Below are 144179 nucleotides of genomic sequence, written 5' to 3' on the forward strand. Positions count from 1 at the left end.
AGAGTTGGTTGTTGATTGGGCCTTAGCGTTGAGCTGTTTCCAAGCTGGAAGTGTTCCTGCTTCAGTGCATGTTTTCAGTGCATAGCATGTTTTAAGTGCTATGAAGCTGAGGTTATAAAAATAATAGAAAAGAGAGAATGGGAGGGCGTGGGCTTTCTGTTCTTTTTAACCTTAGTACAATGAGTCAGGGTAGAGAAAAAAATTCAGGAAGCTAAAAGAAAAATAAGTCTCATAAATCAGTATAGGATTCTGGTTCTGTCAGGATGAAATATGAATTATGAGACAATACATTTGTATGGAGGCATTAAAAACTCTGCAAAAGGCTTAATAGAAAGTGAAAATGAAACAGTCTAGAAAAGGAAGAGTCTGAGAGTTGGTTACTTATTATATGTAAAACTTTCTTAAAAACCTGACTGTTAACCATGAGTCACCTCTGATTCATGTTTTTGTTGTAATAGCTCAGTTGAACACTGAATGTATATGTTCACCCCCATTTACATAGCGAATGATTTTAAAAATTAAAGCCACTCATAGTGGAACTACGGCTATTTTTAAAAATCTAGTTAATAATTATATTCATATTTTAAGGAGACAAGATCAAGGACAGCTTTTAAATCCAATATGAAAAAGATGAGAGGAAATTGCAAACACTTTAATTCTATTTTCTTTTAAGTTCAGGTAAGGCTCTTAATAAAGTAGGCATTATGGTGAGAAAAAAGTAAAACCATGTTCTCCATATAAATTGAGCAGTGTCTTATATGGGAAAAGTTTTCTCCCTAGAGAACATGTGCATACATATTCCAAGAATAAGCAAAAGGAATAATATTTGCAGATTTACTCGGCATATAATGGCTATGAATTTCCATCAGATTTCCATTAAAATGATAACCTAACCACCAAACTTTTAAACTTTTACCATTACTTTCCTGTCTATAACTTTTAATTTGCTATTTCTTTTTAACTGATGCCTGCCTCTTTTTCTCTTAAGAATTGATAACACATCAAATGTTTGTTTTATTTTATTTTTATATTTTTTAAATTGATTTCAAGGAGGAAGGGGAAGGGAGAGAGAGATAGAAACATCAATGAGGAGAGAGAAACATTGATTGGCTGCCTCCTGCATGCCCCACACTGAGGATCAAGGACCTCCTGGTTCATAGGTCGACACTCAACTACTGAACCATCCTGGCCAGGCTGTTTATTTTATTTTAGTCGAATTATATAATGTACATGTTTTTGCTTTTATGGGTCACAAAGAGTACTTTTTTTATAAAACAGGACTTGAATATATTAAAGCCTTCCAGTGAACACTTAAATGAAACCCAGGCACAAATATGAATCTACAGTTCACTGGTCAGGAATCTCCTTAAAAGCAAGGATCTAGCACTAGAGGGAGAATTTTTTTTTAATGCCAACAGGAATGTATGCTTTAGAGTTTACTAGGAGCTATTTATTTTTTTAGTTAATAAAATAATATAGGTTTCAGGTATACAGTTCTGCAATGCATCACCTATTTATTGTAACTGGGTGTTTACCACCCCAAGTCAAGTCTTCTTCCACCACCTTTCTGCCCCCCTTTACCTCCTTCTACCTCTCCCACCCCTCCTTCCCTCTGGCAATCACCTCACTGTTTGTTGTCTGTGCCCATGAGTCTTTATTTTTTCTTTGCTTAATCCCTCCACCCTTCTAACCCAGTCCCCAATCACCTGTTCCCCTTTCTCCACATTTGAAGATATTTAATATTTACCCATTGGCAGATAGCTCATATATTTGCTGGAAATCAAGAGTTAAGTGTTACTAAAGCAATGTCTTTTAGCCAAAAGGTGAGCTATTCAATCTTGCTAGAAGTCAATCCTCTTGATCACTTGAAATTGAAAACCCATCTAATACAAAGTGACACTGTGTCTGCTTCAGAAGAGCAAAATCATTGTCATCACAAAGGATAGATGTTACAACAGGCCAAAGACCTCTCCTGTTGTAGAAATAACCAACTGGTAGTTTTCAAAGGTGATTCTGACCTTAACATCTTGAACACAAAAAATATTTTCAAAAAAGAAAGCATAAAACACCTCTGTGTGTTAATTTTGAACTCTATTTTAAAAACAAGACAAACTTCTCATATTGATTTAGATGTCTCTGTGTGATGGAAATAAACATTCTGTTGTGTTTTGTGCCAACATTTCCAAAGCTACTTACATCTCATAAGATCTCAAAATAATTAAGTATTTATTTCAAAACTACTCTCTATCATTTTTAATGGATTCATTTCCAAGCATAGTTTCAAATTAAAGTAAGAAGAACTGGTATTTGCAGGTGGGTTTTGTTTTTTTGTTTTTTGAGTTCTAAAAAGAAAATCCCAGGTGATAACATTCTTGACGAGTGTCTGGATAAAGCTGATTCCAGAAGATGGGCAGTGCTGTTGCATTGCATTGCTTTCATTACATTTTCAAGATTTTAGTTCATGGAGATTTGGGGTTTTCACAAGTTTTTTTCCAGTTAGAAAGTAATAAAATATAATTGGTGATCACCTCTTAGAAAAATTGAAATAGCAAACAAAATTAAACTTATAACTAGAACTGTTGTTATATGCTCTTTACCACACAATTTGGGAAGAACAACATGAACTCCCTTAGTCTGAGAGAAGGTCTCTTACATTTGTTGCTATACAAGGATCCTTAATAAAAATGTGTTTAATCAAAAACAGAGACTATATCTGCTTAGATAAACTTGTAAAAGAATTACACAATGTGTATTTTGATAACTATAGAGAAATCCTCATACTGAAATATCCATTCAAAGGAGGAAAATTCTAGATAACATTAAAGTGCATATTTAGCTCTATAATTAAATTGAAATATAAGTTCAAAATTTTTAAATTATGTTGTGTTTTTTATTGTTATTGATTTATTAGTCATGGTTACACAAAAATTATTGAGCAATTTAACTCAACATATACATGTTAAAATATATACTACTGAATTCTACGGCCCTAATGACTGGCTGCTCAGAAAAGATTTAGAGAGTGAAAGAAGTGTGTACGTAGTTATCTCTTAGAAAAGCCTCTTGAGATGAGTGTGCATAATGACTAACACAATTAAAATAGAAAAACCAAAAGCATTTTATGACTGGACTATAATCATATTGTACTTGCTAAGGGTTAAGATTATTTCTTAAGTGAGTGAGGAATTGTGTTTAACTGCTGGCTCAAAATCTAGAAATAGCAGTGACCTACTAAAGTCCAGAGGTACACAGTTCAGGGCTGAAATGGCAGTTTCACAGAATCACCTGGAGTCTAGGTTCTTTCCATCTTTCCATGTCAGCATCCTTATTTAGCATGCCTTCCTCAACTATCTAAATCACAAAACAGGATTCCCCACCCAACTTCTGCTTTTATATGTGCACTGTAAAGGAAATACGAAAAATGTAACTTTCTGCTGAACACATCAATCTAGGTGTCTTTTAATAAGGAAAATGGGAGACTGGACATTATGTAAGCATCAGCAGATACTATCAAATAAATTATTCCTAATGCCAAATATAAGCTAAATATCTTGATTTTTCTCTGTTGTTGTTTTTTTTTTTCTTTTTTCTCCTTTCTTTTCAGCACCATTCCACTTTTTCTCTTCAGGAGAATAAATAGACATTATTACCAAGCAATTCAAGGTGCATAACTTTGATTTAAACTGGATAATTGACATAATGATATATCTAAATAAGCTCCAATACATTTCAGCAAACTATGAGAGGACTTTAGACCTCTGTGGAAAAAGAATATTAAAAAGAATATTCAGAAAGTGAGAAATATATTGATTTTATATTAAAAGAAATGTGTAATGACAGATGAGAAATATTAAGTTTTAAAGTACCTTTGTGAAGGTCTTCAGATTAGCAATTATAAATTTTAAGCCCTCTTGGCTGCATTTTGGAATAACTGTTGTCGATCCACAATATGTATATGTGTTTGGCCCTGAATCTATCCTCACAAAGCCATCGAGTGTTAGAATTTCTGCTGTATGATATTAGTAAATATTAAATATTTAGCTATTAAATAATAAAGTTTTGTTGAGGTTAAAACTGTTTTATAAAAACAGCAAAATTGGCAAGAACATATTAAGTGTGCCCTGGAGGAAAAGGTTTTATATAAAAATGTTTGTTTGTTTGTTTGTTTGTTTCTTTTCAGATTTCTGACTGAAAAAATATAAAATGTTTTTATTGCTATGACATTCAAATACAGATAAAATGTGATTTTAAACACAGTATTTAGAAAATTAGAAATTCAGAATGAACTGACAATATATTTTTGAGAGGCATTTGTCTTTATTATGATATACAAAACATTTCCCTCATTTTTGTAGTCAATATAAATAAAATTATGGTGAAATTTTATAGTGTTTAAATTACTCTGCTCTTCCTAGAAACATTTTCTAGGCTGAAGATTTTATAGGCTATACATAGAAGATATGCTAAAATTACAAATACAATTTAAAAAGATATTACAAAGGCATAGATGCACAGCAAAAATCAGTAAAGATATTAAAATTTGAGTGAGGTTGCAAACAATCAGTGTTTTATATGTTAATTACTAGAGGAAACATGCTTAAAACCGTCTTCCATGGAGGTTTGGTGATAAGCTCAACCTAATTGTGTTCAGGTTACATCCATATAATTTCCAGATAAGAAGAAAATTCCCTCTAAAAATTTTTAAGAGCTTAAAAGTCAGATACTTCAACATTATCTATACATAGCTCTCTTTACTTAAATAGGGCTTCAGTTATGTTTTAGCATGACGACTTTACCTTGGGTAGACTTTACTTTTAATCTCTTAAAGATCAAGTACAATTTCAATAAGTGTTAAATCTGAACTGATTTGTTTCCCTTGTGCATATTACCATATTATACAATATTAAATAAATCCTGAAGATTAGGATTGTGTAGTAATGTAATATCTACATTGCTATAAAGTGCTTAATTGATATCTTTTAAAAATAAAAATAGTTTTATCTTTGGAAATAATAGAAATCTATAGTCAATTTCAAATGGAAATAGCAATTTAAAAAAGAATAAAGAAGTGCCAGTCATCTGTCATCCCTCTATGCAATGAATATCAATTGTTAACATTAGGCACATATCTTCTAAACTTTTCAGTTAAATATAACTTTGATTTTTTTTAAAAGGTGTATAATTTCTTGCATATCTAAAACTGTCTGTATGTTCACTTTATACAGCAGTATTGAGTACAAATTTGGCTGGGTATAGAAACCTGGTTTTGCAACCTTTATTCTCTCAAAATTCTGCAGACATTTCTTCATCATCTTCTGTTGATGATGTACTGATGAAAGCAACATTTAGCTGACTCTGTTTCCCATGTGAAAAGTAATCTGTTTTATTTTTCTCTGTATCAGTTCTTATAGGATTATTATTTTTTTTTAAATCCTGGAAAACAATAAACAAACCAACAAAAATGTTAGTCAATATTTATATGTATTTATTTTCTCATTAATTGGTCCAGTATTTGTAAACTCTTTCAATAAGTAAATTTATATTTTATTCAATGCAGTAACATTTTCTTCATTTATATAATTAATTATTGCATATCTTCTGGTTTATTTCTCCAAAATACCCAGATATCTCTATCATCTTTATCTCTTTCTATTTTATCTCTTGCTTCTCTTCTCTAAATCCTATGATATTCTTATTTTGTTACTTTCTACTGCTAATTCAATATTCTGTAGCAGTACTGCTTTTTCTTAATTAATTCTAGAATAAATTTGAATATTGATATTTTAAGACTTTGAATTCTTATCTTATTCAAAACTCTCTTGGAACCCTGAGTTTATATTAAACTCTTCCATTCATTTATCTCCCTTAATTTCATGTCCTTACAAATATTTTTGGATGTGACAAGCAATTCTCAAGTTTTCTTCTTGTTAAGAAAAAAAATCCCTCTATGTGCCATTTTATTGTTTTTTGCAACAACAGTTCTCTTTTTTTTAAGTAATAGTTTATCAAACTGTCTTCAAATTCATATTTTTCATATTTACTCATATCAAGTCATATGACCAGAATTAGACTCACAAAATTAATTTATAAATTACATGTAACTTCTCTTGATTTGTAATATTCATTCTGGCTTTTGGCAGATAAAAAGATAAAATTGTAATATTTGTTGAAATTCTGAGATGGATATAATATCACTTATAGGTTTTAAATATTTATGAATAGACCATGCACTATTAATATTTAAGAAATATTCTCAAATAAAATGGACTACGTAAATATCAATTATAATGAAAATGTAGGTAAGGCTAATAATCAGCAGACCAGTATAGTTATACAATCTATTAAGCATATAGAATTTATCATATTTTATCAAGTCTAAGAACATTTTTGCCTACATTTGAACATTTCTGAAGTGGAGCTGTATTCTGTAATTACTGGTGTAAGTTGTGATGTGGTTGTCACTTTGTATACGTGTTTTTATACATCTGGAGAAAAAGCTGGCAGAATATTGCCTTTGAGAAAAATACCAGAGATAACAGTGGAGCACTCTTATAAAAATGTTAGATAATTCATGCTCCAGGTGACACCGATGAGGATGTGTGAGAAAATATGGAAGTTGATGACTACGTTGAAAGTGATTCAGAAGACTGGGATTCTTAATATAATGAAATTTCACGAATATACCTTCAGCAGTTAATTTTGCTTTTTTTGCATGCATAAGAGTGACATATAATAAAAAAGTTTATATTTCCAAAAGAGCTCTTTCAATAGAACAACATAAAATTCTAAATAATGAGAAAGATATGTCAATTTAATTAGTGCAATGTTTTTAGTAGAACATAAGATACGGGTTTATTTTACCATTGATGCCTTCTTAGGCTGTCTGAAATATAGTACACTTACCCGCTGGCTGGTTCTCAGCTAGGCCTACTCCGTGGTGTCCTCTTGCCTCCCACAGCCACTCAACCCCTCCTCTGGGGCCTCTTCAGATCTTCCCTCAGGGCGGCAGTGAGCCTCCAGCACCTGCTGCATGGGATCGCCTGTTCTGATTGGTGGAGACCATCTGCTGAGGCTTTTGACGGGGAATATGGCAATGTCTAAAATCCATGGATACAGTGGGGCCTTGACTCACGAGTGTCCCGACTAACGAGTTTTTCGAGATACGAGCTGTCTTTCAGCCGATTTTTTGCTTTGAGTTGCGAGCTAAAATTCGGGTTACGAGCCAGCTTCAGATACCCCACCGCTAGTTGGCGCAGCGAACGTCACAGTGAATGCCACATCAGCCCAGCATCACGTGTCTCACGTGTCTCACTCGTTCACCTTTTGATTTTTTTTTTTTAAATATATTTTATTGATTTTTTACAGAGAGGAAGGGAGAGAGATAGAGAGTTAGAAACATCGATGAGAGAGAAACATCGATTAGCTGCCTCCTGCACATCTCCTACTGGGGATGTGCCCGCAACCCAGGTACATGCCCTTGACCGGAATCGAACCTGGGACCTTTCAGTCCGCAGGCTGACGCTCTATCCACTGAGCCAAACCGGTTTCGGCTCACCTTTTGATTTGACATATGAATAATTTGAGTTATGAGCTCCGTCTTGGAACAAATTAAACTCGTAAGTCAAGGCCCCACTGTATTTGAAAAGTAACAGATGGGGATACAAAGCCAGATTTTTCCAAAAAGTGTGATGTGAACGGGTTACAGGTGTGTAAGGAAGAGGTGTGCAATTGGATAGTGATTCCTCAGCCCTCAGGTGGCCTTGTGGCACCAGAAATCCTGAAGCTCCGTTTAGCACTGAAATTAGATACAAAAATAGTAAGCAACACATTGTTTTACCCCAACTTTTAAAATGAAATAAAAGTTCATTTAGGTATTTTATTGCAGACCTTGATCTGAATATAAGCTTAGTAAAATATCACTTCAAAAAGCTAACCAATTTTGCATATGAGATTTGAAGGACTCAGCAATTCTTCACCTTTAAGTCCTTATCCAGTGAAACAAATAATTTAATGCACATATTTGCACATAAAAGTAAATACAGCCATAATAAAAATGCCATGCAAAAACATCCAGGGAAAAAAATGTCTTCCATTGGGACACAGAAAGACCAAGATATGATGGACATGTCGTCCAAGAATAGGAAGTTGAGTGTAAAACATAAATTGGAAGGTAAGGTTTTCCAGTAAGAGAAATTATCACTTTTATCTAGAGCTTTTCGTTTAAGATTGAGAAAAAGGATGTATTAGAGGGACGGACCTAACCAAATAATCTTTACTGTGCAAGAAGTACTGATTGTAAAGAAGCATTTCTCTGTTTCCATAATCTTAGTGTCAGAAATCAGCCTTTATAAATTCATGAAAGGAATTTGGAGAAATTATATATAAAGTGCTGTTGGACCCTACTTTATACTCAAACTTGCGGAGAGCAGAGTTAGATTTGGGCACTGGCAAATCCATGAAGCAAGTCATGGCTATGAAACAATGCCAGGTACCCTGGCATTAAACAAAATGTGACTTAGTCTTTCTTATGAATACTGTGTTTCTCTAAGCACTTGGAGTGATTGCATGGGAAATGTGTCCTAGTTCATGTCTTCGAAGCAAATTTTTATTTTTTTAACTTTTTCCTCCCACCTTCAAAGATTCTGACTTTCAGTTTTATTTTTATTATATTGTTTTATCACTATTTTTAAATTAAATAAAAATATTTTTCTCAACTTAAACATAATAGTTTTATTTAAAAGATAAACTGATAAATGCCGATAATCCTAATCATTCAGAGTTATAAATAACGTTGGAATAAATCTTTTCATAGCTAAATCTTCGTATTTTTCTTTAATTATTCACTTAGAATAGTTTTAGAAGTGTAATTAGTAGCTCCAGGCATGTAGTTTAGCATATTTTAAGGCCCTTGCTAAATTGCCAGTTTGCTTCTTGAGTTTGTGTACAGTTTGCATTTTCATCAGTACTTTAGAGTATCTCTATTTTACTACAGTTCAGCATGTCTAAGAATGTACTTTTTAAAATACTTTTATTTATTAAGTTTAAAATTTTATTTTCCAATTATAGTATACATTCAATAATATTGTATATTAGATGCACAAGTAAAACATAGTGGTTAGACAACCATATACTTCACAGAGTGTTTCCCCCAATATTTCCAGTACCACCTGGAACCATGAATAGTTATTATAATATTATTGACTATATGTCTTATGCTGTACTTTACAACCCGTGACCATTTTGTAACTACTAAATTATACTTCCTAATCTCTTCACTCTTTTCACCCAGTACCCCAACCCCCTTTCCCCTCTCCCACTCTGTTTTGTATCTATGAATCTCTCTATTTTACTTGTTTATTTATTTTGTTTTTTAGACTCCACATATAAGTGAAATCATAAGGTATTTGATTGATTTATTTTATTTAGCTTAATATCTTCTAGGTCTATTCATTCTATCACAAATGGTACAGTTTCATTCTCTTTTTTATGGCCAAGTAATATTTCACCACTTTTTTTATTCACTTGTCTATTGATGGGCACCTGGGTTGATTCCATAATTTAGCTAATGTGAATAATGCTACAATGAAAAGAGGGGTGCATATATTCTTTCAAATTAGTGTTTTTGCTTTCTTCAGATATGTACCCCAAAGTGAAATCAATGGGTCATAGGGCAAGTCCATTTTTTAATTTTTTAAGGAATCTCCATACTGTTTTCCATAGTGGCTGCACCATTCTACATTCCCACCAACAGAGCATGAAGATTCCCTTTTCTCATCCTTGCAAACACTTGCTGTTTGTTGATTTATTGATGACAACCATTCTGACAGGTGTGAGGTGAATCTTCTTGTGGTTTAAATTTGCATTTCTCCTATGCTGCTCTAAAAAGGAAGGAACTCTTACCATTTGCAACGTCATGGATGGAACTGGAGAGCATTATGCTAAGTGAAATAAGCCAGTCAATGAAGGAAAAATACCACATGATCTCACTCATTCATGGATAATAGAGACCATTATAAACTTTTGAACAATAATAGATACAGAGGCAGAGCTGCCTCAAACAGATTGTCAAACTGCAGCAGGAAGGCCGGGGAGGGTTGGGGAGCAGGAGGTAGGGGGGTAAGAGATCAACTAAAGGACTTGTATGCATGCATATAAGCATAACCAGTAGACATAAGACATTGGGGGATAGGGGAGGCTAGGGAACTGTCTAGGGCGGGGGGATAAAATGGACACATATGTAATACCCTTTGTAATACTTTAAGCAATAAATTAAAAAATAAATAAATAAATAAATAAAATAAATTTGCATTTCTCTGATAATTAGTGACATTGAGCATCTTTTCATATATCTATTGGCCCTCTGTATGTCCTTGTTGGGGGAGTGTCTATTCAGGTTCTCTACTCATTTTTTAATTGAATTGTTTGTTTTTGGTGTTCAGTTGTATGAGTTCTTTATAAATTTTGGATATTAACTCTTTACCAGATGTACCATTGGTGGATTTGTTCTCCCATTCACTAGATTGTCTTTTATTTTTTTGTGGATGGTTTCCTTTGATGTGCAAAAACATTTGAGTTTGATGTAGTCCCATTTTTCTGTTTGTTTCCCTTGAGGAGATACATGAGAAAAAATATTGCTAAGAGAAATTTGAGAGACTTTACTGTCTATGTTTTCTTCTAGGAGTTTTATGGTTTTGAATCTTACATTTGCATCATTAATTCATTTTTAATTTATCCTTGTGTATGATATAAAAAGGTAGTTTAATTTTTTTGCATGTATCTGTCCAAATTTTCAACACCATTTATTGAATAAACTTTACCCTGTTGTATGCTCTAGAGCAGCAAATTTCAACCATTTTCATCTGATGACACCCGTAAACTAATTATTAAAATTCTGTAGCACACCAAAATATATATTTTTTGCTAATCTGACAAAAAATAGATATAATTTTGGTCATTCACACTGGATGGCTATTGTTGTGTTAGCTGTTGTCATTTTTTTTTTTTATTTGACAATCTAAGGAAAAAGAAGTCAGTGCTCCTGACTAGTCAAGTATTGCATGTTTTAAAAATTCTTCTGACACACTGGTTGAAAATCGCTGTTCTGAAGGAAGGTTGCTTTTAAATTCATGTAAATTGATATGGACAGACTATTAACAAAAAGTATAATGTAAAGAAGTCATTGTCTGCTTGGTGGTCAGGTTCTATCACAGAAGAGATACCAAATGCACAATCATCTTAGTATCTCCATCAACAGCAAATCCTCACTAGCAAATAGAGTCAAATTTTACAATCTGAACTTTGGTGACACAGCACAGTGCCTCAGCATGCAATGGCACATATAAATAAAGCATTTAAATATTCTATACAGTTGAAACTGACATCTGCAGGTCCAAACCCTGTATTCACATTTGGATTCTCAGTTGAACATGGAAATATAATTTTAGAAAATAAACATGGAAAAGTGTTTATGGTCATCATGTACCTCCAATGAATTTTTTCCTGCTTATTAGTTCATATACTCAAAATTTATTTTCATCTAGGGAAAGCTGCTGCAAAATCACACTCCATCCTGCTTTTCTTCTCCTTGGAACAAGCCATCTGTGGTCTGTGGAGGAGAGGCAGAGAAAGGTAAGACTGACTCATTCATGGAACATCTACTAGGGATCTGTTTAAGGCAAGGCATCTACATTATCTTTAAATTATTGTTGGCAGGGCTGGTGATGTACTTTTGTGTTTCACAAATAATAACAATGGAAACTTCATTGTGATGTTGTATTGTACCTAGAAGCCCAATGCAAGAAATTCGTGCAAGGGTAGCCCTAGCAGCCCTGGCTGCCTTGGCCCTCGCAGCCCCGGCTGCCTTGGCCCTCGCAGCCCTGGCTGCCTTGCGGCCTTGCGGCCCAATGACCCTGCCCCCTGTCCACTGGTCATTCTGGAATGTCGTTCCCTCGTCTGGTCTAATTAGCATATTAGCTCTTTATTATATAGGATATGTGATCATAAAGCTTGAATACTTTCTGCCACCAATTCTACATAAAGTCTTTTATTTTGTGATACTTTATTCATGGACTATTTCCAACAAATAGTAGTGCATCTCACTCTACAAGTAGTAGTGCATATTACTGTACAATATGACACATGAACAGCCTTGTATATAAACCTTTGGACAATATTTGAAGAGTAACTGAATAATTTCCTTAAAAACCCTCCTCTTATTTGTATTTACTGTTAAATATTAAATTTATATCTTTTTTTAAAATATATTTTATTGATTTTTTACAGAGAGGAAGGGAGAAGGATAGAGAGTTAGAAACATCGATGAGAGAGAAACATCGTTAAGCTGCCTCCTGCACACCCCCTACTGGGGATGTGCCCGCAACCAAGGTACATGCCCTTGATCCGAATTGAACCTGTGACCCTTCAGTCCGCAGGCTGATGCTCTATCCACTGAGCCAAACCAGTCAGGGCCTAAATTTATTTCTAAATAGTTCATACCTTCACATTGGTTCAAAAATAGTAACTACATAAAACATATTCATTAAGAAATTTCATGGTTACCCCTGACCCATTATCCTAAGTCCTTCAGCCCCTTCATCAATAAAAACTTTTAAAAAAAATTTCAGAATTATAGAAAAGTTGCAGAAATGGTACATAGAATTCCTATATCCTCTCACCCCCATTTCCCTTATGTTAACCATGAAACTATTTATCAAAACTGAGAAATTAACACTGGTGCAATAATTTTTAACTCCTCCCCTCCCCCCACACTACTGTCATGTCCCAGTTTCTGGATCTCATGTTGAATTTAGTTGGCATATCTACTTGGTCTCTCCTACACTATATGACAGTTCCTCAGTCTCACCTTACTATTCATGATCTGGGTATTTTGAAGAAACTGCTCAGATATTTTGTAAAACGTTTGGCAGTTTGGGTTTGTGTGATGTTTTCCCATGTTTAGACAGCGGTTATGGTTTGTGTGGGAAGAATAAGGCACCCTTCTCCTGGTATCATATTGGGGTGGGGGCTGATATCACCAACCACTGGCAACCACTGGGAACTATTTTCCTCCCTATAGTCTTGCTTTTTCCCTCCTGTCTTATAAATCTAATCTTACAAATTTCATCTTTTGGGTCTGCCTTCTTTTACACAGCCTTTAAAGAGAAAATCACAGGCCCCAAAATTGCATCACTTATCCTGAAGTCCATGAAACCAAGTCTAGATTTAATAACTGACCTAACTGCTGATTTAGCCTCTCCCAGAAATATAAGCTTAATCAGACAGTCTGGAATTCCCTGGTCAATACCAACGAGATAATGTTACATGGACCCTCTCCATACCCGTAGAAAGAAGAGGCAGTCTACATGATAAAGCTTGCTCCCCCAACCCAAGATATCCTGGTCTAAAAATAATCCTTTCTTTCTTTTGTCAGTAGTTTTTTTGTCCTGCCCTTCTTCCTATAAAACCTTTCATTTTGGACAACTACTCCGAGCATCCTTCTAGTTGCTAATAGGATACTGCTGGTTCATGAGTCATTTAGATACTCAAATTACTTGGTCAGATTTTGTTTTTTAACAGGGCAAAATACATTTAAGATTCATGTTGCTTCATGAATCAATAGTTGATTCCTTCTTCTTGCAGAATAGTATTCCATTGTATGCATGTACTACAGTTTGCTTATTTATTCATTGGTTGAAAGCCATCTATGTTGTTTCCAAATTCTGGCAATTATGAATAGAGCTACTGTAAGCATTCATGTACAGGTTTCCCTGTGAACATAACTTTTATTTCTCTTGGGTAGATAATGTGGAATATCATAGTTATGCATTCAACTTTATAAAAAATCTGCAGAACTATTTTCCAAAGTGGCTGTGCCATTTTGCAGTCCCACCAACAAGTTTCAGTTGCTCTGCATCTTTGTCGGCACTTGATATTACCAGTATTTTTGTTAGACATTCTAGTAGGTTTGTAGGAGTATCTCATGGCAATTTAATTTGCATTTCCCTGACGGTCAATGACATTATTTCATATGCTTCTATGTCAACAATTTATCTTCTCTGATTCGATTTGAGACTTGTTTTGTATCTGGCATATAGTCTATGTATGTAAATGTTTCATGTGCCCTTGAAGAAAACATATATTTTGTATTTAATGGGATGGAATGCTGTCCATTTCATGTGGCTAAAGTTGAATATTGTGTATGTCATTCAGTTTGGTTAAATATGTTCTACAAATATTTCATATTTTCACTAATTTTCTCCTGCTCATTTTATCATTTTAACAGTTGTTCGCTTTATCAGTTACAGAGAAAGGTATGTTAAAATTTCTAAATGTGATTGTGGTCTTGTCTAATACTTCGTTTAGTCCCATCAAATTTTGTTTTATATAGTTTGAGGTTATGATATTAAGATTCTTATGTCTTTCTGCTGAATTGATACCTCATACTTTAAAATATACTTTTAAAATATTAAATAGCCACACCATCTTTCTTATGGTGACTGTTTACATGCTACATCATTTTCATATCATTTAGCTTTTAAACATTTGATTTTTTTAAAAAATATTGAAACATGTATTGTATAAAAGTATATAGTTATGGGTTTTGTTTGTTTGTTTATTCTCACCCAAGGATATGTTTATTGATTTGAGAAAAAGGAGGGGGGGAGAGACATTGATTAGTTTCCTCCCATAAGTGACCTATGTATGTGCCCTGACTAGGAAGTGAACCTGCAGTCTTTTCGTATACAGGATGATGGATGCTCCAACCAACTGAGCTTCTGGCCAGGGCAGAAATAGTTTTTTTTTTCTTTTTACTTTGATAATTTTAAAAATTTTAATTGTTGTGTTGAATCTATTTAAATTTATTGAAATTACTAATACAATTGAGTTTAAGTGTCATTCTATTCGTTTTCTTTTTACTCTACCTTTCATTGTTCTTTCTTTTCTAAGTTTTATATATTAATCAACTATCTGCAGCATTATTCTACTTACATTCTTGTGTTAATTTTTAATTACTACCTTAGAGAGTTTACAATATGCATCCATATTGACTTTTTAGGGTATAACTTGAAATACTTTTGTCACTTTTTGAACAATGCAAAACTTTTACTGTAGTCACTTTGTTTATCCTTCTTCTTTTTGAATAGCATCTCTTCGGAATTTTAATTTGTGTAATTCTGCACTTCCAGAATGTTGATCTCTCATGGTCTCCTATATTATATGCAAGAGCAGAACACATTTCTCAGAATTTCTAAACTTGGAACAGATGTAGATTAGTTTCTGAAATATGATTCAAACTGAAAGGTGTAATCCCTAAAAGTGTTCATGGCGGTGTCTTCACACGGTGTGGATAAAACACACCAACCACGACACAGATAAAATCAGCTGGCACGCAGACAGCAAACAACGGAAGGACAGAGTCCTGATGGTGCTCCACATGCTCCTTGTTCCTAAGGCTCAGCTGTATCTCTTCTCCGTCCAAAGCCTGGCGGTTCAATACCTCATTTGAGCCCCACTCTCCTTGAAACAAATTCTCTCTTTTGCTTTTAGGTATGCTTAAATTGGTTTCCTATCACTTCCAATAAAAGTCTTAATTGGTTTCTGTTTGGGCTGTGGACTTAGGAATATGTTGTGTGTGACCACCTATCAGCATTACTTTGGAGGTGATGATTCACTGGCTGAACATAATCATGGTGCACAATTTTCTAGCTGATTTTTACCATCCCCACCTCCCCACCCCCCCCCCCCCAATTTAAAGGCATGTAACAGAAAATTATTCTGGAGACTTGAATAGCTATGAGCGGTGATGCTCTTCACAGGTAGGATGAAATAAAGCCACAGGCAAGATGGTTAAAAGGGCTGCCAATGCTGAGCTGTGTGGCTGACTCAGCGTAGACTATTCATAAAGAGTTGGGCCTTCAAATTAGAGAGACTTGGATTTGAAAATCAGTTCTATAACTTACCAGCTGTCTGACATTGGCCAAGTTACTTAAATTTTCTAAGCTTCAAATTCTGGATCCAGAAAATCCTGTATAATAAAAACGTAATATGCAAATTGTCCCCTTGACTGGGAGTTCTTCTGGGAGTTCAACTAGGGGATGGGGCCAGTGGGAGGTGGGGGGAGTCGGGGGAAGGGAGGGAGGCCCCTGCTGGCAGGCCAGCAGCCCAGTGGCTAGGGACCCTACCAGTGCATGTGCACTGGGCCTCTAGTAGGATGATAAATGACAACTCCTAGTGCTGGTATAAGAATTAAATGAATGAATGTATATGGAACAGGTAGCATAAGGTTTAGTGCAGCGGTTCTCAACCCGTGGGTCGCGACTCCTTTGGGGGTCAAACGACCCTTTCACAGGGGTCGCCTAAGACCATCGGAAAACACATATATAATTACATATTGTTTTTATGATTAATCACTATGCTTTAATTATGTTCAATTAGTAACAATGAAATTGGGGGGTCACCACAACATGAGGAACTGTATTAAAGGGTCATGGCATTAGGAAGGTTGAGAACCACTGGTTTAGTGCATAGTAAGCATGAAAGGATAGTGATTATTATTACTCATTAACTACAGGTGAAGAAACCATAAAACTTCCTGGCTTGTTTGTGGGGTTTTTTTTTGTTGTTGTTTGTTTTTTGCAAGACTGGAGCTAATCGTGCGAAGTGATACGAGTTTTCCTTGTTGAAAAGAAGGCAAAACCCAGTTGCTATGGCTTCTTCCCTTCGGCCAGTGGATAGCTTCACTATTGCAGTCTTTGGATTGATTTTTCTAGAGAGACTGCATCTTGAACAGAGCTGCCTAATGATGCTGCCCACTTAAAGCAGCAAGTCGGTCTTACGTTTTGGTGGGCTTATTGGCATTGTTTTTCCATCCAGAAGTTTCTTACCGTTGCCACATCCCAGTGTTTGTCCAGGAAGAAAGTTTGATGCCCATCTCTCCCATGCAACCTCTGCTCATATAACTTTAAGTTTTAGCTTAGACATTTTCTTCAGAGACTTAGGTCTTAGGCTGACCAGGAAATACGTGATTGAGACCTCACTTAGGGGCCAGCTCTGCTGCTGGTTGGACCTGGGCTGGCTTTGAACCAGCGGTAACGGACCTGTTGAGGGTATCTGTTCAAAGTAACAAAGTGGCTGTTACTAAAGAGACAGACATTAGAGAGTGTCTAAGTGATGTCTATTTGCTCTAATTGTTTGTCTACATTCTTCCTTAACTACCTATACAAAATATTATGTATCTATACATAAACCTGAAGGCACTAATTCTCATAGATTAATTTATGCCAGCGTAGAGTTTAGAAAATAAAGCACGTCATGTATTATTTGGGAAGGCTTCAACATCCCTTAGGAGGCACACAACACGTAAGTACCATGACACACATTCCAAGGCAAAGGCCCCATTAATGTTGGGGCAAAGAGTATGGAGAGTTACCTGAGCCTCACAGAGATTGTCTGCAAAATTGTATGTATTCATCTGTATGTATGTGTGCAACTCTTCATTTGTCTGAACTTTCCTATAGTTCCATCAAACAAGACATAAGTAAGACTTGTCCTTTCATTGTCACCAATACATTTTTCAATAACTGGAGGAAACATGCGAACTAAAACCACGCAGAAGGTTGTACAGAGCTCAAGGTCTGCTGTGCAACTGAGGAAGAAGGACTTGCACCAAGAAGTCGCTTGTCCCCACATTTGTGGCGAGGGGCTGCCGGGGGCTTTTCAAGTTATGGAGAGAGAGGAGGTGAAATTGCATTTTTCCTTCCCCACAGGGGCAAAGCTCCTGGAGAGTGAGTGCTTCAGCTTTTTTATTTCAGCAAAGACCCTCATAAACTCACGGTACTTCCTTTGCTCCTGTGCCTAGGCCTCTCTTAAGAGGCACTTTCTGGGAAATGCAAAGAAGAGTGCCCCTGACCAGAGGGGCCAAGACAGAGTGGCACCGCCAGTTCCGTGGGTGCCTCGGGGCTGCGCGGAGCTGGAGGGGACTTCTCTTCACAGCGTTGCGTCCAGTTAGCGCCCTGCTGCAAACGTGGAGGCCTGCCCCGCCTCTCAATCCACTGCGTCAGCCGCCCCGCATCTTCCTAGCACCGTGAGGTCTATTGGACGGGCGACTCCTCTCCGTCCCCGTGCAGCACACCGAGTGGCAGGCTTCCTGTCTGCTCAGAGGCTGCACGGAGGCCCCGCGTTATCCTCTCCCGCGCTGAACGCCCTCCCGCGGGAAGCTGGCGAGGCGAGCGCACCAACGTGCAGTTTCCCTGCCAGGGGGTCAAACAGGAGCTATTTCCATCCAGCTAGCGTTTGCTGCGCTCCGATAACGCCATCTGGACCCTTGTTTCCTCCTTGCCCCTGGAGCTGTCTTGTGGCTGAATTTCCCGAAAACTTGAAGGACGGCTCCTCCTAGCGCAGCCGGGAACCACGCCTCAGGGCCGGGTCTAGCGCCCAGGCAGGGCCAATTTGGCAGGTTTCCTGCTCTCTTGACAGTTTCATCCACAGGCGCGCATGTGCCAGCGCTAACATTTTATATATTTTAAAGCGCGAAAGGAATGAGTGGCATGCGGGAGCCACATCAATGGAAAGTGGCTCTCCACTAAACTGTCAAAACCCTGCCTGTATGAAGCTCCGTGTGCTCAAGCAACTCCTAACCCAAGGGGGGTGAGAGGAGGAGGGGATCCGATTCTGTCCAGATGCGGCAGATTTATTCTGGGTTCCGGACTCCAGGAAGCAGCGAAAGCCACAGGTCTCCCCATCGCTCAAGCCAAATCCTAGAAGGAGCAAGCGGTTTTCTCCTTTGCATGCTACTGGAGCAAAAACCGAAAAAGAAAGGACTGCCCACAGCTTGTGACATTCCTCTCAGCCTTCCTCTGTCTCATTCCGCAGCTCTCTCTACTCTTGCCTGCTCTCCGAAAATAGCAAGAAAATAGTTTCCTGGCACACCCTCATTCAGAACACACATTTTTTTTTGCTCCATCCTGGCCAACGCCCCCACCTAGTGGCTTAGACTGCCTGTTTTGCTTCCCTCTGCTGTGGGTTCTAAGATAAAGAGGCGCTTTGCAAAATAATCAAGTCTAACTAGACTCCTGATGTGGGTGGGTGGAGCGGGAGGATGGGCAAGAGGCTTAAAATGTGGTGCAAATGAGGTTTAATGTTATCAGAGCCCTGCTGGGTGCTAGGAAGGGGAAGAGAGGAAAGAGAAGGTTGCGTGTTTGTTCCTAGCTTGGCTGCTGCAACCCAGGAATGTCCTCAGGATGCCTTAAAGGAGTACCCTCGCTCTTAATGCATGGTGTGTTTTATTTTCTTCTTCATACGTAACAGGATATGAGAGCATGTGAATTATTTACTTGCTCATGCAGTTTTTGCCTGCCTGCCTGGCTCACCGACCAGGAATTAAAGAAACTTGGGTTAGGGTTGTGTCACCTTGGGTAACAAATCTCTTCTTTCAAAGGATCCCAATTGCTCTTTCAAAACTGAATAGATGGGCCAGGTAATCTCAGGCTCTTGACTAGACTGAATAATACTATTTAAAACATATTTACATTTCACCTGATACATTTGAACGTAGTTTTTTATTGGATGTATTCTATCTGCCAAACACTGAGCAGGTCCTGGGAGCTAATAGTTGGGCTAAAAAGACATTGTACATTCCTGATGATTGAAAAAAACAAAAACAAACTTTCTCTTGTACTTCTACCCTACATTTGTTTCTGTGAAGGCTGGAGGAGGCTCCGAGCACGGGGTATATGCTCTGAGGTCCTGGGACCTAGGTGCTGCTGCTATTGCTGGGTGCGGAATATGGTTGACATCCTGATATCCACAAACATAACGTTTGAAGGTTAAGGAGAGCCATTGATGGTGCCAGTGGTGATGGCCCCAGAGACGTTTTCGTCTTGTTTTTTTTTCTTGAATCCTGATGACCTCCCTTTTTAGGCAGGTTGTGGAAAACAACTGCTTTCTTCAAACTGTTTTCCAAAGGTACTGAACTGCTGAGCAGCGGAAGCAGGAGGGTGGAGCGGAAGGTTTCATTTCACATACAGTGAGCGTCTATTTGTGCTACTTTTACATTTTGCACAGCTTTTTATTTATTTATTTATTTTTCCTGTTGACTCACAGTTAGAGGGGAGGGATTGAATGAAAAGCACATATTCCTAAAACCAGATATGAAAATTTAGTTTGTATTGTAGTAAGAGTTAAGCAGAACTTGATGCCCAAAGCATAAAATACACTGCTGGCCATTTCCTTCTTAGGCGATATTATTGGCGCCTCCTTCCAACCTGGGTGTGGCCAGCAGGCCTGGATAAAATTCCAGAGCGCAGAGGTCAGGGCCTGGGGCTAGCCCCACCTAGCACCGGCCGCTGGGGTGGGAGGTGGGAGGTGGGAGGTTGTAGCCTAGGAGGGGACGCAGCGATCCTGCTTGTGCCCCCAGTAGAGAGCGTGGGTCTATTGGGAGGGGAGCGCCGCAAGCTCGGAAGCGGATGGAGGCAAGGACAGGACGCCCTCCTCCCAGTTCTTGGCCGAAATGCCGCACCTAGGTGTCAGGATCGGGAGGGGCCAAGGGATGGGAAATGGAGCCAGGGCGGTAGGACCCGGCGGGAGCTTCCTTGGCCACGGAGGGAACTGGGCGGGAGGGAAGGAGGGAGGAGAGCGCGAAAGGGAAGGTGTTCGGGAGCGGGCAAACGCTCTCGCCGTGCCGCTAGAGTAGCACCACCGGACCTGGACTCTATAAAAGGAGTTCGTTTGTTCCGCAGCTCGCAAGCTCCTCCCGGGCTGGCGCACACCGCTTCCCCCGGCTCCCCCAGAAATCTGCCCATTCCCCGTGTGCCGCGCCAGGTCCCCCAGACCCGTGCGCTCAGCGGCAGGACTCCCAGTGGAGCACGAGGTGCGAGCAGCCGCAGCCCAAGCCCTCGAGTCCCCCCTCGCACGGCCCCGTCCCCGCGGGGCAGCTTGCCGGAGTGGCCAGCGCGTGAAAAGAAGGGAGGGCCGAGCGCCCGCGAGGCGCGGCGCCGCGCGGCTCCCAGACTTCACCCCACCCAACTCTGGCGGCCGCAGCCGCCGCAGGAAACTGCCACAGCCTGGGGAGGCGGAGCGGGAATGCAAGACCGGGACTCCTAGAGGGCCTGTCCGCTCTGGTCTCCACAGCTAGGAAACTCCTGTGGGCCGATTCTGCAGCTCAAGGAGCGCCCGGGTTAGGTAACGCCCGAGCATTTGGGGTAAGAGACCCCACCTGGCTCATGCTCCCTCCTCAAACAATACCTCGCCCTCCTCCACTAGATGCCCCGGTGGAAGCCGGAGCGGAGCGCAGCGCGGTGGGCTAGTCCTTAGCAAGCCCGGAGTGGAGAAGCGCAAGCCAGAGACGCGGAGGCAGCGCCGGGCGCACTGCAAGTGCAGGGGACGCGCTCGCCTAGCTCGGCTGCCGCGCCCTTGACCTCTAGTTTCAAGCTGGAAGCCTGGGTGGAAGAATAGCTGAGGAGCCTACGAAAACTAACTAGCAACCAGGGGCAGGACTGCGGTCTCTTCCGCGGTCCTTCCTCCTCTCCCACATCCGTTCCATGCTTCAGAGCTGCGCTCCGGAGCCAGGGCGAGGAGAGGCATGGAGAAGAACGGCGCTCAGTGCGCCCCGCCGCTCGCGGGCTCCCAAACAGGGGTTTTTCAAGCCAACCTCTCCGCTGCTCCCTCCCACAACTGCAGCTCCGTGGACTCCGTGTACCAGGACTCCGTCGCCCTGCCCTGGAAAGTCCTGCTGGTCTTGCTGCTGGCGCTCATCACCTTGGCCACCACTTTCTCCAACGCGTTCGTGATCGCCACTGTGTACCGGACGCGGAAGCTACATACCCCGGCCAACTATCTGATCGCCTCACTGGCGGTGACGGACCTGCTCGTCTCCATCCTGGTGATGCCCATCAGCACCCTGAATACGGTCGCCGGCCGCTGGACCCTGGGCCAGGTGGTCTGCGACTTCTGGCTCTCGTCGGACATCACCTGTTGCACTGCTTCCATCCTGCACCTCTGTGTCATCGCTCTGGACCGCTACTGGGCCATCACGGACGCCGTGGAGTACTCGGCTAAAAGGACTCCCAAGAGGGCGGCGGTCATGATCGTGCTGGTGTGGGTTTTCTCCATCTCCATCTCGCTGCCACCCTTCTTCTGGCGCCAGGCCAAGGCCGAGGAGGAGTGCGTGGTGAACACCGACCACATCCTCTACACGGTGTACTCCACGGTGGGCGCTTTCTACTTCCCCACCTTGCTCCTCATCGCCCTCTACGGCCGCATCTACGTGGAAGCCCGCTCCCGGATTTTGAAACAGACTCCCAACAAGACCGGCAAACGTTTGACCCGAGCCCAGCTGATCACCGACTCCCCTGGGTCCACGTCTTCCGTCACCTCCATTAACTCGCGTGCCCCCGACCTGCCCAGCGAATCGGGGTCTCCCGTGTACGTGAACCAAGTCAAAGTGCGAGTCTCCGACGCCCTGCTGGAGAAGAAGAAACTCATGGCCGCTAGGGAGCGCAAAGCCACCAAGACCCTGGGCATCATTTTGGGAGCGTTCATTGTGTGCTGGCTGCCCTTCTTCATCATCTCCCTAGTGATGCCTATCTGCAGAAACGCATGCTGGTTCCACCAGGCCATCTTCGACTTCTTCACGTGGCTGGGCTATCTCAACTCCCTCATTAACCCCATAATCTATACCATGTCCAATGAGGACTTCAAACAAGCGTTCCATAAACTGGTCCGCTTTAAATGCACAAGTTGACTTGTCCATTGCACTGGGGGTCACCCAAGTGGCCTTTGGGGACCATGTTGTGTCTGGTTCCACAGGTAGGTCGACTCTTCTTTCACTGTTACCGGGTCAGAGCGAGGCGCTGTCTTCCGGCAAGGGCAATGGATCCTGAGAAGCCAGGACAGCCCCGGGAGAGAGAGCACGGAAAGGAGAACTGTGCACACTAACGATTGAGCTTCCCCGCTGAGGAGGAGGCTCACTTTCTTCCCTCAAACCCCAGGTTCAGCACTGGCTCTGCGGCAGCCAGTCACAAGGCGGGGTTTGCGACTTTTAAAATTCTATGATGGAGACGTGACCACTGCCCTGCTCTGGTGTAATGGACGATGCCCTCTAGGAGCAGTGATACATGTTAGTTGTTGTCTGGATCCTGTCTGAGACAGATGCATACAGCCTGGCAGTACTTGAACTAGACACTTACTACCTTGTGTTTTGGGGAGAACTTTGTGTTACAGCCTCATTTAAGAACAGTTACGTTGGCATCCTTCGGTTTGCGTTTATTTGACCTTGGTTGGAGAAACTGGTGGATTTGGTGCTTCCAACCCTATGTGTGGCTGGGGGGGGTACAGAGAAACCTTGAAGAGTTAACAGCAAAGTTCTGATGTTAAGATCTCTATTTTTATTACAATTGAAACTATATGGGATGGGTGGGTGGAAGGGAGATGGGGAGAGAGCGTTAAACAGAGAACCAACACCTATGATTGTTTGTTTTCTGCAGATTTTTGATTTTTAAATTCCTACTTAGTGATTTTTCAAACCACAGTTTTGACAACTCAAACAAAACATTACGTGTGCTAGTGCCAAAATCTGCAGATTGCTTTATTTTTTCCCCTCCTAATTTCATGTACCTGCCATTTTACACATTGAAATCCCATAAGTGGAGGATATGATGGGTGACTCAGCCCCAGCTGCTCTATTTCTTATTAATGGAATCGATTAAACTGATGATATTAGATATATACTGCTCCTTAACAAGAAATGCATCTTTATTCCTTATCCAATTCAGTGACATGTAAGGGAGACTGATGAATAGGAATGGTTCTTATTAAGGAATGAAGGGCAATAGGAGGATGTATATTTTGACTTGTAAAAAAATCTTAAATGCATGAGACTTTTTTCTGATAGTCATTTGCACTCTCCTTCCCATCTGTAATTCATTTGTGTGCTAACATATAAAGTAACCAAGACAACTTGCTTGGTTCTGCAAAAATCTTCAAAATGCAGTAAGAACCCCAAAAACTATATCAAAAGGAAAAAAAAAAAGCTTGTTTCTTTTACCTTTCTATTGAAGTTTGGGTAGGAACAAAGATCTCTAGAAAATGACATGCAAGAACTTTAGAAAAGCCTCGATAAACTAAAATTGAGCTGGTAATTCATGGAACCAAATCTCAAACTTTTTAGGTAATCAAGAAACTGATAAGCCTTGGCACCTCAGAAATCTGTCACTGACCTGATACCTCAATGAATATAATAGCAGTAATACTTTAAATTTATGTCTTTTAAAATTGCAACAATACTTACTCTTATCCCAATTCACTCTAACGACTTCCTGACACAGGGCAAGATTTATACACTAAAAGATGAAAAAAAAACACGCATTATCTAAATAAAAAAGGAGTAGCCCTGAAGGACCATCTACACAGAAAAAAGTGAAATGGAGGTGGACCATTTAATATGCCAAAGAAGATTTACATTCCTTTCTTCAGAGAGCTATCTGCAGTTGCTACCTTGTGTCTGCAGAAGCAAGTTTGTCTTTGTAAAATGAATTCACTCCCTGCTTGAAGCTCTGCAGTCCAGACTGTGAGACAGTATGTGTATAGGTCTGAAGTGCACCGTTTGCCTACTATGCAGACCTTCACTCTGGGGCAATGACTATTGAAAATATACTATTCCAAGTTTCGCAGGTCAACTAAATAAAAAAGGGAATTTTGATTAACATTTACACCAGTTACTGGAGTAAGATACACTTTTAGGAACTAGATGATCCTATATTTCTTTTGTATCCCCAGGTTTCTTTGTTTTGTTTCATTTTGTGACATTTCTCCTATGGAGAAATCTAGCTTACTACCTATAGGAATGTGCATAAAGCATGGTATTGTTTTTATGCTATGTTTGTTTTTGTTTATGCAGCTGTGCTTTCTTTGGGCCTAAGAAGCAATTCAGTCAACTTCTAGGACCTTAAAAGGGGAAAAATTAGTAGAAACCAATAGCCACTGACAAATGATTTCTTTATTTGGCACCTACAATGACTGTGTCCTCTTATTAACAGAACATGGTCAATTCAGTCAAAGGAACTGTTTGCCATTTTGTAGATTACCCAACTCCAATTTTTGCTTGACTATTTGGCTGAACTGACTGGATTTGGGGCATATTATGTGAAGTAGAAGCTTGCAAACCCTCGTATTTATAAAAGATCTAGAAACATCATCTGGCATTGCACATGATTATGCAAAAATGTATCATTCATCCCAGGGGTATGTAGTTAAGACTGTTAAGCTCCTTTTCAGTTACTGCTGCCTATAGTATAGTTGTTTCATAAACTAGATACATGGCTTTTTTGCAGAACATAAATGGGAGATGGAAATGTCTAACTTATATAGAAATGAAAATATATTTTCATTGGCTGTTGTAATAAATAACATTTTCCATGTTGTTTAATTGCACAAAATTTCACAGAAATATATGAATGCATACTCATCCAAAAATATGAATATTGTCTTGTGTTTCTAGGAATTTTAGAGTTTCCTTTTTAAAAATGGACACTGCACCCATGAATGAATTGCTGAGTTCAACAAATTTCCTACAGAATAATAATCTTCACTTTCTCTCTCTATTATCCTAGTTTTAATCTTCTTTAACCAGGAAACCCTAAAAGGACTATAATTCACTCAAGCAGTAACTTCTCAGATTATGTGTTTTTGATGGAATTGTTGTGATTGAAAGTTGCCTTTGGTATTCCACCTTTCAACAAATGTGTAATTGGAAATGAAATTTAGGAAAATAATAAAAGTCCTTTTTTGTGTCCTAACAAGCTTTGGGTAGTAATTCTATTACTATGAAAAGATTGGTTCATTGTATTTTGGGTTGCATCCAGGAGTTTGAGCCTTCAAGAGAGAATAATTGAGGACAAATGATACCGAGGAGGACTGGCATTATCGCTATGATTTGGGGGATATAGTTAATATCTGTAGGAAGAATTTAAAAGGAAATAGATTGTGATCTCACATTCTGCAAAGAGGGTAAGTCAGGTTCATTATCATAAGAGTTTTCCAGATCCGAATTCTAGAGGTTCTATTCAGTCTCTAGGCTAGGTAATAAGATTTCAAGGTACTGTATGGTGCTTGAAATACAGAAAAAGGAAAAGGAGGAGCTGGATTAGAAGCTGGCTTGGGGGAGACGTAAGAGGAAGAAAGTGACTCATCTGGGCACTGGAGAAGTCCCCAGAAAAATGGCTCTTGGAATCAGAAAGTGCTAGGCTTGATTGCAAATAGAGCATGTTATAACTGTGTTGTTCACCTCAAGTGTAGTCTACTTACAAGGGTTAGGGACTATACACATCCATCATAATACCTGAAACCTTTTTGGATCTCAGCAAATGATACCTCCTCTTTAGCCAGTATTTCCCCATCGCCTCCCTTGAGGATACAGAACCCCTGTAACATAGAAACACTGAGTGCTATTTACCAGAAGTTGGACTAGGGGAGATCAGACAAGACTGAATGGGAGAAACATAACTAAACTAAAAGTGACTGAGGTTTAGAACCTTTCACATTTACCCCTTAGGCTGGTTTATAGTAGCTCTAGTGGCTTAGAGGAAATTGCCAAATATTTCATTTCCTATAGCATCAGCCTCTTCTTTACCCAATCTCTCCTTCCTCGTCCTTGTCTAGAGGTTTGAAGCTGTCTTCCAAGAATCCAAAGCCCGTCACCGCATCTACAACTTTTCTCAGTGTCTCATTTTCAGCTTCTCTACTTTTTCATTCCCCATGCAAAGCCCTAATAATCCATGAAAATGTGTTGATCTAATTTTCTTATTTTACCAGTACAGGGCTAATTAAGTAGCCCAGGGATTTTGCATTATTTAAAAGGAAATTGTTGATCCAAACTAATGTGTAATTAGTGAGGGCAAAAGCTTTCAACTGAGGCATCTACTGGAGTTTACAGAAGCGAAGAGGCTGGTAAGGGGAGGTGGTGGGAAGTGAAGCTTCTTCACCTTTCATCAAGGCTCATCCTTGAACAGTCCACCAGGGGGCAGAGTGCCTCTGAGTTGTTTAGAGGCTGGGAATGCTCACCACTCCCAACCTCAAACTCTTTCTTCTGGGACAAGGTATTAATGCCTCTGCATCCAAGAGCCAAGGGAAAGAGGGCTTATCATTTATTTAAAATAGCAGATTTTTCAGAACTGCAAAGTCAGGTAGAAGATCCCTAGAACACACCTAAAGTTGTTCTTTATGTATACAACCTGAATTTTCTTATTCATCTCTAGTTCTGGAGTAATGCTAAAATATTAGTTGTTTTTTTTTTTTAAAAAAAAATGTTTCCATTGATTTCAGAGAGAGGAAGGGAGAGGGATAGAAAGATAGAAACATCAATGATGAGAATCATTGATCATCCACCTCCTGCACTCCCCCCTACTGGGGGCCTAGCCAGCAACCGAAGCATGTGCCCTTACTAGGAATTGAACTGTGACCTCCTAGTTCATGGGTTGACATTCAACCACTGAGCAACACTGGGTGGGCTAAAATCTTAGTATTTTAAAACATTGCAACCTTTGGTTATGGTGGCACTGGGTAAAGTCAGAGAATAGAAAACAATTTATATTAAAAATAAAGAGAATTATTACTTAAATGTATCTTTCACTACTATGTTTTTCTTATTACTGTGTTTTTCAACATATCATTGGTTTGAGGCTGATATGGCCATAGTTCAAAGGTAGAACACTTGCCACTTACCATTTCTTTAAAGAAAGAGCTGCTTTTTTTGCACAGAAGTAAGGTGTGTTTGTATGTCAGTTTTCCCCAGAAGGACAACTTTCAAGTCTGTGTAATTTTGGCATTTACTTTAAAAACAGGCATATATAAATGTGAGTATAATCTCATGTATCACAAAAATAAATTTCTGTGTCAGAAGTGGATGGTATCAAATGAGAAAACAACTATTATACAGGGTGGGGCAAAAGGAGGCTTACAGTTGTGAGTACTGGAAACATAGTTTGTTCTTGTATTATTTTTTATTAATGATTGTATTATTTTTCATATGGACAACTGTAAACCTAATTTTGCCCCATGCTGCATTATTGCACTCTTCCATAACATCTCAGCATTTTCATTGTGCACAATGGGGAGCTTCTTTGTGACATTTCACACATCTGTCAGTTAAATTGAACTTTTAATGTCAACATCCACATTTTAGGGCTATGCTAGGATTTTCAATGCTCCTTGAGATAGAACCAACCAGTCCCCGGAGCTGGAACAGCTGACAAAGAGAATGCCTTAACGCTAGTCCAAGCATAGTTTGTAAAAGAAAAATGCCCATTTCTTTTTGACTTAGTTGCACATATTTCAAAAGATAGGAAAAATCCCTTTCAAAACTACTAACTAAATGACAAGAATGGTCTTATAATATTTCTTGTACTTAAAGTGAACAGATGGTGATATAGAGATCCATTTATGGTAAATGCTTAAAAGAATCTACCCATAGCTTGCTTAAATGATGCATGAGGGCGTGAGTCACATCCTCCCTGACTCTGTGGGAACATTCCACACATGGACGGACTGTGGATGGGTGAGTCCATATTGGGATAATGAGATTTCAGGATATTTCTTGCTCTCAATTGTAGTGATGGGGCTGCAGAAGTGGGGCAGTTCACAAAGGCCTGGCTACTTGGTCCAGGAGCTGTGCTCAGGGGACTTTTGTAAACACATTGGTTGTCTCCTCTAAACCCACTTGGGAATCCAGTGTGTGATCATGTATGTAGATCTACAGCTCTCCCTGTCATGCTTATTTCCTTGAATAATCTCAGTGAGTTCATCATTGGGCTGATTTGATTTTGTGGGGGAGCTGTTTTGTGGCTCTTCATCTTTTCATCCCAGTCTTGCCTGACTGTATGGTTCTTGAGCCCATTCTCCTTTTTCTGCTCTTCAGAGCCTTTCCCAAGGAATATAGCATGTTGGGCTATTCACACAGTGGGAGTTTGGCATCAGCTACCGGTATGAAGGCCCCCCGCCCCACATTCACACACATTGATAGGTTTAAAATGCAAGAACAAGCCTTTGAAGTAAGAAAGAACTGAGTTTAAATCCATGTTTTCTAGTCATGAGCAAGTTCCTCTGTAAATCTAATAATACACACCTTTGTGTTTGCAGGTAAAAATTAAATGGGATAATGCAATTGTTTTCAACCTTGACTGCAAATTTTATTTATCAGGAGAGCTTTGAATACCTTTGCTCAGGCCATGTCTCAGACTAATTTAATTATATTTTCTGGAGCAGGGCCCAATATTCTTATTTTAGAATTCTCCTCAGGTAATTCTGATGTGTGGCCAGGGTGAGATCCCAGCTCTTAGAATAATGCTGGGGTGTGTGGGATCTGTGGATGTGAAGGGGGTCCCTAAATGAAACAGAATTCAAGTGGATTTGATTTTTAACTGTGGTACTTCTAACAATGTAATGGACATAAGAATCAGCAGGAGAGCTGGTTAAAATGCAGATTCTATTTCAATAGGGCCAGGGTGAGATTCTGCATTCCTGACAGGCTCCTGGGAGATGCCCATGATGCTATTCCATGGACCACACTTTGAGTAATAAGGATCTACAGGAAAACATCACTTGCTTATAAAGCATTGGAGATTTCCTAAGAACATATCTTTTAAAATGCCCAAACAACCAATAAAACCAACATCAAACTTGCAAATGAGAAAATGTGCTTATTAATGTACACTAGGTTGTGTTTTCTTGACTTGTTTACCTGATATTCATGTCTCAGCTTCAGCAGTTCTTAACTGTTTCCCCTTACCTGCTTTATCCCAGATGCTTGGAGTCTTCAGTCTACCCTAAAGCAAATAGCTTATTTCCAGATCTGAATCAGTAAAGTGTGACCCACAGATTCAGACCTCAGTTTTTACATAATTTTCAAATAAGGGCATTGTCTTTGAAAAAAAAAAAAAATATATATATATATATATATATATATATATATATATATAGAGAGAGAGAGAGAGAGAGAGAGAGAGAGAGAGAGGTAAAGATAGGTTTACAGTTCAGAGTAGGCAAAATAAAGTTTATTTTTGGATTTTTATTTACTAGAGGCCCAGTGCACTTGCACCGGTGGGGTCCTCGACCTGGCCTGCTGGGATTGGGCTGAAACCAGCTCTCCAACATCCCCTGAGGGGTCCCAAATTGCGAGAGGGTGGTTCTTGGGTGACTCACCTGGAATCGGACTCCCTCCTCTCAGGTTCCAGGTGTGTCACCGCAACTTGGCGGCTCCTGTATTGAGCATCTGCCCCCTGGTGGTCATGCGCATCATAGCTACCAGTCGGACGGTCGCTTAGGCTTTTATATATATAGATTTTTGTACTATTTTCCATATAAAAAACTGTAAACCTACTTTTGCCCACTCCTGTATATAATTATCTAAAAATACAAAACAAATGATAAAATAATAAATAAAGCAAATAAATAACAATTGTCAACACATGGCAGGTGGCATCATTTCCTTGGTAATCTAGCTCACTTAGCCCACTTGACTTCCTGCTGTTAGCATGCACACCCACACCCACACCCACAAACACATTTGCATATTGTATAGATATTATCTTTTGTGAACACAAGTAACTATTTAATCTTAGGTGACAGAGGTGTGCTTTCCACCTATTTTATTTTTATTGCATTTTAGAGGCACTATCCTAGAGTAGTGATCTGGCAGCCTTTTGATTTCATGAAAAGCCCCTCCCTAATTTTTATTCCTAGAGGTTTTTTGTTGTTGCTGTTTTCCTTTTTCAGCGAAAGTAATTTAAATTTTTTATGAGAAACGTTTGTCAATTTTTTGACACCCGTCCCTAAAACTAGAGACATTGTTGGGTTTCTTAAGCCTAGATAGGGAATAAGAATCAAAGGATCCTACTTCACAAAGGACCCTACCTTTCAGTTTTTCAATTGAGATTTTGAAATTAAATAGTGTCAGTGTCCAAGCAGGTTTTTATTCTAGAGTACAAGACATAGTTTAAAGTCTTTTCTCTCCTCCATGTACAATCACGATGCTTAGAGTTGGATTCTAGCAAAGACACATTGCTCTGAATTTAACTACTTTACTTTCAAAGGGGCAGAGGTTGAAGAGGAAGCAAGCACTTTTAAGCACTTACTCTGAGCCACATACTTTACAGAACTGCCCTCCAGCATTAGTCCTCATAACATTATCAGGAAGTAGGAATAATTGCTTTTTTAATAATTGTGTTATCATCATGATCATGAGCAAGGTATTACAACAATTCCATCCAGTTCTGTGGTTTGGAGAATTATGGCAACAGCCCCAGTTGAATAATTTCTAATCAGACTTTGAAAGGAAACTGCATTATTAGGTCTGTTTCACTTAGTCTTTGAGAATGGTGTTTCTAAATGCTGATCTGAAGCTTTTCAAGAACTTTAGGGATTTATCTGTGGGTGCAGTGTTTTCTCAGGAAACACAGGTTTCCTGCTTGGTCTCCTCCCAAATTCCTGTCTCTCCCTGCGTGACTACAATCTTGACCAACCTAGGTACATGCCATGCCCACTGACCCCTTCCAGGGGTGTCGGTATGTGTAAAAATGTACATTTAAGCGGCTGGCTACGGCAGTGTTAAATATAGAGGCTTCTGCTGTGATGAGTAATGCATGGCAGGAGGTAGTTCTCTCTTACGGAAAGTTACTGACGATGTACATATTAAAACTTGGGTATTTGAGGCTTTATGCCTATTTTTACATGGAGTCAAATTATGAGTGAAAAGTAAATTCAGCAAGAAATAAGATGTTTTCAAATATTAGGGGTTATTTCTATATGCCTTCCTCATCCTGAGCACTACCACACACAACACACCAATAAATCATAAAGACAGAAACTTATCAGTAATCACAAAACTGACTTTAAAACAATACATTTAGAGTAGGTATTTTAAGAAATGATTTGCTTTGTCCATGACTTGGGTTTTTTCTTTCTTTTTTTTTTTTTCAAGGACAGCAGCGTGGTGACTGTGGTGGGGAGGGAAGAGGGTACATCAGGGATAAATGGTGATGGGAAAAAATATCAAAATAAAATACAGGGGGAAAAGGATTTGCTTTTATTAAGGAGTAAACATTACAGTACTGAGTTTGTGAGGCTGTGGAATTGCCTCAGTTTTGGATGGAAAACACACACCCAACAATTAGAGAAAACTCTGCCCCAAATACTTTTTGCCCTCTCTCTTTGAATTGGCATCCACTTTTAGTTGAAACAAACAAACACACAAAAACACATGACACAGAAAGTGTCCAGTTTTAGAAGTGGAATCCAGACCAGGCTGACCTTAGTTCAAATTCAAGATTTGCCAGTTGTCAGCTGTATGAGCTTCACTCAAGGAGCATTAATTTCTTCATCTGTTAATGTGTCGAAAATAGTGTCTTCTTCACAGATTTGTTATGAGAAAAGCTCAATCCCAAAAGTGCTTGAAACATGGTGGGCGTCTACCGGATGCTGGCTTCCTTCTGTTCAGACAAAACGCGCCAGGTGTCTATCCAAAGACCATGGAATTTTTGAGTCAGCAGAACTGTTTAAAATCCTGTTTTTTTCTTATTAGTATGCAATTTTGGACACGCTTGTTAATGTTAATGTCAGTTTTCCCATCTCTAAAATGGAGCTAATAAGATCTACCTTGAAAATATTTTTAAGAGGATTACATTGTATAGTAACTGTAGTTTGCTTAGATAACAGTATGCTTGCACTTTATACTATACGTTTCTGTAAGGTTTCAGTTTTTTCAGAACCATGAGAATGCTTTCCATGATCACTAGGGGCTCCTTCATGTGAAAGGTGGCTGGTTAGGGTGCACTTGGAAGAGGGAAGCTTGCAGACACAGGGTACCCATGGCCTCATGTAGAGGCAGTCCCAGTCCCACAAGCGTATACCAAGCACTTACCTGTCCACGATAACCCAGACCACTGTCCAGAGGCATTGAAATAATTGTAAAGGTCCCTAAGTCTGCATTTAATCAAGTCTGTTTTCATTTCTGACCGCTTGCGTTAGCCAGTCGTGTTCATAAAACACAGATATTTGCTATAGCAACTAACACAGGCTCTTGCTGCTGGGCGGAAGGGTTGCCCCCATTCTTTTCATTCCACAAAGGAGATCCCCTGCCTTTATGAGATGTTGCCTGAGACCTATTTTAGACCAACAGTAGAACAAAAATGAGGCTTTAACACTGCGTTATTTGATATTTTTATTATTTTAATTAAAACTGGTCTTTTTTCTCAAAGGAAACAGTAAATACATTGTATAATTATAAAAACCAAAGAACATGAAGATGATAATCTGAAAGAGAGAGAGAGAGAGACAGAGAGAGAGAGAGAGAAACATCAATGATGAGAGAGAATCATTGATCAGCTGCTTCCTGCACGCCCCCTACTGGAGATCAAGCCTGCAACCCAGGCATGTGCTCTTGACCAAAATCGAACCCAGGACTCTTTGGTCCACAGTCCAACACTCTATCCACTGAGCCAAACCAGCTAGGGCTCTAAGAGATTTTAAGGTTATTCACCATTGCATTTCAGGGTCTGGCACAGTGCCTCACAATTTGTAGGAGATCCTTAAGTGATCAGTAAATGAATGTGTGAGTGAATGAATAGGTGAATGTTTTACTTTGCATGATAATGCTCTGTAAACTATTTTTCAACCACAGATAGACCATCCTCCCCCACATGCACCTAAGGGTCATGGAATTCGATTCCCAGACAAGGGCAAGGACCTGGGTTGCAGGTTACATCCCTGCCGTGGTCAGGCACATGTGGGAGGCAACAAATAATGTGTCTCTATCACAGGGATGTTTCTCTCACTCTCACTCTCTCCCCCTTCCTTCCCTCCCACTCTCTCTGGAGATCAATGGAAAAATATCCTTGGGTGAGGATTAACAAAAAAGCCATAGCTGGTTTTGTTCAGTGGTTAGAGTGTCAGCCTGCCGACTGAAGGGTCATGGGTTTGATTCCAGTCAAGGGCATGTACCTCTGTTGCAGGGTCCATCCCCGCCCGGTAAGGTGCGTGTGCAGGAGGCAACCAATCTTTATGTCTCTCTCACATCCATGTTTCTCTCTGCTTCTCTCTCTCCCTTCCACTTTCTCTGAAATTCTATGGAAAACATATCCTCCAGTGAGGATTAAACAAAAGGAGAGAGAGAAACTAACTATGGGTTCTTCATAAGGTACTGCAAGATACTGAATCATCAAAAAAGATGAAGTGACATTACATACTCAAGAGGAAAAGTGTGCTAATACATTCTAGGCAAATTTTCAATAGCAAAGGTAATAATTAAGGGTCATGGTACATAAGAGCTAAATACTCAGTTGGCACCAAAATGCAAAGTTTTGCACTTTTTAAGTGTTCTGCACAATTGCAGTTTTATTGCCAGTAAGTGTTTTAGATACAAATTTGCAAACATTGGTCTCATGGAATTACATTTTCCTTTTAGAAATGCCTACTGTACTTCTGCACAGGGTAGGGAGGAAAGATTTTTCTAAAGCAGGGGTGGGGAACCTTTTTTCTGCCAAGGGCCATTTTGGTATTTATAACATCATTCATGGGGCATACAAAATTATCAACTTAAAAATTAGCCTGCTATATTTGGTCAATCATTTAATTAACTCACCCCTAATGCCTTGGCAGGGCCAGCCCAAATGACTTCATGGGCTTTGAGTGGCCTACTGGCTGGACATTCTCCACCCCTGTTCTAAAGGAATGAAGTTATGATGAACAAAATGAAAGTGTATGGAGGAAAGCCTAAGGCATCCAGGAAAGATGCTTGGCAAAGCCATGGCCCTAGGGTGGGAGGGAAGTGCACCTCATGTAGGTAGGAGTTTCATAGGTGCAGAAGTAGAGACAGTAAAATCCTATTGGCAAAAGACCTCACTCTGGCCTGGCTGGTGTGACTCAGTGGTTGAGTGCCGATCTAAGAACTAGGAGGTCACAGTTTGATTCCTAATTAGGGCACATACCCAGGTTGTGGGTTCCATCCCCAATGGGAGGTGAGGGGGCCATGCAGGAGGTAGCTGATCAATGATTCTCTCTCATCACTGATGTTTCTATCTCTCTCCCTTTCTCTCTGAAATCAATAAAAATATATTTTAAAAAAGAGAAAAATACCTCATTCTGGCCCCAAAGGTGGTGCTTTCTGATCCTTGTTCTATGTAATGAAGCATTTATATCCTCTCAGATATGGCTGACAGACATAACTACCCAAAGTATCTTCCTTTACTCACTTGCAAAATAACTCAAGCACTTTTTCTATTAGAATACAAAAGGATTTTTTGTTAGGAACAACTGTGTCAACAAAGGCCAAGTTTCCATGTAAGGATAGAGTAATTTTTACAAATTACTTAGGCATTAATACAACAACATATTTTGATGGCCTAAATAATTAATTCAGATTTTTCTGTTTGCATTGATTGAATTCATTGGATAAGTGCACATTTCTCTTCTTTTTTCTGTTCATGTGGACCACAGCATTAAATCTTTGAACAAATGTTAAATGATGGGAAATTTTTGTTTACTGTGTAATTCAATAGCCCAGCCTTAGAGCTCCTTATTGTAAGATGCAAAGAAAGGAAAATTATGATTTTCTTGTGTTGACTGGTGCAAATGATGGAATCAATTAGTGTTGTCTCTCAGTTATACAGAAGTATGAAATTGCCATGCAAACATAAAACTGGAGATTTTTTTAGGGGGAAACAACAGACAAGGGAAAAAAAAGGAAAGTTGTGACAGAAGATTACTTTTCTTGTGACTGGCTTTATCGCTCCAATATCAAGTACTTTCTTGAGGCTGAATGGAGAGAAGGAGAAGCAGGCAGGGGAAGGGAAAGCAAGAACCAATAAGAAAAGCCGTGAGACTGAAGCAGCAATATTTCTAATCATTTATCATTGACACTCCCAAATGAGTGTCTGAGAATTAAATTATCTTGTCATTTCCCGAAGGATTGAGGTCATGAGTAATGGAAAAAGAAAGCCAACTCACACCCTCTTCTCTGTAAAATCAACTTGCTATCTAAGCAAGTGAAGTTCATATCATGGCTGGTTCTAATTAAATACAGGATTGCTTCATTACTTCTTAAGCTCCCTGTCATGTATATTGGTTCTCCCTGAAAACATCAGATGAGAATGCCGCCTGGAGTCTCTGCTTTTGAATACAGTTCTGTATAAACACGTGCCATTTCCACAACATGGGCACCCAGATAAATAATTTTATTTGATAAACAGTGGATTTATTTTGTACCAGATGACTTTTTTTTTCCTTTGGAATTGTGGATATATAAAATTCTTAAATCCTCCATTTCAAGACAAGTGCTAGCTAGCATTTATTCCCCCCTTAGTGAGGCACTAAGCTGATGGTTTTATATGGGTTATCTCACTGAACCTTCTCAACATTCAGGTAGTGTTGCTATGCTCATTGATAGACCCATCTCCAGCTGTTACTCCTCATTCACCTGGTGCCCAGACATATTAAATTTCCTAGTCGTTGGGATGCATATGCCATTTCCAGGCTCTCTCTGTATGCTATTCCCTCTATTACCATTGCACGGGGAATGCCTACTCATCAGCTGAGATGTAGCTCAAACTACCTCCTAAGCAGAGCTGGTTAATACTTCCCTTTGCTTTTATAGCAACTTATAAAAGCCTCTAATACCATTATATTGTAATTGTGTTTATATTTTTGTATCCGTAAGTGGATTTAAGTCTTTTATAGGATAATAAAAGCCTAATATGTTAAGTGTCCAGTCGTCCAGTCAGCCATTTAACCAATCAAAGCGTAATATGCTAATGATATGCTAAGGCCGCTCCACCACTTGCTATGACATGCACTGACCACCAGGGGTCAGACAGTCGACCGGTTATCCAGTTGCTGTGACATGCACTGACCACCAGGGGCAGACGCTCAGACTGGTAGGTTAACTTGCTGTTAGGGTCTGGCTGATCGGGACTGAGCAAGATGGGCCAGACACTCCCTGGAGCCCACCCGTGGTTCCTCCCTGGTTGACCAACCTCCCACGTCCCTCCCCGGCCCCAGTTGTGCACCAGTGGGGTCCCTTGGCCTGACCTGTGCCCTCTTGCAATCTGGGACTCCTTGGGGGATGTCGGAGAGCCGGTTTCAGCCCTATCCTGCAGGCCAGGCCGAGGGACCACACTGGTGCACGAATTCATGCACTAGGCCTCTAGTATATAGATAACAAACCAATTAAAAATATGTGCTCTTTTTAGGTAGACAATTAGCTTTCACAATGTCCCATTTCCACAAATATTTGATAAAACTGTCTCAATTTGAAGTAACTCATATCAAAATAAGAGGCTGTGGCCTTAGCCAGTTTGGCTCAGTGGGTAGAGCACTCGCCTGCGGACAGAAGGGTCCCAGGTTGATTCTGGTCAAGGGTAAGTGCCTGGGTTGTGGGCTCCATCTCCAGTGGGGGGTGTGCAGGCGGCAGCCAATCAATGATTCTCTCTCATCATGTTTCAATCTCTATCTCCCTCTCCCTTCCTCTCTGAAATCAGTAAAAATAATTTTTAAAAAAGCAGGCTATGTGATTTGCTTGAAAAACATAGAATTTGGAACTCAGAAACCTGGGTTTGAGTTATAAACTTTTCCACTGATTGGGCTGGTAACATTGGGCGAGTTACTTAACTATTTTTAGCATTCTTTTACTTACAGAAGCATTGTGTGGGTTAAATAGAAGGATTTATCGGTCACTTTTTTTTTTACCCTGACCCTGGATGCACAGAAGTGAATCAAACTGTCTGATCCCTACACTCATAGAGCTGACATTCCTGAGGGGAACTCAGACAATAACCAAGGAAAGATGAACTAGGAGGCAATGGCGGCATGTGCTGCAAAGAAAACTGGTACTTGGTGTGTGCTCTTTTAGTTAGCAGTGTCCAGGGAGGCCTCTCTCATAAGGGGACGAAACCTGAGGGGAGAGGTGTGAGCCAAGCTGGTGTGGGAGAAGAGTGCCTGGGGCAGAGAGGTAAGCTGCTATCACTCGTGGAATGACTGCTGTGTATGTCCTGCAACGTGGAAGACATGCTGGTAATGACATTGGTTCAATGGAATCAAAGTGTGTACAAAGGTAAGATGCTCCCAGACGTTTCCTACTTCCCTGCCCGCTTCCTGCAGACCCTCTGCTTGGCCTCACTTGAATTTCACTGAAATTCAAGACATCCTTCTTCCCCCAATAACACTAGGTTGCTGAATTGCTAACACAATTGTGTGTTCCCATGCGTACTTAAAAATTTTTTATTAACTTAGAGCTTTTAACGTTGCTTTCATAGTCACCTATAAATATCGGCTAAACTGATCACTGCTTTGTAAATATATTGAAAGAAGCAATGGAGGAAAGTAAATGTATAGGCAGCTAACCTTAAAATAAACTTGGATAGATAACATTTAGCTGCAAAGAGAAATGGCTCTTTAACTTAGCAGAATAATGCATTTTCGAATGTGGATAACCTCAGCCTATCTTTAATATTTTATTGGCCCAACTCACCACCTTTCTCTCTTCTCCATTCTAGCAGATGAATAAAGAAGCAGAGATTTCCATCATAGCAGCACTCCACACATTGACATTTATTGATTTCTGTTAGTATCTGAGGTGGCTGTCATTTTACTTTTATATGTGGCATTAATAAATTGTGGTTAAGTGCTGCCTGTGCATTTTTTATTGAGGCCCCCTCATGTGCTCTTGACTATTTTCAAGAAATCTTTTGAGTTTTGGCATTGGCATTTTCCTTGGTCTTTGTCTTCTTTTTTTGGGAAATGTACAAATAGCACCACGCAATTCTGTTTCCCAAGAAACACGAAAGCACAGAAAGGCATGTTCTATTCTGAGGTGTAGAGGTTACCGAAAGGATCCCTTTGTTGCTTTCTCTTTCTAAAGTCCAAGAGAACAATGCTTTGCATATGCTGAAACCACAGGACTGCAAACCAAAAAGGGAGAGATTCCTTCTGGCACCTGGGTAAAATTGATGTGAGCTAATGCAGCATCATTTTCAAGGCAAGCACTGACCAGTGGTCAAATTTCCTTAAAAACAACGAAAATAAGATATATAACAATGACAATGCAAATTTTTTGTAAGGTAGCACTAATTAAACTTGAATACCTGCCAAGGCTATGTCATTTTAATTTCTTTTTTGGTGTTCAATGTTATTTTAGAATGGTAGAGATAGTATATGGTTATTATAATTATTTTTATGCCTAGAATAAAAACAAGTTAATTTTTAAAACAAAAGATAGGTTAACACGATTCAAAATATTGTTTAAAAAAAGTTACTTCTGCCCTAGCTGGTTTGGCTCAGTGGATAGAGCATCGGTCTCTATCCACTGAGAGGTCTGAAGGGTCCTGGGTTCCATTCCGGGCAAGGGCACATGCCCTGGTTGCGGGCTTGATTCCCAGTAGGGGGCATGCAGGAGGCAGCTGGTCAATGATTCTCATCATTGATGTTTCTGGCTTTCCTTCTCCCTTCCTCTCTCTAAAAAAAAAAAAAGTTATTTCTTTCTACACCTGTCTCCTATTAGCTACAGTTCCCACTACCTATACCATTCAGGTAACCACAGTTATTAGGATCCTTTTGAAGTTCCATTTTGCATACATTAGCAAAACAAAATATACATATTATTTTCTCTGCCCCCTTCCCACAAAACAATATGTCCTATATTATACACAAAGGCTTACACATAGTTAAGCTTACACATAGTTAAATTTTTCGGAAATAAATGCGCAGAAAGTGGCAAAAATGTATAGAGCGGTCCCTATATCCTTCATCCAGTTTTTCTATTGGTAACATGTTCATAGATATGGTACCATATCAGAACCAGCAAAGTAACATTAGTACAATTGATAGAGCATATTCAGATTTCAAGCATTTTACACGTGCTTATGTAAAATTGGTGAAATCTGAGAACCACTAATCTGTTCTCCATCTCAAAAATGTTATATATATGAAATCATACAGTGCATATCTTTTGAGATTGGCTTTTTCACTCAGCATATTCCCCTTGAGATCTGTCTAAATTGTTGCATGGATCAATAGCTAGTTCCTTTTGATTGGTGTGCAGTATTGCACAATAAGTATGCACCACGCTTTGTTTAACCACTTACCTATTGAAGAGCATTTGAGTTGTTTTCAATTTTTGGCTACTGCAAATAAAACTGTTATGAACATTTGTGTACAGAGTTTTTTCTTAAGATAAGTTTTCATTTCTCTGGGATAATACCTGAGAGTAAAACTTCTAGGGGATATGGCATGTGCATGTTTAGGTTTATGAAACTATTTTCCAGAGTGAATGTACTCTTTTACCAGGTGCACTCACTTTGTCTGTTAGCTATTCTGATAAATGCATAGCAATATCTTATGAAGTTTTAATTTTAATTTCCCTAATGCCTAGTGATGCTAGCATGTGATTATTTGCCATTTGTATCTTACCTTCGGTGAGATATCTTTGCCAATTTAATAATTGGATATTTGCTTTTGTGTTATTTTACTGTTGGATATTAAGAGTTCCTGACATACTCTAAATATAAGGTATTTGTCTGATATGTAGTCTGAAAATATTTTCTCCCATCTGTTGCTAGTTTATGTATGGGCTTCCGATGGACCTTCACAGAGTAGAAGTTTTTCATTTGAATTAGATACAATTTTTCAGTTTTTTTTTCTTTTCTGGATTGTGTTTTTGGTGTCAAGTCTAAAACTCTTTTTATTCCTAGGTCCTGAACATTTTCTTTGATCATTTTTTTCTAAAAATGTTATAGTTTTATATTTAAATCTGTAACCCAATTTCTGTTAATTTTTGCTTAAAGTGTGAGTTGTAAGTTGACCTTCAAATTTTTGCCTATGATGTCCAGTTGATCAAGCACCATTTGTGTAAAAGATTATCCTTCCTTTATTGAATCACTTATGTGCCTTTATCAGAAATCAGTTGGCTGTATTTGTATAGGCTAATTTCTGGGTTCTCTAGTCTGTTCATCGATACCAGTATATATGTTGTTCTCTCTACCAATAGCATTGCTTGAATACTGTAACTTTATAGTACTATAGCTTTATAGTAAGCCTTGAATACTGAATACTTTATAGTAAGTATTGAATACTGTAACTTTATAGTAAACCATAATCTTGAGCATAGTAATTCTTCCATTTTATTCTTCTCTCTCAAAATTGTTTTGCTATTCAAAATAGCAAAATAGCTATCCTTTTGCTTTTTCACATAAATTTTAGAATAAGCTTGTCTATGTCTACAGAAAACCATGGTATGTTGGCAGGGATTGTGTTAAATCTATGGATCAATATGGGGAGAATTGCTTCTTTACTATGTGGAATCTGCAGTCCACAAATATGTCATGCCTTGTAAATTATTTAGTTTTCTTTTCGTTCTATCACCAGCATTTTATAATTTAGAGCATGTGGATGCTGTGCATGTTTTGTTAGATTTATGCCTAAGTATTTCACTCTCTTTGGAGTGATTCTTGCACCCACTTTCCCCCCTTTAATAACATAATGCGAGAAACTTAGTATACAGGGTGGGGCGAAAGTAGGTTTACATTGTTCATATGGAAAATACAATAGTTGCCGAAACCGGTTTGGCTCAGTGGATAGAGCGTCGGCCTGTGGACTGAAAGGTCCCAGGTTCAATTCCGGTCAAGGGCATGTACCTGGGTTGCGGGCATATCCCCAGTGGGAGATGTGCAGGAGCTGCAGCTGATCGATGTTTCTAACTCTCTATCTCTCTCCCTTCCTCTCTGTAAAAAATAAAATATATTAAAAAAAAAGAGAAAATACAATAGTTAATAAATAATAATATAAGAATAAACTCTGTTTCACGTGCTCACAACTATAAACCTAATTTTGCCCTACTCTGTAGTTTATGGAGAGATTCCTTATATCTTTTTATAGCTTCATAATATGACATATGGATAAGCATTACATTTTCATCAAGTAATGGTCTACAGATGGATACTTGGATTATTTCTAATTTATTGCTATTGTCATTTAAAATGAATTCTTTATACATGCAAGTACTTGTGGTTTCGTTATATGTATCTGCATGATACATACCCAGCAGTGACACTATTGCATCAAAGGACATGTGACTTGGATTTTTGATACATTTTCAAATACTGTCTCCATAGTTTGTACCCACCAGCACTAGATGACAGTGACTCTCCCCACCGCCTCCCCACCAAGTTTGATGTACACTTTCTGCCCACAGGCCTGCTAACCCCAGATCCTAACGTGCTGTCAGTAGGCGCTGCACTATTTATTTCAGGGTAGCCTCTTGTCTGCAGAAGTGCAGAGTGCTGGCATTCCCTGAGTTTTGTTGGCATTTTATCTTTGTGTCTTTCCATTCTCCTTTTTTTCACTTCCTGCTCTATATCAGCTGTAATATTTAATTTGGAATCTGAAGATTATATGAGATTATATTTATCTTTTTCCCTAGCAGAAAATAAAGTTTGAGTTTTTGTGGGCTTTTTTCCTCCCTGTAGTTTTTCTATAATTCTTCAGCATAAACAGAAAAAAAAAAATTGCTCATTTGATTTTTAATGTCCACTCAGTAAAGGGAAAATGTGGCATTTCTATAGTTTGCTGCCTCTCTCTCTCTCTCTCTCTCTCTTTCTTCCTCTTCATCTTCCCTCCCTCTTTTCCTACCTTTCTCCCCCTCCCTCTAAAATTAGCAAAACATATCCTTGGGTGAGTATTTTTAAAAAAGTCATTCCAAAGTACAAACTTATAATTAAAGAAAAATGTGCGGACTGTCTTGTTGTCTTTCAAAAACATCACTGGAATTGAATTGTCTTTACCTAGGAGTTCTGTACATACCATGAGACAGGTAGAAATCTTTCCTTCTTTAATTTGTGAAAATTACAAGTCATCTCCATAGATTACTGAGAATATTTTTTGCTGCTTCTATTTGATTACACTTTACTTATATTTTCACAGTGTTCAATGGCTCCTGAAAATATAAGTGTAACATACAAATCTTCTCTCTGACAGTTTATTTTATGAATCTATAGTCTTCATCTTTCTAGGAAGGAATGAAAGAAAATGAATGAGACAAGAAACAAGAATTCTTAAAGGAAGGGTGTTTGAGAACAAGGGCAGCAGCTTTCTGAAAGCTGGCACAGAATCTCTCTCTGTCTCATTTCTTTTTCAACCTCATGTACATACACATGCAATACTGTATTCTATCACAGCTGCAAGAAAGGACAATAGAGGTGTATTTTTCCATTTTTGTAATATTAAGTATATTTAAATATTTATATGAATTATATATCTGTTCCTGTTTTCTGGTACTCTAAATACATGTATTGTTTGTCTACTGGTAATCCAGTGCAGGGTGAAGCAAACATTTTTGTTTGCTTTAGGATACCAAAGGCTCTTGTACATAAGCCTAATTTATGTTTTAGCTAGAGGTTCAGTACATGAAATTCGTGCATGGATAGGGTCCCTAGCGGCTGCCAGCTGCCGGCTGGGGCCTTCCTTCATTGTACGCCACCCCCTGGTGGTTAGCGCACATCATAGCAAGCGATCAAACTTCTGGTCAGCCAAACTCCTGAGGAGACACTTTGCATATTAGGCATATATATATATGATTATAACAGGTCATTTGAAAGATGATGGAGCTTTCTGAAGGAACTCTGGGTAGTTTCCCACAAATAACTGAACAAAAAGTAAAGAAGTCTAGCTGTAATACTTTATTAAAGTTCAGAGAAAAACTTACATTCATATTATAGATATATTTTCACTTTGATGTTTTAAAAATCCAGAGCAACATTTCCCTTTGCAATTAAAACACATTTCTACTTAGAAATCATAAATAAATATCAAAACATGAAAATATAAGAACCTAAATTTTATGGATTTTCAGTGGATAGATTTCAGATATGAATCATGACAGCAATATTTGGTAATTTGTAAGATTAGATTTTCTAAGATTATAAAAATATTACTTTTTTCTGTAATCATCTAATTTATCATGCATAAAATCATGGTAATTAAAATTAAAATGTCATATATATAAAGCCTCATTAAATGACAATTCTTGAAAAGGAATTTTGAAAATAATTCCAATTAAAAATATAATTTAGTAATCCTGTATAATAAAGAGCTAATATGCTAATTAGACTGGACCAAGGAACAACCTTCCTGAAGGACCTTCTGGAACGACCTTCTGGAATGACCAGTGGGTGGGGGGCAGGGCCTCGGGGCCACGAGGCAGCCGGGGCTGCCAGGGCTGAGCCCCTTGCATGAATTTCATGCATTGGGCCTCTAGTTTAGAAATAAAAGTTAAGTTCAATTTATATGTTTATTTTTTAAATTAATATTTGATGTCTAGTGATATATTTTAAATTGTAAATATTTAAAGTAAACCTTGATTTTTCTGAAAAAGACTTTATTTTTGGGGGGTGGGAACAGCATTGAAAATTCAAAGAGAAAGTGTTATCCAATTCTTAGGTTAAATCATTTTTAAACTTTAGTTGCCAAATATGCATACTACCATTATGAATATCATAGTATAAATATTAAATTCTTGTATTTACTTGCAAGATCTTGGTTTCTATGTAACAGCAATTTAGTCCTTGAAGAAACATCATGAGTCCCTCCCTTCCCTTACTCATATGAGGAAACCATGATCTGAGAGAATAAGTGGTTTGCCCGGAATCTTCCAGCTATTAGTATTGTTATTTCTCTATGGGAGAACTCAATAAAATTTCAGAATACAATCAAACCTCAGTTCTCAAACTCTCCCATCTCGAACAATTGAACAATTCGGTTCTAGACCATGTTGTTCACAGAGGGGGGGTGGGAGGGGAGGAGAGGAGGGGAGAGAAATGTCATGGTTATCCACCAGAACTTCAGTTTTTGACCTGACAACCCTTTCATGCTCATAGCTCAACATGACAAAAGACTTCTCTCAGGCAATAAAGGAGAGAATGTTTCTGTTGCTGGCAAATCAACTATTAGCACAATTTTAAAACATAACGAGGCCATCAAGAGTGCTAATGTTGCTAAGGATGTGAATGTGCACACAAAACAACAATCACAGGCAACTGAAGAGGATTTGAATAAATGAAAAGCACTTACCTAGTGATAGCATTTCAGAGTCAGTGATATATGAAAAAATTGCTTAAGGCTAGGAGGGGTTGGTTTGATAAATTTAAGAAAAGAGGTGTTTATTTATAGATTAAAGGGTACATTAGACATGTACAGTATATAATAAAGATTAAAACAGGGATTCATTTGCGGGTCTGGAACGAATTAATTCATTTTACATTATTTCTAATGGGAAAAATGCTTCGGTTTTTGAACAAATTACTTCTCAAATAGCCTTCCAGAACAAATTAAGTTTGAGAACTGAAGCTTCACTGTAATATAACTAGCAGTTTTACCACTGATTAGGGGATGGAAGCTGCCAGATTCCTTAGAGCCAGAGCCCATGAATCAGCTTATTTTTTATTTTAATCCCTTGGTCTTCTCAAGGCAATTTTGCACATTGAGTGAAAAAAAAAGAAGGAATCATACTTATTTTTTCAAATCTCATTAACTTTGCCCAGAAGAATGTTTTGAATTGTATATAATCAAAGACTAGCAGTTTTTGTCTTTTTCTCCTCTAGTACATTTTCCAGACTTTGGAAGTTTCTCTTGTTCTGATGTATTTTACCTTAGGAACCTGCAACCTCTTGCTAACATTTGAATGCCACTTGACCATTGATAATGTCCTTTCACAGTAATCTGACTCCATATCTGAAACGACCCTGTCAAGGAGATACTACTGTTCCATAGGGAAACCTGGCTTACCTGGTTAGTGGTTCAGTAGAACTTGATTACAAATCCTGGGTGTGAGACTCCAGACCTTACAATCCTTCCAGCACACTAAGTTAAAGAAAATCCTTTGAATCATGCCAAAGAAACCACCTGTGTTTGCTCAGTGGTTGACGGGAAAAAGGAGGGGAAGGTTACAGGAGACAATATGCGTTATGTCCCTTTGGGAAACCAAGAACCCATTACTCCAGTTGACTAACATACAAAAAGGTAAGGTAATTTAGAACTACTGAATATCTTTGAAAAGAGAAAGAAGAAAACCAGTATTTATGGAATATTTAGCATGTACTGGTCTCTGTGAAAAATGCTTGTAAATATAAATGCAGTGAAGATGTCATTGCCTTTTCTGTCTGCACTTTCTTCTTTGGAAATTGTCCTTCCTTTCCTCTCAGGTAATCTGTCCTTATTCCCTTTCTCTTGGTGGCAAAAACATTATATTTATTACTAGAGGCCCAGTGCACGGATTTGTGCACTGGTGGGGTCCCTTGGCTTGGCCTGCGGGGATCAGGCCGAAACTGGCAGTCCAACATCTCCCAAGGGATGTAGTAGTGTGTGAAGTGGAAGGTGGCTGGGGAGGAGCCTGAGCCCAGGCCGGGCGCTGCACCATTCCCACTCATCCCTGCACTGCTGCACCTGCTGCCTCCGCAGCTTGGTAGGCTCGCTGCTGCTCCACTGTGCCTGTCTCAGTGCGCCTGTCCTGGGGTGATACTGGCATGCCCATGACTGAGAAGTGGCTGCAGGCTCACACGCGGTCAGTCTCAATGCTGGTCCAGATCCTGGTCCAGGTCTAGATGAGGGAGGGGCATTCAGGGGGAGTGTCTGCGGGAGAGGCTCCTGCTGCTGCAGCTGCACTCACCAGCTGTGAGCCCGGTGTCTGGCGTCCATTGGTCAGCTGAGCAGTGCTCCCACTGTGGGAGCACATTGACCACCAGGGGGCAGCTCCTGCATTGAGTTTCCACCCCCTGATGGTCAGTGCATGTCATAGCTACCAGTCGGCTGGTTGGACACTTAGCATATTATATATATATATATATATATATATATATATATATATATATATATATATATATATATAGTAGAAGTAGCAACCATGTTATGAGCTGACCCAAATTTTGATCACTCTTGATCCATTCAAGGGGTGGGCACCAAATTGAGAAAATGAATCTCTTCCTATTTTGAACTTGAAACTAAGAGAGAGTCCAGTAGTAAAACAGCAAAGCTTGAGAAATGTACAAAACCATGTTTTCTGCCAGGGGGACCAGGAAAAGTGTATAAGCTTCATATAAAAAGAGAATATATTTATCAAGAAAGTGTGGAAAGGGAAATATAGCTGACACATATTCAAGGTGTTTTGTTAATGTTCAAATCCCCTAGTTTCACTTGTTTTTCAGGCTCAGATAAATTCCTATCTTTGGACCATCAACATGTTCTAGGATATTTAAAATTAATTTCCAAATTTTATTTAAACTAGTTTGTGTTTCTGCCACTTACAAACAAAAGAATTAACTAATACAATGGTTGCTTTTAGAAAATAATTTTGGCAGCATTATGTGAGACATATTAGAGGAAGGAGAAGCTGAAAATAAGGATATCAGAAATCAAGAGAAAGTAGTTTAGGAAAGTGGTAATAAGGGCCTGAACTAAAGGGTTGCTGGGAATGATAAGAAGAGGATGCAAGAAAGGAAGTTAGCTAAAAAGTGGATTAGAATAACTTAATAAAAATATATGCAAATATATCTCTTTATATAGTACAGGCCTCTTAGTCAGTTTAGGCTGCTAAAACGGAATACCATAGACTTGGTAACTTAAACAAAATAATTTTATTTCTCACATTTCTGGGGCCTGGGGAATATGAGTTCAAGGCACCAGCAGATTCAGTGTCTGGTAAGAGCACTCTTCCTCGTTTTCCTGCAGCCATTTCCTTGTTATATCTTCACAAGCTGAGGGGTGGGGGGTGGGGTGGGGGCGGGGAGAGAAGAGAGAGAGAGAAAGAGAGAGAGAGAGAGAGAGAGAGAGAGAGAGAGAGAGAGAGAAATGTTATCTCTCTTGTGTCTTTACTTATAAAGGCACTAATCCCATTCATGAGGGCTTCACCCTCATGACTTAATTACCTCCCAAAGGCCCCACCTCCGAATTCATCACCTTGGGGATTTAGGCTTCAGCATATGACTTTTGGGTAGACACAAACATTTAGTGCATAGCAACAAGGATGTGGGTTCATCTGTACACCCCCCCCCCCCCCCCGGCCCCTGCAACATACACCAAACATTATCCTTTAAAATTTTTTGATAAATGGAAGCAGCAGAAGAAAATGACAAAAAACTCAAATGGGCTAAAAAATCAAAAAGAAGTGTAGGATGTTTTCATAGGAGGGAAGATTCCGGTAGGCAGAATGAAAGTGTCAATAGGGGAGAGGATGATAATTTGAGCACGTACTGGGACAGGACCCTGAAGGATATGGGAGATGAAAGGATAGACAAAGAATGTTAAGCTTCATAAGGAAGAGGATTTACTTATAGCATTTCAGTTTCTCCCTTCAACCTTGAATTCCTATAAACCTGCAGAGAAATGGATTCCAACTGTCCCAGGTCCCTGCTGACAACTGCCAGTTTTGCCACCCAGTTTTAAAACCCAGTTTTCAAGCCTGGAACCCTTGAGAGGTCTGGGAGAAAGCCAGAGATCATTGGGTAAGGCCCCCTTGCCTCCTCGTGTAACTGGGGGCTCCCCTTAATAAGCCAGTGGGCAAGTGAAGAATCCCCACTTACTTCTCTCTCCAGTAGACATGGGGCATTGGCTTCATCTTCCCCTGGTACATAGGACCTGGTTGTGAGGTCCAGAACCACTAAGGAAGTGAATTTGTGGCACAGGCTCTGATGGGTAAAGACTCCAGGGTTTCCAAACCCCTAAAAATCCTACTAATTACAGAGGATAGCCACCCCACTCTTAAGGATCCTAAAAGCTCTGAATCTATGCCTACTGCCGGGGCTGACCAGCAACCCCCGAATGACAGATGAACAAATTACTCAGACAGTGTCACTGTGGGGGACAGGGCTAAGGGGCTTGTCCAGCTGAAGAAGCCAGGCAGCCTCGATTGCCTGCCTCCTTAGGCTTTTACTGGAATTTTTATCTTTAGATACAATCAGTAAGGTGAGTAATCTTGGGAGAACACATGTATTTACATTGTCCTTTAGGCAAAGGCACCCAGCGATTAAGCATAAGAATTCCAGTAAACACCCCAGGGGTCTGCACATGCACAAGCTTGTGCGGAAAGGTCAAGGAATAATTAGGGGCGCTGCCTTCGGCACTCCCCTAAGTCTCCCCTAAGTCGCAATTCCGATAAACAGGGCAGGCGGCCTTCCACACACTTCCCTTTTCTCAGAATGTCCTCCTTACAACTTTCCAACCATGTTTCTTGTGCTCCCCAACAGCCTACAACTTCCAGCATGCTAGGAGAACAAATATGTCTTAGGAACCCTCTCCACTATATCCCACTCCAAGTTCTGAAAGGTTTTGTATCTGTCTTCCTAAAGCTGAGGCTGGAGGAAGACTCCTGCTGTCCCTTAGCTCTGTTCTCCACTCTCTCCTTCCCTCTTTGTAACCTCTGTTGGCTGATTGATTCCAGATCCCTTGCCTGCCAAGTCGGCAAACCTGTGTGAACCTCAAGCCACCCAATAGAAGCACCCTGCAGTGGCTACTTAGCTCCATGTTGCCTAAGAGCAACATGGAGCTCATGAGAGACCAGAAACTAATTCATGAAGTCAACAGAGTTGAAGTAAAGGAGGGTATGGATACAGAAAAATGTTAAGGTGCAGAAGAGGAAAGATGAGGAAGCTCACATGAATTCTACTCTTCTTGGTAGAGTAGAATTCATGGCAGTTTGCTTTAAATTAGGACAGAGTAGAGCCAAAAGGCTCAAGAGACTTAAAAAGGTTTGGAATGACAGCTGAATGAAATTATAAGGGAGTCAACATACTGATGCAATTCTGCAAAATAGTAGGTAAAAACCCAAAATTGATGAGTACAATGTCTTCGGGAAAAGATTCATTACAAGTGTGGGACAGTTTAGTAGTGGAGGCAGAGAAAAAAGTTACTGAATTGTACTCTGAGCTGGGAACTTTCATGGGGGAATGGCAGAAGGGCAAACGTGTAAGAATTCCAGGGGTGGTAGGGACATCTTTCAGTGTTTTGACTATCACACAAGGATTTGGTCTGAGTTCACAGTCCTGAAATATAAATTTTGGGTCGTTGAATGGCTTTAACAGGGAGGTTGAAATGTTGAAGAATAATAAAGATAAAAGTCACCGTGGAAGGTAAAAAATTGTGAAGCTAGAACTTTAAGAGGTTCTTTAGGAATACAGTTGTGAGTAAAACAAAAATAAAATTTCTATGTCATCTCTAGTAGCAGTACCACCACCACCAACAGCAACAAGAATATAACCTGTTTGCCACAGGTATAAATCACAGAAGAATTTAACAGTATCCTGGAGGTTGGAGAGTGAATTAGATAAAGAAATGAGTATATTATTTAAATTATATTAATTTCAAAAGAGAAGTCATTGAATGATGGTGGCAACAATATTCCAGATGTAAAAGTGAGTTGCATAGGAGTCCGTTTGTGAGAAACACTATGCTGTCCGCTTTCAAATAAGGTAAAGAAATAGAAAGGGGTTTAGAACAGAGTTCAAGAGTATCATGGGGCAGAAGAGAAGGCTAGTCAAGAAGCAATTAGGGAGGAATTAACCTAAGGGGGAATTAAGCTAGCAATAAAAGACAGGACATAGTAGCACAAAAAAACTTAGAAGGTGCTTTGCGGGGACATGAAAGCAAGAGAAGGGGAGAAAATTAAATAGGCTGTTCATGTGAAAGAAGCAGCAGTGTGGCTCAGTGGTTGTGCATTAACCTATGAACCAGCAGGTCACAGTTTGAGTCCAGGTCAGGGCACATGTCTTGGGTTTTGGGTTCCATCCTCAGTACCGGGCATGCAGGAGGCAGCAGATCAATAATTCCTTCTCATTATTGATGTTTCTATCTCTCTCTCTCCCTTTCCCTGAAATCAATAATAAAATTATATTAATAAAAAAAGAACTTTGTTTCCCCTGCTTTTACCTCAGGGGGATTTAGTGAAACGTCTATAAGAATTTTGTCAGATATAAGGGCAAGGGAAATAATTTCATTTTACTTTATGTAACATTTTAGTGGGTTGAAGAAACAATTATTTTTAATGGCTGTGTTAAATTATTTCTATAATGCATATCTATACAATGACTAGAGCTATGCCTGATAGATATTTAATTCAGATTGAAAATAAATATCTTTAAAGAATAAATAGCAGTTTGAAAACTTACTTAGGACTACTTTCTCTTTTAAAAATATTTTTACATTTTTAGAGATTTTTATATTCTAAAAGCTATGCTAAGTTGGTTATACTTAAAGAGAATAATAAACATCTGGATTTTGTTTATAGCATTTTTAAAGAGCTCAGTAAAGTTTTACACATGCTGTCTCACTGAGCTGTTGCCTGTTAGCAAGTATGTCCCACTGTGCTCTGCTTACATAATGAGCTGCCATTATCTTCCGTGATTTTGATCCATTTCTTCTTCTCTGTGTGTGCATGTGTGCATGTCAGCATCATTTCATGTATTACTTCCAAGAGAAAAAACATTCAGAAATATAGGTGAATAAAGTTAGCTTTCCAAAGGGAAAATGTTGTGCAAACTAAGAAATCCATTGTTCAGGATGCACACTACTCAATAAATTATAGTCTATTTTTTTTGAAAAAAACAACAAAAAAACAAAACCTAAAACAGGATTATACACTAGTTATATGAGAAATTATTTGAATGATTCAAAAATATATGTAAAGCTCTGGCTGGTTTGGCTAGTGGATAGAGCATCAGCCTATGGGCTGAAGGATCCTGGGTTCGATTCCCAGGATGGTGCTGGAGGCAGCCAATCAATGATTCTCTCTCATTGTAGAGAGCACCTGGAAAGGCACATGGGCATTTCTTTAATAAATTGGCAGCTAAATCCAGGGCAGTAGGCAAAGCCATGTCCTGGAAACACATCTTGCCAAAAAGGCAGAAGTGTTCTCAGCTTGACCTTCATTTCTGCCCAGGTGCCGGGGAGTGCGTTTTATTATGTAAATCCAGCCAAGCACCAGGAATGAATAGGACTCAGGCCCACACAAGAATGCACATAATCTCCTTTGTCTTGACCTTTGTGAAACTTCCTGGTATTTGGGGTATAAAATAAAAATGCTGTATTGGTACTATGTCCCTGTTTCTCCATCAGAAGAGGGCAGCGGTCCCACCTGCTTTTTTCTTGGTAGGTGCTTTTTTCTTCCATCTCTGTGTCTGTCTCTTTCTTTCATTTTCTCAATCCCCAGCTGCCCCTACTCAGGAACGGGACTGCTCTCTAGCTGCACTGGACGTGGAAAAGAGAGAACCTTCCATATCTCATCATTGATGTTTCTATCTCTCTATCCCTCTCCCTTCCATTCTGAAATCAATAAAAAAGTATTTAAAATAAATATAAAAATATATGTAGAGAAGGAGACATGTCCTTTATATGACCAAGGGATGTTAAGATTTTTGATCATTAAAAACAATTAAATTGTGGTAACATCAGCATCATGGTCATATAAAATATCCCTTGTTTTTGTCCCTCCTTTAACAACAACATGTTTGCTTCCATTTATGAACAAAGGCACCTAGAAGGAATCTCATCCACCTGTGCATCAGGTATGAGGCAGACAGACTCCAGCACAGGGTGTGAAACCAGCAGGAACCTGTGACCTGGCTCCTCCATGCCTGCTGTAGTCTGGGAGCAACTAAAAACATTGACTTGGGCAGACACACATAAGTGAGGGTCTTCGTAGAAGTCTACATTTCCAGAGGAGAAATTTCAGCATTCTATTGAGGAAAAAAAAAAAAGAAGTGTGAGTGTGTGTGTGTGTGTGTGTGTGTGTGTGTGTGTTTAAACACATTGGAGTGCATTAAAGGAACTGTGCTAGCATCACCACTCCCACCAAGGTGGCACAGATTAGAACTAGAAGAAGCTGGTGATCTCTCCCATGAGGAAAAGGGGGAGCAGTGATGAGTGCCTCCTTCCCCAGCTGTGTGGGATGCTGCTAAAGAAATCCATTTTTCTCCTAAAGCACCCAGAAAATGAAAGCAGGGCCTCCATGACTATGGGGAGGGAGAGATAGTGAAACAGGCCCATGAGACTATCAGAGGCTATTTTAGGGATGCATTTCCTATTGACTGCAGTCTGGACTCTGGTGGGAAGTCTGCCCATGAGCTTCTGTGAAAACCTCAGTTGAGGATATCTCCATCTGGCTCATAGTCACCACCAATGTCCAGACTGCCTAATCCACACCTCCTCCATCCTATGTCAGCTCCTTGTGCATATTTCTGAGGGCGTCAGTAGGAGTGATCTCAGGTAGACAGAGAATATATACAGAAACAGGCCTGGGTCTTTGAGCAAGGAAGAAACCAAAATCTTGAGCTGTATGTAGCTCACCTTTGGGAAAAAGAGAGAAGTTTTCTTCAGCCAGCTTGGTGCATTATAAAATTGAGAGATGACACATACAAGCTTAAGGGTTATGCCACCAGGGGGGAAAGAAGCATGGAACAGGTGTATCCTTACAAGGCTGGAAAAGCCACAGGTTATAGAGTAGGACCAATGAAAAGTAACTCTTATCTAAAGGTGGCTAATAAAAATTAGAGGAGGTGACTGCTACTTCAAATGTGAGCACAGCAATACAAAACTCCAAGGAACATGAATAATCAAGGAAATATGACATCACCAAAAGATCATAATAATCCTTAGTAACCAAACCCAATGATATGGTGATCTGCAATTTACCTGGTAAGGAACTCAAAATAATTGTTTTGAGGAAACTCAATAAGCTACAAAAAAATAGAGTACAATAATTCAATGAAATCAGGAGAGCAATACAAGAACAAAAATGAGATATTTATCTCTCTATAAAAAGATAGAAGTAATAAGGAGAACCAAATAGAAATTCTGGAACTGAAGAATTTAATGAATAAAATAAAGAATTCAATAGAGAGCATCAATAGCAGAATAGCCAGGTAGAAGAGAGAACTAGTGAGTTAGAAGATAGGAACTTTTAAGAAACAGAGGAGAACAACAACAAAAAAGAATAAGTGAAAAAGAGTGAAGAAAGTCTACATGATCTATGAGAAATCATCAAGAGATCCAAAATCAGAACCATTGAGATTCCAGAAGAAGAAGAAGAAAAAGAAGGGGTAGAGAGTTGTGGGAAGAGCTCAGGAGATTTATCTCAGTGCAGTGGTGGATGCAATGGCGTGAGCGCACTCCGCCTATACGCTTCCTCGACACACCGGGAAGTGGCAGCGCCCGCCTGAGTAAGCCCCCTAGAGCCCCTACATAGTACCCTAACTTTCCTACCATTGGTTGCCCTAAGGATGTTGTAAACTTCTGATTGGTCCAGAAAGTTATATATATCCCTGTACTTAAACAATAAAGTTCAGATCTGCGTCTTGAACCTGATCTCCGGAGTCGGGCATGCTTTGTTAGGACTCCGTCAGCCTCACCCCCGCGGGACCCCCTGCCTCAGAGAGTTTATTTAAAGAAATAATGACAACTGAATATAGCATCTAAATAAATGGCACACATTTGAAAACAACTTTTATTTCACTGAACTGGGTAGTTTTGATAAAAGGAGGCAGTCTGTACAATTCAGTCAAAGTTTGCAAACCTTATGAAATTAATTTAAGAAAAAATAATGTTGATAAACAACTTTTCAAGCACCATGCATTTAGTTTGTTCTCATTGTTATGGAGATAATGGTAAAAGTGAAAATATGGCAAACTTGAGAACCTTTGCTAAAAAGAAAAGCTCCAACTTTACCCTGATGATTGCCATATGGGTTAGTAAACCTAATATTATCAGATATTGCACATTTAAAACAAAAGCTGGACATTGACATTGGTTTGTGAAATCTATTTTTATAATTGACTAGAGGCCCAATGCACAAAATTCGTGCACTGAACGGGGTGTCCCTCAGCCCAGCCTGTACCCTCTCCATTCTGGGACCCCTCAGGGGATGTCCACAGGGATGGGGCCTAAACCAGCAGTTGGACATCCCTCTCACAATCTGGGACTGCTGGGTCCCAACCGCTCACCTGCCTGCCTGCCTGATTGCCCCTAACCGCTTTTGCCTGCTAGCCTGATCACCCCCTAACCACTCCCCTGCCAGCCCGATCAACTGCCCTCCCCTGTAGGCCTGGTCTCTCCCACTGCCCTCCCCTGCTGGCCTAGTAGCCCCTAACTGCCCTCCCCTGCAGGTCTGGTCCCCCCCAACTGTCCTCTCCTGCTGGCCTGGTTGCCCCTAGCTGCCCTCTCCTGCAGGCCATCTTGTGGCTGTAGGTGCTGCCATCTTTGAGGGCATGGCAGTCCATTAGCATATTCCCTCCTTATTGTCTGTGGGCGCAGCCATCTTGTAATGGCACGAGGGTCAATTTGCATATTCCCTCTTTTAGATAGGCTATGTAATTCAAAATCTGGAAATGAAATCATTCTCTGGGCAAAATACTGTACAGTCTGTGAAATGGAACATGTCAGATAGTTTACAAAATTTAGGTATTTGATAACCCTGGCTTCTAACCTAGTTCCATTGCTTTAGTGTGATCTCCATCCTTAAATAATGCCCACCTTTAGTGTATGATTCAAGAGTTAATAATAATATGCAAATATTTATAAAATGTTTATTATATGCTAGGCACTGGGCTAAATGTGAAGTACCTTATCACTTTTAATCTTCACAGCTACGCTAGTAGCATTAAGCTTGCTTCAATGAGAAAACTGAAGATTGCAATTAAGTAATGTGCCCAGGTTCATCAGTCTAGAAAAGGAAGCTAGGTAATGCACTCAGCACAGCAAGGATGAAACTCAGTAATACCAATCCTATGATTACTTGCAGCTGAGTAGCCCTGGATCTGGGAATATTAAGTATCTTTTCCCAGAATGGCTCAGGTGGTTAGTACTAGATAACAATAACATTTCTTATCCTCCAAAATAGGTCTTTCTCATCAAGCAATATTACCTGAAATTTTAAAGTGACTTGTCATAGTTCAGTCATCTTTAGCAAGTTTTATCAAAAGCAATAGGCATTTATTTTTGTCTCCCTCCATCTTTATCTGATTCATTTGTCAGCAGTGCATGAAGCAATTTTCTCAAAGTGGATGGGAGAAATTCTTCAGTCACATGCTTCTCAGGAGATCCTTTATTTTAAAAATTTCATGAGCATGAATTGCTTTTCTTCTGTATTTCTTAAATCTTCTGCTGATACATCAAAAAGAACCTTGTTAGGCGTAGTTCTTTCTTGTGCTTCAAAGATTGAAGAGGAAAATATTGGTTTACTCACATATTTTCCCCAACACTTTACAAATATTAGAAAACCTTGAGAATTTATCTCTAGAGATGCATAACTCCTTTACCAGAGAATGGGTACCCAAATTTCAAAGTCTCTCAGTAATAAAATGCCAAAACTCATTATTTTCTTGAAGTTAAATGCATCTACTTTAGTCTTCTTCCCTTGAGTGTTTCCCACTTATAAATATTAAGAGATAACTTCTAAAGCTTTGTATCTTCACAATTGTCTCTCTTCACATTGTGCATTTTAAGATATGTGATTGAACATTTCTTTATGATAAAGGCATAAGTAGTAGTGTTCACACAGACTCTCTGGTCTTTTAAATTGGTTGTTCCAGTGACCATATGTGAAAATCAGATACAATGGGGTACAAACAAACTCTATGCTATGTTGTCACACAATTCATGAGTGTGAGATTTCATTTCACCAGTGTTTAACCATTTAGGTCACATTCCCCTAAAATACACCCAAGTTTATTGATGTAGGTGCTAACGTGGTCGCCATGTTCCACATGTACTCTGAGCAGCAGAGCCTGCTGAGACTGTCAGTTCCTGTGCTCAAACCATATGTTTCTGTCATCATATCCAGAGAAGGGCACTTTTATTTGGCAGTTATATCATTTGATATATTCATATTAAATTCAAGGTCAGAAATATCTTTATTTATTATTTTTTAAATATTTTATTGTTGAAAGTATTACATATGTCCCTTTCTTCATCCATTGACCCCTTCTAGTCCACCCCCACGCCCTGCCCCAGGCCTTCACCACCTTACTGTCTGTGTTCATGGGTTATGCGTATATGCATACAAGGTCTTTGGTTGATATCTTCCCACCCACCCCCATCTTCCCTTTGAGATTTGTCTCTTTTTTGAAATAATAAGCTATGATTGACCATAATTTTGTTTGCATATGATTCGACTGTTAGGAAAATTTAAGTTTAAATACAAATGCTTGTGTTTGGTTTCTTCTCTTTGCTTCTTATTTTCCACTTAAATCATGTGTGTCCTTTATGAAAAGGATTGGTTGAGAGTAAAGTAATTCATGAAACATTTATGGAAGGGCTTCAGAGGCCAACCTTAATTGGTTCATTCATAGATGAATTATACATGTCTAGAAACTAATTCATTTAAATGATAAATTAATTAACCAATCATTTAACTCAATTTTAATAAAAAAATTACTAGTTTGAGCCATTGGTGCAGACATAAAGAGACAAGATTTTTCCTTAGAGCTCCTCTTTCAGAGAACTTACCAACAACTGGGAACAAAAGAAACATAAGCACAAAGTAATAGTACAATGTGAAGGTAACATCCATCCATCCATTCATTCATTCTTCCATCCATCCATCCATCCATCCATCCATCCATCCATCCATCCATCCATTTACCAGTCATATTCTGAGAGCTCTAAGAACCTACTAGAATTTGTTTTTTTTTTTTACTATCTTCTCATGTATCTTTGAATTCAGGCTTTTAAAGTGATATTTGTTCTAATTTTCTAGTGTGAAGACTATTCTCCTTGATAAAGAAATTGAAAAAAAAAAAGAAATTGAATAATTCCTTCAGTGTTCTAGAAGTAGAATTTCCCAGTGTTTGGGCATTTCCTAGTTTGATTCCATGTGGTCAGAGAACACAGTCTTTCTTTAAAATTGCTGAAGTTTTTTTTCTGGCCAGCATATGATCTATCTCAGTTTATGTTCCTTAGACATTTGAAAAGAATGTGAATTCTGCTATTGCTGGGAGGAGTGTCCTATAAATGTTAATTGGATCTTGTTTGGTAGTGCTGAGTTCTACATCTCACCAATTGCTTCTAGTTAACTTATAAATTGTTGAGAGAAAGGTGTTGCAGTCTTCAATTATAATTCTGAATTTGTCTACTTCTCTTCCCCGTTCTATTTGTTTTTTGCTTCACATATTTTAAGTTCTGCTGATTGGTGCATGTGGGAAGCCACCGCTTTCCCAATACTGTCATAAGAGTGCACCAAGGAACGCAGAAGGCCTATAGATCTTGGGCAGTAGCAGGACTGTGTTGAGATAGTGGTGGCTCAAATCAATTTCCTGACCTAATAGCCTCAAAGTAAATGTTTACTGAACCTTACTGATCTTTACTGATCTTTATTGACCTTAGAGACAGTTTGTCTGCTACCTGTTTGCTGTGCTTTACTGAGGGCAAGATGTGTATCTAAAATTGAATAAAAAGTGGATAAGGCCAGGTTTCAGTGTGCCTCTTCAAGAGACAGGTCTCCACCTGGCCCCCCATGCCTTCTAAATTCATATTTCTTGTCTAGTGTTTTCATTTGTGCGTCAGACCTTTCTTCAGATCCTGAACCCCCGCCGCAAAAGGTTGCAGCAGGTGCATATAGACTTAGGACTGCTATGTCTTCTTGGTGGATTCACCTTTAATTACTATGTAATGTCCCTTTTTGTCTCTGGTAAAATTCTTTGTTCTGAAGTCTAACTGAAATGAATATAATCATTTCTGCTTTCCTTTGATTAATATTTACACGAGCTATCTTTTTCCTTTAACTTTTAATCTACCTAAATTATTATATGTGAAGTCAGTTTCTTACATACAACACATAGTTTGTTTTTGTGTCTTAATTTACTCTGTCAATCTCTGTCTTTTAATTGGTGCATTAGCATGCATCCACCGAGCCCTTAATTTCAGTTATGATATGTTTTTAAAAAATTTTTCACTGTGGTCTATTTGCATCTTCTATTTCTTTGCAGAGACTTTCTATTTCTTGCTGAAGTTTTCTTTTATAAAAATTTGTTTCAAGCAATGTTTGTGATTTCTCAGTGAATTATTTTATTATTTGAAACTTGTTAGATAATTCTAATATCTCTGTCATCTTGATATTAACATTTTTATTATATATTTTTTTCATTCAGTTTAAGACATTCCTGGTTCTTGGTATGATGAGTGGCTTTTACTTACTTCATTTTAAAAAATACTTTCTTTTATTTTTAATCCTCACTTGAGGATATATTTGTTGATTTAAGGGAGGGAGAGATGAAGAATACAAGAGAGAAGAAAAACATCAATGTGAGAGAGAAACATTGATTAGTTGCTTCCCTTACATGCCCTGACCCTGACTTGGTATGGGACCCAAAACCTCTTGGTTTACGGGACAATGCTCCAACCAACGGAGAGACCCAGCCAGGGCTGATGCGTGACTTTTAAGTGACACCTGAACACTTTCATATTATGAGTCACTGACACATTTAAAATGTTTGCTTTCAGCCAGCTTTCTTTGATACCACTCCCTCAGGGGAAAGGGAAGGGGGGTACTAGCCTATTACTATCAGGTGGGAGGAGTTTAGGTTCTCTAGTGGCCTCTATTGACACCCAAGAGAAAGAGGTTGCTCTTCATTATTGCCAGGCAGGAGTGGGCGTTCGGGCTCATCAAGTGTTCTCCAGTGACACTGTGAGTGATCTTGTTACCCCTGGGGGTTGTTGCAAGTCCCCTTTTCTCCACTGGGCTTCCTCTGACCCTAACCTAGCAGAGAGGAGGTATGAGGTAATGTTGGAATCCAGGCTTCCCATGTGTTTTTTATTGATGGTGGTAAGGGAGGAAGGAGAAGATGAGAGATGTACCAGAAGGCAGGGCTATAAGTTCCAGCTTCATACCTGGCCTCGTCGACATCACCCAGTGGACTGGTATAGTATCTCCTCATAGTTTCATAGGGTGGTAATCTAAGCTCCCCATTTGGCCTCTGCTTGTATGCCTGCAGGTGTGGCCATCATTTTTTCTGTGTGTTTGACTGAAGTAGCGTAGTTATGGTCTAAAAGTTTCCTGTCTTGCTGGGCTGCTCCTTTCTTGGTCTTTTGATTAAATATTTTTGTTGATGCCTTTTTTTTTTTGGTCTTCACTTGTTGGCATGCCTGGGTTGCAGGTTTCTTAATTTGAAAGTTTGTTAAAGTGAAGCAAAAATCAAAACCAGATAACTCACTACCATATTACTCCTCAAAGATCCCTAGTCAGTCTACCTTATCTTCATCTTTTGGAATCTTCTTATGTTTGTTTTATATATAATGTCCAAGGTCTTTAGTAATACTTAGTAGGTGAAATCAGGAAAAATATAACTACTTTGCTGGGAGCCGGTCCATCCTTGCTGTTTCAAGGGACCTGGCATATATGGCATATTGTTCTTAATATGTTTGCTCACCTTCTTGGCACTATGTGTTTTAACCAAGGTCTCCTCTTTGAGAAAGGTTGTTTCCCCAGGTAGGGATTTTCCCCTGAAGTTAGGGAGGGAATAAAACCTCTTAACTAAGTGCCAGGCGGGTAATTAATCACTTTAACTATGAACAATCGTGCTTAAGCTACATAATCTTTACTCCCTGGAATGAAGATAAGAAACGCCCTAACCTTTGTAATAGAGATTGATAGGATTGAATCAACTGGTATAAATACAGATGCAACAAGACAGCAAGACACAGAACTTAGAACACAGAACTTAGAAGACAGAACCTACACACAGAACTTAGAACACAGAACTTAGAAGACAGAACCTACACACAGAACTTAGAACACAGAACTTAGAACACAGAACTTAGAAGACAGAACCTACACACAGAACTTAGAACACAGAACTTAGAACACAGAACTTCGCTGGAGAGAACATGGCAAAAGATCCTGGACTGAACCTGACTACAGAAATTGGCAAGAGAACCTGACTAGAACCTGGTGACTGAACCTGGCTGGAGAACCTGGACAGAACCTGGCTGGAGAACCTAGCGAGGGAACATGGCTACAGAACCTGGCTGGAGAACCTGGAGAACCTAGCAAGAGAACATGGACACAGAACCTGGCTGGAGATCCTAAGCAGAACCTCTCTGGAGATCCAGACCAGAACTTGGCTGGAGATCCTGGCTGGAGATCCTGGCTAGGCTGCTGATCAACTGAACACTGTCTCCGTGTCCTTCCTTCTTCACCGACTCCGTCTATGCCTTTCGGGACCCGTGAACCCGCTGGGGTTGGACCCCGGCACTACTTTATCTTGTTAAAGTGGAAATTCTGGTGGTAGTTTCTTATGCAATATCTACCTTCTTACTAGCACAAACTCATTTTTGTTTAGGGAGGCAATGTGGCACGTTAAATATACCTTCCTAGACTAACTTGCTTAATAGGGCTTCTGGAAAAACTATCTATATTAATAAAAGGCCTGTTGTCATGATGCTGTAACGCCGTCACGACCAAATGAGCAGCGACCCTCGTGGTGGGCAGGGCAGGGCCGAGCTACTAGCAGTGGAGAGCTATGAGCAGTGGAGGGCTACAAGCAGCAGAGGGCGGGGCATGAGCTACAAGCGGGGCGGCCAGCTGAGGCAAGTGGAAGCAAGCTACTCACTCATGATTTCGTGCACGCGGGGCCTCTAGTTGTTCTAATAAAAACAGACAGGTGGAGGGTCATATTCCTTCTTTCCCCTCCCCTTTCTCCTCTTCTTTCTGACTAAAATGAAGACATGATGCCTGGAGGTAGAACAGCCTTCTTGTGCCCCAAGACAACAAAAGCACCCCATTTAGATTGGGAGAGAAAGAAGCTGAAGGAGCTGAATTCTCCATCAGCTCCTTCAGCAGATACACCAGCTTTAAGGTTCCTACTCATGGAGTGTTTATAATGGAAGGAAATCCTACCATTTATACTCTACTGGATGACTTTTTCTCTTATGCTCACTATATTCAGTCCTATAGTTATCCATGCTGTTCTCTTCCACCCAACTTGGAATCAAGTAATCTTTTACTTCACATTTAAAATTCAGCTCAAAGCCACTTCTACGAGGGTGATTTCCATGTTTCTACCAAAAACACAAGCTCTGCTCAGCTGTACTCATGCCAAGGATCACCCTCTTTCATACAAACTGCATTTTTTAAATCCTTACTCCAGGATATGTATGTATGTATGTATGTATGTATGTATGTATGTATGTATGTATGTATTTATTTATTTATTTATTTATTTATTTAAGAGAGAGGAAGGGAGAAAGAGAGAGAGAAATATCAATGTGAAAGAAACATAGATTGGATGACTCCCATACCCACCCCAACCAGGATCAAATCTGCAACCTAGGTGTGTGCCCTGACCAGAAAGGAATCCACAACCTTTTGGTGAACAGGACGATGCTCCAACCATCTGAGCCACCCTGCCAGGGATGTATTGTTTTCTTAAGTTATAATCCTTTCTTCTTTGCTAGACAACTTCTTGAGGGCAAGCATTATGCTGTCCAATAAGTGGTTGTCAAATAGAGAGATGAACAGAGCTTCCTAGATAGCATTTGTTGTTGTTTGCAACTACTTTACAAGTAACTAGCTTCATATAATACTAGAGGCCCGGTGCATGAAATCATGCACAGATGGGGTCCAACCAGCCCGCCCTGATCAGGGCCAATCAGATTGGGCCAGGCCGGCTGGGGGAGGGGCTGCAGGTATTTGGAGGGCTGGACTCCTGGTTGAGAGGACAATTTGCATATTAGCCTTTTACTATACAGGATGGCTTTGTTGGAATATTTCACATCTCCTAGCACTCTGGAAATAGCTTAGACACTAGACAGAAATATTGCCAGAGTTATATTAAACACACTTAATTAAAGTGAAACAAAATTAATTCATCTATTCTTTAAAAGTTGGCAAGCCCATTTCCTTTAAGGTGCCAAATTTTGGGAATATGTGTGTGTGTGTGTGTGGGTGTGCATGTGCGTGCATGTGTGTGTGTGTGTGTGTGTGTGTGTGTGTGTGTGTATTTTGTATCTAAAACTAGTTTAAAGAGCCTGAAGAATTCATTTCAGAATCATTATGTGCTTGTGTTTGGCTGCCTGTGTGATGCTGGATGCCTTCAAGACCACTGCAAACCCTAACTGATTTTGCCTGAGAATGAATAAACTACGTTTCCTTTCTGCTGAAGTTAAAATCTTTTCTTTCCATTACTGGTGTCTACTTCTCATATCTCTTCTGTCTGGGTTCATTTGAGAAGGTACATGACTCCAAAGGCAATCTCAAACCTGGCAGCTCTCTAAGGGCAGAGCCAGTAACTCTCAATCCCAGTCTCTCAGAATATCCTGAGGACAGGGTGAGAGGGGTTGGAGTTTTCTGAAAGGGAGCATGGAGGACTGAAGGAATGACCAGTCAGCTAATGTTTGCTTAATTTTCTTGACTTTCAGATGTGGATACTTTGGGTGTTTTCATTTCCTTTAAGAGGCATGGCGTATATTTACATTGAAGAACCTTCTATGGTAAATACAGACTCATGAGCTTTTTTGAAGGAAAAATAAAAGTAATATTACAAATGCTTTATATATATTTATTTAAAAATATTTTCTACCTACAGTTATATAAAAACAAAGGAATTTCCTTTCCAATGACATTGGTAGACATGCTTATATAGTTAAATAGTTTTAAAATATAAACTATTTTAAAAATAGTTCAAATAGTAATATAAAACTACTATATTCAGAGTACTGTATCCTATCTAATAAAAGACAAAAAGGGTGCCCTGACTAGTTTGGCTCAGTGGATAGAGTGTCGGCCTGTGGACTGAAGGGTCCCAGGTTCGATTCTGGTCATAGTCATGTACCTTGGTTGTGGGCACAACCCCAGTAGGGGCTGTGCAGGAGGCAGCTGATCAATGTTTCTCTTTCATCGATGCTTCTAGCTCTCTATCCCTCTCCCTTCCTCCCTGTAAAAAATCAATAAAATATAAAAAGGGTAATTGACCATACCTTCACTATGCTTCCCATTGGCTAATCAGGGAGATATGCAAATTAACCACCAACAAAGATGGCGGCCAGCAGCTATGCAGCTGAAGCGAGCAGGAGGCTTGCTTGCTCCAGTGATGGAGGAAGCCAAGGTTCCCTGCCTGCCGCGGCCCGGCTCTGAGCTCCGAAAGCAACAAAGTTTTAATTATAGAAGCTAATCAAACCCCAGATACCTGCTTTCAGTGGGCCATGGCCACAGAGCTGGAGCAAGTAGGAGCCGGCTCTTAGCTCCAGTGACAGCAACAAAGTTTCAATTATAGAAGCTAAACAAACCCCCACCCTGAAGGGCAAACCAGCCAGCCCCCACCGGTGCACCAGGCCTCTATCCTATATAATAAAAGGGTAATATGCAAACTGACCCTAACAGCAGAACGACTGGGAATGACTGGTCACTATGACACACACTGACCACCAGGGGGCAGACGCTCAATGCAGGAGCTGCCCCCTGGTGGTCAATGCGCTCCCACATGGGGGAGCTCTGCTCAGCCACAAGCCAGGCTGATGGCTGCCAGTACAGCGGTGGTGGTGGGAGCCTCTCCTGCCTCCTCAGCAGTGCTAAGGATGTCTGACTGCAGCTTAGGTCTGCTCCCCGCTGGCAAGTAGACATTTCCGGAGGGCTGCTGGGCTGCCAGAGGGGTGTCTGATTGCCAGCTTAGGCCCAATCCCCCGGGGAGCAGGCCTAAACCAGCTGGTGGTCATCCCCCGAGGGGTCCCAGACTGCGAGAGGGCACAGGCCGGGCTGAGGGACCCCCTCCCCCAAAGTGCACAAATTTTTGTGCACCGGGCCTCTAGTTTGAAATAAAGAAATAACAAACAACATGCCTGAGAATGGGACTATCAAAATGGGACTTGACATAGAAATATCAAAGTAAAATAAAATATTGTATCCTAATAGGAAAGAAATGGTGTGATGGAAGATGCATTACACTAGTGTTAGAATATCGGTTCTAGGAAAAACATGATTTGAGTATCTACTTCACTCTGTGAACCTCAGTTTTCTTAATTTATAAAATAGTATAAATACTTAATAATTCATATTAACACATTGTATGCGGGAAACGTGTTTACACGTTTTACGTATTTATATGTTCTACCAGTGTAGTAGAGCGCGGGACACATATTAATACATTTTTTATAGACTAGCGGTAGAATGCGGGTAACGTATAAATACGTAAACTAAAGTTATCGTAATTTTACTGAACGTTGCCATTTGCACAAAAAATTAGCAAAAATGGCCCGTGCCACCTGTTAGCACTTGATAAAAACTACCCGCAAACAATGTGTTAATGTTTAATGAGTATTTACTCTGCCTTCATTACAAGGTTATTGGAAGGATAACCAATATCAGATAAGTTAAAATGCTTTAATGTTTTTCCAAGTGCTACAAATGTACGTTTTTAAAATATAGTTAATAAAAATATATGCAGGCAATAATTAGCACTAGAAAAAATAAAAATCAAGGAGTTTCAATTTGTCTGGTTGACAGGGATGGTAAACTAAAGTTTTGCAGGTTAAAAGGTTAGCTATCTGTGTTTATTTAAGAAAACATTGCAACATTGTTTTTTTCCTAAAATAATATATTAAATTCAATTATGACCCAAAATTCATAGTTAATGGCATATGGTTAAAACATTTTTAAATATAAGCACATTATTAAAATAAATCAAATAGTAACAGAAAACTAATAATGAAAAAGAGCTGTTCCCATCCTAGTCCCATTCCTCAGAAGCAAAGTTTTGTCTCAGCTGTTTTTTTTCTGGTATTTTTCCAAATAATATGCTTCTAAGATTACTTCTTGATTGATGGTTTTTAGATTCCATCATTTGACTTTCTATAATAAAAACGAACATTTAGCTTTTTAAAATCTCTCTACCATGTCTCCATTTCTCCCAACTTTGTCCCTCCAAAGACTGGAATTAGATCAATAATCATTGTTTTCATCATTATGTTTGTGCAAATACATCTCCTTCTGAGTCAAAGTAATGTTCCATGTACTAGAAATACCTTTTTTTAAAATGTTTTTATTGTATAACTAGAGGCCCAGTGCAAAAAATTCATGCACGGTGTGTGTGTGTGTGTGTGTGTGTGTGTGTGTGTGTGTGTGTGTCCCTCAGCCCAGCCTGCACCCTCTCCAATCTGGAACCCCTCAAGGGATGTCCGACTGCCCCCCTCTCACAATCCAGGACTGCTGGCTCCCAACCGCTTGCCTGCCTGCCTGCCTGATTGCCTCTAAATGCTTCTTCCTGCCAACCTGATCACCCCTTAACCACTCCCCTGTCAATCTGATCGATGCCTAACTGCTCCCTTGCTGGCCGATTGCCCCTACCTGCCCTCCCCTGCAGGCCTGGTCCCCCAAAACTTCCCTCCCTTGCAGGCCTGGTCACCCGCAACTGTCCTCTCCTGCAGGCCTGGTTGCCCCTAACTGCCCTTCCCTGCCAGCCTGGTCACCCTTAACTGCCCTCCCCTGCTGGCCCAGTCACCCCTAACTGCCCTCCCCTGCTGGCATCTTGTGCCCACATGGGGTGGCCATCTTGTGTGTTGGAGTGATGGTCATTTTGCATGTTACCTCTTTATTAGATAGGATAATTGCCTTACTTCTTTTTTTTTTTATTGCTTAAAGTATTACAAAGGGTATTACATATGTGTCCATTTTATCCCCCCGCCCTAGACAGTCCCCTAGCCTCCCCTATCCCCCAATGTCTTATGTCCACTGGTTATGCTTATATGCATGCATACAAGTCCTTTAGTTGATCTCTTACCTCCCTACCTCCTGCCCCGCAACCCTCCCCGGCCTTCCTGCTGCAGTTTGACAATCTGTTTGAGGCAGCTCTGCCTCTGTATCTATTATTGTTCAAAAGTTTATAATGGTCTCTATTATCCATGAATGAGTGAGATCATGTGGTATTTTTCCTTCATTGACTGGCTTATTTCACTTAGCATAATGCTCTCCAGTTCCATCCATGACGTTGCAAATGGTAAGAGTTCCTTCCTTTTTAGAGCAGCATAGTATTCCAACGTGTAGATGTACCACAGTTTTCTGATCCATTCATCTACTGATGGGCACTTAGGCTGTTTCCAGATCTTAGCTATGGTGAATTGTGCTGCTATGAACATAGGGGTGCATATATCCTTTCTGATTGGTGTTTCTGGTTTCTTGGGATATATTCCTAGAAGTGGGATCACAGGGTCAAATGGGAGTTCCATTTTCAGTTTTTTAAGGAAACTCCATACTATTTTCCATAGTGGCTGCACCAGTCTGCATTCCCACCAGCAGTGCACAAGTGTTCCTTTTTCTCCACATCCTCTCCAGCACTTGTCGTTTGTTGATTTGTTGATGATAGCCAGTCTGACAGGTGTGAGATGGTACCTCATTGTTGTTTTGATTTGCATCTCTCGGATGATTAGTGACTTTGAGCATGTTTTCATATGTCTCTTGGCTTTCTGAATGTCCTCTTTTGAAAGGTGTCTATTTAGGTCCTTTGCCCATTTTCTGATTGGATTGTTTATCTTCCTTTTGTTAAGTTGTATGAGTTCCCTATAAATTTTGGAGATTAGGCCCTTATCAGATATGACATTGGCAAATATGTTTTCCCACACAGTGGGTTTTCTCGTTGTTTTGTTGATGGTTTCTTTTGCTGTGCAGAAGCTTTTTATTTTGATGTAGTCCCATTTGTTCATTTTCTCTTTCGTTTCAAGTGCCCTAGGAGCTGTATCAGTGAAGAAATTGCTTCGGCATATGTCTGAGATTTTGTTGCCTTTGGATTCTTCTAGAATTTTTATGGTTTCCTGTCGTACATTTAAGTCCTTTATCCATTTTGAGTTTATTTTTGTGTATGGTGTAAGTTGGTGGTCTAGTTTCATTTTCTTGCATATATCTGTCCAATTTTCCCAACACCATTTATTGAAGAGACTATCTTGGCTCCATTGTATGTTCTTGCCTCCTTTGTCAAATATTAATTGAGCATATTGGTTCGGGCTGATTTCTGGGTTCTCTATTCTATTCCATTGATCTATATGCCTATTCTTGTGCCAGTACCAGGCAGTTTTGAGAACAGTGGCTTTGTAATACATCTTGATATCTGGTATTGAGATCCCACCTACTTTGGTCTTTTTCAGGATTGCTGCAGCTATTCGGGGTCTTTTTTTATTCCAGATGAATTTTTGGAGAGTTCATTCTAGATCTCTGAAGTATGCCGTTGGTATTTTAATGGGAAGTGCGTTGAATTTATAGATTGCTTTGGGTAGTATGGACATTTTAATGATGTTGATTCTACCAATCCATGAACATGGTATGTTCTTCCATCTGTTTATGTCTTCCTCTATATCTTTTTTCAACGTCCTGTAGTTTTCTGAGTAAAGGTCTTTTACCTCTTTAGTTAAGTTTATTCCTAGGTAGCTTAATTTTTTTGGTGCGATGGTAAATGGGATTGTTTTTATAATCTCTCTTTCTGAAAGTTCACTATTGGTGTATAGAAATGCCTCGGATTTCTTGGGGTTAATTTTGTATCCTGCTACATTGCCAAATTCATGTATTAAGTCCAGTAGCTTTTTGATGGAGTCTCTAGGGTTTTGTATGTATAATATCATGTCGTCTGCAAATAAGGACAGTTTTACTTCCTCTTTTCCAATTTGGATGCCTTTTATTTCTTCTTCTTGCCGAATTGCAATGGCTAACACTTCCAGTACTATGTTGAACAGGAGTGGTGAGAGTGGGCATCCCTGTCTTGTTCCTGTTCTTAGGGGAAATGGTGTTAGTTTTTGTCCATTGAGTATGATGTTGGCTGTGGGCCTGTCATATATGGCTTTTATTATGTTGAGATATGATACTTCTACTCCCACCTTGCTGAGAGCTTTTATCAAAAATGGGTGTTGAATTTTGTCAAATGCTTTTTCTGCATCAATTGATATGACCATGTGGTTTTTTTCTTTCAGTTTGTTTATGTGATGTATCACGTTTATTGATTTGCGGATATTGTACCATCCTTGCATCCCTGGGATAAATCCTACTTGGTCATGGTGTATGATCTTTCTGATGTACTGCTGGATCCGATTTGCTAAGATTTTGTTGAGGATTTTGGCATCTATGTTCATGAGGGATATTGGCCTGTAATTCTCTTTCATTGTGTTGTCTTTACCTGGTTTTGGTATTAGGGTGATGCTGGCTTCATAGAATGAGCTTGGAAGTGTTCCTTCCTCTTGAATTTTTTGTAGTAGTCTGAGGAGGATAGGTTTCAGTTCTTCCTTGAATGTTTGGTAAAACTCCCCTGTGAAGCCGTCTGGTCCTGGGCTTTTGTTTGCTGGGAGCTTTTTGATGGCTGCTTCAATTTCTTCCATAGTTATTGGCCTGTTGAGATTTTTAGATTCTTCCTGATTGAGTTTTGGAATGTTGTATTTTTCTAGGAATTTGTCCATTTCCTCCAGGTTGTCTAGTTTGTTGGAGTAGAGCTGTCCATAGTATTTTTTAACAATCATTTGTATTTCTGTGGGGTCTGTTGTTATTTCGCCTCTATCGTTTCTGATTTTGTTTATTTGGGTCCTCTCTCTTTGCTTCTTGGTGAGTCTGGCTAGAGGTTTGTCAATCTTGTTTATCCTTTCAAAGAACCAGCTCTTGGTTTCATTGATTTTCTGTATTGTTTTTTGGTCTCTATGTCATTTATTTCTGCTCTAATCTTTATTATCTCCTTCCTTCTGCTCACTCTGGGGTTTTCTTGTTGCTCTCTTTCTAATTCTTTGAGTTGTAGAGTTAGATGATTTACTACCATTTTTTCTTGTTTTTTGAGATAGGCCTGTAGAGCTATAAACTTCCCTCTCAGGACTGCTTTCATTGTGTCCCATAGGTTTTGGATTGTTGTGTTTTCATTGTCATTAGTTTCCAGGATGTTTTGAATTTCTTCTTTGATTTCATTGGTAACCCAATCAATATTTAATAGCATGCTATTCAGCTTCCAGGTGTTTGAGTATTTGGGGTTGTTTTTATTGTAGTTTATTTCTAATATTATGCCATCGTGGTCTGCGAAGACGCTTTTTATGATTTCAATTTTCTTGAATTTGGGGATACTTTGCTTGTGACCCAATATATGGTCTATTTTTGATTATGTCCTATGAGCATTTGAGTAGAATGTATATTCCCTGGCTTTCGGGTGAAGTGTTCTGAAGATGTCTATTAAGTCCATCTGATCTAGTGAGTCATTTAGGATTGCTGTATCTTTGCTGATTATTTGTCTAGAGGACTTATCCAGTGCTGTCAGTGGTGTATTAAAGTCCCCTACTATGATTGTATTGTTGTCGATCTCTCCTTTGATATCTTCCAGGAGTTTTTTTATGAATTTGGGTGCTCCTGCATTGGGTGCATATATGTTTACCAGGGTTATATCTTCTTGTTGTATTGATCCCTTTAGTATTATGAAGTGGCCTTCCTTATCTCTTGTTATGGCCTTCACTTTGAGGTCTATTTTGTCCGATATAAGTATTGCTACCCCAGCTTTCTTTTCCTTTCCATTTGCCTGAAAGATATTTTTCCATCCTTTCACTTTCAGTCTGTGTGAGTCCCTTCTAACGAGGTGGGTTTCTTGTAGACAGCAAATGTATGGATCATGTTTTTTTTATCCATTCAGCCACTCGATGTCTTTTGTTTGGAGCATTTAGTCCGTTTACATTTAAAGTTATTATTGAAAGGTACTTGTTTGTAGGCATTTCTGTTTTTGTGTGGCTGTGTTCTTTCTGAGCTTTTTATTTCTTGTTTTTATACCAGTCCCTTTAGCATTCCTTGCATTGCTGGCTTGGTGGTGATAAACTCCCTTAGCCTTTTTTTGTCTGTGAAGCTTCTTATTTCCCCTTCAAGTTTGAATGATAGCCTTGCTGGATAGAGTATTCTTGGATTCAGTCCTTTGCTTTGCATCACTTTGTAAATTTCCGTCCATTCTTTTCTGGCCTGATGTGTTTCTGTTGAGAAATCATTTGACAATCTAATGGGAGATCCCTTGTATGTAACTTTCCGTCTCTCTCTTGCAGCCTGTAAGATTCTCTCTTTGTCCTGAACATTTGCCATGGTAATTATGATGTGTCTTGGTGTGGGTCTTTTTGGGTTCACCTTGTTTGGGACTCTCTGGGCTTGTGTGACTTTTTTCTTCCCCACCTCAGGGAAGTTTTCTGATATTATTTCTTCTAATAGGTTTTCTAATCCTTGTTCATCCTTCTGTTGTTCTGGTACCCCTATTATTCGTATGTTGTTTCGTTTCATGTTGTCCCAAAGCTCCCTTAGGCTCTCCTCCTGTCTTTTCATTTTTTTCTCCAATTGCAGTACGTTTTGGGTGTGTTTTGCTTCCTTGTCTTCTAAATCACTAATTCGGTCCTCCGCTTCTCCTAGTCTACTGTTGATACTTTCAATGGAGTTTTTCATTGCAGCTATATCACTCTTCATTTCTTCTTGGGTCTTACTTAAGTTGTTGATTTTTTCATCTGTTTCTTCTAGCTTCTTCCATATGTTATCGATTTTTTCATCTGTTTCTTCTTGCTTCTTGGAGAGGTTGTCGATTTTTTCCTCCATCCGGTTTATGCACTCTAGGACCCTTATTCTGAATTTTTTTTTTGTCATGTTGCATGCCTCTGTATTACTTAGCTGCTTTTCTGGAGAGTCCTCCTTCTCTTTCCTTTGGGGGTTTCTTTGTCTACCCATGTTTGATCTCACTGACATATCTAGACGTTGAGTCGTTCAGTGGCTGCTCCCTTGGTGGCAGTGACTCCTTGGTCTGTGGTTGCTCTTCGGGCGGTTGCGGTAGCAGCTGCTCTTCAGTTGGCAGCAGCTCCTCTGGCGGGTGCTGTTCACAGCTGTGGTGGCTCTTCTGACTGGTGGGGCAAGGTTTCACGTACAGCTGCTGTTCCTCAGCAGAGGGTGTGGTGCTCAGGAGGTTGCTGTTGCTTGGATCTGCTGCGTTGATTTAAAGGCACAAAATACAACACAACAAGGCACCACGTACCAGGCACTATACACAAATATATTCACGATATTAATAACCCCAAATAAAGGTGACCACCTGAATTAAGAGAATTAGGGGATAAGGAAGAAGGAAGAGAAAAAGAGAAAAGAGAAAAAAGAAAAGAAAATTAGGGACCAAAAAAAGGAGTGCAAAAATGAAATTGGGAAAAAGGAGGGGGAAAAGTAAAAGCGAGAAAAGAAAGGAAAAGAAAAAAAAAGAGCGAAAAGAGAGAATGAAGTGGAAGAGGGGAAGAGACTTTTTATATGAGGAGAATACTCCTATAGAACAGCCATTAATCCCAACAAATTCCAGCAACAGCTCCCTGGAGATGAATGCAAACTAGAAACAACCAATAATATAACGATGAAAATAGAATGGAGAACACTAATCCCAAAATAAAATAAAGAGAAAATAAAATGGCACTTTAAAAAAAAATGGTAAAATGGTAGCAGTAATAATGCTGGTTAAAAATAAGAAGGTAGTAATTAAAAGGGTAAAATCAGGTGATGGAAAAAAGAAGAAGAAAAAAAAAAAGAAGAAGAAGAAAAAAAAAAGAAAAAAAAAGAAAAAAAATTGGTTTCTTAGTTAAAAGGTGAAAAAAGAAAAAAAAAATATTGCAGTAGTGAAGGTCCTTCGGTTCTTCTATTCTTCAGTGTGGCTCGCCTTAGACCTGCCAGGTATTCAGGAGAGTGTTGAGTTTCCCTGCGATACACTGTTCCTCTGTGTTGTAAACCACAGTCCTTATTTTAAAGCAAGCCGCATTTGTTTCCCAGACTGCCTTATTTTGTGTTTAGCAAAGAGTCAGTTTGTGGGTCAGCCTCTGGGTGGCAGTGTTCTGGGGTTGGCCTCTGAGGCTATAGGGCCTCTCTGTCCAGTGGAAGTTCACTGCCCAGAGCTGGCTGCGTAAGAGTTACCAGTGCTGTGTTGTTGCTGGGATTGAAAATCCCTCTATAGGCCAGACACTGTTAACTCCCAGGGACTGATCAGGTTATTTTAATCCTTGATCTCCTACAGGGTGGAATCTGGGTGTGGCTGTGCTCCTTGCCTGGGGGCTGGGGGGAGGAGTCTCACTCTCTGGAGAGAATGGCTGCCTCAGTCCTGGGCTCAGGAGTGTCTCAGCACTCAATTCGCTGCCACCTCTCCCGGCCCCCCTTCTCTCCTCAGTCTCTCCCCAGATTCCACTCCTCCGCACACTCTCCCTCTCTTCAGTACAGGTGAGTGTCTGTATCCGAAATGTCCCATGAACAGGGTTCAGTGAAAACAAACAAACAAACGCCGGCCGCGGAAACGGGGAAGGCTTGGTTTCTGTAAGCTTCTTCTCTTACCGGGACTGCATGGTCTGGTCAGCTCTTCAGGCTGCCCCCTTTAGGCTCAGTCCTCTGTGATCACAGACCCAGCTCTCAATTCCCCCGGCAGCGCCAGGAATCCCGCGGTTCTCCTTTCCCCTGTTAGGGGCTGTGCCTGTCCCAAGGGACGCGGCTGTCTGCCACGAGGTCTCCCTCCGACTCTCTGGGCTCAGAGGTCTGGCAAACTTTCCTGCCCAAATCCCTGTTTTTTTTTTTACCTTTCCAGGGGAGTTCTGCTCTTCCCGGCTGCAAACCGTCTCGCCAGCTGAGGAATTTCGCCAATTCGGGGTGGATGTTACTAGTTTCAGCTGCTCACTCCATTTGCTCAGGGACACGACCTCTGCCTTACTTCTTATATGCTCAATTTGCTGTCTTAATAATTGAATTGATTTTTAGTGAGGGAGGAAGGAGAGAGAGAGAGAGAGGGAGAGAGAGAAACATTGACGTGAGAAACACACATAGGGTTTGCCTGGACTGGGGGTCCAAGCACAACCAGGGCATGTGCCTTGACGAGGAATGGAATGGTGACCATTCCATGAATGGGAGGACACTCCAACTAACTGAGCCACACCACCCATGGCTCTTAATATTTTTAATTTATACCTTTCCCTTTGCAGCTTTCCATAGTCTAGACCAGCTGTGGGCAAATTACGGCCGTGGGCCGGATCCGGCCCATTTGAAATGAATAAAACTAAAAAAAAAAAAAAAAAAGACCGTACCCTTTTATGTAATGATGTTTACTTTGAATTTATATTAGTTCACACAAACACTCCATCCATGCTTTTGTTCTGGCCCTCCGGTCCAGTTTAAGAACCCATTGTGGCCCTCGAGTCAAAAAGTTTGCCCACCCCTGCTATAGACTGTTTCTAGTAGTTCCAAAGCTGTCACCTTGAGATCTCCCATATTTCCCAAGTCCCATCTTTCTTTTTTATTTATTTATTCATGAATTTTCTGGAGAATGCTTTTTAAGATCTCTCAGGGTGTCATGGGAGGTAAATGTTCAGAAATCTGGTCTACAGAAAAATGCCTTAATGCTCTTCTACCCTGACAAGTGATATAGGTTTGGCTGGGTGGAGTTTTACTTCAAAAAGCATTTTGCTGCAGAATATTAATGTCATTTAACATTTAGTGCTGCTTGTGGGAAATATGTCTTGTTCCTTTGTTCATGACTTCTTTCTCTTAAATCTCCAGAGACTTTAGGATCTTCTCTCTACTTCATATACTAAAATCTTATAATTGTGTGCTCTGATGTGGATCTGTTTTGTGTCTTTTTGCTTTTACTAGTAGGCCTTTTCTATTAGAAATGCATATTCTTTATTTCAGGAAAAAAATCTCTTGGTTTCTTTTTGTAACACTTTCTTCCTCTAAATTTTCTCTATTCTCTAGAGATCTCCCATTTGTTGAATGTTGAATTTTCTAGTTTCTAAGTCTCTTAATGTTTGCTCATAGTTTTAGCTCCTACTCCTCTCCCCCCGCACCTGTTTCTGTCTCTCTGCACATTCTATTTCCTTAACACTACCGTTCAAAGCTTCTGTTGCAATATGTTCAGCAAGTATATTTTATGTTATAAAGGAATTATTTCCTGTTTTCTGATTTTTTTCCTTTTTCTAAATGTAGTGGGAAAATTTCTAAGATGGCCTCTCATGTACATATCTTTTTTTTTTTTAATATATTCCATTTTTTACAGAGAGGAAGGGAAGGGATAGAGAGTCAGAAACATCGTTGAGAGAGAAACATCAATCAGTTGCCTTCTGCACACCCCCCACTGGGGATGTGCCCACAACCAAGGCACATGCCCTCGACCAGAATCGAACCTGGGACCCCTCAGTCCACAGGCCGACGCTCTATCCACCGAGCCAAACCAGTCAGGGTTCATGTACATGTCTTATATGATTACCACCTCTTGACTGTGGGAAGAAACCATGAACATGGTAGTATCTTATTCCCTTGACTGTTACATTATGTGAAAAAAGGATTTTACACATGTAATTAAGGTAGCTAATTAGTAGGCCAAGTTCATTAAAAGGGAGATTGCAGTAGGTGAGCTTGACATAATCAGTTGAGCTCTTCAAAGAGGACCCAAAGGTCCGGGAAGGAAGGAGGCAGAGAGCTGAACTCCTGCTGCCTGGAGGCAAGTCATACTCATGCAATGAACTGCTTATGGGGGCCACCTGGCAAGGCACCACTGCGTAGTCTCCAGGAAATGAGAGCAGTTCCTGGCCTATGGCTAGCAAAAGGTTAGGAATGTTAGTCCTTTTTTTTTTTTTTTTTTTTTTTAATATATTTTATTGATTTTTTACAGAGAGGAAGGGAGAGAGATAGAGAGTTAGAAACATCAATGAGAGAGAAACATTGATCAGCTGCCTCCTGCACATCTCCCACTGGGGATATGCCCGCAACCCGGGGATATGCCCGCAACCCAGGTACATGCCCTTGACCGGAATCGAACCTGGGACCTTTCAGTCCGCAGGCCGACGCTCTATCCACTGAGCCAAACCGGTTTCGGCTAGGAATGTTAGTTCTTGACCACAAAGAAGTTAACTGTTTCACCAACCAGTTGTCCTGGAAGAGGAGCCTGGCTGCAGATCTGGGAGATCCTGAGCAGAGACACTGTGAGAAATCACATGTGTATTGCTCTAAACCACAAGCGTGTGGTAATTCATTATACACTAATAGAAAACTGATGCACAAAGCAACTTGTTCCTGCTTTGTGAGAGCAATATCTTTTTCATCCCCCACTGAGGGTACTAATCAAAGTTTTATTCCCTCCATTACTTTTATTTGTTCTTTTGTTATTTTAGACTCTTCGTTGAAATGCTCTCCTCAAATAGTGGTTACTCTCAAGTCCTCCTGATGTTTAAATGTGAGGCACTAAGAAAGGGGATCAGGCACCCAGTGATGCCATGCAACCAACATGATTGTAGTTAAGTAGATACGACCAAATATGTGGAGATCTTTTATCTGTTCTTATTGACGTTCTCCAAAGAGAAGTATTTGATATTCTGCTAAGTGCTTTATGCCTGGCTGTTAGAATTCTGTTTGGGAGATAGGCAAGGAAATCTGAGTGTTTAACATATTTATAGGCTATCAATTAATTCCAATTTTCAGTCCAGAGCCACATTTCTGCTACGACCATCTGTCGTAAATACTCCAGAGACAATGCCTCAGACTCATCTTGCCTAGGGGGTAAGTGTCAGGATGCCAGTGTTTTGCGTCTGTGTATAGCCACTTGAAGTATTGACTTGTGATAAGTCTTTTGTGCAGTGTGAGGCTACGGAGCTGCCATCTGCTGTGCAGGTGCCTGGCCTCTGAGGCCTCCTCAGGTCTGAGCTACCAATTAGTTCTTTTCAATTTGTATACCTTTAATTACACACTTTAGGTTGTAGGATGCACAACAGTTGATAGACAATTAACATTTTAAAAAAATGGAAGTTAAGAGAGAATGAGCTGTTAAATGCAGCTTACTGTGCTGTGGAATGTTACTAAGATTATTTTTATTCACATGAATGTATAGACTAGTATTTAATTTATAAAATAACTTGAATTGTGATGGAGGAGCGGTATAACCTATTTTCCATGGTCTTGAATATGAATTTGACCAGTATGGATTAATTTATACATTCATGGTTTTGATGGCAGCTGCAAAAATAATGACTCACATTAAAATTAATCAGTTGTCATAACTCCTCTCCCTTCAGCTGTTGTCTAGCTGAAGGCACCTGAGTATTTATCATAGGGCCCCTTCAGCAGTTCAGGGTTTGTCACCAACTATTTCAATGGTTCCACTGCTCACCACCCCCATCTGCCCAATGGCAGCATTTCTGATGAAACGGAAGGGAAGCTGTTCTGCATATGAAAACTCTCCTGTTGGGTTAGATGAATATCTCCATGTAGGCACCTGTGATTAAACAGTTCCCAGGTAGAGTTAGGGAGGTGGTTAATTATTAAGGACACATTAGGTATTATCTCTGCTTTCTAGGTGAGGCAGAACAAAAAAAATCTTAAGTCTAAAAAGGGTCTAATTATTTAGAAAGAAGCTATGGCTCTACATTAAGAAAGTATAAAAGTATAAATAAAATAAATTCATGGAACTATGTTAAGAAAGACAAATTTCAGAAGTGTGAAAACTTCTCATGCCTCTAGCCACAGTTCTAATAAAATCTGTAGTGATATAAGCATATGTATATAGGCACATATAGGCTGCACTATTACTAGTGTTATATAAGTGAATAACTAGAGTTCTAGAAATGAATAATGAGATTTTAAAGTGTGAAGATTCCATAGGAAAAGGTAGAATTTGAGCAGGATTTAATAACGTGCAATGAGTAATAAATGTAGTGTATTATTGTCATATTCCTGTATGTGTGAAGATAAGATCCAGGTCTGCATCTATAATAGCAAACAAACCTAAAAGAAGGGATTTGGATTTATATTAAAAAATGTTGGAGAATAAGGAAAAATTAATAATGATTGTTAATTGACATCTAACTCATTCTTATTTCGAAAGAGCTTTTACACTTTGAGGAACTAACAGTTCATGAAAATTATATTTGAATTATCCACTATTTCCAATACAGTTCTGAATTTTTGAAAATATAATAGAGCATTAACATTATTATTGCTTTTTTGCAGTAAGTAGAAAGCAATTATTATTATTAATATATAATATGATCAGCAGAAGCAGCAAAAGTAAGAATCAAATTTTATTTCTTCAGTTGATTTATTAAAATGAACTTATTGCAACAGCTTGCAGGCACATATATAATATAAATTGAAAAGCTGTAATTATAATTATAAGTTAAAATATAAATGTAATAAGGACACAATAAATATGGGGAGAAGACAAAAAATATGATAAATGACCAAACCAAAGTAGGTACTAAGAAAACCAGATTGGATAGGTGGCTGGTGTTATAGGATTTCAAAAACATATTTCTTAGGCTTTCACTCCTCCCAAGAAAGAAAAATCTAAGCTCTTTCTACCTTATAGGTGATTTTTTTTTCTTTTTAAAATATGCTCAACCAATATTTTGATTGGTTGTTTTGAATATCTATAATAATAAAAGTGTAGTGTGCTAATTCGACTGGATGTCCTATCGGACATCCTTCCAGACGACCTTCTGGATGAAGCTGGGACTGCGAGTGAAGCTGGGTCCTGGGTTCCAGAGGAAAGCCAGTGCTGGCAGCTGGGAAGCTTATATTACTCTTGCACCAATTTTGTGCATCGGGCCTCTAATATATTATAAATAAATAGAAAGTGATAATACCATCTTTTTTTCATGTACTGATAACCATGCTACCGGAAAAACAAACATCTAAAGCCGAAGACATTTATTCACTAAATCATTTATTTAGTGAAAAGACAAAAATTCTATTTTTTTAAATAAAATGTATCTTCTTCTTTCAGTACCCTAAAAGTAATATCCAGATACCCCAAAAGAGCAAATAAGCTTCCTATGGGATGACACTTTATGACAGAACAACATAATTTTACTTGTCAGGTTAAAATTCTTCAAATTCTTGGACAACTTCCTCAGTGACCTGGCAACAGATAAGTTTATATTACTTTGCCTTTGTTTTTCTTCTTTCTTTGTCTTTAATCTCTTACTGGAATTGATTCTCTAAAGAGCTAGACACTTAAAAATAGATTTGTAGCTGTATGGGATCAAATATGCTTAAATCTAACTTTTTGCTTTTCCCTTATTTTATAAATACAGGGTAGAGCAAAAGTAAGTTTACAGTTGTTCATATGGAAAATAATAAAATAATTGATAAATAATAATTCAAGAATAAACTCTTTCTTGTACTTGCAACTGTAAACCTACTTTTGCCCACCCCTATACTTTCATCATACAAAACAAAGTATTAGACCATATGGAATCATGAAAAATAATTTTAACACAATGCCTTTTATGTGGAACATTTCTGTTGGAATATGATTCTTTTTGAGAAAATTCATAACACCTATTGAAAAAAATTACTTCTGTAACAATTATTAAGGTTTTGGAATGCAAGCAAAATGAATAGTTTCTTAAGCCACATGCCAAGAGAACCAAGGAATCTATTTTCCATTAGAGATCAGCAACTTTTTTTGGTATATAAACAACTTTTGCATGGATGATCTGGTAGCTTATAATGGATGTAAATTTGTGACTTGTTAGAAGCTCGTTTGCCCAGCTATTACTGGTTAATTAGGTTTTTAGTTTTATCTTAAAATGTTTACTATATTTGACACTAATAGAAGTATTTACTTAAACGTAGTTGCTTGTTAAATAAAATATTCTGGAATTCAGAGTTTGTACAAAGTCAGACTTGACAACTCCATTATTCCAAATTGATGAGTTTTTAAAGTTGATTTTAATCATTGACTAATTTTAAAGTATACATTGGGCTCTTTGTGTTCATCAGACCCTGTTGCTATGTGCTGAGTGGATCTCAGTTCTTTTCCTCAGAGGAATTCTCATCTTGTTGGGAGAAACAGGTAAATAAATTATGTGATAAGTGCAATTATGATGGAGGTGCAAAGTGCTGTGAAATACAGAGGCAACTTCTCTGTTAAAATTCAAAGGCTGACTGATTTTCTGGGTAAACAATGATTAGAAGGGCATTCTATTCAAAGAAGTTATATGTAAAGGCATCAAGGAATCAAATTAGAACTGTGAAGAAACTTATGTAAAACTATTAAAATCAGTGATGAAGTCAGCATATAAATAATATTGTTAATGCCTACTTAGCCCCAAACCTGAGGAGTGAATGGAGATGGAATTGAGATCAGAGTTTGGTAGAATTAATGATGAAGGCTTCTAAAGGCAGGCCAAAAAGTTATGAAAACTCTAGTTGAGTTTGAAATATTTAATAATGTACGAGACCAGTGCTCTAACCCCTGAGCTATGAAGCCTCAAAATATTTAATAATTTAAATGAAAGGTCAAAACAAATCAAAACAAGATGTTTCATGTATATAGTAAAATATCAGTCTGGGAAATGAGACCACTCTAATTTTAAAGCCAAAACAGGGAACAGAAGTGAAGTGGCTTAGAGGTAGTCTCCATGTAAGGATGAGGGGTTAGAAGGAAGAGAACACGACTCTCTCCTACATTCCTGCATTCTGGCTGACCAGAAATGAATCATGCATTCTTTTGTTTTGAAAAATCTGTACCTAATTTTAGATGATAATCAATGGTATGAATTTGGTTTGCACTTCTCTGTGCTATGGGAAAGTTCCAGCAGTTGTCATAATTCAGCTTAGTGGTGACAGTACTCTGCTGAGTATCTAAACTATTTTTGTGAAGTAAGTTACTATGGCAGAAAGTGCGTGGGAAGAACATGGTGGAGAATTTACTCCTCAACTCAATTTTGTTCCCAACTTTTCTCAGAAGCTGAATTCCTTGGGGATTCTGGGGAAGTCCACTACCCTCTTTATGCCTGAGCTTTTCTCTTATGCAAGGAAAATTTGTTCCTGAATTATAGAAAATGACCCAAACTCATGTGCTTTGTAAAAATAATCCCAGGATAATGGAAAGTTTAACAGGGCTTTACAGTCTTTAGATAGTGTTTGCTTAATTTTAATGTAAAGTGCATTACCCAATTAAAACAGGATTAAAAGGTGTACTGACATAAAACTAATTTTATTGGATTGTGATTTTCATTTTACAGTTTAATACTCCTACATCTTATCTGTGATCTTTTGTGGTCCCAAAGAAGTGGCCTTGCAATCCTATGTAGATTTCCGTAGTGGAAATAATTTAGTTTTTATATCTAGATTCCTTAGGATTCAAATCTCAGCTCTGCCACTAGACCAGTGGTCAGCAAACCGCGGCTCGTGAGCCACATGCGGCTCTTTGGCCCCTTGAGTGTGGCTCTTCCATAAAATACCACGTGCGGGCGCGCACGTACTGTGTGATTGAAACTTCGTTGCCCATGCGCAGAAGTTGGTTTTCAGCCTAGGCGAGTCTGTTCTGAAGTGGCGTTAGAAGAAGTGGGGGTCATTCGCTGAGGTCGACCCATCAAATTGAGGACGTTTTTAGCAAAGGCCAGCTTAGGAGTACCCTAATTAAGTTAATAACAATGTACCTACCTATATAGTTTAAGTTTGAAAAATTTGGCTCTCAAAAGAAATTTCAATTGTTGTACTGTAGATATTTGGCTCTGTTGACTAATGAGTTTGCCGACCACTGCACTAGACCTTCGGCAAGTTATTTAATCTCTCTCTGCCTCAGTTTTTTCATCTGTAAAATGGGAATAATAGTAATAATACCTATTTCACAGGATGTTGTGAAGGGAAAATGTCAATGCATGTACGGTGCATAGCACATTGACTGCACATAGTAAAAACAAAATGTTTTTATTTTTAAAACTTTAGCTAACCCATTAGAGTTTCTATTTCATTATCTGAAAGAATATACTATATCTTACAGGGTTGTTAAAAAAATCAAATTAAAAATTTAAAAGTAAACAATTAGCAACATTCAAGTGACGGGTTGTATTTTCCTTTTTCTGTCCCTACTTTCAAATACTCATGCATTGATGCATTATAGACAAAGTGGTCCTACACATTGTCCTGATAACCAGGATGTCATAACTCACTGCTCTTTTTGTCCTACTGATGCATTGTTTTCTCAAAGGTAGAAGGGTGGTCAGGAGATTATATACATGTGTACCTTAGAAACCAACAGCTCATAATCATGATGAAAACCAGCAGCCTGACGGCATTTGGAAGTGCATAATGGAGTTGGACCTCCTCCAAAGACCCATTCCCAGAGAACTGTCATCGTTTTACCTATTTGATGGTTCTTGTTAACAAGGCTATTGTTACTTGGCCTAGCTAGGCTTTTCCCTCGGGGCATCTGTCAAAAAAAATCAGAGGCAATTGTTTAATATTTTGACCATCTGAAATGGTGGTTAACAGTTGGAGCACAGAAGGCTAACAAAAGAACTTAAAAAGAAGATCTCTAGAATAAGCTGTCCGTAGGTGTGTTGGAAAGAGATTTGACATATTCCTGGAGCTCTAGAAGGTTGCATGCATGCCTAGAGCAGTGTATATGCTAAGAAAAAATCTGAGAAGGACCTAACCCTTGTTTTAGTTTGTTTGAGCTGCTGTAACAAAAATACCATAAACTTAATGGTTTATAAACAACAACATTTATTCCTCACGATTCTGGAGGCTGAAAATTCCAAGATCATGTCATCAGCATATTCAATGTCTGATCGAGGTCCACTTCCTCATATATGGTTCCTTCTTGCTGTGGAATCTCTCTCAGGCTTCTTTTATGAGGTCACTAATCACTTCCTAAAGGCCCCACCTCCTAATAACATCACTTTGGAGATTAGGATTTCAAGATGTAAATATTTGGGGACACAAACATTCAGACCATGGCGTCACTCATCTCTGGCTAACCTTGGAGGTTCTGTGTAAATAGGAGGTAAAGGCTAACACAGAATTGTAACCTGCCCAGTTGAGTGTTAAGATAGCTTCAAAATATACACACACATGCTCAGCGAAGATTGGGAAACGTATTGTTTCCACACATTTAAGGAAATCTCTGTTCAGCAAACTTTAGAGACATGATAAGTAATACAGACTTTACAGAATACGTTCAGAAATGTCAATAACAAACAACAAACCTTGGGGAAAGAAGAAACTGATTTCCTGAGTTGTCAAATTATTTAAAACACCCAGGTTTCAACAAAATGTTATGAAATATATAAAGAAATATTAAAATATGATCCATACACTGGAAAAAGAGTCAGTAACACTGTCCTTGTAGAAGTCCAATTGAAGTTATTAGGCAAATACTTTAAATCAGCTTCCTAAAATTTTCCCAAATGACTAACAGAAATAATTCTAAAGAATTAAAGAAAAGTTTGAGAATGATGTCTTATTAAATAGAGAATACCAACAAAGAGATAGAAATTAGACACAACCAGCTGACTGCGGCAGAAGAAGACGCTGTGGGTGGGCCTGTGGCAACCACGACTGCCCGACCGGGAACCGAAGCTGAACAATCATCGTCAGAGTGTCGGGCCAAGACTGAATTGAAATCTTTCCCTCGCGAATGGCGCAGATCATCATGAAGGCTCCATTAAAAGGAGCACAGACAGGTCGAAACCTCCTGAAGAAAAAATCTGATGCCCTAACTCTTCGATTTCGACAGATCCTAAAGAAGAGCATAGAGACTAAATGTTGATGGGTGAAGTGATGAGAGAGGCTGCCTTTTCACTTGCTGAGGCCAAGTTCACAGCAGGGGACTTCAGCACCATAGGTATCCAAAATGTGAATAAAGCCCAAGTGAAGATTCGAGCAAAGAAAAATAATGCAGCAGGTGTTACCTTGCCAATATTTGAACGTTACCATGAAGGAACTGACAGTTACGAACTGACTGGTTTAGCCAGAGGTGGGCAACAACTGGCTAAATTAAGGAGGAGCTATGCCCAAGCAGTGGAGCTCCTGGCGGACCTGGCCTCGCTGCAGACGTCCTTTGTTACTTTGGATGAAGCTATTAAGATAACCAACGGGCGTGTAAATGCCATTGAACATGTCATCATTCCCAGGATTGAACGCACCCCTGCTTATATCATTGCAGAGGTGGATGAGAGCGAGCGAGAATAATTCTATAGGTTAAAGAAAATACAGGAGAAGAAAAAGATTCTCAAGGAAAAAACGGAGAGGGAATTGGAGAAACGGAAGGTAGCTGGAGAGGTGACGGAGCCTGCCAACCTTCTGGCTGAAGAGAAGGATGAGGATCTTCTGTCTGAGTCATCTTGCCTGCTCTGGTTCTTCTTGCCTGCTCTCGCTCTTTCAGAAGTCCTGATGTGACATCATTTAGTTCAGTGTGTAGGTTTGGTTCGTGTGGTTGTTTATTTTTTGGTCTAATTTCACTGGTTGTAAAACTTCCCTGGATGTCCATTTATGGGATTACTTTTGCAGAATCCTAATTTACCAGCCATTGATCACAGATGAGATTTAGAGAACCTGCCTAGGAACCTGTAGAATTTATTCTGCGGAAATGTCACCCTACCCCAGTTATAAATGGTTACAAATGATCGGCCTCCCAAGTATATTAGGAAATTCCCCTAGGAACCACAGTGGTCTCAGGCCAATACAAGGAGGCCAGCTACTGTAGGAGCACGCTCCATTCCTACCCACCCACACCCCTGGTGCTGCTGTCTGACATAGCTGCAGCCTGTGTTTCTGTGGTACTTCTCCAGCTCTAGGAAAGCCTTCCCTTAATTTACCTTGCATGACAGGTCTCTGTTTGTTCTCTCTGTCATGGAACAGTTGTGCCAATTTGCATGTGACTGTGGTATAAACAGTAAAATGATTAAAAATGAGTTGCTCATTTTTTAAAAAGAAATTAAGGAAACAGAACTTAATGTCTGTGCTGGTAGGGAGTATTCCTCTATGGTGAAGAATCAGTTAAAAGATGTGTGTGTTTCACTAAGAGGTTCCAATGGACTGACTTCTGGCACAAATGTAAAGACAGGATGGTCGTTAGATATGCTGAAACCTTAAATGGCAGAGGATATAAATAAAGCAAAAAAAAGTAAAAGCAAAAGAGATAGAAATTATTAAAGTAAAAACAAATAGAAACACTGGAGTTGAAAAGTACAATGATTATAGTAAAAAATTCACTCAATAGACTCAACAGCTGATTTGAATAGGCAGAAAAAACAATTACTGAAATTGAAATTATCCAGAAACAGAAAGACAAAAGAATGAAGTAAAATAAACAGATTCTCTGTGAGATACCATCAAGCATATTAACATATGAATAATTATTTTTTCAAATGTAGAGGAAATATAATAGTTGAAGAATTTTTTATGAAAGAATACTTGAAGAAGTTATAGCTAAAACCTTCTCAAATTTTATTAAAAAATTCATTGAGCTCAGACGGTGTGGTTCAGTGGTTGGGCATCAACCTATGAACCAGGAGGTCATGGTTTGATTCCTGGTCAGGGCATATGCCCAGGTTGTGGGCTCAAGCCCAATAGGTGGCATGCAGGAGGCAGCCAATCAATGATTCTCTCTCATCATTAATGTTTCTCTCCCTCTCTCCCTCTCCCTTTCTCTCTGAAATCAATAAAACGACATTTTTAAAAAAATCTTTGACACACCCAAGAAACTTAATGAACTCCAAGTAGAAAAACTCAAAAGAGATCTCTACCTAGGCACATCATAATCAAACTCAAGACAAAGAGAAAATATTGAGAGTAGTAAGAGAAGCAACTCACCAAGTTCAAGAAATTTCTAGTAAGATTAACACTCAGTTTTCATTTAAAACAATGTAGGCCAGATAGCAATGTGAGAATATGTTCAAAGTACTGAAAGAAAAAGACTGATAACCAAACACTTCTATTTCCAGTGAAGCTATCCTTCAGAAAATGAAGAAGAAATTAAGACACTTAGAGATAAACAAAACTGAGAGCATTCACTACAGCACACTTTCCCTATAAGAAATATTTAAAGGAAGTCATTCAGTATCAAATGAAAGGACATTCGATAGTAACTCAAATCCAAATTATGAAATAAGGAACACTGGTAATGGTAACTGCCTAAGAATATATAAAAAAGGAAATCATTATTTTTGTTTAGAAGCATCTTTTTCATAAATAATTTAAATACAACTGCCTTTAGGAGACACATTTTAGCTATGAAGACAAAGATAAACTCAAAGTGAAAGTGTGGAAAATAATTCTCCAAGCAAACAGCATCCACAGAAAACTAGAGGTAGCCTTGCTTATATCTGACAAAATAGATATCAAGATAACAAAGGTAACAAGAGGCAAAGATGGACATTTTATAATGATAAAGGGGACACTACATCAAGAAGACATAACACTTCTCAATATAAATGTACTGAATCAGTGAGCACTGAAATATACAAAGCAACAACTAACAGAACTAAAGGGAGAAGCTGACAAAAACACAATCATAGTTCGGGAACTAAATACTCCATTGACAGCTCTAGAGAGATCATTCAAACAGAAAATCAATAAAGGAATAGCAAACTTAAATGAAACATTACACCAAATGGGCATAATTGGCATTTACAGAGCCTTTTATCCCAGAACATCAGATTATGCATTCTTACCCAGTGCACATGGAACAGCCTCAAGGATAGCCTAGGATACGTTGGGTCACAAAACTAGCCCCACACATTCAAGAAAATTGAAATCATGCCAAGTGTATTCTCTGGGCACAATGCTTTGAAACTAGAAATCAGCACCAAAAAGAAAGTAAAGAAATACACAAGTATGTGGAGATTAAGCAACATATTACTAAAAAAATGTCTGGGCCAAAGGAGACATAAAAGGTGAGATCAAAAGATATATAGAGACAGCTCAGGCCTTGTGGCTCAGTTAGTTGAGCATAATCCCATACACTAGGAGTTCGCCAGTTCAGTTCCCAAGTCAGTGTCTGGGATGCAGGCTCGATCCTCCGTAGGGGGCATGTAAGAGGCAGAAGATCAAGGGTTCTTTCTCATTGATATTTCTATCTCTCGCTCCCTCTCCTTTCCTCTCTCTGATATCAATAAAAACATATTTAAAAATATAGAGACAGCCCTAGCTGGTTTGGCTCTGTGGATAGAGCATCAGCCTGCAGACTGAAGGGTCCTGGGTTCAATTCTAGTCAAGGGTGTGTAACTCAGTTGCAGGCTCCTCAGGGCTCATGCAGGAGGCAACCAATTGATGTGTTTTTCTCACATAGATGTGATGTTTCTCTCTATCTTTCTCTTTTCTTCCACTCTCTATAAAATTAATGGGAAAAAATATCCTTGGGTGAGGTTTAAAAAATAAATAAATATAGAGACAAATGAGAATAACAAGACTTCTGGAATATTAAGACATATTAAGACTTCTGGAATATAGCAAAAGCAGTAATAGGAAGGAAGTTTATATCATTACGGGGTTATCTCAAGAAACAAGAGAAATCCTGAATAAACAACCTAACATTACATCTTAAATAACTAGAAAAAGAAGAACGAAAGCAGTCCAAAGTCAGTAGAACAAAGGAAATAATAAAAATTAGAGCACATTCAATGAAATAGAGAAAAAGACTATACAAAAAAATTAATACAACAAAGAACTGGTTCTTTGAAAAGATTAATAAAATTGACAAACCCATAGCTAGAATCACTAAGGAAAAAAAGAGAAAAGACTTAAACAAAATCAGAAATGAAAGAGAAATGCAGAAGTTAGAGAAATGCACTTGAATATCAATTCAGGAAAGCAGATGATTTTGTGGAGAAGTGGGTGTATTTTTCTCCCAGGTTTTGTATTTCTATGGCCTTTTAGTGTGACCAGTCAACTATAATTGCTACTTTAGTGTTTGGCCAAAAAAGCAGTTAGAGCAATCAATTAAACAAATAAATGGGTAAATTAATTAATATTTTTTATTGAAAAAAAATTTAAAAGAATTATAGCAAAGCAATTTTTATTTTCAACAGTCTTGCTCACCATCTACATTTAGCAAGAACTCTTGACATCAGTCTGGTTGCTAAGCAATAAATATCTCTGCCATGACTCCAGAGTCCCTGAGATCTTTCCACTATTTTGTCATTCAAGCATGTCACACAGCTTGATGGGGGCCTTCAGTTCCTGCATAGTCAGAAATGTAGGCCTGCTGTGCCTACAGTAAGAAGGGAATAAATAGAACAGAGCAACAGAGAGACGATGAAAAGATTGGGAAAGTAAGGTTATGTAAAACCTCAGAATTGAGGGAATGCACTTTTGAAATAAGAGAGAAGCCTTCATAAGCTCGGTGGTTTTATCATTTTAAAAAATGCGGGTAATTTTCACACCCAGCAGAAACACGCCACCTTTTAAGTGACTTGTACTAAATTTGCTATCTTAGCAACACTTCTCAGATAAAATATGGTATGTTTTGTAAAAGCTTCTGTAGCACTCTCTAGTTGTCAAAGAGTAGTCCTGATCATTTGATCCTCAGATATATTTAAGTACTGATTTCAGTAAAGATAGGAAAAGGCTGCTGAGTGTCCTGAGCTAATTTAAAGGTTTTAGACAGCAGGATGAGTAGTTTAAGGAGCCTCAAACTATTAGAATGATATCTAATTAATTACGAGCAACTTAAAAAATTTTTTTTCATGTCAGTGCTAGATTCTATGAGAATATTTCTCTTACTGACTCTCAAAAATGTAGAAATAAATTCCTATACCTAGTAAATACAGTTATGTATTTCTACACTTTTGAAATAGGTAAAGTAGAATGTGTCCTTTCATGCTGACTTATTGAGATGTTTGAAACTGGATGAGACTGAGCTATAAAAATAAGTGATGTATGAGACGTAAATTTTTCTAAGCTACCTATCTAAATTCTGAGTATTTTTTCAAATTAGTATGTAGCTCTTTGGAAGAACTGTCATATTACATAGCATAGATGGGTATTGAAGAAATGAATTTAACCATATTAGATAGAACTGAGATGAAAAATGATACAATTTCCCCAACTTCTTGACCATGGTTCTGTGGTTAATTTTCTAATATGTGAAATAGTGGAGTTAATGTAGATAATCTCAAGGTCATATTCAACCTGAAAACTTTTTTTATCTTTAATGTAGGAACTGGAATAATGAGGTAAATTAGTTTTATCTGATATGGTAAATTCAGTCAAATTAAAGATAAAAAATCTGCTCCATCACCATTTGATTACCTCTATTTTTACCATACTTTTATTTGTCTTGAGGTGGTGTGTCAACAAAGAATCTCAAGGCATTATATCTCAGACATTCCTCCATCTTATGACAGTTTACAGACAGAGAGGTGAAGCGCATTTATGGAGTGAAATGACCAGGAGGGAAGTGACCTCTTCAAGATCACACAAACAGAAATTTTAAAGCCAAGATTCAGATCCACAACTCTGACAGTCACATGAGGTTTTTATAGTATAAACTAGGGGCCTGATGCATGAAGATTCATGCAAGAATGAGCCTTCCTTCCCCTGGTTGCCGGCACCGCCTTCGCTCCAGCCCGTAGCTGCCTTTCTGCCTTCCCATGCTGCCCAGAGGCCCGGAGCATCTGAGGTGGTGCAGAATGCCTGCGTCGTCCCCATGGTGACGATGCAAGCATCTTGCCCCACCCCCAGCTGCTCTGTGCCTGTAAATGCAAATTAACCCACCATCTTTGTTGGGTTAATTTGCATACTCACTCCTGATTGGCTGGTGGGTGTCACAAAGGTATGGTCAATTTGCATCTTTCTCTTTTATTAGTATAGATATTAGTGTAGATCTTTCCATTTTGCTTATTTTCCTTATGCTTCAGCTGTTGTAACTGAGCCTCAGAGATGTAAAATAACTTACCCCAAGGATAACTAAAGAACGGAGACTAGAATCCACAGTTCTTGGCTTCCAATCAGGTACTGTTTCTCCTTACATCATCCAGATTCATGGCTAATCTTCATTTTTACTCTGTAATTTCCATTATGGGAAAGACAAAGTGAAAGCATTGGGATTTAACAATATTTTTGAACTATAAAAATTGGACTAATTTTTGAAATATTCAACCTTGAGTTCTTTGTGGTTTTAATTTTTATTTATTTTTTACAAGATAACCCAGATTTCTGCTAGCTTGTCAGTCTCTGATCACAAGAAGGCAGAACCTCAGCCTACCTTTGCTCAGCTACTTTATGATGCCCTGGAAGAGTTAGGACTTCGGTATGCAAGGCCATTTTTGTCAATTAGAGTCACTGTGCATGATAATTTATGAGCACTGATTATGTGTGAGATCTTATGCTATGCTTATTATGGGCTAGTTTATCGTATCCTCACAAGAACCACATACCAGGGTACTATTAGCTTCCTGCTTTGACAGTTGAAGCATGTGAATGGCAATGGGCCCAAGGTTTCAGAGCCATTAAGAGGCAAAGACAAGTTTTGAACCCAGACAAGCTGACTCCAGGGCTGTTGCTTTTACTGGTGAGACTCCACAACAATGTACTTTTCTTCTGTAATTCCATGCACCACATATTCCCACTTGTGGCAAAAGAAGCTGCTTGAAAGAGCCTTGAACTCCCTTTTAGGGGTACAAGTTCTTGAACTTCCTTTTAGGGAATGTAGACTACAAGTGCTTGCCCAATTTTTAGTTCTCAGCCACAGCCCGGTTATTTTTTTTATGTCTGAGAGGCATCCTCTCCAGCTCATGATGCATTTTGTGACATGAGTCCTAAAAATAGCTCAACATTAGTATGAGTGGTTACAAAGTGAAAAGTTTCAACATCTCCTCAGCCCTTATTCCTTACTTATAGGAGCTCAAACCCAGTCCCAAAGGCCAAAGGAGGATCAGATCCTTCATCTCTTTCATTTTCCCCTCTCTCCTTGTAGCCCTTCCTCCACAAAACCCTTTTCCCTCTCCTTTCCAAATAAGAACTCTTGACATATTGGTGTGTGTGTGCATATGTGTGTGCATATGTGTGTGTATGTGTATGTGTGTGTGTGTGTGTGTGTGTGTCTGTACACCCAGCTTCTGAAGCCAAATTAAGCATCTATTACAAAAAATATTTGTCATAACATTTTAATCCAATTACTAGTGAGCAATTATAATATTCTACCTATTTAACAATTCATTTATTATTGCCAAAGGCATATGTGTTCCTTGAAGGAGCTGCAGGTATGCATGAAAAAGATAGAAAAATTACTAATAACCTTACTGAAAATTTAGAAGTAACTATTGTTAATTCATTAGCATATTCAAATCCAGAATCATACTGTAGATAGTGATCTCTGACATGTATTTTTCATTTTTTCCCCATTTGTATTGCAATTAACATTCAACCTCCAGAAATTTACTAAAATAACCATTTAAGTGTTAATATCAATTTATGCCTCAGCAGCTCTCCTTCCAGATCTCAGTTGCTGTATTTTTCTAGATGCACCCAAATCTCAAATTTTAAGTTGTCAGTGTGACCTGTGACCTCAGTTCTCTGATAGGTCCAAGCAAAAGTTATTGATTTTTCAGTTTTTTTTCAGCTTGTTCTTATAAGGATGAGATTGACAACTTTCACACTCTAGACATGGTAGTGCTCTATGCTGTGCATTTTTTTTTCACTTAAAAATATATCATGAAGATTTTCTTATAACCAAATAATCTCCTGTAACAAATATTTAATGATTATGTGGTATTAGACAAATTTATGTTGTTAATTAAACCATTCATTTTTCTTTATTATAAATAGTACCATGATGAACATATTTGAAGCTAATTAAATATATTCACATTGATTATTTTCTCAAGATAAATTATTATAAGTAAAATGTAGGTGAGACACTATATTTTGAAGTCTAGTTTTAAATATTGCCAAGTTGCTCTCTAGAAGGTATATAACTTCTTATACTAGTAATCAAGAGACCCTGAGTTCTTGCATCTTCACCAGCATGGAATAACATGTTTCTTACATTTCCACTTTTATGTTTTATGTTCTTTTATCAATCTGCATTTCTCTAATTGCTAAGGAATGTGGGTATTTTAAATACATTTAGATATACTTTCTACTATTTTTTAATTTAAAATTGCCTGTTTATTTAATTGCCCATTTATATACATTGCTCAAATCTTTTGACTATTCAAAGTTGAAGTATCTTTTCTTATTAAAATTAATCAATTGTTGTCTTTTTCATTTTCTTTCTCTTGTTTTAGTATCTGAACATATCCTTTGAATTATGAAGTTAGAACAGAACACGGTCCATCAACAGTGAAGAGAGATTCAGAATATTTGCCATGGGCTATGCTTAGCTAGGCAAAGATTATGCTATAGACTCAGCCAAGAAATGGCTGAGAATAGGTCTCTCCAACCTAAAGCTGAAATTATCCCTATTTTCTTATTATGCCCACATAATGAATAAATCATTGTAGTTCTTGTGTACTAGGTAGCATGCCTTTTACAACATGGTCTCTACCTTTCAATTTTGAAAATAAAGGCTATTTAATAATACTTGCAGCATTCACCATATTGACTCACAGAAAACAAAAGGCCTTATGCTGTGTAGCAATAATACTGAATTAAGCACCAAGAAGATAAGGTGAAAAGTGTTAGTAAGCAAATTGATTTGGTGGTGGAGATTAAACATACATGTCATGCTTCTACTGTTTTGTGAACTATTTGATCTGAAATGAAGTTTTGAGTCTTCCAATGGTGTACATATAGGTCAGCTACACTAGTATATATTGATAGCTGAGCCTGGGGAAGTGTAATGTGTTTTGTACTGTGTCTGATAATGACTGATAAAGAGGAACACCGGGCCTGTTATCCTGTATATAATTTTGCTTATCAAGTGAATGAAAGAAAAATGTTCAGATGATGAACTTCCAAATGTAAGAATAGATGGGCAGCTTTGTTAAGTATGAATAGGCTTTTGTGCACTTTGGATTAGATTGCATTACTTGAGGATGAGCCTAGAAATTAAATCTACAGGGTTTGATTCACAGTAATTCTCACAATACTTTTTTCTTAATAATGCATATGCTTAGATTATTATTTGTCTTCTCTGCTAGAAAGGATAAGTTTTTTTTAATAAAGGATAGGATCTTTTGTCTTTTAAATCCACATTATGAACTTGGGTCAAACTTTATAACTAGAACATATTTATTATTGAATAAATCACTAAATAATTTGAATTTGGGTTATAATCTTTTTTTTATATAAGTATCTCAGAGTGTAGTGATCATATATGTAGGTTATTTGCTATTCTCTCAGACTACTATTATTTATTTTGTGATAAATATGTCATTAATTCCATCTTACACATATGATACTTACTTAGGCAAAGAAAAAAATCATTGGGTATTCTTACTAGTTATGGAAATGTGAGATAATACTGGTATTCAAAATTACATAAAATAGAGGAATCCATATGAAGTTGGTTATTTAAGAGACTTAATGCCTTTTAGAACAAATTAAGGAATAAACATCAATCTAAGAAATGTATTCTATAATTTTTGGCTCAGTTAATAGTTATTGTTCTGAATAGTCAAGCTATTCTGATTAACATTCTAGAGAAGTTTAAATTGATATGTTGGCAGCTATGAAATAAAAATATTTGCATGCATCAGAGATTATTTCTTTTATATAAATTCCAAGGATGGAATTTATGGGTCAAAAAGCATGCATAGCCCCACCCATGCCCCATTTCCTCACTAGATGATGAACATCTTGAGGGCATGCATAACTCTATCTTAATCATGTGTGACTCCCATTGCCCAACACACCTTATAGATGGGAAAACTGAGAGTCAGAAGGTTTAAGTAATTTCTCAACTAATGTTTATTGAATAAGTAAATTTGTTAATGAAAAAAACATCTGAGAGATTGAATAGAAAAAAATGAGCTCTTAAAACAGGCCACACAACTCAAGCTATAAAGAGTATTAAATTTTCTTTAGGTCTTAGTCTTATATTGATAAAAAACAAATAATGATCTATTTGTTTTTATCTTCCTGACCTAATTTTAGTTCTGATGCAAAAGTATTTGGAATATTGCTAAAACTAATTATAATATGCTGCTAAAATAAATATTCCTACCCATAGATCTTCTTAAAGAAACATACATATCTAAAGGGCACTTTCAAGTGTCATCTCAAATACCATTTTGAAAAGAATGGAACATTTACAAATTCATCATTGGAATATTTTAGCATATGATTCATTTAGTCAACTTTTATTGAGAATACTTATGTGCAATACTTTGTACTGTATGGACAAATAAAAAACTTAGTCTCGCCGAAACCGGTTTGGCTCAGTGGATGAAGCGTCGGCCTGCGGACTGAAGGGTCCCGGGTTCGATTCCGGTCAAGGGCATGTACCTGGGTTGCAGGCATATCCCCAGTGGGGGATGTGCAGGAGGCAGCTGATCGATGTTTCTCTCTCATCGATGTTTCTGGCTCTCTATCTCTCTCCCTTCCTCTCTGTAAAAAATCAATAAAATATTAAAAAAAAAAAAAAAAAAACAAACAAAAAAAAACTTAGTCTCTTCCCTCAAATAAATTACTGTCCAATTAGATTAGAAATACAAAAATGTTGAAATAACTGAACACTGTTATTATAGCCCTATATACTACTAAATATAAATAGAAGTGTTTCTAATTGAACTTAAATATGTTGACAAGGTATTGGCTGGAGGAACAAAGTCAATTAGAAAGTTTCAAGAATAAAAGAATGATTGGAAATAGTAAATTGGTACCTGAGTTTGAGAAGAAATGAGAGTTATGAATTGTCAAAGTTGTGAGGAGCATATGTTGTAATTATAGGATTGTCGAATTTAAAGGCAAAAGGTTGTTGAAAGGAGAGTAGTTTTGTAGGGAGCAGAAAAGGGGTTCAACTGATTGAGAATGAGATTAACATAAAAAAGAGAGGATAATTGATTGAGAAGCTTACAATGATAACCAAAATGAGGGTTGAGTCTGGGCGATACTCCCATCAGCATCAACAGAGAACGCAAGGACACGGTGGTGGTGGAGGGAAGGGCAGCACATTTTAGCTTATGTGATTTGGGGAAGAGAGAGGGAAAAGGAAATGGAAATAGATGATCTTAGAGTTTGGGAAAGAACCAGATAGATTTGTATGGAGATAAAGATATTTTGAAACTGCTGATTCTGGATGATTCAATGTGTGTGTGTCTATGTGTGTGCTGGAAAGTATGTGTGTTTACTCTCTAGAAGAAATAAAAATGATAGCTTCTAGTCAATGACTTGAGGATGAAATGGTCTTTTGAGCTAAAAACTTAAACCATAAAGTATATCTTCCTGCTAATTTTTCCCTAACTTCACAATATGGCATGGATAATTATCTCTAGTTATTAGATATGTAATTTTAAAGCTATAACCAGTATAGCTGTATTCGATGCAATAGACGCTATTATTTAACCTGATTTGCACCAGGGGCTTATTCATTTTTGCCTGCATGTGCACAGAGTTCATTTGAGTTCTGAAGTTATTTTGGAACTCTATCTACATGAAAGATAACTAAAGGAAAGTATGAGAATACCTTATGAAAACAATGAGTCAAAACTCCAAAACAATGAGTCAAAGTTTCTAAACAATGAGGGAGCCTGATTTTAGAGGGATGTGCTATGTAAATTTACTTGCACAATGTTCTCACTAGCATTAATGGAGAAATCATTAAAAAATGCAGCCTATCCCAGAGATGTTGCAACAAAATTCAGAAACACAAAATGACTAAATAACTACCTTTTAAGTCTTAAAAAATTTAAACATGATTTTTAAATCTTTCCATTTTGTTTTTCTCATATTGCTTATCCCAAGACATCACAGTGTTAAAACATCAAATACACTAATTCGCTAAAAGAAATTATTTCTCAATTCTTTTAAACTTAAGAAGCACAGTATTTTCCATTTGAAATGGAAAATGAAAAGATTGGTTTGAGTTCACATTAACAGAGGAACACTTAAATAGAGGTGTGCTAGAGGCCCGTTCTTTCTAAACAGCTACTTGTAAACTATATTTTATCACAGTGTTCACCAGTAAATGGAACTCATAAAGAAAGAGCTGAATTGTTTTGTGGATAAAAAAAATTAAAAAGAGTAGTACTGTGCCAAAAAAAGGCCCAATTTAAGAAAACAGAGTGGAATTATTTCTAACAGTTTATTGAAAGAGAGAAAAGTCTTTGGAGTTCCTTAATTGGTTGTGAGTGAGGCCTTGGCTTTGGCCATGAGTGTAATAGACAAAGGTAATCATGAGAGAAACTAGTAACAATGATGAGAATGCAAATGGAAGACATTTAGGGAAAAGAAACCTGCATCTGACAGACTAGCTTAAACACATTCATCAATTTCAACAACCCCTGCCACAGCAAATGAGCACCATTCCGATAACATGATGGCAACCTTGGGAGTGCCATCTCAGATCAGTGTCAGTTTTCTCCAGTACAGTTGTGCAAATAACTTCCTCACAAGTATACTTTACATGATTAATGCTGGCAACAGGGTTAGATATACTGGCTTCTTCCTTGTAACTTGGGATATTCTCAGGGATTTCTGCTTGAGAATGGATGCTAAATATGGAAGTCTTGTCAAGTCATGCACAAAACTGAACAAACCTTGCAACAATGAAAATGGTCCACATTCTCCATAGAACACTATATTGGGAAAAAGGAGAGCAAATTCTACTGATCATATTAGAGTCATGTGTATAAGGAATAATTCAATAATGAGAGAAGCACAGTTATTATTTTTTCTAAATATTTGTATATGTTTTTATTGTTTAAGAGGAAGGAAGGGGGAAAGAGAGAGAGAGAGAGAGAGAGAGAGAGAGAAAGAGAGAGAGAAACATCAATGATGAAAGAGAATCATTGATCAGCTACCTCCTGCCTGCTCCCTACTTGGGATCGAGCCCACAACCTGGGCATGTCCCCAAACCAGGAATCAAACCATGACCTCTTGGTTCATAGGTTAATGCTCAACTACTGAGCCACACTGGCTGGGCTAGGCTTATTATTGAAGTAGTAAAAAAAGATAATGGAGTAGATAAGATTTTAAAAGGTAGTTGATAAGATTGAAATAATAGGGGGAGAAATTTATTCTCTTAAACAAGGGAATGAAACTTTATTTCAAATGTCAATGGGGAGGATGAGACAATTATCATTTGTGCTATACATGATATTATAGGTAGAAATTAGAGAGTCGGTAAAAATGTTTATTAATTAATAAGAATGTTTAATAGAGTGACTGAACAAAAAGTGAGTAAAATATAGTCAGGCCTCATTATTTATTGATTTTTATTTGTAAATAAATATATCCAATAAAAGTGTTTTAACCCCAAATTTAATAAATTCCATGTTTTTATAGTCAATTGTGGACATGCATAAAGTGGCAAAAAATTTGTCATTCAACGTGTATATTCCCACCTGAGGTTGAACAAATTGACCCAACTTTGCCTTTTTGTAGTCCCTCCTTCCTCATGGTTTTACTGTAGCCAGTTTCAGTTACTATGTTCTGCAAGTATTTAATGGAAAATGCTATAAATCACCAATTCATAAGTTTTAAATAGTATGCCATTCTGAGTAGTGCGAAGACATCTCCCACCATATGGCCTGAGATATGCATCGCCCTTTGTCCAGTGTGTCTGTGCTGTATATACTACCCATCTAGTAGTCACTCAGTAGCCATTCTGGTTATCAGATCAGGTTTACTAGAGAGAGACCACATTCACATAACTTTTAATACAGTATATTGTGATAATTGTTCCATTTTTATTCTTAGTTTTTGTAGTTAATCTATTACTGCACCTAGTTTATAAATTAAACTTATCATAGGAATACATGTGTAGGAAAAAATGTAGTATATACATTAGTATTACCTGTGGTTTCAGGCATCCATTGGGGTTTTGGAATGTATTTCATATGTATAAGGGAAACTAGTCTATTTAGTGCTACGTTTTGGCATTTTTTACTTTTCATTGGTGACTTCACTGTTAAAATGGCCCCAAAGCACCATATTGAAGTGTTATCTACTGTCCCTAAGTGCATGAAAGCTATGAAATGCCTTATGGAGAAAATATATGTGTTAGATACAGTTTGTTCAGACATGAGCTGTAGAGCTATGGGCTGTGAATTCAAGATTAATGAATCTCTAATGTATGTAAAGTAAGGTGTCTTTAAATACAGCAAGGTTATGTACTGGTTGATGAAAATGTGACAGAGGCTTTTAGGAACCTTACCTTATATTTTCCCTAAGAGCAATGATTCAGTATTTGTTAACTCAGTGTTCGTGGTAAATTTATAAAACATTACTATAAATAATGAGAATCATCTGTATATAAACCCCCTCAGGGATCTTATTAAATAGCATATTTAAAAGTATAATATAAAAATATTCAACTGAAGATTGTAACAATAATATACTAAATTTAGTAATGAACTTAACCCATTTGGGTAGTATGTTCTTCTTTAGAATTCAAGTTGCCTAGGGACAGATAATGTCAGATTCTTTCCTCCAACCCTAGCTCTGGAATAACGTTCGGCACATATAAGTAACCCAGTAAGTGGCTACTGTTATTTTCGTTGGAGGTTTTTGCCTCCTTTTAGTTTATTTTTAAATACTGATTTCAGAATTACTAAAAAATTGGTGATATTTAAAATTTGCAAAAAAAAAGAAAAAAGGAAGTCACTATGGGTGAACTTTCTGAGAGCAATCAGGAAAAAATAGTAATTAAAGTATAGACCAATTTGATATATACACACATTCTATAAATTAAAACATAATAAAGATTAATAGACATGGAATATTTTATAAAGTGGTAAATAGAAATGCAAATGTCTGAAAAAGTCCTAAGTTTATTAGTGTTTATAAAGTGCATATAAATCAATCAGAAAGCTGCAATCTCAATAAACAAATGGAAAAAGGTAGACAATTTAAACAAAGGGATAGTTACAAAACTGTTAGAGATAATAAATTTAGCAAAGTGCTAGGACACAAAATCAACACACAAAAATCAGTTGAGTTTCTATGTATTAACATGAATTATCAGAAAGAGAAATTAAGAAAATAATTCCATTTCTCACAGCACCATAAACAATAAAATATGTAGGAATAAATTTAACTCAGGAGGAGAAAGATCTGTAAACTGAAAACTGTAAGAAATCGATAATAGAAATTGAAGAAGACACAAATAAATGAAAAGATATTCCACTTTTATGGATTAGAAGAATTATTAAAATATTGTTAATTTTAAATATTGTTGAATGTTAATATTGTTAAAATTATCCATACCACCCAATATAATCTATACATTCAATGCAATACATATCAAAATTCCAATGGCATTTTTCACAGTAATATAAATTTTTTTTAATTTTTATAAAACCATAGAGGATCCCGAATAGCCACAACAATCTTGAGAAAAAAGAATAAAACTGGAGGCATCGCATTTCTTGATTTCAAATTATATTACAAAGCTACAGTAACCAAAATAGCATGGTATTGGCATAAAGCAGACACATAGATCAATGGCACAGAATTAAGAATCCAGATATAAACCCATGGTTATACGGTCAATTTATTTTTGAGAAAGGAGCTAAGACTATACAGTGGCTAATGGATATCTTATCAATAAATGGTGCTGGGTCCTGGCTTGTGTGCTCAGTGATTAGAGTGTTGGCCCACACACACAAGGGTTGCAGGCTCAGTTCCTGAGGGTTCTATTCCCAGTCAAGGGCAAGTACCTGGGTTGCAGGTTTGATCCCCTGCTGCAACCAATTGATGTGTTTCTCTCACATAGATTTTTTTTTTTCTCTCTCTCCACATCCGCCCCCTGCTTCTGCTCTCTCTAAAAATCAATGGAAAAAGTACCAAGTTCTACCAAGTCAGTTAATTGGTGGATTTATAGGACCAAATAATAAAAACCAGTAGCTTAGTTGATCATTGCCTCATGAACCAGAAATCATCTCATCAGAATGTAATGAAGTTCACTTCCCTGAGATTGCCATTGCCATTGTCAAGTGTGGCTGACAGCAAGTGCAGATTTCCACTTTAGTGGAAATAGTACTCTTTATCATTCCTATGGAACTTTATTTGTTTACTTTTTTCTTCAAATGTATTACTTCAATGTTAAAGAAAAATTTATTGAGATGCTTAAAAACAACGATCTAGGCAAGCCTATGCATTATGAATTTGAGAAAGTTACAAATGTTAAAACAATTTTCATTTTCAAAGTTATGGGAAGGCAGACTTTCAATGTCACTTTACAGATATAAATAAATTAATTACAAATTAAATTTCTAGTGCTGTGGTGGCATTTTATTTCACAATGTAAACATTTCTTCAAGTATTCGGGCCCAAATAACAGATAACAATCATTCAACAAAAATGATCCAAAGAAACAATTGCGAAAAGAACAAGCAAAGCAATCTGAGAGGGTGATTTTGGCTCTCAAAAACTATCTGGATTCTTAAAGTTAAAGACAAGTAATCTAATATAAATCCAAATGCAATCATGTACTACAGGAAGAGCTTTGAAAGATGGTGTGGAGAGGAAAGGAAAGACATATTATTAGTAGCTTACAAATATTTTCGATGTTAACCCATAGAAAGAAATTTATTTTACATTGTAATCCATACATATGCAATATTTTTATGTAATCTATAGAATATGATACATATGTATAATGATATAGAAAAGTGTTTGTACTCTAGTAAGTGTGATGTAGTCTAATATTTTCTTTACTTATCTGCTTTATTTGGATATATTTTATTCCACTTCATTTAACATAAATCTTATTTTGATCAATTAAATTGATCTCATATCCTAACTGCTGAGCTGCTAATCCAGAATTTGAAAAATACTATATGAAAAAATTACCTGGAACTTGACTATGTCACAGTGTTTCAGAGAATATAAAGGACTGGAAAAAACAGGGTGAAAAAGACAAGATGGTGACTATATATAATAAAAGAGACTTTGTGTATCTTTCCCAAGTACATAGGACACATTTGTGGAAGGCTCTTTGTTTTGGAGTTCAAGGTAGGGAGAACTGGACAGGCAACATTGGATGCTAGGTCGGTTGCACTTCAGGGAAATCTTGGCTTAGACAGAAATGGGTGGAGAAGAAAAATTGAAAGTCTTGTCTAATGATGAGGAATAATGAATGTCTGAGTAAGGAAGAACTGAAAGAATTCAGGGTGTCTCCTAAGATCTTGTGTGTGAGGTAGAGTCCTGGGAAACAGAGGGCATAACCAGTGGGAAGTGAATTTATTCTACAGAAAGTAGGGCATCAGGCTATAGATGTGGACGATCTGAAGGGGTTTCCTAACTGTGGTTTCTTGTGAGTTCTTAATACCTAAATGTAGTCCACTTACCTAATGTTGGATATATTGCTTTATAGCAACTCCTGCTAATTAAGCCACTTTATACAATTTTGTCCCAAGATTGATTGTTGAGTGAAATGATGTAGATTACTTTCCATCAAATAATATTCCACCAAAAGAGTTAAAATGAGTTACCTGAGATATTTATGAAGGTTTGCCTAATTTTTTATGCTCTTTTGGGCCTCATTTGGGAGCATTGTTGTGCTTACTTGATTTCCTGTAGATCCCATGCCTGCATCCCTCGCCAGAGCTGAGGTGGTCTTAGAGATGTGAGGCCGTGTAGCTCACTGCAGGGAGAAGGATAATCAGTGATATGGTTGTCAGTGGCCTGATGTAGTGGAAAGAACGAAAACTCCCTTGAGGCATATTTGATCTTGAGGATACCCTTGGACTATGAGGGAATAAATATTGAGAGGATGCCACTGACCACGTTGGAATTTCTACAGTTTCAGAAGACAGGTATTTCAGATGTCTTCTGTGCTCGTTATCTTTAAGATTCCCTAGAGCAGGGATCAGCAAAATTATTCTGAGAAGGGCCAGATAGTAAGTACTTTAGCTGTGTGGCCCATATGACAGCTCACTCTGCTGTCAGAAGAAGCAATTGGTAAAGACATAGGTGCAGCTGTATTTCGAACATATTTTAATTACCATAACACGTAGTGGGGTGGTTTGGTCTGTGGGCTGTAGAGGGATATTTGAATGTATGCAGATCTAAAATATTTTTGCAGAAAACTGTTTCTTTTTATTGGTGGGGAGGACTCTTATTTTGTATTAAGATACTCCTATTTACACCCCCCGCCCCCCCCCCCCCCCAAAAAAGGGCTAAAAGCTGAAGAGGAGAGAAGCAAGTAGATTTCATAGGAGAGTTCCACACTTAATTGATCAGGCATTGCATACCACAGGGTCAAAACAGCAAGGCCTGGAAAACATCTTTGATGTTGCTTGAGAGAATATTCATAACCTTGTTCCCCTCTCTGACACAATTCCATTTGTCCTCTAGGCCCAAGATATACTTCCCATAGCCATTAGGTCCTCCGGTGGCTGCTCTGCCTTTCAGTATTCCAGAACCTTCTATTATTTATTGTGCCTTAACAATTTAAATACTCAGAGGAAAAAACTTCAGCCTACATAAGTCAAGTGAAGCTGAAGGAGTAAAGCTAAATGGACACAGCGAAACTGGCTCACAACTCGTATGTTGGCTACAGTCCAACCTGCACAAGGTATAGGCTTTGAAATGTTCAATAGAGTCACAACGGAGAAAAGAAATTCTTCCAAAACCAATTCCTCTCTTCCTCAGATACCCAGGGAATCTGGTTCCCCAGAAAATCCCTCAGTTTCCACTTTAGTCATAGCCCAGATTCTAATAATAGCTAAGAGCCTTCTCTCCACTCCCATGTTCAGTGAACAGATATGTACTTGGGTAACAGAAGCCATTCCAGGGACTAGGTTTTCCTGATTTTTTTCAGTTGGATATTTTCACTGAGAAAAATGCACAGGTACAGAGATTTATGAACATGTGTCACATGAGAGAAGACATTAGTATAGTGGCTAGGAGGATAGGGTCTGGAGCCACGCTGCTTGCTTAGTCACTGACTGCCTCCATTTCCGCATCTACAAAATGGGTTAACTAATATCTCAGGGGGTTGTTGTGAGCATTGTAAAATACTTGGAACAGTGTCTGGCATGCCATCTGCATTTAACTAATATGAAAAAATTACAGTGTGGGATATGTGTAAATGAAGAAAAGAGAGAGGAATAGGAAGTACAAATCTCCTCATTTAGATTATGCTAATTTCCCTCTGAGGATTCATGAAAATTAAAAAAAACTCTCAACTATCATTTATCTCCTCCCTACCTTGATTTCCCCTCTCCATCAGTGTAGGAAGAAGAGTCTTTTATTTTATTTTTTTTTAATTTTGTTTTATTGCTTAAAGTATTACAAAGAGTATTACATATGTCTCCTTCCCCCTCCTCCCCCCACCCTTGACATTCTCCCACCCTCCCCTACCCCCAGTGTCTTATGTCCATTGGTTATGCTTATATGCATGCATATAAGTCCTTCGGTTGATCTCTTACCACCCTTCCTCCCGCCTCCCAACCCTCCCCAGCCTTCCCGCTGTAGTTTGACAGTCTGTTAGATGCTGCTCTGCCTCTGTATCTATTTTTGTTCATCAGTTTATAATGGTTTTTATTATCCATAATTGAGTGAGATCATGTGGTATTTTTCTTTCATTGACTGGCTTATTTCACTTAGCATAATGCTCTCCAGTTCCATCCATGCTGTTGCAAATGGTAAGAATTCCTTCTTTTTTACATCAGCATAGTATTCCATTGTGTAGATGTACCACAGTTTTCTAATCCATTCATCTGCTGATGGGCACTTAGGCTGTTTCCAGATCTTTGCTATGGTAAATTGTGCCGCTATGAACATAGGGGATGCATATATCCTTTCTGATTGGTGTTTCTAGTTTCTTGGGATATATTCCTAGAAGTGGGATCAGAATTTTTGATTTTAGTGATGAAGGCAGTAGCTGCTACACTGATTTGGAAGCTTCAGCATTTGAATTGTGACTATGAATTGATTCTTAGATGATGAAGCACAACGTGGCTTTATCCGCTGAGCCAATTCCTCTCTCTGAGACTCAATTTTTCAAGTGCAAACTGAGTTTTATAATACACACTGCCAGGCTGACCGGCAGATTGTGAGTGACAGATGAATGATTACACTGACATGCGTTTCTGTGAAAGAGAGGCTAAGGGACTACTTGGCTTGAGAAACCAAAGAGCCCCATTTGCCTGCCTCCTTAGGCTTTTATTGTAACAATAGCTTGAACTAAAATTAGCTAGTAGATACTATCAGCAGGGTAAGCATCCTTGAGAAGACACATGCATCTGCAGTGTCTTTTAAGCAAGGACATCTAAAGACTAAACATAAAGATTCCAGTAAAACACCCGGGGGCTCAGACTTGTTTGGAAAAGTCAAGGTAGGGTCTGCTGCCTTTGGCAATGTCCCCCTAGAGGCCCCCAAACCTTTTACAGATTCCTCCTTACAGACTTTCCAACCAAGTCCCATGCTCCTCCACAATACACCTTGAAGAATTGTTGTGTATGTACAGTGCCAAACATAGTAGTTAAGTTCTAGGAGTTGCTCAGTACATTAGGGATATTATTATTATTTTGTTATGTGACATTCTCTGGTAATCTCTGCTTTTTTCATGTAAAATTTAAAGGCAGGAATTGTGGATTAGAAAATGGTGATCAGGAACCTGAATTTTGGACCATCTCTACCAAGAACTTCGAGGGTCCAAAAAATTCACCTCCCTTTTTTGTACATTTATTTTCTGTTTGAAAAGGTAAGGAGATTGTTTTAACTTATTATCTTGAGTGAGGTATGGAAAGGTATGATACAGGTTAAGAGAGAGAAACTGGACTTTTATTGTTTTGTTACTCATAGTTCCCTGGGGAAAACAAGGGTCACTCGGGGGAAGCATGGGGGTGGTTATGAGGCACAGAGACAGGAGAAAGTGTGGGCAAGCACATTTATGGTGCTTTCTGGGGGAAAGGATGAGGAAGGATACACAGGTTTAGGACTGGCTAATTTGAATAATTTCAGCAGGCTCTGGCCATAGGCTTTCTCTGGTTTTCTGGTATCCAGTCCTGGGGTGATTAGGGTGGCCCAGAGTATGAGAATCCCATAGGAACATGGTTGGGGTTTTGTTTGGACTTAATTAGTTGCTCAAGAAGGGAAATTGAATGGTCTCTAGTTAGATCCTGGAAACGGGGTCCGGACAGAACAAAAACCTTTCACAGAGGTTAAGTTAGGTCATCTTAATATCTTTTCCAAGTTTAATCTCCGATTTGGGGGCAATAAGTTTCTTGGTTGGTAATTCTTGGGCCATCACTTACATGTCACCCAGTTAGAAGTAGGGAATCCATGTTCTTCTCTTGGATGCATCAGCCAGGTACACCAGAGCTCCCACTCCCAGACTTTTCGACAGGAGCACTTTCCTTTGTGAAGACCGCAGTCAGGAGGGCCTGGCCTGGAGAAAACAGGTACTCACCGTTTACAATGAGGTCCAGTTTCTCATCTTGTTCTGTGTCCTATGGGGCTGTCTTCCAGGTGGACTTTCTATTAACATTCTGAGTAGGAATAGAAACTGGCCTGAAGTACTCAAAGGACTTTATACACTAATTACAAACTAATTGATGTGTCAACTCATCCCTGAAACTGAAGTTGCCTCCAGGGTGGAAGGCAGCAAGCAAGCAGGGCACAGCATCGCAAAATAGCAGCCTGGCTCACAAAATAAAGACTGCCTGATCCAACGCAAAGGTCAATGGAATGCAATTAATGGCCAATTCAGTTTAGCCTGGGGCGAGAGAGCAAAGTTTTAAAAACAGTAATATTTGGCCAATTTATATTGAGTATTAGTATTTTGCTAGCATATTATCTGTAATTTGATAATCTAAAGACTTTGAAATATGTAACCTGGATATTTTACTTATTTAAGTTGTAAAACTAATCTTATTATGACATAAGGAAATAATATTAAAACAGAGCAAAGACAAAGACAAACCTCTTTTGGAATTTTCTAATTGCAATAAATATGGGCTCCAAAACAGATTATCTTTATAGTCAGGACCACTCACACACTAACTGCCTTGCTTTATTTTTTTCTATACTATCCCCTTTGGTTTATCATTAAAACTTTAATAGAATTCTGCGTTCGTTTGTTTTTTAAAAACACAGCTTTATTGAGATATATTTGACGTATAAAAATTGTATATATTAAAGGTGTAAAACTTCATGTTTTGATATATGTATACATTGTGAAAAGATTATTAAAACCATAACATATTAATAGCATATTGATTACCTCTACATAGTTACATGTGTGTTTGTGTGTGTTGACATTTAATTTAAGATCTACCCTCTTCTCAAAATTCAAGTATGCAAGAACATATTGCTAATTATCCTCATCAGGTAATACATTAGATCTCTGTAAGTTGTTCATCTTGTATAATTAAAACTTTTTAATTTTTTATCATTATCATCCAGTTTCCTCTCAAAACGAGCCACTGGCAACTACCAATCTCCTCTCTGCTTCCATGAGTTTGGATGTTTTAGATTCCACATGTAAGTGTGACCATGTAGTATTTATCTTTCTGTATCCAGCTTACTTCACTGGGCATAATGATCTTCAGATCCATCCATGTGGCAGCAAATGGCAGGATATTCTTCATTTCTAACGCTGAATAATATTCCATTGTATATATATTTGATACTGTACTTCTGTATCCATTGATCCATAGACAGACACTTAATTTATAGGCTGAAATCAGGAAATATGATGACTCCAACTTTGTTCTTCTTGATCTTGATTACCTCGGCCAATCAGAGTCTTTTGTAATTCCATATGAATCCTAAGATTTCCCCCCCCATATTTGTAACAAATATATCATTGAGATTTGATAGGGATTGCACTGAATTTGTAGTTTTCTTTGGATGGTATAGATATTTTAATAACATCAGTTCTTCCAATTCGTGAACATAGATGTTTTTCCCTTTATTTTGTGACTCTTTAGCTTTTCTTCATTAAGGCTTTACAACTTTCAATATACAAGTTCTTTCACCTCTTGGGTTGCCTCCTAAGTATTTTATTCATTTTGTTGCTAGTGTGAGTGAGATCATTTTATTAATTCCCTTTCAGACTTTTGTTAGTGCATAGTAGCAACTAGTCGATGGTCTGGTTTCTTTGTTGCTCTATAGATATCCCAGGGAAAGAGAACTACAAACATTTATTTAGTGAACCAGTAATCAATCTGAGGGCATGTTAGGATAAAGTGGTGGAGTAAAAAAAAAAAAAAGTCCTCCTGTTATCTATTAATATAAAAAGATAACAAAACAATCCAAGAAAGGCTCAGGTAGTACCAGCTATTTGGTACATAAGGGCGTGTCAGAGTACAGTTGACTGAATTAACTGGATATTTGGCATCATAAAGGAACAGTGATGTGGCAGTAATAAAATTCAGTTGTTTAACTTATAAATTTTCCTCTGTTCTTATTAATATGAGCTTACATGCATCAGGTTGTTTTAGAAACATTATCTAAAGCTCATAATTAAAGCACATGGATGGCATGCTATTCTTATAAAAGTGAAATCACTGCAAATGATTAAATAATTGTGAGATTTTTCTTATGAGAAGATTGACAGGAGGAATAGTTCTGTGCAATTAAATTAACATGTTTTTTCAATGGATGGCACAAACAATTTTCACCTTTTTTGATATGCCATGTCCCCCAACTTTCCGGGGGGCGGGGTGCGGGGGAGAGAAAGAAAGAGAGAGGAAGAGAGGGAGAGAACAGAATATTTCTTGTGAGTTTAAAAATAATGAATAATGGACATGAGAAAAAATTCTGTCTTTTTCCTTTTTAGCATTTATGGTTAATAAACATTATCTAAAAATAAAATAATAGTTTACTGTTAATATAGGTGTCCTGTAAGTTGTAATTCAGCCACATGTACTTTTGCAGGAGTTCTAAACCAATGGTGCTAGGTTAAGCTTTGTGCCTCTTTAAGAGATGACATTGAAACTATACATTGATATTAATAGTCTCTGAAGTGCCATCTCTAAGAAAAGTCACATATCTAATAGCATCTGGATGGCTCTATGGCTCTATTTATTTTGCTACCATAGAAACCATCTTAAAGAAAAGGTGTTCAGAAGATGCTTGTGACCTCTAGGGGGATTCATGCCTATGTCTCAGAATCCCAGTGGGGAATTTGCAATACCCTGGTGTTTGGATATAACTGAGATTTTTCTGAGACTTCCTACAATCTTATCATTTTACATTTCATTACCTTTATAAAGATAAGTGTTCAATGAGCCAAGGAAATTTAATATATATTTTAACATGCTCTCTGCTTTTATCATATCTGTATATTTAGTTAAACAACATATTGGATTCCAGAAAATATCTCTCAAAAAAGATAGCAAAGATGTTTCCCAGAGAGAAAATAAAAATTGAACATTGAAAGCAGTGAAATAAGAAAATATATATATTAAAGGTAGACTGTTAGTTACTTGTTTTGCTGAAAAATAAGTTTCTAGGTTATAAAAATGCCATGTGTGCTATCATGATATTTGATATGGAATTGAATAAAACCCACAGATTACGTGGGTTTTACTGTCAAAAAAATTGGCAAGCTGAGAGAGAAAATCCGTATGAAGTGTCTATTGCAGTGAGAACAAATTCCTACCTCATTCATGAGAAAACAAACACACAAACAAACAAAAACCCCCATGGCATTTAGTATAATTAATCTTCCTCCAGTTGGCCTACTGATCACCCTAGGATTAGTTACCTATCAGAGTATCAGGGTCAGACAAAGCCACTGTCAAGAGGAATATTCAACCCTACTAGCAGCCAGGTGAGTCTTGGAGAGGGCAAATCCATGTCATTGAGCCCATGCATCACATCTGTTCCTACCAACACGCACTCCTTCCTAATGCGCTTAATGAACAGTCACTGAGCTGGCTGCACAGTGAGGCAGATTAACATCCATGGGGCAGATCATCATATCCACTTGATTATGAAAGCTTCATTGGCAGTGGAGACATTTTCAGCAAACACTTTGGATAAAAATAGCCTTCCATTTAAGACACATGCTACCTACACCAACGCCCTCAAACATCCTTGTCTCTGAGCCTCTAACCTTGTTCATTTTAAGGTCTTGGTCATCTACCAAACTAAATGCCATCACCCAGGAATCAATAACGTGGAATTTCTGCTCCCTGTGGGTATTGCCTATCTCCTGTACACTTCAGGGTCACAGGAGTGGAGCTGCTTCGCCACAGAAATCCACTGCCATCCAGTGCTGAGCAATCCGTAAAGCAGGCTCAAGTGTGTGTTTTCTTAAATCACCTGGCCACGGGGAACCCCATGAGACTGAGCTGAGGGTTGAGGGTGATATGGCAGGGGAACTGCAGGCACGGCATTCACAGGGGAAGCATGCCGAGGGAACTCCCTTGTGCACCTACCTACACTCAGTCTCCTGCTCATGAAATCCACTTGGTAAGCTGCAGCTGACACCACATTTAGTGGGTTGACCAGATAATACCCAGTTCAGGAAAGGTTGTTCAGGCTCATGGTCACCTTTACTCATAGAATTAGGTGTTCAGTTTTTTTAATTTTTTTTTTTATTGTCTAAAGTTTTATTTTTTTTTTATTTTTTTTAATTAAATCTTTATTGTTCAGATTATTACATTTGTTCCTCTTTTTTTCCCCCCATAACTCCCCTCCTCCCAGCTCCCACCCCACCCTCTGCCCTCACTCCCCACCCACTGTCCTCTTCCATAGGTGCACGATTTTTGTCCAGTCTCTTCCCGCATCTCCCACACCCCTTTCCCCCCCAAGAATAGTCAGTCCATTCCCTTTCTATGTCCCTGATTCTATTATGATCACCAGATTATTTATTCACTTGATTCTTAGATTCACTTGTTGATAGATGCATATTTGTTGTTCATAATTTGTATCTTTACCTTTTTTTTTCTTCTTCCTCTTCTCAAAGGATACCTTTCAGCATTTCATATAATACTGGTTTGGTGGTGATGAACTCCTTTAGCTTTTCCTTATCTGTGAAGCTCTTTATCTGACCTTCCGTTCTGAATGATAGCTTTGCTGGATAAAGTAATCTTGGTTGTAGGTTCTTGGTGTTCATCACTTTGAATATTTCTTGCCATTCCCTTCTGGCCTGCAAAGTTTCTGTTGAGAAATCAGCTGACAGTCGTATGGGTATTCCCTTGTAGGTAACTGGGTTTCTTTCTCTTGCTGCTTTTAAGATTCTCTCTTTGTCTTTTGCTCTTGGCATTTTAATTATGATGTGTCTTGGTGTGGTCCTCTTTGGATTCCTTTTGTTTGGGGTTCTCTGCGCTTCCTGGACCTGTAGGTCTATTTCTTTCACCAGGTGGGGGAAGTTTTCTGTCATTATTTCTTTAAATAGGTTTTCAATATCTTGCTCTCTCTCATCCTCTGGCACCCCTATAATTCTGATGTTGGTGCGCTTGAAGCTGTCCCAGAGGCTCCTTACACTATCTTCATATTTTCGGATTCTTTTTTCATTTTGCTTTTCCAGTTGGGTGTTTTTTGCTTCTTCGCATTTCGAATCTTTGACTTGATTCTTGCGCTCCTCTGGTCTGCTGTTGGGTGTCTGTATAATATTCTTTATTTCAGTCAGTGTATGCTTAATTTCTAGTTGGTTCTTTATCACAACATCGAGGGTCTCATTAGATTTCTTGAGGATCTCACTACATTTATCGGCGGTCTCACCAGTCTTTTCGAGGGCCTTACTAAGTTTATCGGCAGCTTCTAGACAGTTCTTAAGAGACCTTAAAAGTGTGGTTCTGAACTCAATATCCTCCATTGACAGTTTTGTCCCGTTTCTTTGTCTCCGCATTTTTTATGCTTTCTTGGTGCACCCCCTAGTGGTCTTTGTCCGCAGTCTTGTTGCCTTTAAGCCTTGATTGATGTCGGCAATACCCGGGTGATTTGACCTCCAGGCTAACTGGCTATGAGAGTCTGCTGTGTCTGTAGTGGGAGGGCTTCTGTGCTGGATCTCTAGGGCAGTGCTAATCTAGCGTTTGCCTGAGGCTATCCGGCAAATGGCGCTGTGCAGGGCTTGGGCGGGGCAGGTCCCCGGGGATCTACAGGGCGGGCGGAACAAGCAGTTATGGCGACTCTCAGTTCCTTCCCCAGGGGCTCTGCCTCTCAGAGCCCCAGCAATGGCTGCAAACCTCGGAGAGAAAGCTGCCTTCGAGTTCCGACCGAAGCCAGACAGTCCCGTTTCTCCCGTTTGAGTCTCGGTCCCCAGAGACTCGCCCGGATCTGGAGCTCAGAGTCTGAAACTCCCTCCCAATTGAAAACAACAACCGCGCCCTCCGCCGCCAGCCCGCTCCGCGCGCACTCCGCACCTGAGTATTTCACTTCAGCACTGCGCCTCCTCTGAGTCTGGGTATGATATTCTCTTTCCTCCTAGTTGTAGAATTTCCACTCAGCCAGCCTTCCCGTGGTTCTGGGTGATGTCCGTTCTGTCCTTTAGTTATATCTCTGAAGTGGTTGTTTGAGGCAGCGATCTCCGGCGTTAACCTATGCCGCCATCTTGGTTTCTCTGTTTTGTCTAAAGTTTTACATATGTCTCCTTTTCCCCCAATTGACCCCCTCCCCCATTCCTTCCCAGCAGTTTATACTAGAGCTCAGAAGTGAGGCAAAAGCTGCCTTTCAAGAGAAAACTTTCAAATTTGAGAGACATCCGCTATGAATTTCTTACCGAGGTTTGTACGACTTATTATTCAGCACAGCAATGTGCCATAAATATTTCACGGCCATTGCATCTGTGGTCTAGTCTTAGCAGTCATACCAGAGAGCCTTCTTTTATTCAGGACCCGGTCAAACTGGCAGCCTTGGGGTCATGGCTTCTCAGTACATGGCTTCCAAGAGTACATCCAAATGCATTTTTGCTATCTTGAAAATCCAAAGAGTTATACAAAGTATTATATCTTCTGCTATTGAGTTAGAGTGTGCAAGACAAATGCTTTCTGGAGGGTTTAGCTAACACTTTCATTAAGCCACATCATATTCTCTCAGCCCACCTCTTGCTTCTGATGCTGGCTGCAGGCTGCAGCGGACACTCTCTTGCCTGAGTTCCATTACACAGACCTCATTTCTTGACTCCTGGCTCTTCTGATGCATTGGCACAGGAATCCGGCAGAAAGTCACTTGATATATACGCATGTGCAGTCTGGAAGGGCAGAGGAACGAATGCCCTGTTGGCCGCCTATAACTAATCAGGGCTGGGCGATGCTAGGTATATATATGCTCATGCAGAAAATTTTGAGGCATATTTTATATCCACAGGAAGTCCAACTTTAATATATACTTTTTACTTCCTGTCCTGGGGCAACTCTGGTAATGTGGCATAAGACCCTGTGGAAACCCATTCAGGATTCATATGTTCACAATTTAGAATTACTGATTTGACCAGTGGAAGATGGTGCTGATGGGTATATTGTCTTCTTGCCCTCTCTGAGATGGACAGTTCCGAAAGTTTAGGTGGGACTGACAGAATTAGTAAGTTGGCTGTCCCTCTCTTCCTGTTTTACACTCCCCAGTTGCTCACTGCTGTTTCCTTGGATTCCTTCCCAAATGAACTGCTTGCATATATCAGGCTCTGTTTTTTGGAGAGCACAGGCTAAGACAGGGGGATCTCCCACCATGTCTCGGGTTTCTGGGCCACCCCTTTTACTTCAATGGCGAGTGTCATGTGTTACCTGCTTTATGACATGTGTCTTACCAAGGCATCTAGAGTTCCATTTTCCATTTCACCCTGTTATCTGATCATAATGTTATCACTTAAGTAGATCCAGGATGATGCCTTGAAGATGGTGAGATGATGCAGGTTCCTGCAGACTAAGTTGTGTCTCACTGATCATGAGCTGGCAGAGCCCTGCTGTACGATGTGGGAAGTGTGCAGCTTCCATGTGAATGCAAGTAACTGCGGGAGCTTTCTAATACTTAAGATAGAAATGAAAAAAGAAAAAGAAAAACAGATCGATAAATTAATGCCAGGTATTTGGAACTATGGTGATTTGCTCCAGGAAAGAGTCCCCATCTGGAATAGCAGCTGCGGTCAGATTCACCACCTGATTAAGTTTATGCTAATCAAGTGACATTTCTAAGAGTCCCCTGTCCGCACGGGCCAGTCCAGTGAAATGGTGATGTTAAGAATCATTCCTCCTGTTTTTTTTCAGTCTTTGGTGGTGACTCCCCCAGAGATACTGCTTTTGGTTTATCATTTTGATAAGGAGAGGGAGCTCAGAAGCTTCTCTTGGCCAGCTCAACCATAACAGCTTTCGCTCCATTAGTAAGTGCTAGTTCCTAAGTTTATAAAACATTCTCAGAAACTAGGGTTATAACACCAGATGGGCCTGGGTTCCCATTCCGCCCGAATGAAATGAATTTGATCAATCTCCATTTTCCACCACAGATAGGAAGGGGTGGTACCTGACTACCCATTCAAACCTGCTGCAGCCATGCTGTTTTCTGCCACAGATGGGGCGTACTCAAATTCCTAGCCCTTCTGCATTGATGGGATACTGTCCTGGCAATGAAAACTATCTGCAGAGGACTTTACTTCCTGAAAAAAACAGGCAAAGTCTAGTGAAGAAAATATTTGACTTTTTCTTTTGTCCCCCTCTTGCCTAAATGTAGATGCAATGCCCAGAAGTACAGCACTCTGATCTGCCACCTTCTAAACTTCTAATTACATAATTAAACACGAGAAAGAGCCTCTTATATGTCATTTCATCAGTTTGGTAGGTTTTCCTCATACTCATGATTCACATAACTGTACAGATACACCATACAGTTCATATTAGTTTCTATTCTGAGCAGTAACCACAGAGTCCTAGCACCTTGCAGTAAATGGGCATTTCCTTTTTCCAATTTCACAATATTTCTGTAGCATTCCAGTACAATTAGAAAAAGTTGCATTAAAACAGGGTAAGAGGAAAATTTACTATATAGACTATGATATTATTACAAGTGTTCTCTCCCTTACTATATTCAAAGGACTCTGGAAATGACTCATAAGTGGGATTAGACAAGGGGCTGTGCCTCTAATTGTAATGGTATTAATGTTACAGTTCTGTCAGACAGAATGTATTTTCTTGCACAAAGCACATGGACCTAAATTGGCTTTGCATCTATTTAAACCTATACATTTCATACTCAATAATGATTTCAATAATCTCTCCAGATGATACCATTCTAATTACCACTCTGTCTCTGCTTGTGTATTACAGTAAGCACAGCCACGTCTGTCTGCTGGTTAAATAGCACAATTTGGCACAACAACTACATTGGACTACTTTTAAGGGAGAGGGAAAACAATTCTATTTTGCTTTAAACCACTATTAACATTTTCCCTGATAATGCAGCTAGAACTAATCCTGTTTCACCCTTCGAGGTAAATGTTCTGGTAGGGCTGTTACAGGGTCTTCAAGCAGGACTAGAACAGCCATATCTGACAGGCAGCCAGGAAATGGTCTCGCTGACAAAGGAGCCTCAGTCAGACTGGACAGTGTTTATTACTCAAAGCTGAGACCATTCTTCTTCATGCAGGTTTTTTGCACTGTTTTAGGGCATTTAAAATCACTCATTCCCAAGTGATAAATGCCAGTAATAATCCCCAAGTGAAAGTACCTCCATGTGCTTCTGGAAGCCCTCTGGGCTGCTAGCATCTCCGGTTGAAAAATCACTGCTTTAAACCATGCATATCTTTCCATGAGTCTTGATTTTAATTCTTGGTGCCCTATTCATTTTTGACATTTACATAAGAGATGTGGCAAAGTTGCAATTCAACTGATGTTGTAAATAGTCAAGCCATAGAATTGCATGTTAACTTCTGGTTTTTTTGCACTTTCAACCCTGTGGCTGCAAGTGATAAGAAATTCATTTAGCACAGGCACAGAAAATTGTTGATTTTCTGACTCTTCCCTGAATAATAAATTTAGGACTTTGAATTTGTCATTTTGTTTCTGTAGCATTCCGGTGCAATTAGAAACTGTTGGTCCATCTCATAGTCCTTATGCTCATCACATTGTTTTACAGCAATGAGCATTTTTGGCTTCTTCAAAGTCTTGCCATCAACTGAATGGCAGGCACTGCATGCCAGGTGTCACAGGTGATAGTAATAAGTGAGTTATCTGTTGGGCCAGAACATTAAGAATGTTAATCTAGCCGGTTTGGCTCAGTGGATAGAGCATTGGTCTGTGGACTGAAAGGTTCCAGGTTCAATTCTTGTCAGGGGCATGTACCTTGGTTGCTGGCACGTCCCCAGCTGGGGGTGTGCAGGAGGCAACTGATCGATGTTTCTCTCTCATCGATGTTTCTAACTGTCTATCCTTCTCCCTTCTTCTCTGTAAAAAATCAATAAAATATATTAAAAAAAGAATGTTAATCTAAATTTATTAGATTGCTCCCTGTGGATATTGCTTATCTCCTATACACTGTTACATTTAGAATTTATAATATGTTATACTCTTGTTACTTCAGAACAAACTAAACAACAAAAATAATCCAGATTTATCCCTTTGAGTACCTGTTGTCTACTAAAACTAGTATCCACTTCTGAATCCATCAATGGTTCATTGCAATAAACAGAAGTCACTCAACGTAATTTTTGATAAAAAGTAGTGACTAAGACTCAGTCTCAGAGAATAGGAAGAGAGGGACAATTCTCCAGCTATACCACAGGGATTTCTTCAGCAAACAGAGGCAGCTCAGCCCAGCACTGATACATTCCCAGGCCCAACGATGCTGGGGACAGGACACCAAAGCTGCACCATCACCATTCCTGAAAATAGATTCCACTGAGCAACCTCTTGCAATGCACTCCTTCTGAGCCGATGTCTCCCATGGTGTGTCTGATAGAATAATTTTTACATTAGGACCATATGCTTCTTCAGAATGGTCATATCCTTCTTTCAAACTTGTATTTGGGGTGGCTATGGCAGGCCCTTTACCATCATAGGTTATTACCACTCATCTATAATAATAAAAGCGTAATATGTAAATCGACCAAATGGCTAAACCGTGGAACGATCATCCGGATGACCTCCAGGATGAAGCTGGGGCTGCGAGGGTCTACTCTTGCACGAATTTCATGCATCGGGCCTCTAGTTATCTTTATCATCTCTGCAAGCAAGACTTGAGTGTTTACTGCATGTTTTAGCAGCTTTATTATTTATTTTTAAAATATGTAATACTTTGATTACTATGTAATTTGAGAGATTTTTCATACATCAATGCCTCAGTTGTGTTTTTTTCTCTGTGAATTTTTCTGCTTTTTTTCCCCCACCAAATTTTCAATTATAGTGTTGCCTTAATTCTTTATTTATAAAATATCTCTATATTTATTGAAACTATCATATTTTCTATAAACATATTCCTAGACCTGTGTAGTTATCTAATTTATTTTCTATTTTATGTAGTTAAATCTATATTCTTTTCCTTTATAATATCTCCCATTGTTTTTATTCTGAACAAGTTCTTCCTAATTCCAAACTAAATAAATACTTTCCTTATTTTATTTTATTTATAATAGTTTTGGTTTGTTTCAACTAACTACTTAATGTGAATTTATTATTATAATACATGGTACAAAGTGAAGCTATTCTTTCTCCCAAATATCCCAATTTTCTAATAGCTTGATAAGTATTAATTAGGTCTGGGATTTTATTTTTTTATAAAGTATTTTTATATATATATTTTATTGATTTTCTACAGAGAGGAAGGGAGAGAGATAGAGAGTTAGAAACATCGATGAGAGAGAAACATCGATCAGCTGCCTCCTGCACATCTCCCACTGGTGATGTGCCCCCAACCCAGGTACATGCCCTTGACCGGAATCGAACCCGGGACCTTTTAGTCCGCAGGCCGACGCTCCATCCACTGAGCCAAACTGGTTTTGGCAAGGTCTGGGATTTTATTTTATTTTATTTTATTTTTAATTTTTTTTTTAAATATATTTTATTGATTTTTTACAGAGAGGAAGGGAGAGAGATAGAAAGTTAGAAACATCGATGAGAGGGAAACATCGATCAGCTGCCTCCTGCACATCTCCTATTGGGGATGTGCCCGCAACCCAGGTACATGCCCTTGACCGGAATCGAACCCGGGACCTTTTAGTCCGCAGGCCGACGCTCCATCCACTGAGCCAAACTGGTTTTGGCAAGGTCTGGGATTTTAAAAGGTATAAGTAAAATTATAATTACTAGGGTCAGTCACTTCTACTCTATTGTTCTGAGTGTTCATTTTTGCACTAATATCACACTATTTTATATATTATAATTATATCCTATTTCAAAATGTATAAAGTTATTATCAACATACATTTTAAAAGCTCTTATTGCTAGTTTATCTTTGTCTTAAAGCTATAGACTTAATTTGCTACATTTCCTCTCAACATAAATTGATTGAAATTTTAATTGTCTGGGAAATAATTCTATAAACAAATATGAATTCATATCTTTTCAATGTTCAGAAATAATAAATGTGTACTTAAATCAAAATTTGTAATAATTAATACAACTTTTATATCTATAAATTGGTCACATACATTTTGTTAAATTTATTTCTATTATAGCATCTTTTAAAGTTTATTTTTGTTACTGTAAATGCATTCTGTATTTCATAAAAAATAACTGATTATGGCTGGCATATGGAAAAATGATTGGCATTTCCATGTTTATTATACATTCAGGATTTTTTGCTCAAGTCACTTATTAATTCTAGAACTTTCTCAGATTCCTTCAAGTGTTTCAGATATACCTATCCTTTGGGATACTAATTTCCTCACCTTTTCTCCAGTGGTTTTGCTACATATTCTTTTTTTCCCCCTGAATCTTTTAGAAAAATAATGTCAAAATAATGATAATGGGAGAATTCTTATGTGGATAGTTATATTAATTAGAATTTAGTTAGTGTTCCATCTTTACCTGTTACTTTAAAAGGAATCATCCTGCCCAGCTGGAGTGGCTCAGTGGCTGAACGTCAATCTATGAACCAGTAGGTTATGGTTCAATTCCCGACAGGGCACATGCCTGGGTGCGGCTCCATCCCCTGCATGGAGCATGCAGGAGGCAGCCAATCAATGATTCTCTGTCATCATTGATGTTTCTATCTCTTTCTCCCTATCCCTTCCTCTCTGAAATCAATAAACAATAAATAAAAGGAATAATCCTTATCAAGTTTAAATAACATTATAGTTCCCATTTTATCAAATTATTCTTAAAGCCAAGAATCAGTGCTGATTTATTGCCTTTCTACAGGCATTGTTTCTAGTTGTTATTAATCTCTGAATATTCTTTTTAAAAAATATATTTTATTGATTTCAGAGAGGGAGGAGAAATAGAAACATCAATGATGAGAGAGAGTCATATCGGCTGCCTCCTTCAGGCACTACCTCAGGGAAGTAAGTTGAAACTCTACAGGGGTGGGCAAACTTTTTGACTCGAGGGCCACAATGGGTTCTTAAACTGGACCGGAGGGCCGGAACAAAAGCATGGATGGAGTGTTTGTGTGAACTAATATAAATTCAAAGTAAACATCATTACATAAAAGGGTATGGTCTTTTTATATATATATATATTTTATTGATTTTTTACAGAGAGGAAGGGAGAGAGAGATAGAGAGTTAGAAACATCGATGAGAGAGAAACATCGATCAGCTGCCTCCTGGACATCTCCCACTGGGGATATGCCCGCAACCCAGGTACATGCCCTTGACCGGAATCGAACCTGGGACCTTTCAGTCCGCAAGCCAACGCTCTATCCACTGAGCCAAACCGGTTTCGGCGTATGGTCTTTTTTTTCAATAGTTTTATTCATTTCAAACGGGCCAGATCCGGGCCGTAGTTTGCCCACGGCTGCTAGTATATGCCCTGACCAGGAATTGAACTGTGACCTCTGGGTTCATAAGTCAATGCGCAACCACTGAGCCATGCCAGCCTGGCATTCTTTGGATATTCTTAACCAACATGTTTATGTAGAAAAATAAGATAATATGTTTTATTTCTTTAAAAGATCTTTTTTTTTTTTCTAGGCTCACTTTACTGTCATGGATAATTCTATAAGTGTGCTCTTAAATTTTATTTCTTAATAATTTAGAATTCTTGTGTTCTAGTCTAAAATGAACCTGGTCTCTGGAGTAATTTGGTGTTTTGTTGTTACTCTACATTTATATCAGGGATCTTCTTCTCTGTAACTTGACTTGGGTGAAGTCTACCTTCTTTATAATACTCTGGAGCAGTTATTTATTTATGAAACGTTTCCTGTCACATTCTAAGGGCATTTGGTTCCATACTATCCTTTATGAAGATATATATCTATACATGTTAATTTTTAAACCATTATTACTGGGTCACTTTTGGTAGTGTAATTTTTATTAGACAATTAAACAAATAAAATTTGATTGCTTATTTGTAGTCTTAATTCTCAAACTTTACTGTAAATAAGAGTCATTTGATAGAAATACAGATTCCTGGTTCATTCTTCAAATGTTCTATTCCAGTATCTTTAACCAATGTTTCAGGCAAGCCTTAAATAGAAGAGTTGAGAACTATGCCTTGAGAAATAATGGCATACATTTCATAACATATTCCCTTAGAAATGCTATCTCTTTGTATTGCTCATTGTAGCCTTTGTCTCAATCTGGAAGTAAATTTTCTAAAATATAAAACAAAAGTCGATGCTAAAAAATTGAAATCAGCCACAGCAAAGGTGTAAATCAAATAACATATAAAATGAAATCTGTAATATTTTTATAGGCTCTTGAGAAAGGCAGTAAAAATCTGCCTTTGAGTGACACTACTGGCAAAGCAGTTGAATTTTTGTTTTGTCTTATATTCTGTATTCAAATAATGAAATCCTTAAGAACAACAACAACAAAAGACAAAGGAATTATAGTATATCACAAACAGAATAAATTTAAAACACTCACACACATTTAAATGTGTCTCAAAATATTTGTACAAGGCCAGAAGTAGCCTTCCATGAAAGGAGGGAGGCCCTGGCCAGTGGCAGCCACAGGAAGCTGGGGGAAGGGAGGGAGAACCCGGCCAGCAGCTGGCAGCTGGCAGCTGCTAGGGGCCTCTAGTATATAATATTTCATATGTAAATGGTATATAATAAATAAAAAGTGCATGACTGTATAAAGTAAAAGTATAAACATTTTCTAAAATAAAGATATTTTGACTCTTTGTAGGAACATTTCAATGGAATTTTAATGAAATTCAATATAATGGATGAATCTATAAAATTTTTGAAATCTTGGACAGGAGATTTTTACAGATCATTTAGGAAAATAAATGGATAGAAAGAGCCAAGACAATTCTGAGAGAAAAAAATAATGAGATGGATGTTTGCTTTTATTCTTCCGACTATTGTTCTTTTTCTAAAATCATGATTTTATTCTCTCAAAAAAAGATTTGGCCTACTACAGAATGATTAGGGAATAGAATGCACATATAATGAATAATATTTTTCTATCACTTAGCTAAAATTCTTTATTTAGTTAACCCAGTGACATTCTGATGGGCACTTAAAATTATTTTGAAATGACATTTATCTATGAATAAGAGAAAATGATGTTGTCTTGGTACATGAGATTCAGATTTAAATAACCAATTTGGCTCTTCTAACATATAATAGAGAGCTCTCCAAACCCGGTTTCTCTGAGAGTTGAAAATACTGTGAATTAACATTTTATTCAAGCAAAAATATAACTTAAGGGGAGAAACTCAAGACTTTTATCAGTACAGTTGAGGGCAGTACAAAGTAAGCTCTTTCAAGGTATAATTTTAATTGAGTATATCTTACCTTGGAAAATGTGTTTATTAAAAAGTCCTTGTTTGATTACAGTGGCAAATTAAGTGTAACTAAAAATGTCTCTGTTTTCAGGTGTGTGTTTACCCAATACAATTTAAATTTTAATATAAATAAAAGTTTGGCTATCTGCCTTCAAATTGCAATGGAGCTTACCACAGAATGCTATAGGTTAGCAATGTCTGCTTCTGCTTAACTTAGCACTGACCTCCAGCTGTGTCCTCACATTCTGGTTCTTGAAGGCTCAAATGGTATGTCGGAGTGCCTGTGGGCTGACAAAATTTTTCTAATTTGAACTTCTATGTTGAGAGATTTTAAATTCTATCCTTCAGCATTCTTTTAGTTTTGCTATACTTCATGACATTCTTGAATGCATTATGGGGCTATATCTATGTATGTGTTCGTGTGTGTGTATGTGTGAGCTTTTGACAAAGTGAGAATCAACTTGAAACATGTAAGGTTTCTGTATCTAGTTACAACACCAATGCAAATATCAAATCACCCTAAAATGAATATATAATAATATGAAAATGGTAACAAAAGCTAAACTGAAGCTGACTAGCGTGACTGGCAAACTTTTGCAAAAGAGTATTGGTAGCTCACAAACTCTCTGGGATAGTCAGGGAGCCAGGCTCTCGGTTTAAAGCAACACTCACATTTTTATATCAGACCATTCTAAGGGAAACTCTTGTCACTGCTGAGTACTGGCATTATTGTTTAAAATGCTGACGCTACGCAAGGCCACTGGCTTCCACCACAGTTGCTGGAAAATGTACAGTGGGGCCTTGACTTACGAGTTTAATGAGTTTAATTCGTTCTGAGACCGAGCTCGTTAAGGAGCTCGTTAACTCAAATTACTCTGTCAACTCAATGCAAAAATTCGGCCAAGAGACAGCTGGTATCCCAAAAAACTCGTTAATCGGGACACTCGTAAGTCAAGGCCCCACTGTATTTCTCTCCATTTACTTCCATGGCAGCTTCTTCTCCTCTCATTATCTTTGCCAAGAAACACTCTTGTAAATGTGCTTCATGAGTGAAGCACACATCCTATGCCTGCACCTTACTTGCCGGGGATCTTAGGAAAGTAGGTCCCAGGGTTCTATTTTAGGGTAGCAAGAATCTAACAAAGAAAATATCCCTGAGAGGAATGATCAAAAGTTGTTGGGAAATATAAGAGAAATGTTTACTAGAGTCTTCCCTTTAGCTGTTTCAATTAAATTCTTAATTATAGTCAGATACTTTGCCTTTCAAGCTTAAACTAGTAGTAACAACACAATGCATGTGTCTTAAGTAATACAACTATCACTTATACAAGTAAAATTTTCCTTTTTTTTTTTTGGTCTTATCAACTGATGGTTGTTGGTGTCAATTCTGCACCAACAGGAATCTCCTGTGGTGAAGAAGGGAACTTTATTCAATAATAACAGCTCAATTGTGATGCAGCACAGCTGTGAGAACAGCATGGCTGTGGAATAGCTCAATAGTGTTTCAGCTCTTATCAAGCAGCACCGACAGCACTGCTGTTAGGAGGTCCTGGGGCAAGGTGGCCCCTCTCTTGCTAGACAGCTCTGCTCCAGACCATGCCTTCTGCTTTGTGCTGGCTTGTCCTGCTCTGCCCTGCTCTCCTCTTGCTCTGGTCTGCTCTGTTTTACTCTGGCAAGACATCTTCTGTGTTTTATTTTTGGTGTTTCAGTTCTAGCTGGGAAATGTAGTCTTCAATTTTGGTTGGAAAAGGAAAGTGCTCTTCAAGGCAGTGGGGAGCTGACATATATACACAAGTCCCTGCCTATGGTCTCTGATTGGTCGATCATCATGCAAACGAGGAATCCAAATCTTCAGAGTTTTGGCTTCAAAAGCACTGCCCTGATTGGTCAGAATGGAGTCACTCTGATTGGCCCATGATGCTGTTGATGGGGGATATATCTGTGCATCTCTGATTGAATGGAAAAAGCCTCAGTCCAATAGGTTGAAATACAATTCCAGAAAATCCTTTGTAAGTGTTGGCTCAAGTGACAGGAACACAGTGCAGGCAGGTAGTTCAGTGCGGGAGACAGGCCGCTTAGTGCAAGCTTCTCCCTGAAGTGTGATTTGTGTGAAAAGTCCCTCACACAAACCTAGGCTGCTAGGCTCTGTGTTTTTATTTGTTTATTTGTTTGTTTGTTTAAGTCTGAGCCCAGTTAACTCATTGAGAGACATTCTTAGTAGGTATCTTCTTTCTTAGGGTTCACAGTCTATACATATAATTTATAAAATTTTCAATAGTTAATACAATTTGCTTTAAGTCCAGATTGCCATAGTGTTTTTCTTTTTCTTTGACTTTTAGCTTTTTGATATTGGGATTTGTGCTGGCTTGCCCTGCTCTGCCCTGCTCTCCTATATGTATATATATACTAATACACCCTATATATACTAAGAAAAGGAAAAGGGAAAACATATACATTGAAATCATAATCTGTTCATGACACTGAAAGAACAAAGCTATGGTAGACATGCTGTGCCATTTTACAGCATCAAGATTATGTGCTAGTCCAGATCTACTCTGACCTAGCTGTACTTCAGGCCGTGGGAACTTGCCTTGCTTCAGGATACAGCAGCTCCATAAATGTTTGTTGTAGGTCACAAAGTCTTAGGTATTAAGACTTCACCTCATTTCCTACTGTTTCACATAATCTTAGCCTCCTTCAGGGCCAAAGGCTGGGTTTTTGCTCAGGATCCATTGAGTCTGTGGAGCTGAAAACAGCTTTAGTGTACAGGTTCATCCAAATGAAACCAAGAAGACTCTGACTTTCCCAATGGCTACCCAGAGAGACTAGCTAACAACTTGGAAAAGAGGGGCTGTTACCTTCTGGTGGGTTGGACTTTGACTGGTGGGAGCCAGGAAATGGTGAAGATTCTGCAGTTTCATTTCTTAGCCTTCCTCCCACAATGGACTAGAGGTTACACATGGCCTCTCCAAAACCTTCCTTTCACCAGGAAATCACCTATGTTCTCTTGAGAAACTGTGAAAGCTCAAAAATATACCATCTTCCCTATCTTATTTCTTTTCATCCTTCACTGTTGTTTCCCTGGAATTGAGCATCCACTCCCAAAGCACAAGCACATAAACTTTTCCTTAAGTTATACCTGAATTTTCTAGGGCACCCAGCTGAAGACATTATGTTTCCTCAGTTGTCACAAGGCCATCACTAGTATTTATGTTTTCTTTCTCTATTAATCATTAAATATTTCATTTGCCCTCAGCTGGTATTACAAGCAACTGAGGTTGTTTTCATAATGAGGTAAATCAAACTACTGTTGGTGGTCTTACTTATATGACATTTCTGTAATCTTTCTGAAGTTTGTTCAGTCTTTCAATAAGTTTAGCTACCAGATTAGGAGGCACTAGAGGGAAGATCTTGGTTTTTAACTGTATTACAACCCTCCCCCCAGCATTCCAGTTTCCCCTTTGACAGTCAGGGTTCATCACCCTCTATTTTGCATCTTTGTCCTACTGCAGGAAGAGTTTGAAATGGACAAATGGAAGCTTCAGATTTTAATTCATTGAGACCATTTTAGAGTCCCTTCATGGAATAACTTATCTTCTAAAACCTGGCAGAGCCCTAAGACAAGATCGCATGACCAAGAGACATAAGTGGGAAGCATCAACTTGTGAGGAATTCAGCACTCTGATTTTATTAGATGTTATCTTCTATGTTATTTACATCCAGACATTTTCATCAGTCTGTAAGATCAAGTGACTTGGGGTAATAGCGTACATGGTAAGCCTGTAAATTCTTTGAGTGTCAGACTATTGCTTTAATTGTATCTGCATAAAATTGGTGATTTGGTCAGGAATAATGTTGTGAATAAGGCATTCAGTAAGCCCAGAGATCGGATTTCTGGAAGAAGCATCAGAAATGGAAGGAAAATCCAAACCCAGAATAAATGCTTAGCACAGTCAGGGTAAATTATTATTCCCTTCAGAATGGGAGAGGTCTAACATTTCAATCCATAATCAGACAGCTGCATGGGTCCCTAGAGAATAATATGATTAGGTTTGGTCTCTTTCACTGGTACTGGAAAATTGGATACTCAGCAGAGGCTGAAGCCAGTGAGCCATGGAGTAGAGAAGTATTTGTTGCTACAGAGCATCTGACCCTATCCTCAAGGTCATGGCATTCATTGGCCAAGCAGCAAGAAGACTTGGGAAAGAGGCTGACTAAAAAACACCAGAGTGCAATGAGTCTCCTCTGCACCGGGGACTGTTGGTGAACATTGACTTGGTGTATAATATTTTTATACTATGAATGCACTCTAAAAGTTCAATTCATACTTCTTTCTGAAACATCCCAGGAAGCAACCCTTAAATAATTTTGTCAAGTTCTCTGTCCAAACAATTTTTTACCACCCCATCATGTAGATCCATATTTTTGTCTTATCCAGCATTCTTCTCTTGTGCTATTCCTGCATATTATAAAAGTTCTTCAGGAAATCATTTGGCTATTATTTATGACATGTTCTTCCACCTCCAGTTGTAGGCTGAGGAAGGGGTGTAAGTATGGCAGGGACAAACACAGTGGGAGCATGAGCTACTCGTTAAAAGAAAACACTTGTGCTTTCAGATCCTGTTCACATTTGCATTTTGTGATTTAGTTCTGAGAAGCAAGCCTGGTTTTTCTGGCTTATACCATCTGATAACAACCACTTGATGATGGGCAGCTCAGGTTTCCTGGCCACCTTGTTCTATACCCAGAAGCAAGCCAAGAATTATTTCTGTAAAGAATAGTTGCTTGTCAGTGAAGCCTAAATTTTACTTTAAAATCATAGGATTATTTGTGTTATACAAATACTATAACATCTGCCTATGCCACAGGTACTTTGAGCAATATTGAATTTCCTAGGCCAAAGGTCCCAGTGAGAGAGCTACAGGCATGCAGCCCAAGTCAGTTATAATATATACTCTCTTCTATTTTTCTCTCAATACTGGTAGAACTTTGAGATAATTAGTAAATGAATCAGAGCTACACACCCAAAACAATTATATATCTATATATCTATATCTATATCTATATCTATATCTATATCTATATCTATATCTATATCTATATCTATATCTATATCTATATCTATATCTATATCTATATCTATATCTATATCTATATACTTTTTTTGGTAAAATACAAAAGGATGTGCCACATGGTGTGTCTCATTCTTTGTGGTCAAGATTATAAGCTGCAGCAAACTATTTTTCATCTTGGAAGGAATGTATTCTGAAATTTCCAGACTTCTAAATGCCCCAGAACTTCACTGAGGAATCAAGCACCTGTATTTTAATAAGTGTCATTTCTCAGCCTCTGGCAATAGTGACTTACTAAGTCATCTGGCAGACCTGCTGTTTTCTTTTCACCAGGTCCTATGAGCCTGATGTAATCAAGGTAACAGAGCAGCATACAGCCTTGGGAAGAAAATTTAAAAAGGTCTTGAGTGGTACAGAGCCACTAAAGCAAGTTAATAAAGATAGAATTTTGCCCCTATTAAATGAATGTTAATAAATCCTACCTTCTGCTGAGTTTGGGGGATAGAGAAACTAATATATTCAAGATCAATACTTGCATACAATTTTCTGGGAGTTTGTTGACATCCTCAGGAAGAAACCACATAAATATAATGTGATGATGAATGTAATGTGAAGTAACATCAACAATTGGAATTACTAGCTGATTGTGTTTATGATAATCTGCTCATCCTCCAAGATTGACTTCTCTTCTGCATAGGACAACAGGCTATGGATTGAAATTATCCCCCTATATCTCTTGTCTCTATTGGTGGCAATAATCTCCAGGACTCGCCTAAGCATGTACTATTGCTAATATTTTACTTTTTGGAGAGGTATAATGGTTAGTTTTATGTGTCAACTTGGCTGGACTATGAGATGCCCAGATAACAGTAAAAATAATTATTTCTGGGTATGTCTCAGTATTTCTGGAAGAAATTAGCATTTGTTTGAGTAGACTGAGAAGAAAAATCTTCCATCATCACTATGGGTGGGCATCTCCAATCCATTGAGGACCCAAGTAGAACAAAAGTTTCTCTCTTCTTGAGCTGGGACATCCCTCTTTTCTTGCTCTTGGACATCAGAGCTTCTGGTTCTCAGGCTTCAGACTTAGACTGAATTATACCACCAGCTTTCCTGGCTTTTAGCTTGCAGAGAGCACATTATGGGACTTTTTGCCCTCCATAACCATGTGGAACAATTTCTATATAAGCCTATTAGATCTGTTCCTCTGGAGAATCTTGACTAATATAAGGAATGAAATCAGCATCTTTCATTTGCTTTTTCAATCATTAGCCACAGGACAGAGAGTTACTATGGACATTCTCTCATTGCGGATTATGTTGATGCTGACCTTAATTTGGGAACCCGAGTAACAAGCATGTGTTTGGTTCCAAGAGCCAATGAGTTACATGAACACATTGAAGTTAGGTGTTCATTTTTCACCTTATTCCAATATATTACCACTTGGACAAATGGACTAAAGCAGTGGTGGGGAACCTTTTTTCTGCCAAGGTCCATTTGGATATTTATAACATTCATGGACCATACAAAATTATCAACTTAAAAATTAGCCTGCTATATTGGTCAAACATTTAATTAACTCTCCTCTAATGCCTTGGCTGGGCCAGACCAAATGATTTTGAAGGCCTTATACAGCCTGTGGGCCGGATGTTCCCCACCCCTGGGCTAAAGTATTCTTCTGGGTTTTGTTTTAGCATAGACACAGTAATAATTCAAACAATCCATGAAATATCTGTATTTCCTGGTGCTATGAGTGCTCTTGTAAATGCCTTTAGGTCTCTGGTAATACACGTCTGATATTATCACAAGATCTTTATTCAAGTGTCCACTATTTCATGTCTGTTGGTCTATTCCCTATGCTCCACTAAGAATTCAAACATCCTAAACACGACAAAAGTATTGAAAAATCAGCAAAGTTTTCATAAACATGCCTAATATTAATATTATTTTTCATATTACTACTAAGAAATCTTGCTTGAATTCCAAAAAATAAGCAAGAATTGACTGAATGGGATTCTTTAATTATTGCCATCACAGTATTAATTTAAAATCTTTCAAAATGGGGTGGGGAAAAAAAATCCAAACTTTCTTATAGATAGCCATAATACACAAAAATGATAACTAAAAAAACATCTATTCAGTGTATTGACAGGATCAACAAAACAGCAAAACAAGCTGCTCTCAATGTTGATTTGCCAATTATCGCTAATGGTGTTCCATTCCTTGGCCCTATCACTTGCTGTTTTGGAGATGGTTAATTTTGGAGTGGAGCTTCCATCCATGATTCTTCATTAGGAAAAAACCAAAAACCTCACTTCTCATGAAGACATTAATAAATTAAATATATTTATTTTTACTTTAGCAACTTAGACATTGTAAACATCTATATTAAATGCTTTATAGAAGAAAAACCTGCCTTTCAGTCTACCTCTGCATGAAAAGATTGTTTATTGGTATTTGAAGGTGAGGAGATATAATTCTAAAATTTTTCTAAGGGTAAAATTTCACTAGAGGCAAACTGTTATAAAGAAAAGAACACATGTTTTTCTATCAGAGAGACCAACTTTTGCATGGATCTGCCACAGACTGTTTTTTGCTGTTGTTTTGTTTTTAATTTAGACGAGAGATTTAACTTTTCTAAGCCCTAGTTTATGAACCTTTAATTAGAAATAGGAAAACGTACCTTGCAGTGCCAGCAATATTATGTGAAAAGCAAGTGGCCAGAATTTGGTACATAACAATGAAAGAGTAGGATGAATGATATGATTTAAAAGAGACAAATTATGAGACAATGGTTTTGTAATGTCTTCTGCATAAATACCTTTAAAAAGAGAAGGAATGGATATCATTGATTTCGTTCTTTAAAATTTTTTGTGGCAGCAATATCTCCCCTTCCGTGGCCTACTTACACTTCAGTCACCCTTGATTGCACAGACTCAGACTGAGTGAGACCTAATTTATCCTGGGCATTGAATGTGTGAGTAGAAGGGTCCAGAGGGCCACAATCAGGGTCCTGCACACCAGTTTTAACCAGAGGAACAGTGTTTTTAACTATTTAAAATTTTGGTTTTTAGAGTAAAATTTAATCTGAAGAAAGGATTCTATGTTGCACATATTTTGAGAACCATTAGCTAGACCATTTCTCCTTAGCCTTTTGAGGATAACAGATATTGGTTAAAATCACAAAGAAGAGCCAAATGGATATCATTTCTTGTTTCTTCATTAAATACCTACTCTATCTTTTTATTTTATTATTTTTTTCTTGCTTAGGAAGCTGCATTTTGTTTTATTTTTTCATTAAATTTATTGGGGTGACATTGGTTCATAAGACCATACAAGTTTCAAATATACACTCAATAAAACATTATCTGCCCACTACATCGTGCGCCCACCACCCAAGCAAAGTCTTTTTCTGTGCCCATTTCTCTCCCTACCCACTCTATCTTTTTATAATAGCAGATATTAAATTGAATCTGACCTGAGCACACAGCCATGGTGAATGTGTTTTGTGTTTTTATGTCCCTACAAAAGGAAATTTGTTTTTTGTTCTAGTGTTGCCCCTAATATAAAAATGAAGTAAACTACTCTAACTCTCATTATTAAAAATATAAACAAAATATTCTTTAAAAATATGTTATTCTTTTTCTTTTACAATGTCCAAAGCTTTTTATCTCTATTTCTTTTTTTCATGAATTTAAAGAATGGTAGCTGATGAGTACGCTACATTGTGTCAACAGTCTCATCTTTAAAAAATACAACTTACTTTTTCAAGAACTTTATTGCTATTCTTTCACACTGTTCAGGTTTATATTTTTCTCACACTTAGCATTTAAAGAAAATGGATTGATTTGGTTATTCTTTTGCTGGAAATGAGCATGTCTGGGGTAAAATAAGTCCATTGAGATATTCTGGGAAGCACATATTATTGAACCAATACCTGGATTTAGGGTACTTCCACCCAGTTAGGGAAATAGCTGGTGCAGTCCATGAAACTGAGGTCATCTTTATAAGTCCTTCTTATATAAACATTTTTGGAAACAACTCTTTTTTGCCTTTATACTTTGCAATTATGCTTAAGGGCATTGCTTGGCCTACCTGAAGTTCTTGTGCCTTTCAACACCACCTTTTGGAAGCACCAAGATATTTTCTTATGTATCATGGCTGTATTCAAAAAGGTCTCTGAAAACGCAACGACTTCTTTCTATATAGCAGAAAAAACAAAGTATCCCAGGACAAATAACAAAATCAAAAATCTCTCACATGAACAGGCACTGAATCAAGTTCTCAGATCACAATTGAACATTGTTTTAAAAAAAATCAAAGGTAAATATGGTCTTTTCAATAATCACTAAAAATCTGAAAAGTTATCCAGAAATGCCACCAGAAAAATGTATTATGGATATATAATCTAAGAGCAAAACTTATGTCTATCTATAAAAACTGCCTACAGCAAATATCATTCTCATACTTCTTAGCATTATAAAAACAGAAATAAAAATAATGACAATATTAAATATCAATCTTCACTATTTACTAGATTAATGGGTGAACTGACTATGGAAAATTTTCTGAATGAAATATTACCATGTTAAGTAAAAAAAAAAAAAAAAAAAGCAAAATGGAAGTAAATGTGAGATCATAACAAAAGTTACAGCAAAAACTAAAATGGAATGCTGTACATTTTATAATGTTGTTTTGAGGAATGATAGATTTGGGTAATTTTCTTCTTCATTTTATTTCCTGTGCTTTCAAGTTCATTCGTTCAAGGAATATTAATTAAATGCCTATAGCAATGAAGTTATAGTGGAATTGGGGAGATAATAATAGCAATACAGGCAGTCATTTTCTCATGGAGCTTTCTGTGTAGTGAAGGCAATAGTTATTCAACAAATATAATTACATAGAAACTTTTTAAATTACAGTGAAGACAGGTAATGTGCAATGAAAGCATATAATATAAAGATATAACTTGCCTTGAAGTTTCAGTTTTTGGAAGAAGGAGCATATTGCCTATGTCAAGGTTATCCAGAGGAACAGAGCCAATTTATATATAAAGAGATTATTAGAAGGTATTGGCTCACATGGTTATGGAGGCTGAGAAATCCCATAATCTGCCATCTACAAGATGGAGAGCCAGGAAAGCCAATGAGGCAGTTTGAAGCCTGAGAGCTGGGAAGCTAATGGTGTAGATTTCAGTGTGAGTCTGAAGGCCTGGGAACCAAGAACACCCGGGCTGGAGAAGACTGATGTTCCAGCTCAGGCAGTCAGGCAGAGAGTGAAGTTAACATTTCTTTGCCTTTCTGTCCTACGCACGCTCTCAATGGATGGGATAATACCGTCCCACACTGGGGAGGGCAAGCTGAGTTACTCAATCTAAAAGTTCTAGTGTTAATCTCTCTCTCTCTTTTTTTTTTTTTGGTAATTTTAAAAATTTATTTTTCTATTTAAGTATAGTTGGTATATAATCTTAATACTGGTTATATTTGTTTCAAGTGTACAAGGTGATCCAACAGCTTCAATGTGATCACCTCGCCAACTCCCATAAACACCTGTTTTGTGTAAACCCATCACAACATTATAAACAATACTAGAGGCCCGGTGCACAAAAATTTGTGCACGGGGGGGGGGGGTGAGGGGGGAGTATCCCTCAGCCTGGCCTGTGCCCTCTCACAGTCTGGGACCCCTCAGGGGATGACCACCTGCTGGTTTAGGCCCACTCCCTGGGGGATTGAGCCTAAGCTGGCAATCAGACATCCCTCTGGCAGCCCGGGAGCCCTTGGGGGATGTCCATTTGCCAGTGGAGAGCAGGCCTAAGCTGCAGTCGTACATCCTTAGTGCTGCCGAGGAAGCAGGAGAGGCTCCCACCACCACCGCTCTATTGGCAGCTGGCAGCCTGACTTGTGGCTGAGCAGAGCTCCCCCTGTGGGAGCGCACTTACCACCAGGGGGCAGCTCCTGCATTGAGCTTCTCCCCCTGGTGGTCAGTGTGTGTCATAGTGACCAGTCATTCCCAGTCTTTCTGCTGTTAGGGTCGGTTTGCATATTACCCTTTTACTATATAGGATAGAGACCTGGTGCACAGGTGGCGGCTGGCTGGTTTGCCCTTCAGGGTGGGGGGTCCCCACTGGGGTGCCACTGGGGTGCCTGGCCAGCCTGGATGAGGGGCTGATGGCTGTTTTCAGTCTGGCCACGCCATTTTTAGGGTGGGGGGGGTCCCCACTGGGGTGCCTGGCCAGTCAGGGTGAAGGGCTGAGGGCCATTTTCAGACTGGCCAAGCCTCCCCAGTGACAGAAGCTCCTAGCCTCTCCTTTTATTCTTTTTTTCCCTGGGATTTATTTACCTTCTATAATTGAAACTTTATAGCCTGGAGTGGAGTTCAGAGCTGGCCAGGGCTTGGCTTCCTCCATCGCCAGGGGCAACCCAAGGCTCCAGCTCAGTGGCCACGGCTGGCTGAAAGCAGGTATCTGGGGTTTGTTTGGCTTCTATAATTGAAACTTTGTTGCTTTGAGTGTAGCTTAGAGCTGGCCGCGGCAGGTGGGGAACCTTGGCTTCCTCCATCACTGGAGCAAGCAAGCCTCCTGCTCATTCCAGCTCTGTGGCTGCCGGACGCCATCTTTGTTGGCAGTTAATTTGCATATCTCGCTGATTAGCCAATGGGAGGTGTAGTGAAGGTATAATCAATTACCATGTTTGTCTATTATTAGGTAAGGTTCCCCATCCCCTTTTCACCCATCCTCCACCTCTCTCTTCTGGTCACCATCCCTTTGGTTTCTGTTTCTGAGTCTCTTTTTGCTTTGTTTGCTTGTTTAGTTTAGTTTTTAGATTTCATATGTAAGTGACACCATACACTATTTGTCTTTCTCTGCCAGGTTTATCTCAGCATAATATTTTGGGACTTGCTTTTTTATTTAATACTAGAGGCCCTGTGCATGAAATTCATGCCCCGGAGCGGGGGGCGGGGGAGGAGGTCCCTCAGCTCGACCTACACCCTCTCCAATTCGGGAGCCCTTAGGGGATTTGCTACTGACAGCTTGGGCCCACTCCCCATGCTTCCCTGCTCTCTGCGGGGCCTGCCAGCTCCCTGCCACCTGGATGGGCAAGCAGGCCCTGCTGGGTGCTGCCTGTGGCCCGCTTGCTTGTTGGGCTCACATTGCCAAGATGATGCTGCCAGCATCCTGCCCGGCCTCTACGGGAGCCGCCATCTTTGTCATGGAGTGAAGGTTAATTTGCATATTACTCTTTTATTAGATAGGATTGTTAAGTTATACATTTCTAGGGTTCATAAGTGTTCTCTTTTTCTAAGCTCTCTCATAGTTGGTTACGGTCATAGGATAAATTTTGGCCAACAGACATTAATCAGAAGATATATGTGTAGCTTCTGGGCTGCAATGATTAATTTTGGTATACAACTGCCTCCAATAGTCTCTTTTTATGATATTGTGACCTTGCAGGAGCCCTGTTATTGAAATGATTTGGTGTCAAAGGGTAAAAGCAGCCTGAATCTCTCAGCTGCTGCAAAAAGGCTAGGTGCGCTTGAGAATCATCTAGACCAGGGGTTAGTAACTATGGTCCGTGGACCAAATCCAACCCGCTGCCTTTTTTTTTTTTTAATTTGAATTGTTTATTCTTTTGTTTTTGTGGTCTTTTTTAATCCTCACCTGAGGATATATTCCCATTGATGTTTAGAGAGAATGGAAGAGCGAGGGAAAGACAGAGAGAAATGTGAGAGAAACACATAAATTGGTTGCCTCTTGCATGAGCCCCAACCAGGGCCTGGCCTGGGGAGGAGCCAGCAACCAAGGTACGTGTACTTGACCAGAATCTAACCTGGGCCCTTTGGTCCACAGGTGGACGCTCTAGCCACTGAGCAAACCGGTTAGGTCCACTGTCTGTTTTTGGAGACAAAATTTTACTGATGCAACCATATCCTGTTCATTGATTTGTAGTCTATGGCTGCTTTTGTTCTTTGATAGAGGTGCGTAGTTGTGATATAGACCCTATGGCCCATAAAGCCTAAAATATTTACCATCTTTCTCCTTACAAAAAGTTTGTCGAGAACTGCCTTAGACTGATGGCAGTATTACAGTGAGCAATAGTAAACCTTTGTTCTGCTTACTCATCAGGTTACCATGTGTTATCATCATCACCATCACCATCACCACCACCACCACCACCACCATCATCATCATCATCATCATTATGATTTTAAATCCTCACCCAAGGTTGTTTATTGATTTGAGAGAGAGTCATCCATGGGGATTGGGGGTGGGGGGGGGTGATAAACATCTATTAGTTGCCTCACACATGAGCCCTGACTGGGGATCAAACCACAACCTTTTTGGTGTAAGGGATGTCCCTCCAACCAACTGAGCTACCTGGCAGGGCACCATGTATTATTTTGCAGTTGTAGAATATATCCTTCACTAACTAATACACAAATACTGGTATTCATCTACACTGTGGCATGTAGCTATAGCTCATTTATTTTCAGTGCTTTTCAACACTCCTTTTTATGATTATAGCACATTTATGTAACCATGCCTCTGCTGATGGACAGTCGTTTATTTGCATTTTATTATTTTTTAATTTTTGCTTTGTGTTGTGTTTTTTTTTAATATTTGAGAGTTACTTGTTTATATTTTTGTTTTTGTGTTTTATTTTTTTTTAAAATCATCACTTGGTATTTTTCCATTGATTTTTAGAGAGATTGGAAGAGAGAGGGAAAGACAGAGAAATATCGATATGAGATATTTAAAGGGATGTTTTTTCTTTCAGAATTTTCAGTTTTCTGTAATGTCAGAATAGCTCCTATTGAAGTCCCACAACTGTAAACTCTGGACATGATATTAACACAACTCTTTGAAGACAATCATGAATGACCAAAACCAAGGAGATCATGTTGGGCTCACCATTTAGCAAAAGGAAACTACTATGTGTGTTTTTATGCCTTTTAGAATAAGACAGACCCCAGTACTATGTACTATGTTAGGTAGCTAAACCAGACACAAAAACAAACAAATAAACAAACAAATAATAAAAAAAACCTGTCATTATACCAGGCTTGAAAACCCATAGGATAGAATTTGGGGGCAATTGAAAAATGACAACAGAAATCATGGAAAGGAGAGAAACAAAGAGGGAAGACCAGCATTTTTTGTATAATCTCTTCTCAAATTTCCGTGTGACCCCTGAACTGCACATGCACTGTATAGAATCCAAGTAGCCCAGTTAGGCTAAAAAAATCGAGGTAAAATTTTAATAATAACTCACCACAAGGAATACTACTTGTAGTTTGAATTTGAGTTAAAACAAGATAATTCCCTGAAAACTTCCTCTCTGGAGGAATGTAATAAAATCCAGAGTATCTACAATGTGTTATGATTCAAAAGATTCAGGATAAAATCTACCAAACCTGCTATCCTAGATAATAAAAGGCTAATATGCAAATAGACCGAACGGCAAAACAACCAGAACAACCAAACAACCAGTCGCTATGATGTGCACTGACCACCAGGGTGTATGTGAGGAACATGATGGGTGTCGGCCATGGCAGGATGGTGGAGCAGGTGAGTGGGGGCACCAGACTGAGGCAGGGCACCGGTGGCTGTCATTGGCGTGAGCCTCTGGTGGTTACTGAAAATTCCTTGCTCCCACATGCTGTGGTCCTGCCCAGCACTCGCACCTGCTGCTGGTGTCTGGCACCAGTCCCTATTGCTTGGACCAGTGGGTGCAAGTGGCGGCTGCCAGCCACGATCACCCCTCAGGGCTTCTCCACCTCCCCCTGCTCTTGAGGGGTGATCGAGGTCAGGAGTCACCTCTCACACCCACTGCCGGAAATGGCCCAGCTCACACCTGCTGCTGGCGCTGGCCCCTATCGCTCTGCGCCATCAATGGGTGTGAGCAGGGCTGGTGCCATCAGTGCGTGGGAGTGGAGGCAGCAGGAGCGGGGCTTCCAGCAGAGAGGGGACTGGGGGCCACAGCAGGAGGGGCCAGGTGGAGCCATGGAGGATGGGCCAAGACCCATCCTGTGCCCACTGCAGTCTCGTGGCCCACAGTTCCTTTCAAGGTGCACGAATTTGTGCACTGGGCCCCTGGTATACAAATAAAGAGGAATTGTTTTCTGTAGTTAAGAGAAAAGGCAATCAATGGAAACTAAACCTAGATGAGAAGGTGGAATTAGCTGACAAGGATTATTAAAGCATGGGTATGCAGAAAAATTTTCCTCTAGTGAATGAGAAAAAGGAAATCTTAGAACATCAATAGAGACTTTAAGTAAGAAAAAAAATGCAAATTCTAGAACTGAAAAAATACCATATCTGGAATAATATTTGGAGAGCTTGATAGCAGATTGGCAATGACAAAAAAAGTCAATAAACTTCAGGAATGAGGAACAGAATTAGCCAACGTGTGTGTGTGTGTGTGGGGGGGGGATAAATTAAAAAGATATACACAGTCCTGACAGTCCTGTGGGACAATTTCAGAAATTATACATATATGTAGTTAGAGTCCCTGAATTAAGTGAGAGAAAAAAGAGAAAACTATTTGAAATAATAATGCCTACAAAATTCCTAATGTTGGTGAAAAACATACAGAAATTCAAAAAGGGTAAGCTAACCTCAAACTAAGGATATCAGCCAAACTATTAAAAGCAGACGATGAATAAAAACATTATAGATGTGACAGTGATGGTGGAGGGTGACATATTACATAGAGGATCAATAATTCAAATTAGCACAGACCTCTTTTCAGAATGAGCGTAGATGAACTGAGAGGGAATAACATCTTTAAATATTGCAAGAAAATACAATTTTAACCCAGAGCTCTATAATCAGTAAAAATATTCTTTAAAAACAAAAGCAAAATAAATTTTTTAGATAGAAAGAAATTAGGAACATATTGATAAAGGCCTATTTTACAAGAAAGGTCCAAGATGCTCTTATGGCTGAGGGAAATAATACCAAATGGAAACATTTCTTTCCATCTGAGTAAGAACTAAAGAGCTCTGGAGGTGTAAATATGTGGGTAAGGCCCTTGCTGGTTTGGCTTAGTGGATAGAGCATCAGCCTGGGTACTGAAGGGTCCTGGGTTTGATTCGGGTCAAGGGCACATGCCTGGGTTGTGGGTTCAATCCCCAGTAGGGGATGTGCAGGAGTCAACCAATCAATGATTCTCATCATTGATGTTTCTCTCTCTCCTTCTTCCTTCCTCTCTGAAATTTATATATATATTTAAAATATGTGGGTAAGTATAAGAGACTATTTCCCCTCTTAATTATTTTAATATGTATCTTGCTATTTAGAAATAACATTGAATTGTGCTGCTTATAGTATAAGTAGGTTGTTATACATGTAAAATCTATAGAATAAAGGTTGAGGGTAATGGTAAATAGGCCTATACTGTTGAATTTTTGTACCTTTTATGTGAAGTGTTAAAGTATTGACTCCAAGTAGACTGGAGCAAATTAAGAATATATAGTGCAGTCCCTAGATAAAGCTCTAAAATAATGCAAAGAGGTATAAGTAAAACAATTATACTCAATTAAAAGAAAATTACTTAAAAACATTCAATGCAAAATAAATCAGGAAAGCAAGAACAGAGGAATTCCTCACCCACCCAGAAAAACAGAAGAACAAAATGAAAACAAAATAATAAACATGTGAACAAACTGCATCTATCATTATATTGTGTTAATGGTCAAATCACTCCAATTTAAAGGTAGAAATGTCAGAATGGATCATACAACAGGATCCAGTTATATGCTATGTATGAAAACTGCAACAAATATAAAGTCTACATTAAATGGTGCAAATAAATGAACTGAAAGATATGTCATTGAAATAGTAAGAATAGAAACATTAGAGATACTATATCAATGTTGGATAAAGTAGATTTCAAGACAAAGAATATTACCATAAACAATAAAGATATTTCATGATAATAAAATTGTAAACATCTCAGAAGGAAATATGAATCATGAATGTGTATATGCCCACTAAAATAGCTTAAAACACATGAAACAAAAACTCTTAGGATTAAAGCAAAAATAGAAAATTTCATAATCAAAATGAAGGATTTTAACACCATTGTCTGCAGTTAATAGAATAACTAGATAAAAATTCAGTAAGGAGGTACTAGATGAAAAAGCACTATTAATCACCTTGACCTAATTGCTATTTAAAAAACAGTTCTAAAGAATATATCATTTTTTTTCTAATACACACAATACATTCACCAAAATAGACTATGCATTGGGATACAAAAAAAAAAAAAATCTTCATAAATTTAATCACTTCTTGGCATTTTGGCTAAAATCAAGTGTAAAAGTCTTTGTAAATTTAAAAGGATTAAAATAATGGTATCTGTCTAAAACAGAATTACATCAGAAATCAATAGCAAGAAAAAATCTTTAAAAATTATCAAACTTATATCTCCCCCCTACCCCCCACCCCCCCCAAAAAAAGAATATTTTAGGTCCAGAGGGATTTACTGGTATATACCATTAAGTATTTAAAAGACAAAAAACACACAAATGTGTTTAAAAATAGAGGAGGAGGAGGAAGGAATACTTAATAATAAGTTTCATGAGGCTAGCATAACAAATCACGTCAAAACCAAGCACAAATATGTGTGTATGTAAAATTATAGACCAACATTGATCATGAACATAGACACAAAAATATTTAACAAAATAGTAGCCAATCGAATTGAACAATATATAAATTATAACCAGGGAGAATTTCTCTCAGGAATGCAAGATTGGTTTACTTTTATACATTGTAACATTTGAAAACCAGTCCATGTGTTGGTTTTTGTGAGTATAAAGAGTAAAAGACAAAATATTATATGATCATTTCATTAGAAGCAGAAAAATATTTGATAAGTTCCACATGATTCATGATAAAAAAGTCCAGAATCTTAGATATTTATACTCACAAATTCTGGTTCATGAATAAGGTGGTGGGTTTTGAACCCACAAGTTCAAATTCCAAATTTGGAGAACCCACACTACTTAACTTCAAGATTTACTGTAAAGCTACAGTAATCAAGGCAGTGTGGTATTGGCCAAAGAATAGACAAATCAATCAATGGAACAGAATAGAGAGCCCAGAAATAGACCTATGCAGATGTATTGAACTGATCTTTAACAGAAGAACAAAGACAATTCAATAGAGTAAGGATAGTTTTTTAACAAATGGTGCTGGAGCAACTGGACATCTATATGCAAAAAAAAATTTAAAAAAATGTAGACATATCTTACACCTTTCACAAATTAACTCAAAATGGATCATGGACCTAAATACAAAGTTCCTAGAAGATAACAAAGGAGAAAATGTAGGTAACCTTGGGCTTAGCAATGATGTTTCAGATACATCAGCAAAAGCACAATTCATGAAAGAAAAATTTCATAATTTGTACTTCATTAAAATGGAAACCTTCCGCTTTGTTAAGGCATTAATAGGGAATGAATGGATAGCTCAGAGAATTAAAGAAAATAATTGCAAAAGCATCTAATAAAGGATTGGTACTCAAAATATGTATGGAACTCTTTTTTTAAAAAAATATATTTTATTGATTTCCCACAGAGGGGAAGGGAGTGGGACAGAGAGCCAGAAACATCAATGAGAGAGAAACATCGATCAGCTGCCTCCTGCACACTCCCCACTGGGGATGCGCCTGCAACCAAGGCACATGCCCCTGACCAGAATCGAACCTCGGACTCTTGAGTGTGCAGGCTGACGCTCTCTCCACTAAGCCAAACCGGACAGGGCATGTATGGAACTCTTGAAAATCAATGAAAAAAACTAAGCACCCTAATGAAATAGTGTGCAAAAGACCTTAACAGACATCTCACAGAAGATGGCCAAGTGGAAAATAAGCATATGAAAAGATGCTCAACATCATATGTTATTAGGGAATTATAATTAAAACCATGAGATACTACAATAAATCTATTAGAATGTCTAAAATGCACACACGGATAAAACCAAATGCTGGCAAGAATGTGCAGCAATAGGAATTCTAATTTATAGTTGGTGGGAATGCAAAATGGTCCAGGCACTTTTGTAGACAGTTCAGTAGTTTCTTTCTAAAGCAAATACATTCTTATCATATGATCATGCAGTCATACTCCTTGGTGTTTCTCTAAATGAGTTAAAAACTTTGTTTAGAAAAAAATCTGCATACAAATGACTATAGCAGCTATTTTCATAATTGCCAAAATAAGATGTCCTTCAGTATGTGAATGAGTAAATATATCCAGACAATGAACTATTTATTCAGTGATACTATGGTTTTAATGTGTTTTATATAAAGTAGGAAAAATCCCCTCTTCTTTATTCTTCCAGATGAACTTAATAATTATATATAAAAAGCCCTTAGAATTTGTCTAAATATTGAAGGATAACTGACCTAGTCACAATTATAAGGGATTTTTAAAAAATACTAAACAGTAATATTGTTGAAAAACATGTGCATCTTTATAAAACTTTTAAAACTAGTTTTGAAACGGGAATTTTGGACTGGAAACTCGCGGTGTTTCCTGGGAGGATGGTTTTTCTTAGGCTCTTTGTCCTTCCGAGTCGAAGAATGAAACCACGGACAGAAGATGGCACAGTAAAGGTGGAAATTTGTTGAAGAACAAGTATAGACTCCCACGGGGGAAAGGAAAGAGTCCCACTGCAGATCTCTATGCCTTGTGTGTCTGAGCATTACGACGTGACGGTGTGAGGGGATCTCTATACCTTGATATCCCCTCTGATTAGTCACCACCCCCTTCTGATTTGGTCACTATAGCAACTCCGAGCCCAGAGGTCAAACCTCACATGGGACTCCTGAGCTCTCCTCCCTCATTGTTCTCCTATTCCCTCTGGGCCTTCTTCTCCCTTCCCTTTATTCTGTAAAGGTGCACCTTTTGCTAATTCCAGCTCCCGTATCTTATGGATATGTAACTCCTGCAGCTCCCTTGTCTTGTGGAAATGTATCCTTTTGCAACTCTGCACCCTATGTTTTTTCCCATGGACCCCTTAGTTTCTAAAATTTCCTAAACCTGCTTATTTCACCCTAAAACTCCTTTCAGTTTTATTAGTAGTAGTAAACTAGTAGGACTTTGATATTTTAATACTAATTTTTTCAAGGTCTTCTTAAAAACATTTTTTTTCATGTACTACTCTCCAGCTTCATTATTTTTAAAATGTATTATTACACAATCCTATATAATAAATAGCTAATATGCAAATGGTCATCACGTCCTCACACCGTCACATCGTAGCACTCAGACACTCAACACTGAGGAGAGAGGAATGGGGACCAGCCAAGCACAAATGAGCTCGAGAGAGAGAAAAATGGGGACCAGCCAGGCTGCGGCCCGGGAGAGGGACAAGCCACCCACCCCGTGGTCCTGAGCGCCAGTACCTGTGGCTGTGGCTCAGAGGAAGCTACCCACTCACGGTCCCCTGTGGCTGCGGCTGGCCTGGGGGAAGCCAGCCCGGGTCCTGGGTGCCTGCAGCCGGCCAGATGGAGGGAAGCCCGGGTCCCGGGTGTCTGTGACCGGCCAGAGGAGGGGTCTGGGTGCGGGGTGAGGCAGAAGCAGTTAGAGGCTTCTAGTGGAATTATAAAATTCTAGAGTTTTCCTATTTTTTGGTTATAAAATTAGATAAAATGAAGTATATTTCATTTTAGTTATTCAAAGCAAAGTCAAGGTAATATTTTGAATTTGATTTTTGAATCCTAAATTAATAATTAACCAAATAATTACAACTCTGAAAATTGTTTTTCTCCAATAAGGTTTGGTTTTGGGGCTTAGCTTAAATTTTCTCACATTTGTAAAAATGAAAGCATATATTATAGCAACATATTTTTTAATGTGCCTACATATTCTTGCACATTTCTGAAACTTAATTGAAATCATTTAATCATGCCACAACGAATTAAAATATACTTACATGTAATAAAAAGTTTTGTGCTAGACAAAAGGAAGTGAATATGTCTCATTCATATTCTCCCTATTATTCTACAATGTCAGTTAATTACTGCAGAGGTGGGTGGGTGTTCTGCCAAATTCCCCAGTATACTTTGGCATTGCCCTCTCCTTGTTCTTTTCTTAGGTCTATTGGAAAAGAAATGCAGATTTTAAAATCTTCATTGAAATTAGACTCTGTTCTGATCCTCTTTTTACAGAGATGTAAGAGCCCTGAGAGACTTTTAAATAACAATGAGGTACAATTAAATGGATTCTGATCAACTGGGTAATATCATTTGTTCTGAATAGAAAGAAAAGGTAGATAAACATAATAAATCAAAGTACTACCATTTGTTTTTTTCAAAATAGAAATGACTTCCTTTATACATATTTTATTTTCTTCAAGATAATGAAGTAGTAACTGGAGCTAATATAATTGTGGCAATATGGTAACTTCAGTTAGAAATGAGCACCTTTAACATTAATTGGTTGCTTTTGAATATATAGGAATTGTGGGGTCCTTATGGAGAGAAAAAAAGACTTTGATCTAGACATTTCTAAATCTGCCCTTTAGATTTTTGCTTTTGTGTTTTAATGTTGGCACGTATATTACCCAAGTGGATGTTGATGTAAAGGATTAGTATGTCTAATCCTCAGCAAAGAATTATATTTACACCATTTCAATATTTCCAGAGAAGGAGGATTTACATTTTTCTCCTTAATCTATTCATTGGCTTTGTACACTTTATAAACTGTCTCTATAAAGTAAGACAGGCCACATAACAAGCATGTGGTTCATCAAACAAATTCTCATGGAATTGATCAAACATGCATTCCTTTATGGCCAAAAGAAAATGAATATGGCTAAAACATGCCAAGTCTTTCAGAAAATATCATGCATAATATTTTCATATAGCAAATTAATGCTAAAAGAGGAGTGGAAAGAGCAAGTTGGTTCTCAAGTGATGGCGATGTTACCGTTACTCATATGTTCTCATTTATTTCCTGCCAGAGTGTTTATGTGCTATTGTGCACTCCCAGGCATACCATCTGTTCCTGTTGTCAGGGCCGTGAGCTGAGGTGACTAGAGGGTGCTACTTTCTTGATTTCTTAAGAGATCACTTAGCTACATACAGAGAAGCATTCTGTTGTGTGGCTACTTCTTATACTCTCAAATCATATAAGCTCTCCTGAAAATATGTGCAATGTGTTACATGGGCAATTAGATAAAGGAGGATAATGCCAGTGGAAATCTAATATGATCACATTACTGTAGCAGTTCCGGGCATGGTCTTTAATCAAACACACTGGACTAACATTTTGACTCAGCCAATTACCAGCTCCATGACCTTGGGCAAGTGAAAAACATACTGTAAGACTTCATATTCTCATTTGTGAATTTTACAGATAACAAAAGTACCTATCTATTATGTGTGTTTATATAGTAATTCATCAAAACTCTTACCACAGTGCTTGGCTTATTGTAAACATTCAATCTTTATTCGCTATTATTATTATGTGCCTTACTAAATTGGTACAGTAGCAATTTTAATCTTTTACTAATGACCTCAGTTATATTGAAAAATAAAATTTAAACATGTAAAGTATATTTTACTTTATTTTGGATTGACCTAAAGATAAGTGATGATATATTCTCAAGTTCATACAATGTTATCTATCCATGGCTGATCTGGGAATAATATTTAATTATCTGAGATGATCCAAAGTTCTTCTACATAAATAGACTTGTTTTTTAAAGACACATCAATTTATGAAGTATATTCATTTTGTTTTATTTGAAGTAAAGTATTAGTCTTTTTTTATATATCAAAATTAGCATAGTTACAAAGTATTGGCCATAACCAGCTCCATAAGAGAAAATAATGAATCACATGGAAGAAGTTTTATGAAAATTCCAAAATCATTTGGAGACGATACTATTTTAATGAATGATTTTTTGGCTAAAGAACATTCCTTGTCATTTATCCAAATAAGCATTAAAAGTCAACCTGCACATACATAAACAAACTGAATTAATAATTTGAGAAATTTTAGCTGAAGCCAATCAACAGAACCTACCCAACCGAAATCCACCAGGGGTGGAGTCCACTATCCTTCCTTAGCAAAGGAGTAAAGTTGTTTCTTTTCTGGGCCATTTTATTTTTCTAAATCATATTTGTTTTTTGACATGTTTTTAGATATTTTATTATCTTTTAAATTTTTCCCCTGGACATTCTAAGAATTTTCCAGCAATGCGTCTCAAGACTGTGTTCTGTACCAAATGTACCTTACAAATTTAGCAGTGCCTTACAAAATGTTTACTGTGTTCAAATGCTTTCCCAAATGTGGTATTGCCAGTTATTCTTGGTCACCCTCTCATGGTTACTGAAATCCATATATACTTAACTAAGGGATACAGATTTTTTTTTCATATAAGAATTTGTGTAGAACCTTTATTTAGCTTATAATCTTAGCATTTGGCTCAGTCATGTTTTCTGGTACTGCCCACTCTTCCTCCACAACATTCTTCTACTATTTATTGCCATTTATATAAGTAAATTGTAAAATG

The 144179-nt window shown here is 38.5% G+C and overlaps 1 protein-coding gene and 1 pseudogene across 1 annotated transcript; both read left to right on the forward strand.

Moving 5' to 3' along the window:
* Positions 1 to 20937: 20937 nt before the first annotated feature.
* HTR1B (5-hydroxytryptamine receptor 1B) lies at positions 20938 to 26915 on the forward strand. Its single transcript, XM_036318083.1, has one exon. The coding sequence runs from the start codon at positions 21578 to 21580 to the stop codon at positions 22736 to 22738; it is 1161 nt and encodes a 386-aa protein (XP_036173976.1). The 5' UTR covers positions 20938 to 21577; the 3' UTR covers positions 22739 to 26915.
* An 11094-nt stretch (positions 26916 to 38009) lies between these two features.
* LOC118660730 lies at positions 38010 to 84148 on the forward strand (annotated as a pseudogene).
* Positions 84149 to 144179: the final 60031 nt, after the last annotated feature.

The sequence above is a fragment of the Myotis myotis genome, unplaced genomic scaffold (assembly GCF_014108235.1).
Source record: "Myotis myotis isolate mMyoMyo1 unplaced genomic scaffold, mMyoMyo1.p scaffold_m19_p_7, whole genome shotgun sequence".
NCBI classification, from domain to species: Eukaryota; Metazoa; Chordata; class Mammalia; order Chiroptera; family Vespertilionidae; genus Myotis; species Myotis myotis.

Excerpts from the sequence above, each read along its gene's own strand:
- HTR1B (XM_036318083.1), top strand. The coding sequence starts at position 21,578 with ATGGAGAAGAACGGCGCTCAGTGCGCCCCGCCGCTCGCGGGCTCCCAA.